Here is a 144,179-nt window from a genome sequence, read left to right as displayed (position 1 = left end):
AATTATTCACATAATGAAAACCTATACTTTGTCTTGGGCGAGTTTCCCATTCAAATGCATGTAACAGTGAGAAACACACTGTCTTGGCGAAAGAAAGCATTTTTGTACAACTTCATATAAATCGCTGTAACTTTTGATAGAAGACTCAGACAAACATGTTTATGGCTTTATCTTATATAACTCAATATCCCCGTGCTGGGCAAACAGGTTTTGCAGCCGTTTGAGCTAAGATTTTAAAATTATTCACATAATGAAAACCTATACTTTGTTTCAGGCAAGTTTCCCATTCAAATGCATGTAACAGTGAGAAACGCATCGTCTTGGCGAAGGAAAGCATTTTTGTACAACTTCATATAAATCGCTGTAACTTTTGATAGAAGACTCAGAAACACATGTTTATGGCTTTATCTTATAGAACTCAATATCCCGTGCTGGGCAAACAGGTTTTGCAGCCGTTTGAGCTAAGATTTTAAAATTATTCACATAATGAAAACCTATACTTTGTTTCAGGCGAGTTTCCCAATCAAATGCATGTAACAGTGAGAAACGCATTGTCTTGGCGAAATAAAGCGCTTTTGAACAACTTCATATAAATCGCTGTAACTTTTGATAGAAGACTCAGACAAACATGTTTATGGCTTTATCTTATAGAACTCAATATCCCCGTGCTGGGCAAACAGGTTTTGCAGCCGTTTGAGCTAAGATTTTAAAATTATTCACATAATGAAAACCTATACTTTGTTTCAGGCGAGTTTCCCATTCAAATGCATGTAACAGTGAGAAACGCATTGTCTTGGCGAAATAAAGCGTTTTCGTACAACTTCATATAAATCGCTGTAACTTTTGATAGAAGACTCAGAAACACATGTTTATGGCTTTATCTTATAGAACTCAATATCCCCGTGCTGGGCAAACAGGTTTTGCAGCCGTTTGAGCTAAGATTTTAAAATTATTCACATAATGAAAACCTATACTTTGTTTCAGGCGAGTTTCCCATTCAAATGCATGTAACAGTGAGAATAGCATTGTCTTGGCGAAATAAAGCGCTTTTGAACAACTTCATATAAATCGCTGTAACTTTTGATAGAAGACTCAGAAACACATGTTTATGGCTTTATCTTATAGAACTCAATATCCCCGTGCTGGGCAAACAGGTTTTGCAGCCGTTTGAGCTAAGATTTTAAAATTATTCACATAATGAAAACCTATACTTTGTTTCAGGCGAGTTTCCCATTCAAATGCATGTAACAGTGAGAAACGCATTGTCTTGGCGAAATAAAGCGTTTTCGTACAACTTCATATAAATCGCTGTAACTTTTGATAGAAGACTCAGAAACACATGTTTATGGCTTTATCTTATAGAACTCAATATCCCCGTGCTGGGCAAACAGGTTTTGCAGCCGTTTGAGCTAAGATTTTAAAATTATTCACATAATGAAAACCTATACTTTGTTTCAGGCGAGTTTCCCATTCAAATGCATGTAACAGTGAGAATAGCATTGTCTTGGCGAAATAAAGCGCTTTTGAACAACTTCATATAAATCGCTGTAACTTTTGATAGAAGACTCAGAAACACATGTTTATGGCTTTATCTTATAGAACTCAATATCCCCGTGCTGGGCAAACAGGTTTTGCAGCCGTTTGAGCTAAGATTTTAAAATTATTCACATAATGAAAACCTATACTTTGTCTCGGGCGAGTTTCCCATTCAAATGCATGTAACAGTGAGAAACGCATTGTCTTGGCGAAATAAAGCGCTTTTGAACAACTTCATATAAATCGCTGTAACTTTTGATAGAAGACTCAGAAACACATGTTTATGGCTTTATCTTATAGAACTCAATATCCCCGTGCTGGGCAAACAGGTTTTGCAGCCGTTTGAGCTAAGATTTTAAAATTATTCACATAATGAAAACCTATACTTTGTTTCAGGCGAGTTTCCCATTCAAATGCATGTAACAGTGAGAAACGCATTGTCTTGGCGAAATAAAGCGTTTTCGTACAACTTCATATAAATCGCTGTAACTTTTGATAGAAGACTCAGAAACACATGTTTATGGCTTTATCTTATAGAACTCAATATCCCCGTGCTGGGCAAACAGGTTTTGCAGCCGTTTGAGCTAAGATTTTAAAATTATTCACATAATGAAAACCTATACTTTGTTTCAGGCGAGTTTCCCATTCAAATGCATGTAACAGTGAGAATAGCATTGTCTTGGCGAAATAAAGCGCTTTTGAACAACTTCATATAAATCGCTGTAACTTTTGATAGAAGACTCAGAAACACATGTTTATGGCTTTATCTTATAGAACTCAATATCCCCGTGCTGGGCAAACAGGTTTTGCAGCCGTTTGAGCTAAGATTTTAAAATTATTCACATAATGAAAACCTATACTTTGTCTCGGGCGAGTTTCCCATTCAAATGCATGTAACAGTGAGAAACGCATTGTCTTGGCGAAATAAAGCGCTTTTGAACAACTTCATATAAATCGCTGTAACTTTTGATAGAAGACTCAGAAACACATGTTTATGGCTTTATCTTATAGAACTCAATATCCCCGTGCTGGGCAAACAGGTTTTGCAGCCGTTTGAGCTAAGATTTTAAAATTATTCACATAATGAAAACCTATACTTTGTCTCGGGCGAGTTTCCCATTCAAATGCATGTAACAGTGAGAAACGCATTGTCTTGGCGAAATAAAGCGCTTTTGAACAACTTCATATAAATCGCTGTAACTTTTGATAGAAGACTCAGAAACACATGTTTATGGCTTTATCTTATAGAACTCAATATCCCCGTGCTGGGCAAACAGGTTTTGCAGCCGTTTGAGCTAAGATTTTAAAATTATTCACATAATGAAAACCTATACTTTGTCTCAGGCGAGTTTCCCATTCAAATGCATGTAACAGTGAGAAACACTGTCTTGGCGAAAGAAAGCATTTTTGTACAACTTCATATAAATCGCTGTAACTTTTGATAGAAGACTCAGACAAACATGTTTATGGCTTTATCTTATAGAACTCAATATCCCCGTGCTGGGCAAACAGGTTTTGCAGCCGTTTGAGCTAAGATTTTAAAATTATTCACATAATGAAAACCTATACTTTGTCTTGGGCGAGTTTCCCATTCAAATGCATGTAACAGTGAGAAACACACTGTCTTGGCGAAAGAAAGCATTTTTGTACAACTTCATATAAATCGCTGTAACTTTTGATAGAAGACTCAGACAAACATGTTTATGGCTTTATCTTATAGAACTCAATATCCCCGTGCTGGGCAAACAGGTTTTGCAGCCGTTTGAGCTAAGATTTTAAAATTATTCACATAATGAAAACCTATACTTTGTGTCGGGAGAGAACTCCATTCAAATGCACGTAATAGCGAGAAACGCACTAACGTAGTGAAATAAAGCTATTTTCATGGTCTTCATAAAGACAGCTGTAACTTTTGATAGAAGATTCAGATATACGTATTCGTGGCTTTATCTTATAGAATTCAATATTCCCGTGCTGGGAAATCAGGTTTTGCAGCTGTGTGAGCTAAGATGTTAAAGTTATTCACATATTGAATACCTATACTTTGTTTTAGGCGAGTTCCCCATTCAAATGCATGTAATCGTCAGAAACGCACTGTCTTGGCGAAATAAAGCGTTTTTGTCAACTTCATGAAGACAGCTGTATTTTTTGATAGAAGGCTCAGACACACATATTTATGGCTTTATCTTATACAATTCAATATCCCCGGTCTGGGCAAACAGGTTTTGCAGCTGTTTGAGCTAAGATTTTCAAGTTATTCACATAATGAAAACCTATACTTTGTGACGGGCGAGAACTCCATTCAAATGCATGTAATAGCGAGAAACGCACTAACGTGGTGAAATAAAGCGTTTTTCATGGTCTTCATAAAGACAGCTGTAACTTTTGATAGAAGACTCAGAAATACACATTTATGGCTTTATCTTGTAGACTTCAATATCCCCGTGCTGGGCAAACAGGTTTTGCAGCTTTTTGAGCTAAGATTTTCATGTTATTCACATAATGAATACCTATACTTTGTTTTGGGCGAAACAGTACAGGGAGTGCAGAATTATTAGGCAAGTTGCATTTTTGAGGAATAATTTTATTATTGAACAATAACCATGTTATCAATGAACCCAAAAAACTTATTAATATCAAAGCTGAATGTTTGTGGAAGTAGTTTTTAGTTTGTTTTTAGTTTTAGCTATTTTTCGGGGATATCTGTGTGTGCAGGTGACTATTACTGTGCATAATTATTAGGCAACTTAACAAAAAACAAATATATACCCATTTCAATTATTTATTTTTAACAGTGAAACCAATATAACATCTCCACATTCACAAATATACATTTCTGACATTCAAAAACAAAACAAAAACAAATCAGCGACCAATATAGCCACCTTTCTTTGCAAGGACACTCAAAAGCCTGCCATCCATGGATTCTGTCAGTGTTTTGATCTGTTCACCATCAACATTGCATGCAGCAGCAACCACAGCCTCCCAGACACTGTTCAGAGAGGTGTACTGTTTTCCCTCCTTGTAAATCTCACATTTGATGATGGACAACAGGTTCTCAATGGGGTTCAGATCAGGTGAGCAAGGTGACCATGTCATTAGTTTTTCTTCTTTTGTACCCTTTCTTGCCAGCCACGCTGTGGAGTACTTGGAAGCGTGTGATGGAGCATTGTCCTGCATGAAAATCATGTTTTTCTTGAAGGATGCAGACTTCTTCCTGTACCACTGCTTGAAGAAGGGGTCTTCCAGAAACTGGCAGTAGGACTGGGAGTTGAGCTTGACTCCATCCTCAACCCGAAAAGGCTCCACAAGCTCATCGTTGATGATACCAGCCCAAACCAGTACTCCACCTCCACCTTGCTGGCGTCTGAGTCGGACTGGAGCTCTCTGCCCATTACCAATCCAGCCACGGGCCCATCCATCTGGCCCATTTCATCAGTCCATAAAATCTTAGAAAAATCAGTCTTGAGATGTTTCTTGGCCCAGTCTTGACGTTTCGGCTTGTGTGTCTTGTTCAGTGGAGGTCGTCTTTCAGCCTTTCTTACCTTGGCCATGTCTCTGAGTATTGCACACCTTGTGCTTTTGGGCACTCCAGTGATGTTGCAGCTCTGAAATATGGCCAAACTGTTGGCAAGTGGCATCTTGGCAGCTGCACGCTTGACTTTTCTCAGTTCATGGGCAGTTATTTTGCGCCTTGGTTTTTCCACACGCTTCTTGCGACCCTGTTAAATACTTTGAATGAAATGCAAAGCAACACAAGCCCTGGTGAAATGTGGATGGTATCAACGAGTAGCACAGGCTCTGGTGTAATGTGGATGGCCTAATCCAGCACCACATGCCCTGGTGTGGTGATGATGGCCTCACAGGAAGAACTGGCCCTTCTGTGTTGTTGATGTCATCAGCCAGCAACACAAGCCCTGGTGAAATGTGGATGGTTTCGGACAGCACCAAAGGGCCTGGTGAAATGTGGATGGTATTGGCCAGCACCAAAGGCCCTGGTGTAATGTGGATGGCCTCAGCCAAAAGTACAGGCCCTGGTGTGGTGAAGATGGCCTCACAGGAAGCACTGTCCCTGATGTAAAGTGTATGGCCTCAGCCAACAAAAGTTGCCCTGGTGAAATGTGGATGGTATTGGCCAGAACAACAGGCTATGTTGTGATGTGAATGTCCTCAGCCAGTAGCACAGGCCCTTGTGTACTGTGGATCGCATCAGCCAGCAACACAAGCCCTGGTGAAATGTGGATGACCTCAGCCAACAACACTGGCCCTGGTGAAATGTGGATGGCCTCATCCAGCAACACCACAGGCCCTGGTCAAATGTGGTTTTTTCGGCCAGCAACACAGGCCTTTGGGTAATTTGGATGGCTAGCAGCACAGGCCCTGGTCTGGTGAAGATGGCCTCAAAGGAATCACTGGCCCTGGTGTATTTTCGATGTCATCAGCAAGCAGCACAGACCCTGGTCTAGTGAAGATGGCCTCACAGAAATCACTGGCCCTGGTGTATTGTGGATGGCATCAGCCATCAACACAAGCCCTGGTGAAATGTGGATGGTATTGGCCAGCACCACAGGCCCTGGTGTAATGTGAATGTCCTCAGCCAGAAGCACAGGCCCTTGTGTATTGTGGATCGCATCAGCCAGCAACACACGCCCTGGTGAAATGTGGTTGGTATCAACGAGTAGCAGAGGCCCTGGTGTAATGTGAATGGCATCATCCAGCACCACAGGCCCTGGTGAAATGTGGATGGTATCAACGAGTAGCACTGGCCCTGGTGTATTTTCGATGGCATCAGCAAGCAGCACAGACCCTGGTCTAGTGAAGATGGCCTCACAGAAATCACTGGCCCTGGTGTATTGTGGATGGCATCAGCCATCAACACAGGCCCTCGTGAAATATAGGTGGACTCAGCCAGTAGCACAGGCCCTTGAGTATTGTGAATGGCATCAGCCAGCAACACAGGCCCTTGGGTAATGTTGAAGGCTAGCAGCAGACGCCCTTGTGTACTGTGGATGGCATCAGCCAGCACCACAGGCCCTGGTGTGGTGATGATGGCCTCACAGGAAGCACTGTCCCTGGTATAATTTGGATGGCCTCATCCAACAACACTGGCCCTGGTGAAATGCGGATGGTATTGGCCAGCACCACAGGCCTTGGTGTAATGTGAATGTCCTCAGCCAACACCATTGGCCCTGGTGCAATGTGGATGGTATTGGCAAGCACCACAGGCCCTGGTGTGATGTGAATGTCCTCAGCCACGACCACAGGCCCTGATGAAATGTAGTTGGCCTCAGCCATGACCACAGGCCCTGGTGAAATGTAAATGTCCTCAGCCAGTAGCACAGGCCCTGTTGTAATGTGGATGGCCTCATCTAACAACTCTGTCGCTGGTGAAATATGGATGGTATTGGTCAGCACCACACACCCTGGTGAAATGTGGATTATATTGGCCAGCACCACAGGCCCAGGTGTAATGTGGATGGCCTCATCCAACAGTACAGGCCCTGGTGTGGTGAAGATGGCCTCACAGGAAGCACAGGCCATGGTGTAATGTGGATGGCCTCAGACAGCAGCCAGGCCCTGGTGAAATGTGGATGGCCTCATCTACCAACACTGGCCCAGTAGAAATGTGGATGGTAATGGCCAGCACCCCAGACCTTGGTGTAATGTGGATGGCCATAGCAAACACCACTGGCCCTGGTGAAATGTGGATGACACCGGCAAGGACCAATGGCCCTCATGTAATGTGGATGGCTTCAGCCAACAGCACAGTCCCTGGTGTGGTGAAGATGGCCTCAAATGAAGCACTGTCCCTGGTGTAATGTGGATGGCCTCAGCAAACAACACTGGCACTGGTGAAATGTAGATGACCTCAGACAGCAGCGCAGGCCCTGCTGTCGTGAAGTTGGCCTCAGAGGGAGCACTAGCCCTGGTGCAATGTGGATGGTCTAAGCCAGCAATACAGGCCCTGGTGTGGTGACGATAGCCTCACAGGGAGCACATGCCGTGGTATAATGTGGATGGCCTCAGCCAGTAGCACAGGTCCTGTTGTAATGTGGATGGCCTCATCTACCAACACTGGCCTAGGTGAAATGTGGATGGTAATGGCCAGAACCACAGACCTTGGTGTAATGTGGATGGCCTTAGCCAACACCACTGGCCCTGGTGAAATGTGGATGACATCGGCAAGGACCAATGGCTCTGATGTAATGTGGATGGTTTCAGCCAACAGAACAGTCCCTGTTGTGGTGAAGATGGCCTCACAGGAAGCACTGTCCCTGGTGTAATGTGGATGGCCTCATCTACCAACGCTGGACCTGGTGAAATGTCGGTGGTATTGGCCAGAACCACAGGCCCTGGTGTAATGTAGATGGCATCAGCAGGTAGCACAGGCCCAACGACTGGACCTCTGTGGTATTGTGAATGGCATCAGCCAGCAACACCACTGGCCCTTGTCAAATGTGGATCGTTTCGGCCAGCAACACAGGCCCTGCTGTAATGTGAATGGCCTCATCCAACAACACTGGCCCTGGTGAAATGTGGATGGCATTGGCCAGCACCACAGGCCCTGGTGTAATGTGGATGGCATCAACGAGTAACACAGGTCCTGGTGTAATGTGGTCAGCCTCACTCAGCACCCCACGCCCTGGTGTGGTGATGATGGCCTCAGCCAAAAGCACTGTCCCTGGTGCTATGTGTATGGCCTCAGCCAACAACAGTGGCCCTGGTGAAATATGGATCGTATTGGTCAGCACCACACACCCTGGTTTAATGTGAATGGCCTTAGCCAGTAGCACAGGCCGTTGTGAATTGTGGATCACATCAGCCAGCAACGCAGGCCCTGGTGTGGTGAAGATGGCCTCACAGGGAGCATTGGCCCTGGTGCAATGTGTATGGCCTCTGCCAGCAACACAGACAGTGGTGTGGTGAAGATGGCCTCATAGGGAGCACTGGCCCTGGTGTAATGTGGATGGCATCAGCCAGTAGCACAGGCCTTTGTATATTGTGGATGGGATCAGCCACCAACACAGGCCCTGGTGAAATGTAGATGGCCTCAGCCATGACCACAGGCCCTGGTGAACTGTAAATGTCCTCAGCCAGTATCACAGGCCCTGTTGTAATGTGGATGGCCTGATCTAACAAAACTGTCCCTGGTGAAATATGGATGGTATTGGACAGCACCACACACACTGATGTAATGTGAATGGCCATAACCAACACCACTTGATCTGGTGAAATGTGCATGAAATGGTTCAGCACCACAGCCCCAGGTGAAATGTGAATGTCCTCAACCAACACCACTGGCCCTGGTGTAATGTGAATGGCATCAGCCAAAAGCACAGGCCCCTGTAAAATGTGGATGGTATCAGCCAGCAGCACAGGCCCTGGTGAAATGTGGATGGTATCAACGAGTAGCACAGGCCCTGGTATAATGTGGATGGCCTCATTCAGCAACACCACAGGCCCTGGTGAAATGTGGTTGTTTTCGGCCAGCAACACAGGCCTTTGGGTAATTTGGATGGCTAGCAGCACAGGCCCTGGTCTGGTGAAGATGGCCTCACAGGAATCACTGGCCCTGGTGTATTTTCGATGTCATCAGCAAGCAGCACAGACCCTGGTCTAGTGAAGATGGCCTCACAGAAATCACTGGCCCTGGTGTATTGTGGATGGCATCAGCCAATAACACAGGCCCTCGTGAAATATAGGTGGCCTCAGCCAGCAACACAGTTCCTGGTCTAATGTTAATTTCCTCAGCCAACACCATTGGCCCTGGTGTAATGTGGATGGTATTGGCCAGCACCACAGGCCCTGGTGTGGTGATGATGGCCTCATCCAGCACCACACGCCCTGGTGTGGTGATGATGGCCTCACAGGAAGCACTGGTAGTGGTGTAATGTGGATGGCATCAGCCAGTATCACAGGCCCCTGTGTTTTGTGGATGTCATCAGGCAGAAACACAAGCCCTGGTGAAAAGTGGATGATTTCGGACAACACCACAAGCCCGGGTGTAATGTGGATGGCCTGTGCCAGTAACACAGGCAGTGGTGTGGTGAAGATGGCCTCACAGGAAGCACTGTCCCTGGTGTAATGTGTATGGCCTCAGCCAACAACAGTGGCCCTGGTGAAATGTGCATGATATTGGTCAGCACCACAGGCCCTGGTGTAATGTGTATGGCCTCATCCAAAAGCACACTCCCTGGTGTGGTGAAGATGGCCTCTGTCATGAGGCTGAACTGAGGGTGACACTGGAGACTGAACTGAGGGTGACTCTGGAGACTGAGCTGACAGTGATACTGGTGACTCTGTTGACTGAACTGACAGTGACACTGGTGACTCTGGAGACTGAGCTGAGAGTGGCTGCGGGGTAGCTAACCAAGCTGAGAGTGGCTGCGGGGCGGCTAACCGAGCTGAAAGTGGCTGCGGGGCGGCTAACCGAGCTGAGGGAGGCTGCGGGGCGGCTAACCGAGCTAACCGAGCTGAGGGAGGCTGCGGGGCAGGTGACACTGGGAGCTGAGCTACTGGAGACACAGGTGACACTGGTGTACTGGGGTGAAGGCAGCGAGGATGCAGTTTCTCTCTTAAGGGAGGATCGAATGATTTAGTGATAAATCTTGATGGGAAAGGATGCTGATGCTGAGAATACCAGGCAGCGAGGGCTTCCAGGAGGGTAGCTGACCCTTCCTTGCCTGGACCGCCCATGCCAAACAGTTCGAAGCAAATCCTGGCCCTCAGAGCTGTTATTAGTTGTTTTAATCTTTTAATGTAAAAAAAAACAGCTGTGCAGAGGGTGGAAGACAAAAAGTTGTCAAAAAAGACCACCTGAATGAGTCTCTTGGGGGTGTCCTCAGCGTGGATTACGCCCCGGCAGTAATTCTACAACTGCGCGAGATACTGAGACTGAGTCCGCAGGATCCATTTGATGGTTGCGTCGTTCTGTCATGGTTGGCTGTGTGGCAGGCGGGCAAGCAGGAGTGGTGGATCCAAAATGCAGGACTCAGACACAGAAGTTCAACTTAAAGCGCAGCTTTATTGCTGGAAACCCTCTTACTAACTAAAGGCATCAAAAGACAAACAAAAACGCTGGTGGACTAAAACACTGAAGCAGAAAACACTGAACTGGAAACAAAACACTGGCAACACGGAGGCAAAACACACAGCTTGTTGAGGGTACGACGCAACACTGACTCAGAGAAACACAGGGTCTAAATACACTGGGAAGTAACGAGGAGAATGAGACACAGAAGGAGAGCACAGCTGGGGGAAATTAGAACTGACGAGACAAGCAAAGCAGGACACATTCACATAAGTCACGGACCTTCAAAGTAAAACAGGAAGGATCACACAGAGATGCGAACTTGACACCGTGGAGACAGCAACTAAGAAACATAGAGACATAAACCATAAGGCAGAGGACTCTAAGAACCGATAGACACGGAGGGGAACTCAAACATGCAGACACAGACTTACAGAACAGAGGGGACACAGAGAAACGAGAAGGGCAAAGGATCGAAACTAGAAATCATAGAATAACTCACACCAAGTACAATAATACAAAAATCACAAAGAACTAAAATGCTGGGTTAGGAGACCCAGGACCCTGACAGTACCCTCCCCCCAAGGGCTGGCTCCCGACAGCCCAACACAAGAAAACGAAAAAAAAAAAAAACCCGAAAACCGCCCAAAACAGAAAACCACCCGACCAGGGCGGGCAGCGGGGGTCCAGGAAGGAGGGCACGAAACAAAAACACCGAAGCACAAGAAAGCCCCAAAACAAAACACGCGTCCAAAAAGAACAGTTCAGGGGGCCGGCCAGGGGGCCGACAGCACAGGAGTCCAAACAGGGCCAGGGGGCCGACAGCACAGGAGTCCAAACAGTTCAGGGGGCCGACACAGTTCGGGAGGCCGGCCGTGCGGAAGGCAACGGCGGCCACTCAGGCGACGAGGGTCCAGGGGCCGGCCGTGCGGACGGCAACGGCGGCCACTCAGGCGACGAGGGTCCAGGGGCCGGCCGTGCGGACGGCAATGGTGGCCACTCAGGCGAAGGCGGTCCGGGGGCCGCCCACGACGGCAATGGTGCCCAGCCAGTGGCCTAGCCAGCGGTCTAGAAAACGGCCGTTTAGCTCCAGACCGAAATGAGGCCGGGCCAGGCGAGGCTGAAGGCACGGAGGCTGGGCCAGGCGAGGATGATGATGAAGCTGCAGCAGGCGAGGATGATGAGGAAGCTGCTGCTGGCGGCTGGACGGGCTCCTCGGGCCCCCCAGCTGACGAGGCAGGAAGCTGGACGGGCTCCTCGGGCCCCCCAGCGGAGACAGGAGACAAAGGCCGGAGCGGTCCCTCGGACCCTCCAGCGGAAACAGGAAACGAAGGCCGGAGCGGTCCCTCGGACCCTCCAGCGGAGACAGGAGACGAAGGCCGGAGCGGTCCCTCAGACCCTCCAGCGGAAACAGGAGACGAAGGCCGGAGCGGTCCCTCAGACCCTCCAGCGGAAACAGGAAACGAAGGCCGGAGCGGTCCCTCAGACCCTCCAGCGGAAACAGGAAACGAAGGCCGGAGCGGTCCCTCGGGTGGCTGCTTAAACTCCAGGGGTCCAGAATCAGCTGAGGACTGGGACCTAGCCTCTGGGAAAGCCTTGGAGCGGCAAACTGTGCCAAAGGCAGCTGAACTACGAAAAGCACCTTGAGGTAAAATTATACTTTCTCCCTGCATGGAGCGAGTGTGTGAGACCACTATTACTGGAGCCAGAGCTACGGGTAGCGGGGGCACTGGAGCTACTGGGGCCTGCGCTACGGGCGGCACTGGAGCTACTGGGGCCTGCACTACGGGCGGCACTGGAGCTACTGGGGGCATGCGCTACGGGCGGCACTGGAGCTATGGGGGCATGCGCTACGGGCGGCACTGGAGGCTCTGGAAACTGAACTGAAAGGGACACGGGTGACACTGGAGACTGAACTGAGGGTGACTCTGGAGACTGAACTGAGGGTGACTCTGGAGACTGAACTGAGGGTGACTCTGGAGACTGAACTGACAGTGACACTGGTGACTCTGGAGACTGAGCTGAGAGTGGCTGCGGGGTAGCTAACCGAGCTGAGAGTGGCTGCGGGGTAGCTAACCGAGCTGAGAGTGGCTGCGGGGTAGCTAACCGAGCTGAGAGTGGCTGCGGGGTAGCTAACCGAGCTGAGAGTGGCTGCGGGGTAGCTAACCGAGCTGAGAGTGGCTGCGGGGTAGCTAACCGAGCTGAGAGTGGCTGCGGGGTAGCTAACCGAGCTGAGAGTGGCTGCGGGGTAGCTAACCGAGCTGAGAGTGGCTGCGGGGTAGCTAACCGAGCTGAGAGTGGCTGCGGGGTAGCTAACCGAGCTGAGAGTGGCTGCGGGGTAGCTAACCGAGCTGAGAGTGGCTGCGGGGTAGCTAACCGAGCTGAGAGTGGCAGCTAACCGAGCTGAGAGTGGCAGCTAACCGAGCTGAGAGTGGCAGCTAACCGAGCTGAGAGTGGCTGCGGGGCGGCTAACCGAGCTGAGAGTGGCTGCGGGGCGGCTAACCGAGCTGAGAGTGGCTGCGGGGCAGGTGACACTGGGAGCTGAGCTACTGGAGACACAGGTGACACTGGTGTACTGGGGTGAAGGCAGCGAGGATGCAGTTTCTCTCTTAAGGGAGGATCGAATGATTTAGTGATAAATCTTGATGGGAAAGGATGCTGATGCTGAGAATACCAGGCAGCGAGGGCTTCCAGGAGGGTAGCTGACCCTTCCTTGCCTGGACCACCCATGCCAAACAGTTCGAAGCAAATCCTGGCCCTCAGAGCTGTTATTAGTTGTTTTAATCTTTTAATGTCCAAAAAACCAGCTGTGCAGAGGGTGGAAGACAAAAAGTTGTCGAAAAAGACCACCTGAATGAGTCTCTTGGGGGTGTCCTCAGCGTGGATTACGCCCCGGCAGTAATTCCACAACTGCGCGAGATACTGAGACTGTGAGTCCGCAGGATCCATTTGATGGTTGCATCGTTCTGTCATGGTTGGCTGTGTGGCAGGAGTGGTGGATCCAAAATGCAGGACTCAGACACAGAAGTTCAACTTAAAGCGCAGCTTTATTGCTGGAAACCCTCTTACTAACTAAAGGCATCAAAAGACAAAGAAAAACGCTGGTGGACTAAAACACTGAAGCAGAAACCACTGAACTGGAAACAAAACACTGAACTGGAACTGGAAACAAAACACTGGCAACACGGAGGCAAAACACACAGCCTGTTGAGGGTACGACGCAACACTGACTCAGAGAAACACAGGGTCTAAATACACTGGGAAGTAATGAGGAGAATGAGACACAGAAGGAGAGCACAGCTGGGGGAAATTAGAACTGACGAGACAAGCAAAGCAGGACACATTCACATAAGTCACGGACCTTCAAAGTAAAACAGGAAGGATCACACAGAGACGCAAACTTGACACCGTGGAGACAGCAACTAAGAAACAGAGACATAAACCATAAGGCAGAGGACTCTAAGAACCGATAGACACGGAGGGGAACTCAAACATGCAGACATAGACTTACAGAACAGAGGGGACACAGAGAAACGAGAAGGGCAAGGGATCGAAACTAGAAACTATAGAATAACTCACACCAAGTACAATAATACAAAAATCACAAAGAACTAAAATGCTGGGTCAGGAGACCCAGGACCCTGACAGCCTCACAGGAAGCACTGTCCCTGGTGTAATGTGTATGGCCTTGTGATGTAGCATAACTTAAGCAGCAAGGAAGGTGTCATGGTTCTGGGTCGTGTGACCCAGTGTGTTATGTTTAGCCTATTTTGATGTTTATGGTTTGTTTAGGTTCTCTAAGGTAGCCCAGCCATTTGTATATATTACCCTTGCATTAAGTCTCCCTTGCCCTTCGTGTGTTTATGTCTGTGTGTCTTGTACTGTCAAGTTCATGCTGTCAGTTATGTCATCTCCCCTGTACTAAGTTTCCCTGGGTCATGAATCCTGTCTGCGTGGTTATGTTTAGTTCTTGTCATGTCTAATTTCCATGTTTCCTGTTTTACTTTGTAAGTCTGTATTCATTGTCAGTGTATTCAGTTGCACCCTCCTGTCCTGTCGTTAGGTTCATGTGTGTCAGCTGTGATCCCATGTGTGGCCACTTCCCCTGATCATCCCTCATGTGTATTTAGTCTCTGTGTTTCATGTAGTCTGCGTCGCGTCGTCTGTGTTATCTCCCCTACCCCTTGTCATAGTTTCCCAGCCTTAACTAGTCCTAGTTTGTACTTTGTTTAGCCATAGTTTTCCCAGTCTATGTTCAGGTTTTCCCTCAGTTGCTTTGCTGCCTTGTTCCTTAAGTTTTCGGCCCTAAATAAAGGCTCGCCTTCTGTTAAGTCCGGTTTTGTGTCCTCACCTCTGTTTGCTAGTGATGGGACGTTCTGTATCGAGGCGTGTGTCGAGTAATGGAGGGGGCGTTTCCGCGAAGCGCGTATCGAGGCTTGCTTCATTTATGGGAGGAGCTGAAAATGATGACGTCCGAAGCCTCGCTGCCCGGCTGTACCACGTGACTGGTTCATGAAGTGGTTCGAACTTTGCCGCGAGATATGACAGCGATATAAACCCCTCAGACTTCATTCAAAAATGTGGGTGTTTGATGGAGAGTTGCGGTTAGTGAGAGTTTGGAGACCGTATGGAGGTTTATGAGAGTGAGGAAAGTCAGGAGAGAATGGAGCCAGCTAAGAAGAGGAGGATGTCCTCCCCTGTGTGGGAACATTTTGATCTTATTCCTCCCAACAAGGTATGTAAATTTCTACAGAAGATGTATTTTCGTGATACTGATGGTGCAATACAATTTATGTTGAGCTGTCTTGACTTTTGTACAAGGTGAAGTGTTTGCTATGTGCCAGGGAGCTGGGATATAACAGCAACACCTCATCCATGCTTAGGCACTACAGAGCTTTGCATGAGAATAAGGGGGACACCGATCGTGGAGCAAGACCAGGTGAGCCATCAAATGCAATGATAATATAGCATGCAGTAATGTTACTAAATGATATAACAATATTATACAACTGTTATAAGTTACGTGTGTGATATTTATATTTGTGCTTTATCTTTGTCTTTCCTCAGGAGAACAATCTCAAATAGATGAAGACCTGGTCAGCATGGTGATTGAGGACTCCCAGCCATTTAGCATTGTGGAGGACAAAGGATTCAAAAGATTTGTTAAATCATTAAATCCTAGCTATGTTCTCCCCACTAAAAAGGTCATAAAAGCAGTGAAAATTTAGTTTTTACAGAATAAAATGTGAACAGGCAGGACTGAGGCTCAAAGCCTCAGTGTGTAGCTGTCCATACCTCAACGTTACAAAAGCACAACCACTGTCCACACCCCAACCACACCTCACCTCACAGTAAATGATCATTTCCATTTCAAGCATTTCCAAATAATCATTTCCCATACTGCCACTATAAATATACACAGTATACTGCCATCACTACAATATACATGTTTTACACACTCCTTTTGTTGACATTTACAGGCTGTGTGCAAAATGCCACACTCTTCAAATTCATGCCAGCTATTATTTTTACGTCCAGTAGGTGTCCTGCTAGAGCAAATGAAGCTTCATGAAGCTTCGCGTTGGGGTGAACCAATTGGATGAAAAGCTTCAGTGCTTCATCTGCCCATCACTACTGTTTGCTCTTGGGTCCTCCACTCACTCCACACGGTCTGCCACGGCGGTCCGTGACAGAAGGTGATAAGTAAATAGCATTAGCAGACAATTGAAGTTCTTTTTAAGCATACTTTATTGCTAGCATCTCCCTTTTACCATAAAACAATCAATCAGGCATGCAAAAATCCCACTGGCTTTATACAAGACTTTGCCCACACCTGACCTCGTTAGTCCCTACCATTGAACAAAATAGGTCAAACCAAATAATACAATTCTAAACAAAGAACAGGAATAAAGTCATGCATGAAACTGACAAACTCATTTACTCAACTAAATAGTTTGTAAAGTAAAACACTGCATACAATATAACTCAAAAGGCTACTTTAAAGAAAACAAACAATACTATACAAAATGAAAAACCCTCCATTTGGTTACACCCGGTGATCCAATCATTGACCTCATGACCCTATATAAACAGGAAGTAGTGGGCGGCCCGTCCCATACACCTGTCTCACATATAGGACCTGCAAGCACAACATGGACACCATGGTAAGTATAACCAAAGCAACATAAAGAAACATAATTTACTAGACATGTGCCTGTAAACAGAAGAGAATTCAGATGATCTGATGGTTAGTAGTGTTTGCTTTAAAACACATGCATGGATGTAAAGAATGTAACTACTGCTACCACAAACAAAACCCGGGATATTGTGTGTTAAGAGAAGTTACACCAGCAATGTCTAAATTAAAGCATTATGGCTGACTGTAAAATAACAGAACACAGAATAACAATATACGCAAGTGACAAATGGCAAATGAATTCTGTCCTAGCCACTTTGTCACATTCTCTCTCCCCCCCCCCTTAAGTCCGTTACTCTTCATAGGAACGGGAAAGAAAGTCTGCCACAACATTCTTTTTCCCTGCTCTATACAGAATCTTAAAACAATATGGCTGCAGTGAAAGATACCACCTCGTGATTCTTGCGTTGGTGTCTCTCATTCTGCTCATCCACTGTAAAGCTCGATGATCAGTTTCAAGCACAAATTCACCTCCCAGTAGATAGTATCTCAGAGTGTCCAAAGCCCATTTTATTGCCAAAGCTTCTTTTTCAATTGTGGAATACTTCATTTCTCTGGGGAAGAGCTTACGGCACAGGTCTTTGGTCCTCTCCATCACCTTGCAGCAACACAGCTCCCAGCCCAACTCCTGAAGCATCAGTCTGTACAATAAACAGGCACGTAAAGTCTGGACACTGCAACACAGGCTCATTACACAAACAGTTTTTCAAATCCATGAATGCAGCCTCACACTCTGGAGTCCATTTAATTTTGTTGGGGCATGATTTACGAGTTAAATCACTAAGAATAGCTGATCTGGTAGAGAAATTAGGGATGAAACAACGATACCAGCCAGCTAAACCCAGGAAGGATCTCAACTTTTTCTTTGTAGTTGGACAAGAGGCAAGGTTCTCGACCTTACTCACCTGAGGGCGGATGACCCCACCCCCAATGACGTAACCCAGGTACTCCACCTCGGTCTGTGCAATGTGGCACTTCCCAGGGTTGATGACTAGTCCAGCTGTTCTGATGCGTTGCAGGACATCAGCCAGATGTTTCACATGGTCCTCCCATGTCTCGCTGAACACCACAATGTCGTCAATATACGCTGCTGCATAGCCATCAGCTCCTTTCAGAACCAAGTCCACCAGCCTCTGGAACGTGGCTGGAGCTCCATGTAGTCCGAAAGGCATAGTTCTGAAACGATAAAGTCCGCTGGGAACCCTGAATGTAGTTAAATCCCTTGAGGACTCTGTTAGGGGGACTTGCCAATAACCTTTACAAAGGTCGAGTGTTGTGAGGTACTTGGCATTACCCAAGCGCTCAATCAATTCATCCACTCTTGGCATAGGATATGCATCAAAAACAGAGACAGCATTAAGTTTTGAGAAGTCAACACAAAATCTCTGTCTTGCATCATTTTTCTTGGGGACGAGTACCACAGGGCTACACCACTCACCTCTAGATGGCTCTATAATCCCTGTTGCAAGCATTTCTTCCACCTCCTGTTTCAATGCTGGCATTAGCTTTGCTGGAACTCTGGGGGTGGTATCCCTGATGGGTGGTTGATTCGAACAACGCAGGTGTATGTCATGCTGAATAAGATGGGTGTAGCCTGGCTTTGTGCTGAAAAGCTCCTGTGGCATTATGGCCGCGAGCTCCTCCTGCTGTTCTGGTGATAGATGGCTCAAATCCGGAAATAGCTTTTCTTCAGTACTGGTGGGAAAGAATTGCTCTTGAGGCTCTTCTTCCTGCAGTACAACACGAGCTCACAACTGAAGTGATTGCTCTGGCTTCTCAATCCACTCCCTCAACATGTTGACATGAAACACCTGTTGCTTTTTCCGACGATTCGGCATGTTGAGCTCATAAGTGACAGGACCTGCTTTCCTGTTTATCACAAATGGCCCCTAAGAGACTGCTTTCAGTGGTTGGCAAAAGGAGCAACACTTTTTGTCCTTCTTTAAAGGTCCTCCTGCGAGCTGTCTTAGCATAGTTCTGTTTTTGACGTCGCTGGGCACTTACTAGGTGACAATGAGCCAGTTCCTGAAACTGTTCAAGCTTGTCCCTCATTTTCAACACATAAGAGAGGGAAGAGCACTGTTTTTCAGGGCTAGCTTCCTCCCAAGCTTCCCGAAGTACATCCAGTGGACCTCTGACATTATGGCCGTACAAGAGCTGAAACGGAGAAAATCCAGTTGATGCTTGTGGTACCTCTCTATAGGCGAAAAGCAAAAATGGAAGCCATTGGTCCCAGTCTTTTCCCGATTCTCTTACGAACCTCCTCAGCATTGATTTCAGGGTTTTATTAAACCTCTCAACAAGTCCATCAGTTTGTGGATGATAAGGGCTCGTTTTGATTCCTGTAATTCCCAGAAGTTTGTAGACTTCTTTCAACAGGTTGGAAGTGAAGTTTGAGCCTTGGTCTGTCAAGATTTCTTTGGGAATACCCACCCTTGAAAACATCTGTATCAGACAATTAGCTATTTGGCGGGCTTTGACCCTTCTCAATGGAAAAGCTTCAGGATACCTTGTTCCATGGTCACAAATCACTAGAATGTACCTATGCCCTGAACCAGTGGGCCCATTGGACCATTGTCCAATGGGCCGACAATATCCATGGCAACACGAGAAAAGGGGACGTCTATTACAGGCATAGGAATGAGTGGGGCTCTGTCTCCTTTCCTACTTGGGGCTGTCAACTGACACTGTGGACATGATTTGCAAAACTGGGCAGTGTCTGAAAATTGCTGTGGCCAAAAAAAACGAGTTACCATTCTGGAAAAGGTTTTAAGATGTCCTAAGTGGCCTGCCCAAGGAACTGAATGAGCCAACTGCAAGACTACAGGCCTTAAACTTTTGGGAACAACCAACTGGTCACCAACTTTGCTACGACGATATAGTCGTTCATTCTTAACAATGAATACTTCCCGTACTCTTTCTGTAATCTGTGCTGATTCTTGGGTGCTCTAAGCGAACAGGGGTGCTAAAGAGGGGTCCTCCCTTTGGAGTTGGACAATATTGCTCGGGACAACCAGGAGCTCATCGATCTCTGGTTCAGGAAGTGACTCAGCAATTTCTGTCCCCCTCACTTTTTCCTGTCTTCTCTGCATTTTACTTTTCTTTATATGCGGCCTACTTGGTCTGTCAATATCTGGAATTTCACTGTCTGCATAGGGCAACTCACTCAAACCTGGCTCTGACTGAGAAGCTTTATTACCAGACCTAGTGACTACTAGCAGACCTTCACATGCAACATGCAGATTCTTCTCTTCTCTGTCCTTCTCTGTCTTTGCTAATAACTCCCCAAGAATTGGCATGTCCCGGCCCAACACAATCTGGTAGGGAGGTTTATCCATTACTCCAACTGTAAGTACGTACTCCTTTTCATTAACTTGCAGGCAAACATTGGCAATAGGATAATCAACATTATCACCTTGAACACACCAGACTTTAACTTTACCACAAAATGTGGTGTCGCTAGGGAGGCAATCTTGCCTGACAAGTGTGCGGCTACTGCCTGAATCCAAGAGGGCAACACACGGTTTTCCCTCAATGAAAACACAGATGGTGTGCTCCTGATCACTGGAGGGTACTAGAGACTCTGTTTCTTCCTCTAGCAAGTCAAAACACTGTGGTGAAAGACACATGTAAGTCTTACTGACTTGCTGACCTGGGCAATCTGCCTTAAAGTGACCTGCTTGACCACAGGCATGACACACCAACGGGCCTCTCTGCTTTACTTCTCTAGCGCGGCTACTGCTAGTGATTGGGGAACTTTGTTTAGGGCTTTTAGCTTTTTACCCATTCCCACCCCCTGACCTACCCACAAAAACATTGGCTGAACTGGGTTTTCCTACCATGTACCCTTTTTGTGGGCGTCGGGCTGCAAGAAAAGCCTCTGCCATCTCTGCAGCTTCTTTTGAAGTGGTGGGGTTGCGCTCTTTCACCCAGGTCCTCAGCTCTGGGTTAAGAACTCTGAGAAACTGTTCCATCACTATGACATCTCCTATTTGGTCCTTTGTCTTCTCCTTTGGAAGCATCCACTTTTCATATAGGTCTTTAAGGCGGGTTCGCAGCTCTTTGGGTGTCTGATCGTCCTTCACCATCATGTTGTGGAATCCGGTTCGGTAAGTCTCAGCACTTATTTCAAATTTTTCAAGAACGGCGGTTTTTACCTTATCAGTGTCCATAGCAACATATGCCGCACGTGCTTTACCACTAAGAAGTGGAGCCAGATGCAGTGCCCATTCTTCTTGTGGCCACTGACATCCTGTTGCAATCCTCTCAAAAGTGGTTAAATAATGTTCAATATCTTCATCCTCACCATAGGGCTGCATCTTCGGGCCTTTCCAACCGCTTACTCTGTCCAGATTGGATGAATGTGGTGCTGTGGAAGATTCAGGGGGGTTTCCTCGCTGTTGAACAAGTTGCTGCACCTTTTGCCGCACTGAAGAACTCAGAGGCACTCCGGAATCAGCTACTGCACCTTCCCACAGCATCTGATGCTCCCGGCGCTCCGACTGGACCTCCTGCTGCAGTTGGCTGAACTGGTGTTGCATTCTATGCCACCATTCATCCTGGCGTTGTCTGTCCTGCTCCCATTTTGCCTCACGGTCAGCATGCTGTTGCATCAGGCCTTTTAATAAAGTTGAGAGCTCTGAGAGACTTTGTGCTTCCGTGCTGTGCTCACCCGTAGCTTCTGGCAGGTTGCCATCATCTTGGGCCTCCTCTGGGGGAAAATCTGTTGGCCCTTGAGGTTTCCTTGACTTGGCTGATTTCTGCATTGCTATAACCTATTGGCCTGGAGCCACTGCTGCCACCATTTGTGATGTAGCATAGCTTAAGCAGCAAGGAAGGTGATAAATAAATAGCATTAGCAGACAATTGAAGTTCTTTTTAAGCATACTTTATTGCTAGCATCTCCCTTTTACCATAGAACAATCAATCAGGCATGCAAAAATCCCACTGGCTTTATACAAGACTTTGCCCACACCTGACCTCGTTAGTCACTACCATTGAACAAAATAGGTCAAACCAAATAATACAATTCTAAACAAAGAACAGGAATAAAGTCATGCATGAAACTGACAAACTCATTTACTCAACTAAATAGTTTGTAAAGTAAAACACTGCATACAATATAACTCAAAAGGCTACTTTAAAGAAAACAAACAATACTATACAAAATGAAAAACCCTCCATTTGGTTACACCCGGTGATCCAATCATTGACCTCATGACCCTATATAAACAGGAAGTAGTGGGCGGCCCTTCTCATACACCTGTCTCACATATAGGACCTGCAAGCACAACATCGACACCATGGTAAGTATAACCAAAGCAACATAAAGAAACATAATTTACTAGACATGTGCCTGTAAACAGAAGAGAATTCAGATGATCTGATGGTTAGTAGTAGTGATGGCCAAATGAAGCTTTCCGAAGCACTGAAGCTTGTATTGAAAAACGGTTCATTACTCGAAGCTTTTCAACACAGTCCTCTCCGGTGACATCTGGTGGCGAAAATTTTAAAGAGCAGCTTGAATCTGCAGAATAAAACAGACTGCTCAATTATCACTGCTCACTCAAGAGTGGAGTTCTCTCTGATATTGGGCCACCGTTCCGTTGCTTTGAACATGTAATTGGTTTTGTTTTCTCGATTGGGGGGCTGAAAAAAAATGTAATGCGTATTTGCGTAATACATTTTGATCAATAAACTTTCCCTATTTAAACATGCACTATGGTGTGGCCTTTCTTTGCTCATAAGTCCTTGATGTTGGTAAATACAATAAGTGAGCAATATATATAATATACATATGAGACTGAACAGCACATTATGGAGTATGCCCCTGCTGTGAAGTCCTGCCTCCATCTACTTGTCATTTAATCACTGGACAGCTGGACAGGTTCATACAAAATATTAGATTAGACCAATTGTCCTATACATATTTTTGACCTAGGGGTGGGATTGATTGTGAACTGGAAAGGGAAAATGCTTAGGGGGCTGAGTACGGCTGCATCGTCACTGATTTGTAGAATCATTTTGATTCGATACAGGATCCGGTTCAATTTGATTGGAATCTGGAAAGTTTTGCCTCAGTCAGAAATATTACAATTCTGGTCATTTATCAGTATATATCCATAATTTCGTATCTATTAAAAGAAAGCTGACACATGTGAGACTTAATTAGAGATGTAAACAGAGAGTTATGAAACCTGCAGCTGCAGAAGCCAGCGAAGAAAAAAGAGGCAAACACAGCGCGGACCCGACGACACACCAAAATCTGATTCTGACGCGTTGGGTCCGCGCTCTGTGTTCACGTTTGTATGCAGAATCCGTAAACCTGCTCCCAGTTACTGTTTTAGCTGCATGGTGTTTGACGACATGTTGTGAGGTTTAACCTGAGATGCTGGCGTTTCAGGCATAATAACGTTAATTTACAAATCGACACAGGATTGTAATGAATCAATATCACTTTATTCAATTTAGCATGGATTGGAATCAGAAAGGCAATAATCAAAACCCACCCCTAATCAAGAACTTGCTAAGTAAAAACATGATCTATGTCAGGTAGCCCTTTTGTTATTTACATTTAAAAAGAGGATTAGTGTTACTGTGCGCTGGCTGAATCTGTTTCTTTTCTTAGAAATAGTTTCTCCTGCCCTGGAGAAAATCCACTTGCATGGAACAGAAGAGGCTGTGGAGTGCAGGAACTACACTGTAAGTTGGTAGATATGCAGGTATTCCTGGGTCCTGCAGACTATCACCTAAAAACAATAAACAAAATGATTTTCTAAACTGTGTAGCAATGTAATGTACGTATAGTGTCAAATACATTTTTGTAGTCTTCATTAGCTTTAATTCACATGGAAGTGTTCCTAAAGTCATATGCTGTAATGATATTTACATTATGAAAACATGATTTTGGACATTTCAAGTTTTTCACTTCGGCAGATAAAATGAATTGAGCAAAATCAACTCAAAATATTCCCACACGCCAGAACGTCCTCTCTTCCTCGCTGGCTCCATATCTGTCAGTGGAATGATCACCTCTTCGCTATCTGTCACCATCAACACACTCCACGAATCCCGAGGATGATTCACTTCCTTATATCCGTTTGAATCAGGTACCGAAGCAGTTACGTGCGTAATGAAGCTTCGGACGTCACTGGTCACGTGACTTTTGCCAAACGAAGCAAGCCTCGACACAGTGCTTCTGAACCAGTGTGTTGTTTTTTTCGACACGCTTCGGAGTGTCAGCTTCAAGCAGGCCATCACTAGTTAGTAGTGTTTGCTTTAAAACACATGCATGGATGTAAAGAATGTAACTACTGTTAACACAAACAAAACCCGGGATATTGTGTGTTAAGAGAAGTTACACCAGCAATGTCTAAATTAAAGCATTATGGCTGACTGTAAAATAACAGAACACAGAATAACAATATACGCAAGTGACAAATGGCAAATGAATTCTGTCCTAGCCACTTTGTCACAGGCCTCAGCTAAAAACAGTGGCCCTGGTGAAATGTGGATGTTATTGGCCAGCACCACAGGCCCTGGTGTGGTGATGATGGAATCACAGGAAGCACTGTCCCTGGTGTAATGTGGGTGGCCCCAGCCAACAACACTGGCCCTGGTGAAATGTGGATGGTATTGGTCAGCACCACACACCCTGGTGTAATGTGAATGTCCTGAGCCAACACCACTGGCCCTGGTGAATTGTGCATGATATTGGTCAGCACCACAGGCCCAGGTGTATTGTGGATGGCATCAGCAAGTAGCACAGGCCCTGGTGTGGTGATGATGGCCGCACAAGAAGAACTGTCCCTGGTGTAATGTGGATGTCCTCATCCAACAGTACAGGCCCTGGTGTGGTGAAGATGGCCTCACAGGAAGCACTGTGCCTGGTGTAAAGTGTATGGCCTCAGCCAACAACAGTGGCCCTGGTGAAATGTGGATGGTATTGGCCAGCACCACAGGCCCTGGTGTGGTGATGAATGAATCAAAGGAAGCACTGGCAGTGGTGTAATGTGGATGGCCTCAGCCAACAACACTGGGCCTGGTGAAATGTGGATGGTATTGGCCAGCACCACAGGCCCTGGTGTAATGTGGATGGCCTCATCCAGCACCACAGGCCCCTATGTTTTGTGGATGTCATCAGGCAGAAACACAAGCCCTGGTGAAATGTGGATGGTTTCGGACAACACCACAGGCCCGCGTGTAATGTGGATGGCCCCTGACAGTAACACAGGCAGTGGTGTGGTGAAGATGGCCTCACAGGAAGCACTGTCCCTGGTGTAATGTGGATGGTAGAAGCCAACAACAGTGGCCCTGGTGAAATATGGATGGTATTGGTCAGCACCACACACCCTGGTGTAATGTGGATGGCATCAACGAGCAACAGAGGCCCTGGTCGGGTGAAGATGGCATCACAGGAAACACTGTCCGTGGTGTAATATGGATGGTAGAAGCCAACAACAGTTGCCCTGGTGAAATGTGGATGGTATTGGCCAGCACCAAAGGCCCTGGTGTAATGTGGATGGCCTCAGCCAACAGTATAGGCCCTGGTGTGGTGAATATGGCCTCACAGGGAGCACTGTCCCTGGTGCAATGTGGATGGCGTCTGCCAGCAACACAGGCAGTGGTGTGGTGAAGATGGCTTCACAGGGAGCACTGGCCCTGGTGTAATGTGGATGGCATCAGCCAGTAGCACAGGCCTTTGTATGTTGTGGATGGGATCAGCCACCAACACAGGCCCTGGTGAAATGTAAATGTCCTCAGCCAGTAGCACAGGCCCTTTTGTAATGTGGATGGCCTCATCTAACAACACTGTCCCTGGTGAAATATGGATGGTATTGGACAGCACCACACACCCTGGTGTAATGGCCATAGCCAACACTACTTGATCTGGTGAAATGTGCATGAAATGGTTCAGCACCACAGGCCCAGGTGTAATGTGAATGGCATTAGCCAAAAGCACAGGCCCTGGTAAAATGTGGATGACCTCAGCCAACAACACTGGCCCTGGTGAAATGTGGATCGCATCATCCAGTAACACAAACCCTGGTGAAATGTGGTTGTTTTCGGCCAACAACACAGGCCCTTGGGTAATTTGGATGGCTAGCAGCACAGACCCTGGACTGGTGAAGATGGCCTCACAGGAATCACTGGCCCTGGTGTATTTTCGATGGCATCAGCAAGCAGCACAGACCCTGGTCTAGTGAAGATGGCCTCACAGAAATCACTGGCCCTGGTGAAATGTGGATGGTATTAGCCAGCACAACAGGCCCTGGTGCAATTTGAATGTCCTCAGCCAACACCACTGGCCCTGGTGTATTGTGGATGGCATCAGTCGTCAACACAGGCCCTCGTGAAATATAGGTGGCCTCAGCCAGCAGCACAGGCCCTACTGCAATGTGAATGGCCTCAGCCAGCAACACAGTCCCTGGTGTAATGTTAATGTCCTCATCCAACCCCATGGCCCCGGTGCAATGTGGATGGCCTCAGCCAGCAGCACAGGACCTGGTGTTATGTGGATGGCATAATCTAACAACACTGGCCCTTGTGAAATATGGATGGTATGGTAAGCACCACACACCCTGGTGTAATGTGGATGGCCTTAGCTTACACCACTGGCCCTGGTGTAATGTGCATGATATCGGCCAGCATCACAGGCCCTAATGTGGATGGCATCAACGAGCATCAAAGGCCCTGGTGGGGTAAAGATGGCCTCACAGGAAGCACAGGCCCTGGTGTAATGTGGATGGTAGAAGCCGGCGTCACAGTCTCTGGTGTAATGTTGATGGCCTAAGCCAACAACAGTGGCCCTGGTGAAATGTGGATGGTGTTGGCCAGCACCAGAGGCCCTGGTGTAATTTGAATGGCTTAGGCCACCAGCACAGGCCCTCGTGTGGTGAAGATGGCCTCACAGGAAGCACTGTCCCTGGTGTAATGTGGATGGCCTCAGCAAACAACACTGGCCTTGGTAAAATGTCGATGGTATTTCCCAGCACCACAGGCCCTGCTGTAATGTAGATGGCATCAGCCAGTAGAACAGGCCCTTGAGTATTGTGAATGGCATCAGCCAGCAACACAGGCCCTTGGGTAATATGGAAGGCTAGCAGCACAGGCCCTTGTGTAATGTGGATGGTATTGGCTAGCACCACAGGCCCTGGTGTAATGTGAATGTCCTCAGCCATGACCACAGGCCCTGATGAAATGTAGTTGGCCTCAGCCATGACCAAAGGCCCTAGTGAAATGTAAATGTCCTCAGCCAGTAGCACAGGCCCTGTTGTAATGTGGATGGCTTCATCTAACAACTCTGTCGCTGGTGAAATATGGATGGGATTTGTCAGCACCACACACCCTGGTGAAATGTGCATGATATCGGTCAGCACCACAGGCCCAGGTGTACCTTTCACCAGAGCGCATGTTGCCGGCTGAGGCCATCTACATTTCACCAGGGCCTGGCTGCTGTCTGAGGCCATTCACATTACACCAAGGCCTGTGCTTCCTGTGAGGCCATCTTCACCACACCAGGGCCTGTACTGTTGGATGAGGCCATCCACATTACACCAGGTACAGTTCTTCCTGTGTGGCAATCATCACCAAACCAGGGCCTGTTGTGCTGGATGAGGCCATCCACATTTCACCAGGGATTGTGTTGCTGGCTGATGCGTTCCACAAAACACAAGGGCCTTTACTACTGGCTGAGGATATTCACATTACACCAGGGCCTGTGGTGCTGGCCAATATAATCCACGTTTCACCAGGGCCACTGTTTTTGGCAAAGGCCATACACAGTGCTTCCTGTGAGGCCATCTTCACCACACCAGGGCCTCTGCTGCTCGTTGATGCCATCCAGATTACACCTGGGCCTGTGGTGCTGACCGATATCATGCACATTTCACCAGGGTGTGTGGTGCTGACGAATCCTATCCATATTTCACCAGCGACAGAGTTGTTAGATGAGGCCATCCACATTACAACAGGGCCTGTGCTACTGGCTGAGGACATTTACATTTCACCAGGGCCTGTGGTCATGGCTGAGGCCAACTACATTTCATCAGGGCCTGTGGTCATGGCTGAGGACATTCACATTACACCAGGGCCTTTGGTGCCGGCTGATACCACCGACATTTCACCAGGGCCAGTGTTGTTTGCTGAGGCCATCCACATTACACCAGGGACAGTGCTTCCTGTGAGGCCATCTTCACCACACCAGGGACTGTGCTGTTGGCTGAAACCATCCACATTACATCAGGGCCATTGGTCCTTGCCGATGTCATCCACATTTCACCAGGGCCAGTGGTGTTGGCTAAGGCCATCCACATTACACCAAGGTCTGTGGTGCTGGCCATTACCATCCACATTTCACCTGGGCCAGTGTTGGTAGATGAGGCCATCCACATTACAACAGGGCCTGTGCTACTGGCTGAGGCCATCCACATTATACCACGGCATGTGCTCCTTGTGAGGCTATCGTCAACACACCAGGGCCTGTATTGCTGGCTTAGGCCATCCACATTGCACCAGGGCTAGTGCTCCCTCTGAGGCCAACTTCACGAAAGCAGGGCCTGCACTACTGTATGAGGTAATCTACATTTTCACCAGAGCCTGTGTTGCTGGCTGATGTGATCCACATTGGAAGGGAGACTCGGCTTCGCACCTTTCATTCACCCGTAGCTAGCCAGGCCCCTGTAATTGGTGCAGCCGAAGATAGCGTAGGCCCCGCTAGCTGTTCCCCGGCAGACCCCAAGCAGCTGGGGAAAGAGGGCGGCTGGGTGACGGTGAGGAGGAAGCATAGTCCTAAACAGAAGCCCCAGGTACACCACCAACCTGTTCATGTGTCTAACTGTTTTTCCCCACTCGGCGACACGCCCGCCGGGGGTCAAACTCTGGTAATTGGTGATTCTGTTCTCAGACATGTGAAGCTAGAGACACCGGCAACCATAGTCAATTGTCTTCCAGGGGCCAGAGCAGGCGACATTGAAGGAAATGCAAAACTGCTGGCTAAGGATAAACGTAAATTCAGTAAAATCATAATTCACGTCGGCAGTAATGACACCCGGTTACGCCAATCGGAGGTCACTAAAAGCAATATTGAATCGGTGTGCAACTTTGCCAAAACAATGTCAGATTCTGTAGTTTTCTCTGGTCCCCTCCCCAATCAGACCAGGAGTGACATGTTTAGCCGCATGTTCTCCTTAAATTGCTGGCTGTCTGAGTGGTGTCCCAGAAACGATGTGGAATTCATAGATAATTGGCAAACCTTCTGGAGGAAACCTGATCTTGTTAGGAGAGACGGCATCCATCCCACTTTGGATGGAGCAGCTCTCATTTCTAGAAATATGGACAAATTTATTAAACCCCCCCCCAAAATATGACTATCCAGAGTTGGGACCAGGAAGCAGAGTTGCAGTCTTACACGCATCTCTGCAGCTTCTCTCCTCCTGCTTATTTGAAGAGTTTCAGTCAGGTTTCAGAGCTCATCACAGCACAGAAACAGCTTTAGTGAAGGTTACAAATGATCTTCTTATGGCCTCTGACAGTGGACTTATCTCTGTGCTTGTCCTGCTAGACCTTAGTGCAGCATTCGATACTGTCGACCATAATATCCTATTAGAGCGATTAGAACATGCTGTAGGTATTACAGGTACTGCACTGCAGTGGTTTGTATCATATCTATCTAATAGACTCCGATTTGTACATGTAAATGGAGAGTCCTCTTCACACACTGAGGTTAATTATGGAGTTCCACAGGTTCAGTGCTAGGACCAATTCTGTTTACATTATACATGCATCCCCTAGGCAGCATCATTAAAAGACATAGCATACAATTTCACTGCCATGCAGATGACACCCAGCTCTATCTGTCCATGAAGCCAGATAACACACACCAATTAGTTAAACTGCAGGAATGTCTTAAAGACATAAAGACCTGGATGGCCGCTAACTTTCTGCTTCTTAATTCAGATAAAACTGAGGTTATTGTATTCGGCCCTGAAAAGCCTAGAAATATGGTATCTAACCAGATTCTTACTCTGGATGGCATTACCTTGGCCTCCAGTAACGCTGTGAGGAACCTTGGAGTAATTTTTGACCAGGATATGTCCTTCAACGCACGTATTAAACAAATATGTAAGACTGCGTTCTTCCATTTGCGCAACATCTCTAAAGTTAGAAAGATCCTGTCTCAGAGTGACGCTGAAAAACTAGTTCATGCTTTTATTACTTCCAGGCTGGACTACTGCAATTCATTATTATCAGGATGTCCAAAAAACTCTCTGAAAAGCCTTCAGCTAATCCAAAATGCTGCAGCAAGAGTACTGACAGGGACTAGAAAGAGAGAGCATATTTCTCCTGTTTTGGCTTCCCTTCAAACCCAGAATTGAATTCAAAATCCTGCTCCTCACATACAAGGTCTTGAATAATCAGGCCCCATCTTATCTTAATGACCTTGTAGTACCATATCACCCCATTAGAGCACTTAAGGCACTGATCCTGAATCCTCCCGTAGTTATGCTGCGATAGACGTAGGCTGCCGGGGATTCCCATGATGCATTGAGTTTTTCCTTTCCAGTCACCTTTCTCACTCACTATGTATTAATACAGCGGTCCCCAACCCCCGGGCCTCGGTACCGGTCCGTGAGTCGTTTGGTACCGGGCCACGAGAGTTGAGAGTTGAGGCTCAGGTGTGAAATGTATGGTTTTCAGGATTTTTATCGTTTTTTTTAGCGTTATTTTGTTATCGTTTTTTTCGTTAACTCTGTTTTCCTGGGTCTTTTCACGTGTGTTATGAATAAATCTTCCTTTTTACGGTACCGGTACTAGGCCGGTCCGTAAAAATATTGTCGGGCATGAACCGGTCCGTGGTGCTTAGGGACCGCTGTGTTAATAGACCTCTCTGCATTGAATCATATCTGTTATTAACCTCTGGCTCTCTTCCACAGCATGTCTTTTATCCTGTCTTCCTTCTCTCACCCCAACCGGTCGCAGCAAATGGCCCCGCCCCTCCCTGAGCCTGATTCTGCTGAAGGTTTCTTCCTGTTAAAAGGGAGTTTTTCCTTCCCACTGTCACCAAAGTGCTTGCTCATAGGGGGTCATATGATTGTTGGGTTTTTCTCTGTATCTATGAAGCCCCTTGAGGCGACTTTTGTTGTGATTTGGCGCTATATAAATAAAATTGAATTGAATTGAATTACGGACTAAACCTGGGACATTTGTGGCCCCAGTGCATGTGCCCTATCTGCCTTGTTGGTGTCCTTGATTTTTAAAAGTAAAATGTCTTATTATGCTATAAATAAAGCCAGAGAGTGAAATCTGTGCTGATCCTAATACAAATACCTGAAGACAAAGTGCCTTGGTTGTTTTCGATTGTTCTTTTCATCAGACATAATAACTACTCAGATCTCCTGGACTTCTTTCTTTCTTTCTTTCTTTCTTTTCATTCCTGAAGACATGCACATCTTCAGGAACAAAGCTACAACCCAGATGACATTGTCAAAAGTGTCTTTAACTGAGCTTTGAGAAAAGGTGGACTGCTGAATGAAAGTAAGATTTGCATTTGGTTTGGAAATCAAACTCCTCGACCAATACTTAATATTCCTTTTCCATATTTTCTAACACACACACACACACACCAACAGATATTGTGTATATATAAATGGTGAATGCTCATATCGAACATGGGCCAAGTTTCAAATAATGAGGTCAGTATATGTACAAGTAATCCCTGCTCCAAGCACAGAAGTACCACCCACCTGCTATTCAAAACTTCTGAGGAGCAGCCAATAAGACAAAGGTTGGCTCAAAGAGAGGACAGCTAAACTGGCATATTTCAAATGGAAGATAAATTGAAGGACTGCACCAAGACTCAGTATAGGATAAATAAGCATATTTTCAGCAATGGTTCACACAAATTTGCTGTAGTGCACAAATTAAAGTATGGAGCTGGAAATAAACATAATTAGCTCTCTTTAAGGGACTAAAACATCTCTAGATTGTATTTTGAATAGATCATGAGTGGTCCATTTTTTTTGTCATTTGCTATAATAAAATCCCCCTCATAATGTAGTGAAGAGTTGCCAAGGCCATCTATCTGCAGCCGTGGTTTTTAAGATATGGTACTTTTTAAAATACACACAGTGGGACACTGCCATAGACTGGTGACCTGTACAGGGTGTACCTTGCTCAGTCTGTGACAGCTGCTCCAGCCCTTCATGACCCTGAATCAGATACACCATTAAAAAGGAGGTGGATGGATTGACAGGGGATCAGAGGTATGGTGGACTGTAACTAAATAATTAAATAGAAAAAAATTAACTGTAAAAATAAATCTGTTAGGGTGCCTGGGTTCGTTGACCCAAAATTTTGAGTTTTACATTATTATTGAACTTTGATTTTGCCATTATTTATCATTTCTAGTCTTTTGGTTTCTTAGAGTTCTGTCTTCTGGTTTCTGTCTCTGTGTTACATAGTTGTTCTGTCTCCCCCTGTCTGCTGTATCCCCTCGTCAAGTCCGCGTTGTCTGTGTTATGTTTCCTGTTTTACTTTGAAAGTCCATGTCTCATGTTAATGTATCTGGATTTGCTTCCCTTGTCTCGCTACCCTTATTTGTCCCAGCTGTGTTTCTCTGTTGTCTCCCATTCCCTGATGGCTCTCTCTGGGTATGTAAGCCCTGAGTTTTCTTTGGTCTTTGTTGCGATCTCCCTCATCCTATGCTGTGTGTTCTGTTTGGCTGCCTGTGTAAGTTTCTTTTGGTATTCTTGCTTTTGTTATATTTGTGTTTAGCGTTAAAGCTGTTTTGAGTTTACACTTTTACCTCCAAGTGTCTGCACATTGGGTCCACAGTTCCTGCCTGCACACAGCACATGACAAAATCATTGTGTAAAAACAAAACAAAATGCTGTCTTCTTTATTGACCATTTACCGTCAAACACATTTCAACTATAAGCTTCAATCAGTGCAAACCAAAGCCACATCCCCAGATATAGAACCATGGGAGGTTTAAACACTAATTAGTGTGAATGCTTGAAAAGTTAAATCAGAAGAGCAGGCTGTCTTTACACTGTCACCACGTCCATATAATAAACTCCACAGGCATGAAAAATGAGAATTCAGTAGACATGACATATGTGAGTGAAGTTGGGCCCCCCACCTTCTTCAAATCCAACAAAAGTGGTATCAAACGTTTGTGCTACGTTTGTGCTGCAAAAATTGTCGTTTGTGCTGCTATCATTTTAAAGATATTAATCAAAATTTCTAGAGGTCATCAGAGGTCAACCAGCCCCCCCACATTAATTAAATCAAACAAAATGGGTGTCAATCAACTGTGCTACGTTTGTGCTGGTTTGTGCGGCTTCTGTTTTAAAGATATTAATGAAAATGTAAAGGTCAACCAGCCCCCCCCCCCCCCCCCCCAACACACACACACACACACACACATTAATGGAATCGAACAAAATTGATGTCAAACATTTGTGCTACGTTTGTGCTGGTTTGTTCTGCAAAAATTGTCGTTTGTGCTGCTATCATTTTAAAGATATTCAAGAAAATTTGTAGAGGTCATCAGAGGTCAACCAGCCCCCCCACATTAATGGAATCAAACAAAACTGGTGTCAATCAACTGTGCTACGTTTGTGCTGCAAAAATTTACGTTTGTGCCGCTATCATTTTAAAGAAATCCATACAAATTTCTAGAGGTCATCAGAGGTCAACCAGCCCCCCCACATTAATGGAATCAAACAAAACTGGTGTCAATCAACTGTGCTACGTTTGTGCTGCCTCTGTTTTAAAGATATTAATGAAAATGTAAAGGTCAAAAGGTCAACCAGCCCCCCCACATTAATGGAATGAAACAAAACTGGTGTCAATCAACTGTGCTACGTTTGTGCTGGTTTGTGCTGCCTCTGTTTTAAAGATATTAATGAAAATGTAAAGGTCAAAAGGTCAACCAGCCCCCCCACATTAATGGAATCGAACAAAATTGATGTCAAACATTTGTGCTACGTTTGTGCTGCAAAAATTTACGTTTGTGCCGCTATCATTTTAAAGATATTCAAGAAAATTTGTAGAGGTCATCAGAGGTCAACCAGCCCCCCCCCACATTAATGGAATCAAACAAAACTGGTGTCAATCAACTGTGCTGTGTTTGTGCTGGTTTGTGCTGCTAAAATTGTCGTTTGTGCTGCCTCTGTTTTAAAGATATTAATGAAAATGCAAACGTCAAAAGGTCAACCAGCCCCCCCACATCACCCAAATCAAACAAAAGTTGATGTCACAGGTTTGTGCTGCAAAAAATTTTGTTTGTGGTGCTATTATTTTAAAGATATTAATAAAATTCCATCCATCCATCCATTTGCTTATCCTTTTAAGGGTCGCAGGGGGTGCTGGAATCTATCCCAGCTGTCATAGGGCAAGAGGCAGGGTACATCCTGGACAGGTTGCCAGTCTGTCACAGGGCCAACACACAGGGACAGACAACCATTCGCACTCACATTCACACCTATGGGCAATTCGGATTAACCAATTAACCTATCACCAGAAGCTGCATGTCTTTGGAGAGAGCCCGGAGAGAACCCACGCAAACATGGCGAGAGAACCTGCAAACTCCACACAGAAAGACCCTGGCGTGATGGTGGAATTGAACTCAGGACCTTCTTGCTGTGCGGCAACAGTGCTAACCACCGTGCTGCCGTAATAATAACATTAAATAACATTTATGAAGAAATTAAAAGGGGCATGCCAGTAGGTGCGTATCAGTTTATAATTGGATAAGGTGTTTTGAGCCATTAAGCATGTGAGTGAAGTTGGCCCCCCCACCTTCTTCAAATCCAACAAAAGTGGTATCAAACGTTTGTGCTGGTTTGTGCTGCTAAAATTGTCGTTTGTGCCGCTTTCATTTTAAAGATATTAATGAAAATGTAAAGGTCAAAAGGTCAACCAGCCCCCCCACATTAATGGAATGGAACAAAATTGATGTCAAATGTTTGTGCTGGTTTGTGCTGCAAAAATTTACGTTTGTGCTGCTATCATTTTAAAGATATTCAAGAAAATTTGTAGAGGTCATCAGAGGTCAACCAGCCCCCCCACATTAATGGAATCAAACAAAACTGGTGTCAATCAACTGTGCTACGTTTGTGCTGCAAAAATTTACGTTTGTGCTGCTATCATTTTAAAGAAATCCATACAAATTTCTAGAGGTCATCAGAGGTCAACCAGCCCCCCCACATTAATGGAATCAAACAAAACTGGTGTCAATCAACTGTGCTACGTTTGTGCTGGTTTGTGCTGCCTCTGTTTTAAAGATATTAATGAAAATGTAAAGGTCAAAAGGTCAACCAGGCCCCCCACATTAATGGAATCAAACAAAACTGGTGTCAATCAACTGTGCTACGTTTGTGCTGGTTTGTGCTGCCTCTGTTTTAAAGATATTAATGAAAATGTAAAGGTCAAAAGGTCAACCAGTCCCCCCACATTAATGGGACCGAACAAAATTGATGTCAAACGTTTGTGCTGGTTTGTGCTGCTAAAATTGTCGTTTGTGCCGCTTTCATTTTAAAGATATTAATGAAAATGTAAAGGTCAAAAGGTCAACCAGCCCCCCCACATTAATGGAATGGAACAAAATTGATGTCAAATGTTTGTGCTGGTTTGTGCTGCAAAAATTTACGTTTGTGCTGCTATCATTTTAAAGATATTCAAGAAAATTTGTAGAGGTCATCAGAGGTCAACCAGCCCCCCCACATTAATGGGATCGAACAAAATTGATGTCAAACGTTTGTGCTGGTTTGTGCTGCTAAAATTGTCGTTTGTGCTGCCTCTGTTTTAAAGATATTAATGAAAATGTAAAGGTCAACCAGCCCCCCCACATTAATGGAATGAAACAAAACTGGTGTCAATCAACTGTGCTACGTTTGTGCTGGTTTGTGCTGCCTCTGTTTTAAAGATATTAATGAAAATGTAAAGGTCAAAAGGTCAACCAGCCCCCCCACATTAATGGAATCGAACAAAATTGATGTCAAACATTTGTGCTACGTTTGTGCTGCAAAAATTTACGTTTGTGCCGCTATCATTTTAAAGATATTCAAGAAAATTTGTAGAGGTCATCAGAGGTCAACCAGCCCCCCCCCCACATTAATGGAATGAAACAAAACTGGTGTCAATCAACTGTGCTACGTTTGTGCTGGTATGTGCTGCAAAAATTGTCGTTTGTGCTGCATCTGTTTTAAAGATATTAATGAAAATGTAAAGGTCAAAAGGTCAACCAGCCCCCCCACAGTAATGGAATTGAATAAAAGCCTTCAGTTTTCAGGCCCCTCTTCTGTGGAACCAGCTTCCAGTTTGGATTCAGGAGACGGACACTATCTCTACTTTCAAGATTAGGCTTAAAACTTTCCTTTTTGCTAAAGCATATAGTTAGGGCTGGACCAGGTGACCCTGAATCCTCCCTTAGTTATGCTGCAATAGACGTAGGCTGCCGGGGGATTCCCATGATGCATTGAGTTTTTCCTTTCCAGTCTCCTTTCTCACTCACTATGTGTTAACAGACCTCTCTGCATTGAATTATATCTGTTATTAACCTCTGTCTCTCTTCCACAGCATGTCTTTTATCCTGTCTTCCTTCTCTCACCCCAACCGGTCGCAGCAGATGGCCGCCCCTCCCTGAGCCTGGTTCTGCCGGAGGTTTCTTCCTGTTAAAAGGGAGTTTTTCCTTCCCACTGTCGCCAAAGTGCTTGCTCATAGGGGGTCATATGATTGTTGGGTTTTTCTCTGTATCTATGAAGCGCCTTGAGGCGACTTATGTTGTGATTTGGCGCTATATAAATAAAATTGAATTGAATTGAATGTTTCATTAGAGTGGGTGTGGCACACTTAATCAAAATGATTTGCCAGTGGGACTGTTTGAGAAAAAAAGCCTCATCGGGTGAGGGATTTCTACGTGCGATCAACTTGTCAACTTGTCAAGTCCCAATCCTTGGAAGAAGCAAAGGTCCTAATACGCAGCATTGCTATTGTGGCATTAAGTGAGACAGAAGGCTGTGACAGTTTTGGAAACCCCATTATGTCAGAAGTGTCCAAATCAAATCTGAAAAGAAAAATTGCAGATGAGACTGTCTGTTTCTGATGACAAGGAAGAAGAAGACATTAGATTGGATCCATGCACAGAAATAAACACCGACTTAAGGCAGTGGGTGGCAGATATTTGTGAGAGGAGCAGGTGCCATGCTGAAGATCATGGTGATCGAGACAATATGCACTATCTACCTGAGCTCGTCCCACACCTAATTAGATTGGGAGGATACCTACCACTCTGGACTGGAGAAATGGTTCCCCTATTTCAGAGCGAAAAACTCACTGCAACTTCAGCTAATGTTGAAGCAGAGTTCAAGAACATTAAACATGGTCTGTTCAAGCATGAAAATCTCCCTATAAGGATAGATAAATTCATTGCACGTCATCTTGGTTTTATTGAAGGGAACATGCGGCTCTGTTCTGCAAAACAAATACGAAAAGAAGCAGAGGTTGCCAGACAGGATGGTACAGTGAAGCGTCAGTATCCACACAAAGCCTTTGTGGAGCAGGAAGTGGATGATAACCCCTCTCAGGAGCCCAAAATTGACACAGACATAGACATAGAGGAAGGGCACGAAGTACTGCAGTGCGTTTCACGTTGATATCAGGCGCCTCCTAAAAAGGGAAAAGAAAAGTTCATTTAACGCAAAGTTTTCAGGTGTCATTCTTTGGGGAGAATACATGTTTATGAAACTGCATGACATCAGACTCTACCAAATTTTGGAGACTTTTCTTTTAAGATACAACCTTTCTGTCTCTTGTGACAGAGAGTCTGTTTCTTAATCATTTGACAAAAACCCTACACAGTATTTTAAAATAGTGTTCTCCAGATCAGAGCTGTAATCTATATAGAACATGGGGTTCAAAGCAAGGAAAAATTGTGTGTTTATCAGTGAAACCTTTAATTTGTGTTAATTTTATCATTATCAATATATGAAATCTTCACCTTAAGGGACTTAATGAATGGTTTCTTCTAAAAATTAGGAATGATTGAGTCATTTCACATCATATGAAAATATTAATTTTTAATACAAATTTGGCCCTACAAAAATGGAAACTCAGTAACAAAGATAATGGAGATTCTCTAAACACGAGCGAATATCACAGTAAAATTGTTGATTGTGATTTACACATTGGATGTATCCTCAATGATTTGGTACAATTATACAACATTTTATAAGAACTGAACAACTGATGAAACTAATTATAGGCCAATCTCCAACCTTCCTTTCATATCAAAAATCCTTGAAAGAGTAGTTGTCAAACAGCTAACAGATCATCTGCAGAGGAATGGTTTATTTGAAGAGTTTCAGTCAGGTTTCAGAGCTCATCACAGCACAGAAACAGCTTTAGTGAAGGTTACAAATGATCTTCTTATGGCCACTGACAGTGGACTCATCTCTGTGCTTGTCCTGCTAGACCTTAGTGCAGCATTCGATACTGGGTGGCTGTAGCTCAGGTGGCAGAGCAGGTCAGTCACTAATCAGAAGGTCGGTGGTTCGATCCCAGGCTGCCTCCTGGCTGCATGCCAAATATCCTTGGGCAAGATACTAACCCCATGTTTGCCTACTGGTGGTGGTCAGAGGGCCCGGTGGCGCCAGTGTCCGGCAGCCTCGCCTCTGTCAGTGCGCCCCAGGGCAGCTGTGGCTACAATGTAGCTTGCCATTGCCAGTGTGTGAATGTGTGTGTGAATGGGTGAATGACTGAATGTAGTGTAAAGTGCTTTGGGGTCCTTAGGGACTAGTAAAGCGCTATACAAATGCAGGCCATTTTACCATTTAATATCCTATTAGAGCGATTAGAACATGCTGTAGGTATTACAGGTACTGCACTGCAGTGGTTTGTATCATATCTATCTAATAGACTCCAGTTTGTTCATGTAAATGGAGAGTCCTCTTCACACACTGAGATTAATTATGGAGTTCCACAGGGTTCAGTGCTGGGACCAATTCTGTTTACATTATACATGCTTCCCTTAGGCAGCATCATTAGAAGACATAGCATACATTTTCACTGCTATGCAGATGACACCCAGCTCTATCTGTCCATGAAGCCAGATAACACACACCAATTACTTAAACTGCAGGAATGTCTTAAAGACATAAAGACCTGGATGGCCGCTAACTTTCTGCTTCTTAATTCAGATAAAACTGAGGTTATTGTACTCGGCCCTGAAAAGCTTAGAAATATGGTATCTAACCAGATTCTTACTCTGGATGGCATTACCTTGGCCTCCAGTAACGCTGTGAGGAACCTTGGAGTAATTTTTGACCAGGATATCTCCTTCAACGCACGTATTAAACAAATATGTAAGACTGCGTTCTTCCATTTGCGCAACATCTCTAAAATTAGAAATATCCTGTCTCAGAGTGACGCTGAAAAACTAGTTCACGCATTTATTACTTCCAGGCTGGACTACTGTAATTCATTATTATCAGGATGTCCAAAAAACTCACTGAAAAGCCTTCAACTAATCCAAAATGCTGCAGCAAGAGTACTGACAGGGACTAGAAAGAGAGAGCATATTTCTCCTGTTTTGGCTTCCCTTCATTGGCTTCCTGTTAAATCCAGAATTGAATTCAAAATCCTGCTCCTCACATACAAGGTCTTAAATAATCAGGCCCCATCTTATCTTAATGACCTTGTAGTACCATATCACCCCATTAGAGCACTTCGCTCTCGCTCTGCAGGCCTACTTGTTGTTCCTAGAGTATTTAAAAGTAGAATGGGAGGGAGAGCCTTCAGTTTTCAGGCCCCTCTTCTGTGGAACCAGCTTCCAGTTTGGATTCAGGAGACAGACACTATCTCTACTTTCAAGATTAGGCTTAAAACTTTCCTTTTTGCTAAAGCATATAGTTAGGGCTGGACCAGGTGACCCTGAATCCTCCCTTAGTTATGCTGCAATAGACATAGGCTGCCGGAGGATTCCCATGATGCATTGAGTTTTTCCTTTCCAGTCACCTTTCTCACTCACTATGTGTTAACAGACCTCTCTGCATTGAATTATATCTGTTATTAACCTCTGTCTCTCTTCCACAGCATGTCTTTTATCCTGTCTTCCTTCTCTCACCCCAACCGGTCGCAGCAGATGGCCGCCCCTCCCTGAGCCTGGTTCTGCCGGAGGTTTCTTCCTGTTAAAAAGGAGTTTTTCCTTCCCACTGTCGCCAAAGTGCTTGCTCATAGGGGGTCATATGATTGTTGGGTTTTTCTCTGTATCTATGAAGCGCCTTGAGGCGACTTATGTTGTGATTTGGCGCTATATAAATAAAATTGAATTGAATTGGGTCCAACTCCTGCCTGCCGCACAGCGATTCATTCTTTTAACCTAAAAATGTTTTAATGGCCATGAAGAAAGGACTCTTCAATAGATCTTTCAACTCACCTGTGTTTACTGTCTCCACCTGAAATTAATTTCAGTCTGAAGTTTTTTCTTTCTTCTGTCCTTTTGTCTTCAGTCTTCAGCCTTGGAAGGAAAAAATAAAAATATTGAAAACCTTATTAGCACACTAAATATACAAAACCTTGCTATATTTCAATTGTTTTAGATCGAAGTTGCCACTGCTAGCTAAGTCAGTTTTGAATCATGCTAATGAGAAGAAGAAAAAAAAACCTGCCGAACAATGAGGCTGCTGTTGTAAAAACGCCAACTTTCTTGCGTTGGCAAGTGGTCGTTAAAATATCATTAAGACCCTGTCTTTTTATGTAATTCTTAGTAAAACTGTTTTAATCGGTTAAAACTGACGACATAATCTATGTTTGAAAAAGAGCGCGAACAACAGCGAACCACTATTCACCACCTGGGTCTGTGCTTTTCAACACAACAGCGCATTCGAAATAGAAGTTCTTGCCTGCAACATATACTTGCTTTTTTACGGAAAAAATAAACATAACGAAGGTTTACTTACAAGTTTCTCCAAATGTGCTCTCCAGTCGCTCGAGAAGGGCAGCCATATTGAACAGAATTTTCTGTCAACGTCGTTCAGGTTAGAGAGAAAACGTCATGACGTAGTTGACATACACATGCGGAGCTCGGAAAAAAACCATAATTAAATCATAATTAAGAAAGCAGTATTTACTCTTAACTTCTAAGCCATGTACAATTATAACTGTTTGAATCGTTAACAGAACAAAAGTTTTAAGTTGTTTCAACTTTGAGGAATTTCAATTGTTATATCCACAAACTTTATAAGTCAGGTAGACTGTTGGGGTTTACAGTGCAGTAAAACTTGGCAAAGGACAATACTGTGTCATGAACACCTGTGCCTTTGATGCCTTCTGTCAAAGTCTGTGCTGCGCTTACTGTGACAGTCGTACTGCTCAAAACATGTTGAATAGTTCAGAGGAGAACAAAGTATTCCAGCTTGTGAAATCCCTTGCTTCAAAGGGTGTCACTGAACATGCCTATTCATTGAGGGCAGAGGTGCTGAGCTCAATATTCTGCCCTGTTCAGTTGAAGACTGGTGTTCATCGTGTTGATGCACAGTGCCATGTGTCCACAGTAATTCAAAAAACAATGACTGAAAATCCAAGTGTTCACTTCACAAGAAAGTGTTCCTCCCAGTACTGCAAACTTTACACACCAAACACAAGGCAAATACCTTTTGTTTCCATTGATCTGTCAGTCCTCTCAGCTTCTGGCATAGCTCACCTTCAGTCTGCTGTTGAACAAGGGCTCAACCTTCCAGCATCGCCACGCCTAAGACCAATCGAAAGTCCTGATGCATCTCCAACAGCATTTAAAACAGTGCAAGAATTATGCTTCTATCCCACCTAGTTTTTGAGTTACACGACGTTTTGTAACTCCAAAAAACGGCGTTTTTCACCGCTCACCGCGATCAAATTCTGACTGCTGATCACCCTGATTTTTAAGGCGCCCCGCCCCCTTTTCAGGTGGCGCGATTGATGGCTCTTCAGACCAAAGGTCCTGGGTTCGATTCCACCTTGGTCAACATGTTTTTTTTAACTACAAATTTATACACTATCACAGACCGGTAATTCGTATTGATAATTTATTACAATTCTGAAAAGTTTTATGATTTTACCAGCTTTTCTAATATGGACCTCAGATTCTCTGTGGCAGAAATACATACAAGTACACAGCCTGATGAAGCAGACAGAAGCAGTACCTCTGATTGGTTCAGCATTTTCACCTCTTATCAGCACAAATCTCAGCCTCTTCTGCTGTTTTCATTAGAATTTTAAGCTTTTCCACCTTTTTTCAGTTACGTGAGAACCAGTTTGGCTCAATGAGTAGCTGAAAAATATCCGCCTCTTCTGCTGTTTTAGCAGGATTTCAGAGTTCAGCTTTTTCACTTGTTTTAAGCACAAATTTCAGTTTCTTTACCTCATTTCACAACAAAGTTCTTCCTCTTCACCTCTTTTCTGCTAATTTGAGCTTCTGCTCCACAGTGCACATTTTCCCTCTCATCATATCTTTGCTTGTGACCAGAACTCATTTGGCTCAGAGGGTAGGGCAGCTGCCGTGAGACCCGGTGGCAGAGGCTCGAATCCTGTGAGAGTTGCTACACATGTTCCCTGCTTGCATGCGCTCTGCTTTCTTGACACTCTCCAGTGTGTCATTACACATACAGCCATCTTCAGCAAGCACTTCTGCTTCTACACCTCTTTTCAGCTCATCTTTTTGCTTCTTTACCTCTTTTCAGCAGATATTCTTCTGATTCACCTCTTTTCTGAAATATTTTCAGCCTTTTCACCTCTTATCAGCACAATTCTCAGCCTCTTCTGCTCATTTCAGCACAATTGTCAGTCTCTCCACCTCTTCTTTGTGAGAAAGAGTTTGGCGCAGTGAGATGAGAACCTACCTTGAGTATCAGAAGTGCCAGGTTCGAATCCTGCTCAGGGCAACATTTTTTTGTTTGTTTTTTCAACTTTTTCAGCTTTTTTCAGCAGACATCTTCAGCGTTAAGGCATCCACACAGCATTTTCGCAGGAAATGCAAATTTTTCTAGTTTCATGATGAGACTGCCAAAATGCCAGGACAAAAGAGCCAGGACTGCCAAAATGAAATAAATAAATATATCATTAAATAATTAATTAAATGTGTCAATAATTAATTAAAATGTGAAATACATAAATAATTAATTAAATGTGTCAATAATTAATTAATTACATGTGTCATAACTATTTATTTAAGTAATTAATTAATTCAATTTTTAATTAATTATCGACACATTTAATTAATTATTTAATGGTGTATTTAATTAATTCATTATGGCAGTCCTGGCGTTCCATACCAAAGCGCTCACGGGCAGAGGATAGTCCACCCCCAGCTGCTATCAGGGCAGGAGATGTTCCCACCTATGCGTCCAAACTGCAAATGAATCACGTATGAGTGAAGCCTCTGCTCCCGCACTGACAGTAACGCAATCAGTTCAGTTCTTCTTTTACTGTTATGTTGTTTTGTGGATCACAAGGTTTAAAACTACTTAAACACACACACACACACACACACACACACACACACACACACACACAAAGTAACTCCACCAGAGTGCCTATTTCGAGTCACTTTTGCAGGTCCAAGCGCAGATAAAGGAGTAAGGTTGGAATTGTGGCATTAAAAAAAACAATAATCGCTAAAAGAAATTTAATATGAAGTTCTAAATAAATTCTAAATGCATTTAGGACGTTTTTTTACTCACTTTGTTTCTTCTTTTTTTCTCTCCTACAACATGGGTTACAATGTTGTAGGATTTGTAGGATTGCAAATTCATGCAAATTAGGCGATGACGTCGTTTAGCGACTTCTAGAGACTTTTAGAATAGCCAAAAGTGATTTTTCTTGCTGAGGAGTTGGCAACACTGGCCAGGGGCTGCGACACATTTATACAGCCGTATTTCGCATATGACTATGAAAGGCGTAAGAGGAAGTAGTTTCTTCCAATTTAGACGATCCAAATGATATAGTTTCTTTCCATTGTGTTCCTGTTAATGAAAAACTACAAATTTACTCCAAAATACTAAAATATCGATATTTTAATATGAGAATCGATTCTAGAACATAAATTACTGGGATCGGAAGAATCGATATTTCAATATCGATCCACACACCAATTATCGCATGCACTCGCGCGACCAGCACTCCTGCTTAAACGCACACAGTCACGGTGACACGTTTCTATCTCGGACCCTACGATCATTCGCACAGTTATAGAGGCGCTCTGTTTACTTACTGTTGTGCTGCTTCTCGTTCACGGGGAGGGTCTCAGGATCCCGTCAATCACCATCCAACCAAGGGGAGTTCAGACGCTATCTCACCGGCCTGGCCACAAATTCACATTCCAGGGCTTTCTTCGGGCATCCTAGTGTCCTGGCTGTCCACAGACTTCGGTATGTCCTACCCCCTCCTCAATGAAAGGCCATTTGTTGGAGTCCGGCTCCAAAGGACCAAATAAATGTTAGGTCTGTGCTTGCAGGCCTCGCTGACTCAGAGACTTAGTCCCGTGAACAAAGCCAGACGAACAGAGATCAATTGGTTTTAAGTTGCGCAAGGGGAGCCCAGTCAGAATCTCAGAGCTGTGAGCTCTGCACCCAAACCTCAGACGACTCCAACTCTGGCCCCCTCTTGCAGTTCTTTTATTAACTCAGTGTTTACACAAACATCTCATTAATCATGCGATAGATAAAATACATATAAACATGTGTCGTGTGTGTCTGCAACAGTGAACATGTGATGTGTGTGTGTGTGTGAATGTGTCTGTGAGCATGTGATGTGATCAGTGAAACGTGAGTGTGCGTCTGTGTAGAAAACAGAGGTGAACATTCATGCTAAAGATCTAATCATCTTGCACAATGACAACCATAATGATCCACAATTCTCTAACAGAACTGTTACCTGCAACTGCAACCACCTGACCTCATTCTCCATCCTCATGTCACCAAACATTCCAAAGAAACTCTGTTTAGACATTATAACCTACATTGGAGTTGGCCTGTCCATGATTTCCTTGGTCATATGTCTCATCATTGAAGGACTCATATGGAGAAAAATAACGACTGAAACCTCTTACGTGCGTCATGTTGCCATAGTCAACATTACTGTCCCTCCTGATTGCAAACATTTGGTTTATAATTGGAGCGGCCATTTCAGATGCAAAAGTTCAAAAAAAAAAAAAAAAAAAACCAGCGTGCACTGCAGCTACCTTTTTTTTAATCCATTTTTCTACCTAGCTCTGTTTTTCTGGATGTTTGCCTCAGCTTTGTTGCTGCTCTACCGTACAACTAATGTCTTTGGGGGGTTGTCTAAAGCATCTATGCTGGCCATTGGATTCTCTCTAGGCTACGGAGCTCCTCTCATCATAGCAACAGTAACTGTAGCTGCAACTGCACCTGACAACAAATATATCAGAGAAAATGTAATCTGTTGGCTCAAATGGGATGTGTCCAAAGCTCTACTGGTGTGTGATTCTTACACTGTTAATAGTGCTGATAAACCCAATTATCCTGCATGTGGTTTTCAGTTAGAGATATTTGTAATGAAAACCATTTTCACTAGCAGTCAAAAACTAATGTGTACCCTTATGGCAGCATTTTTGTTAAATATGAACAGAATGATAGAAGAAGTGCTGCCACATGCCTGGCCAGAGAGTACCAATTTGTTTAATTAGTAGTTCAATGAAAGGCTTCAGTTAAGTAAGAGTGAGGGAAAAAAATTGTGCTTACTTTCACAGTTTTGTCTTTTTAAAATAAAGAAAAACACTACATTTTTCAAAATATTTGTGGATGTTTAAGTGGCCATCCAATGAGATGACAGCGCCAGCTGCGTTAGCCTCATCTTAGATAACATCAATCAGATCATTAAAATAAACTAAGTTTTAAAAATAACATCTGAATATTATTGATCGCTTAAAAACCCACCTGAATAGTTTTGTTATTGATTTGGCCTCTGTAGTTTGGTTTTTCATATTTTCTGGTTCTTTACTCTTTCACATTCACACATTTAGCTTTTTTTTCTTTAACTGAAACTTTGTTTCTTAAGTATTTATTGTCTCTGAGCTGTTTTTCAGTTTTCAATCATTCTATCAGCTGATTCATAAGAGGATTAGTTGGCAGAATTGATTGACTAATCAGTTGACTGATCATGAAGTAACTCCAAATGTTGCCATGTTCAGATTGTTTTATTAGATTGTTTAAAAAGGAAACAATACTGAGAAACAAAGAGGTTGTTCAACATGTCAGACAGATTTTATAGAAAAGTTAAAACAGGAAACACACAACAGGTTCCATTTAATCAGGGATGAAAGATCAGCAGATGGAGGCGAGGTCAGGGGGGATCAGGTGCAGTAGAACTCTCCGGCATCAACTCTGCGTCTTTTACGACTCTGCTGCTCGAAGAACTGACGAATGTCATCAGATGTCACAACCTATCATAGAATAGTTAAATTATATCAGTTAACCTATCAGAACAGTCACAAGACACTTGACCTATCAGGTGGAAGACTCACTTTTCCTTCAGCTGCAAATCTCTGCAGGAAGTCCTTCAGCTCAGTTTTCATGTCATTGTATCCTGCAAGAAAAATAATCAGGACTATTTAATCTGTTCATAGACTTTCTGCAGGTTCAAACATTCTTCTTACAGAGTCCACTTACAGAATTGTTAAGTTAGTGTGAGCACCTGCATAAAAGCAAAGATTTCACGTGTGCGTTAAAAGAGTACTGAGGGGGGAAAAAACTGCGATGCGCGATACCACCACTGTTGAACAGGTGATGGAGAAACAGGTTTACCTTTTAGGTGACATGAATGAGTTGAACGGAAGTTATGAATGGTAGCTGACAGCTGGTAAGTGTGCAGGGGTAGGGCATTAACAGGGAAAGGGGGGCACAAAGAAATACGTTTCTTTCTTATTCTCATTTAACCCATTAAGACCTACCATAGTATGGAGCGCCAGGACTGCCATAATGAATTAATTAAATACACCATTAAATAATTAATTAAATGTGTCAATAATTAATTAAAATTGGAATTAATTAAATAGTTATGACACATGTAATTAATTAATTATTGACACATGTAATTAATTAATTATGTATTTCACATTTTAATTAATTATTGACACATTTAATTAATTATTGACACATTTAATTAATTATTTAATGATATATTTATTTATTTCATTTTGGCAGTCCTGGCGCCTGGCTCTCATCATGAAATAATTTTATCTGTCAGCCTCACCCATCAAACTCAGGGGGCGGGGTTAATGCTGATCGAGTCAAAACCATTGCTTTGGCCTGGGCCCTGTTTCAGGAAGCCGGTTTGGAAAACTCAGAGTGAAAAACGACACTCACGGTTGAGTAACCCCGAACTGTCCAACTCGGAATATTCGGTTTCAGAAAGGCTGATAACAATTAGTTCAGTCAACGCGGAGTTGCTTTAACCCCAAGTGAAGCGCGCGGACGAGGATACATAAAGCCCTGATAAGCGGAGCACAGATTAAGCGAGTCACCATGGAGACGGAGGGAAAGAAGGCGCGGTCAATGTATTTCACAGCGCTTGAGGCCGAAATTCTGATGGCAGCATATGCCGATAACATGCAAATTCCGCGGAAAAAAGTAACACAGCCTCAGCTGCAAAAGAAAGTGAGCATGCATGGCAAAACATAGCCGACAGAGTCAATGCGTGAGTGTTAATTTAAACATTGATCTAGGGATTTCCACCCATTTAACACGTTATTTTATCATATGTTATTTTATTTGTTATTTTATACATTTTATTTTGTGATGTGATGTGAGCGCAGGTGCAACCCAACAGGCCCCAAACGTGCCTGGCAGCAAGTAAAAATGAAATATAAAAATATAGTCCAAACAGGTAAGGTGTAATTGTATTATGAGCCGTAGTGCTTGGTCTGTTTGTCCGATGTAAATCAATTGCAGTTAGAGGCTACATTAATTTCCTTTCTGTGAGCACTTATTGAAATTATCTGAGCACATTACAAGTACATATTTGCTTACTCTGTATGCTCAAATGTGGCCCGTTATAGCCAACAGAAAAAAAGCGGAGGCCCGAAAAACAGGTGGGGGTCCTCCACCACCACCACTCACAGAGGCTGAGCAGTTGGCCCTCAGCCAAAACAGTGGGCGCCCTGTGGCCGAAGGCATCTCTGCGGGGACATCCTCTGAGGCAATAACCCCGCAAGACACAAGTGCCTACATAAGGGGTAAATTCAAAATAATACATGATGTGCATACATCCTTTCTTCACAGTCACCTTTGCAGTGCGACACATTCATTTGATAAACTCTTTACCATAATGGATTATTTTGTAGTGAAGTTATTTTCCTACTGATTTTGCCTTCCCTCAGTCTTGGTTGTCTTTGAGAGCATAATGACAATGAAGTGTAAGGTGATTGGTATGTTTGTTAATTGCCATTTGGTCCCTTGTAAGTTATAAGTGACCTGTATAAACCTCATATTCTATCAGTTGATGGTGGTGGTGTACTGCATCTGGTGCAGCCTCCTGTTGAGCCAGACCAACATGCAGTTGTGAGTAATACTCCACAGATTATATGAGTTTACAGTAGAACAGCAATGTTGTCTATTTCTTTACTACAGGAAAATAATGAAGAAACATTGACAGCTGTTACAGAGGAGGAAGCAACAGAGACACTTTATGAGGTTTACATCTTTTAATACTTTGTGTACAGGAAATACAGGCGACCAATAAAGCCAGTTGAACAAAAAATCTGTTTATTCTTCTTTCAACATGTTGAGGTGATGGGTCAAAAGAAATGATTGTGACATATGGTGTCTCTGACTGCGCTTCCATCTTGTATGTCCGTGGGAGGGTCAGGATGTTCATGGTTTGGATCACTGCTGTTTGGTTCAGAAGGACAGTGTTCTCCTCTAATTGTGGCAATGTTGTGAAGAATCACACATGCCACAATAATGTCACATGCCCTTTCTGGGGTGACCCTGAGTCTTTGCAGGCACTGGAACCGGGCCTTAAGCATTCCGATAGTCATTTCAATTCTGGCTCTTGTCCTGCAATTAGCCAGATTATATCGCTGCTGTGGGCCCGGTTCAGGGTCAGGGTAAGGGGTAAGCAAATAGGGTAAACATGGATACCCCCTATCACCAAGCAAGTAGCCAGTGAACTCTCCTAAGACAGAAGGATACACTTCAGTTCAAATGTCCCTGAAGCAATTGGTCTTTATATATTTTAAAGTATTCTCAACTCACCATGTCCAAATTTTGTGCTCAGTGTACATTCACGGAATATTTGTGAGTCATGGACAGAGCCTGGCTGCTTGGCTTCCACATTTGTGATAATGTTGGCAGCATCACATATGATCTTCACAGTGCAGAGAACACAAATTAGCATCCATTACTATAATGAAATAATTTGTTAGTTTGAAATGCTACAGGGAACTATGTACCTGTACATTAATGCTGTGGAAAGACTTCCTGTTCACATAGTCTCCTTCATTTACTGAAGGAGCAATGATTGGAATGTGAGTACCATCTGTACAGCCAATCACGCCTGGGAACCCTGAAAATAAATGTAAAATTTAAGTAGTAGTTCAAGTATCACCACATCATACATTAAGTTTTGGTCATCCTGATACCTGCAATTTTGTGGCATCCCTCTTTGATAAATCTTGTGGGTCTGTGACCGGGGAACACCACAGACGAGTACAGGAGACGTTTCAGTGCAACTGTAACATTCCTGACTGCCCGACAGACGGTAGCCTTGGAAACGTGCTCAGCGTCACCAATATTATACAGAAAGCTCCCGTTTGCAAAAAACCAAAGTGCAATACAAATAATATGCAATGAACTGAGAGCATGTCCGCGATGTGTCACATGCGTAATATATGGCCTGAGGATGTTATTCAAATAACTTATAGATTGTGCTGAGAAACGGTAACGTTCGCACAGAAAATCATCAGGAAATGATAAAATGTCCAAACGCGCTCTGATCACTCTCTCCCGGCGGAGAGCTCTGCGGAGAATTTGGGCTTCACGATCTACTGGCTCTTCAAGGAAGTGGCACACCATGTCCGACACTTCCTACTGTCAGGTTTCCGACAAAGGGGCGGAGACAGTCAGGGTTAGTTGTAGTAAACCTGCTAGGGGGCAGGTTAGCTTCACGGAGTGTGTCGTCATAGTGACTCACTCAGGCTGCAGCTGAACTCGCTTTGTGAAACCGAAAACCCAGAGTTTTCGTTAACTCAGGGTATACTTACTCAGTTTTTCCACTAAACCGGCTTCCTGAAACAGGGCCCTGGTGGCCATTGTTTCTAGCACACAACAACCGGCATGTGGAAGCTAACAGAACTGAACTTTGAAAAACCCTGTTTGTGTGTCACCAAATACCGTTTTAATATTTTTTTTTAGCCGAGAATGTAGTGGTTTAATCTTCATGTGTCTGGTCGGTTTGTCAAGATACAGCCTCTTTGCAAAAGTGCTTCGATGATTTCGGAGATGTCTGCCCAGTCTCATGGCAAAGCGTGGGATAGACCCGCTCGCCTCGCAAGCAATCCCACCGACAAAGCGCAGGCCCCGGTACACAGCTGTAGTAACCCCCGCTGACTTCTTTTACTGAGGTTATATTTATCGGTGTTTTATTTCCTGATGTTCTTATGTGTCCTATGTGTTTCAGTCGCCAATTCTGAATTATAACTAACATTAAAAACAGGAGGAGAGAGAGCAAATAAATCTGTTTAACATCTGATCTTTGGGTTTTTGTTCAGTAATCAGCGTGACCTGTGTATAAACGCATAAAAGAGATAGCGTTGGTGATTCTGTCATGTAGTAACTGCTGGCTTTAACTGTACAAAGGTTGTTCGACACTATGAAACACATACAGACTTCATGATGTTCGGCTAATATTTTTATTGTGAATATTAATCATGCTGACCTCGCTCTGTACACCACGCAGCGAGGTCAGCATATCCACAGCTCCATGAGTTAACACAAAGTTTCCCAGCTGACTATCTAACTTCCAACTATTCCAGAGACGTGAAAATATACAGCATAAAGAAAAGTGTAAGAGACTCAGCAGCAGATTAGAATAACAGTTATACATTTAATAAATCACCAAATGAATCCAAGAAAGGAGCAAACCTGTTCCGATAATTTGAGTTATGTTAAGTTTGTATTCCCTCAGCTGCAGACTCGCTGCTGTTTAAATGTTTGAAAAGGAAGATTAGATATAAACAAACGTCAAACATAGATTTAGTCTGCCTTCACATTTTATATGAGGCCAGCACGTATAGTGGCTGTGTCCTGTTTTAAGATCATACATGTAAAATTGTTGTCTGACCTCCGTCGATCCAGCCGCTCAGAGTCCGTGGTTACCATGGTTACTGCATAAGCAGCTATAATGTTAACAGCTGGCACTGAGGAAACCTACCGGCAGCATGGGTGTTTATGTTTTTCATTGCAAAAGAACTGTCTGAATGGTTAACTGAAGTTAACTTGGATAAATTATAGTTAAGGAGAATCACAGATAACGCCTACGTGAGCTGTGCGACTGTTCACCACTACACTGAAATCAGCAGGCTATTACTGAAATACACGTGCTATATCATAGACTATGATATAAATAGGGAGGTCCTATTAACATGTTTAGTTTTAAAGGACACCTTCCTGCCTTTAGTCTCCTTCATGAGCAGTATTAGTTTTCTTCTAACATCCAGAAGTCTGCACGATGTGTTTCATAGTTTGTAACAAGCCTTTGACAGGTAAACATAACATGACCGAAAAAGCAAAAAAAAAAAAAAAAAAAAAAAAGAGAGAGAGTGTTGACATAAGATTTTCCTGCACATTTTTATACCTCTGCCAACAGAGAGAGAAAAAAAAATCACATTCTAACAGACAGCTGGTGCTTAGAATACAGTTGAATAACTATTAAAAAACAGATGATATTTAGATGATAGTTCAGTCTAACACATGTGCCAGTGAACCATTAAACGTCTGTGAAACTATGCAGTTATGAAACGTAACTTTAACCTCAGCCAAACCGATTTGCTCAGTTGTAAATAAAACAGCGCTCGGGGAAAACACTATATTTACTCATCTTGTGCAGAAAAATGCGCTGACATTGCTTTATATCGAGCACCGGCTGCCCAGTTAAACTGTGACTATCACAGTTTAACTGGGCTATCACCAGGTAACTATCACGCCTACGTTACCTGACTATCACCAGGTAACGTAGGCGTGTTTCTTGAATTAGCAGCAGGTGTTAAACAGCTGACAGATGAGGAGGAGGATGCATGCAGGTAAACTGAGGGTCTGTTGAGCTGATCGCTGGTTTCGTGAGAAAAATGTCAGCTCGTTCTTTATGTTACAGAAGCACAGAGACACAAGACCAGGCGGAAAGAGACGATCGTTCGGTGAAAATGAGAATCTGCGAATGCAACATGTGGAACACGGAGAGTGGAATATGTAAACAAACCAGTTAACGTAACCCCCTGGATGCACTCTGAATGCTAATTGTTAGCAGAGCTAGTGAAATCTCTGAAAACATCTGAGCACTTTTGCAAACATGTTCTATGTTGACAACCTGACCAGACATACGTCGCGACATTCGTGGCTAAAACACTGTTAAAAGTGTAGCTGGTGACAGAAAAACGGGGTATTTTAAAACTACACCACCACCATTGCTGCCTGTGATTTGATCTGCATTCTGCGATACCTGGCTGCCCCAAGTCTACACAAGCAATCGATTATCTAGGATCGACCTGTTTTGACTTACTTTGCACGGCAACCAATCAAATGTTAGAGAAGCTGCATGGGCAGCGTTAACCCCGCCCCCTGAGTTTGATGGGTGAGGCTGACAGATAAAATTATTTCATGATGAGAGCCAGGCGCCAGGACTGCCAAAATGAAATAAATAAATATATCATTAAATAATTAGTTAAATGTGTCAATAATTAATTAAATGTGTCAATAATTAATTAAAAAGTGAAATACATAAATAATTAATTGTGTCAATAATTAATTAATTAAATGTGTCAATAATTAATTAAAATGTGTCAATAATTAATTAAAATGTGAAATACATAAATAATTAATTAAATGTGTCAATAATTAATTAATTACATGTGTCAACTATTTATTTAATTAATTAATTCCAATTTTAATTAATTATTGACACATTTAATTAATTATTTAATGGTGTATTTAATTAATTCATTATGGCAGTCCTGGCGCTCCATACCATAGAACCAAGTCCGCCAGAGCTTATATTATATTTTTACATGCTGTAGTGCCATTTTTGGGAGCATTTCAAGTTGCTATACATCAATACAACCATTATAGCTCACAGTTCATTTGTTTCACTAGTTTTTTCACATCGGCTGTGAGATGGGCACGCATAGAGTCACAGATTAAGAGCGATGGTGATGCGTGGAAAAAAACCACCTGGTCTCCTTACATACACCTCCCTCAGCCAGTCTTTCATCATTTCCTCATCCATCCAGCCCTTTTCATTTGCCTTAATGATGATTCCTGCTGGAAACTTCTCTTTAGGCAAAGTCTTTCGCTTAAAAATCACCATAGGCGGCAGTTTCTGTCCATTAGCATGGCAGCCAAGCACAACAGTAAAAGACGACTTTTCATACCCCGTTGTGCGTATCGCTACCGTGCTGGTCCCCTTCTTCTCCACAGTGTGACTCACCGGGATGTCAAAAGTGAGCGGGACCTCGTCCATGTTAGTGATGTGGCTGGGCTGGATGTTTTTGTCGCCGATGTGTTTGCTGTAGTAGGAGCGGAAGATGGCCAGCTTTTCATTATAATCCGCTGGAAGTTGCTCCGCTACCGTAGTCCCGGTCATGATGGAAAAATGGCACTGTTTCATAAAAAGTGAAAGTGAAACTGCTTTTAGCCAAATGGTGACCGTCGAAACGCTTCTCCCGCTCGTTCTTTGCTCGATGATCCACCGCTCGAGTCTTTCCTCCAACTCGGCCACACTTCACCCTTTAGCGTTCTCATGGTGTTCTCTACTACGTCCTCATTACAACACACAGGGCGCACTGCGCTATAGGGCGCGCCGTACTTTTTGAAGAAAATCTAAGACTTTTAAGTGCGCCTTATGGTCGTGAAAATACGGTACTAGTTATTACAAACACAATCAAGTGTGGTACAATGTCTTAATCTTAAACCCAAATTACTGTCTAAAATACACAAAATATATCTGTGAAGGTTCTAAGTAATCCAAAAGTTGACACTTTTCTTTCCAAGCTCCTTAGAATACACAACATAGATCAATCAACATCCCTTCTGCAAAGTGGAAAGCAGATTTATCAGTCGGCTTAGACCAAAACTTCTGCTCTCAGGTATGCTTAAAAACCTTTCAAGTGATTAGAAATCCCAGTCATGGTTTTGTCCCGCCTTTGCAATTGTGGTTGATGTAGGAGTAGGTGCGTGCTTGGGGCATCTGGGGACTCCCTAGGGACATTTTTCCTGGAGGGCTCAACCCAGGGGCTGTGGTCATGACCTTGTTGGGGCTCTGGTGGCTCTTGGGTAGTGTTTTCCTGGTGGCTACGTGCAGCAGAGCTGGGGGAGGGTCTGTGCTGGCAGAAGAGGGTTACTGGCCTGGTAGCTTGGCTGCCGCGGTGTGATTCCGGGGCAGGCTTAGGGTTCTGGGGTGCTCCGCTTCCGGGCTAGGCCTCGGGGGCTTGGGTTCTGGTTGGTGTCGCTGGGGTTGTGGGTGGGTACGTGCCAGCCCTGGTACATTGACGGAACTGGGGGCCACTTCAGCTGGCGGGGAGGTTGTTACATCCTTGCACGAGGTCTCTGCTCTCCAGCAGTTCCCTCTGAAGATGGAGGGAGAGCTCTAGCAGAGGTGCAGAATGAACTCAATCTGGGTGTCTATTTTCTTATGTAGTCTGGAAGATGATTATATGATGGGGTGGGTGTAGTTTCCTGCGTTGGGGTCAGGTGGGCCGCCATGGGCTCTGTGGCGGTTGATGGTGCTACTACAGTGGGGGGCCCCGGTCTGGATGGGCCCAGGCACCCTGGCCTTAATTGGTTTCCAAGAAACGGTGGTGGCTGAACTGAGTTAGGCACCCCCGTTCCCTGGACGTACTACGTCCAGTCTCAAATACCACTTGCTAGCCAAGCACACAGCTAACGCAGAGAGCCCTCCTCCCTCTCACCAAAGGCAGACCACGCTGGATACCTTTCAAAGGAGACGTCTGGACAATTCTACAACCAACAAACTTTCAACAGCCATAGCAAAATGGGTGGCTACAGCTTGCAGGTCGATTAACATTGTGGAGGATGAGCATCCTCCACATAGCATAGCATCCAACAACTGCACGTATGAATTCCCTTTGAGAGCCACCACTGTAAGATGGACAAAGATTCTCATCTTCATACAAGTTGTGTAAGCCAAAGTCGTGGAGGCTTTGGGGCTGACCAACACGGTTGCACTCACCAGAGACTATTGGACTTCTCTAAGTAAACATAGGGGTAACAGCGCATTATTTTTCACCAGAGTGGGAACTTCAGTTGAATGCTGTGACTGTTATGAAGACGGAGGAGAGGCACTTTGCTGACACGTGCGCTAAGCACTTTATGCCGGTGGCTAGACAGTGGGGAACAACAGCAAATTGCAAATTTTCATAAGAAAGAGTCACTTACACAGGACGTATCAACAAGACGGAACAGAACCTTGGAAATGATCAAGTGTGTTCTAAGAGATCGAGAACCACTGAAGAAATGCACTGGCACTACATGCAACCAATGTCACAATGCCATCAACAACAACTGAAGAAGCTGGAGACTGCTGGAACACTGCAGGTAATTTATTAATATTTCCTCTTACCACTTTTGACATAGGAATGTTTGTGTGTGTGTGTGTGTGTGTGTGTGTGTGTGTGTGTGTGTGTGTGTAAAATATTTTAACCTTATGTGAGTGAATGTAACAAATTCTTAATGAAGTGTATTTCTCTATGGAGGGAGGGGAGAAGTTTGTTTCCTGCTCAGTGGTGTTGCCAGCTTTGTGTCACCAGTTGCGAGTGATGGAGGTCTCTGAGGACGATCCAGCTTACATGGTTAAGTTCAAGGGTGACCTTCAAAACAGAAATGGAGAAGCGCAAGGAAAAAGCTAACATCATGTGGATCCTAGGTTTAAGGATCTTAAGTGTCTGAGCAGACCTGACAGGGCTGAGGTGTGGCGCTTGATCAGTGCATTGCTGAGGGAGAGGCAGAGGCCTGCGCAGCTTGAACAACCAGTAACATTTGAGCCATCTAAGAAAAGATCAGCTCTCGTGCTTGCTTCAGTCTTCATCTGATGAAGAAGAGGATTGCATTGAGAAATGTGTGGAGTGATACTGGGCAGAGCCAACTGTTGACATAGAGGACTGTCCCCAGAAATGGTGGGCCAAGCATGAAGGGGCACACAGTGAGATGGCATACCTTGCATGCAAGTACTTGGCAATACCTGCCACATCCATACCATGTGAGGGGTTATGGGTGGGTGTAGTTTCCTGCGTTGGGGTCAGGTGGGTCACACTTTCTGGGCATGTCATCTGAAAATGTCAAAATGCTTGTCTGTTTGAGCAACTGGTTCAGTGCAAAGAAACAAAAGTAATAGGGACAACCCATGCACTGTATTTTTTTAGTTCTTTCTTCCCTTTCTCCTTTGTGGTGTTTCCATGTTCATGTTTTGTTAGGAAAACTGAAAAAGGAAGAAGCTTGCATTGTTCAGCTTCTGCTAAATGCAACTGGAGAGCAACAAGTACAGCCAAACTGTTTTAGTCAAAGACACTGTAAGTATTAAGTATTATTACATATGCATTTTATTTATTGTATTTTTAATGTGTACTGTGTCTCCCACACTTAGATGGAAATATGTTTTGTGAGCCTTAACTGTCTAATGGTAAATTAAACAGTTATATTGTGTGGGAGTGTATGCTTAAGTTTCCTTTCAGCATATTTTTGAGCATTCAGTACCTTTGAGGTTTTTCTAAAGAATATTTTGGACTTTTGATTGTTTTGAATTGTTGCAATAAAAATAAACATATTTGCATAAAGCAAGTATATTTGTTCACTCCCATACTGTTAAGGGTATTAGAAGCATGAAAAGCATCTAAGTATTCTAAGTTCCTTTAGAACAAATTTTTTAAAAGTCCGTGATTAATTTGGGATGAATCTTGAGTTAACCATTGATAAGTACGCGATTAATCGCGACTAAATATTTTCATCGACTGACAGCCCTAATATATACACTTTAAGCAGTCTGTTTGCCTCCTTCCCAGGGCAAAGGGCAACATCTCCTGGGTCTAGGGATAGATTGCCCCTCTGGGTGTGATGGCACCTGGAACTGAGGGTATAGAGTATGTTTGGGGAGTGTGTGTACAAAGTTAATTTCTGTTTGTCTCAATGGTGGGCGAGTGTTGAGTATTGGTATATGTGTGCATGAGGGCAGGAATGCATGTTTGTGTCTGTGTGTGCCTGTTTGTCTATGTCTTAGACTTCACCTCTCGGTGAAGGTCGGGTCTTACGGTGTGTTCACACCGAACGCGATAGATGCGAACAGAGCGTCAAGTTTACATGTAAAGTCAATGGAAAAGCGCGATGACACGCGATTGTAGGTCCCGTGAAAATTCAGAAGCAGATTTGCGCCGCCAAAACGCGTGAAACGCGCGTCAGTGTAGCGCGTCTGGCGCGTTTGACTCGCGAAAAAAACCAAGCGCATGAGTTTTTGTGTTGCATTTTGTGCATACGCGCGTTTCGTGTCTACCGCTCGAGTTGGAAAAATCTGAACTCCAGCGTCAAATCGCGCCACGACAACCAATCAGGAGCCTGGTGACGTGGCTGTGACCTAGGTCAAAGGGGCAGATCCAGTCAGAGCCCTTCATTCTTCAATGGAGGGAAGGCTAATCAACGCCGTAGCAAACAACCCGGAGCTGTACGACACCAGCTGCTTTCTGTACCGAGACAGGAATAAAAAGGACCGAGCTTGGAGGAAGATATGTGAAGAGATCGGGCAACCTGGTAAGTTCATTCATTTCTCTTTTGAAAGTTTTCACTGACCTGGGGAAGCCGCACAAAAGCTAGCAAGCCACCGCTATTTTCCCACTGACGTACAAATACCGTTCTGCTTTTATGCATCTTGTCATATAGGAATATATTTTATTGTTTATTAATAAACAGCACACAGTGGTCCCGCTGTTCATCCGTCACTGCTTTGCTTTTTTGCTGATTTTTTTTTATTGGAGTGCAGCATTGCATTATGTAGCCTGATTGACAAATCTCTTCTGTGCTGTGTCTCCTGCGCTTGCCAAATTTATCACGTTTGGTTTTGATAACCATCACGTTCAATAGAAAAAACAGCACAAAAACACCCATAACTATGACCCTCATTCAGAAATAGACACCTGCACCGCGAGGGAAAAAGGCGCACGAAAGTGGCGGGCAGATGAAGACAAAACACGGCATAATAATACTTTTACGTTTTGCAATCTACAAAGGTTTGCACTTTGAGAATCAACTTGTGAGAACTGTGACTAATGTTCATGTGTGTGGGGAAAACAGTGTATAAAGTGGAGGAAGATATGTGAAGAGATCGGGCAACCTGGTAAGTTCATTCATTTCTCTTTTGAAAGTTTTCACTGACCTGGGGAAGCCGCTTTTGTGCGGCTTCCCCAGGTCAGTGGGGAAGCCGCTGACCTGGGGGGGGCTAGTTATTCTGAGAACCCCTGCTGCAATAAATGAGGGACCACTATATATACTTTCTCTGACAATATGACTATTGTTTTCAACCTGTTAACATTTAATACCGTCTTGATAGAACCAACTGATTCTGCAGCAGAGCATCCCCTGTTGCTTCTCCGGGCTCCCAGTCCCTGAGCTCCTGCTGCTGCACCCACAGGTATGTAATTGTAGCATCAGATGTACAGGAAGCACTGATGAACCCAGGTACGGCGAGGACGTCCTTAACGCCGCTGCTCTGCTCTCCACAGTAAATAGAGAAGGGAGACTCTCTCTTCAAACACTAGCTCGACAGCTGCCATCTAGCAAAGATACCGGTCTGGCACAACTTCTTCCCACATTCCTCCTACATTTCCGGTTCACGCACGTCAAAATATGCATTTCTGAGGCGCGATGGAGTTTTCTTGGACACGCGAATGTGCACGCGTCAAATTAGGGGCGTTTGGGGCGTTTTCGCTCGCGTCTATCGTGTTCGGTGTGAACACACCATTAGACTTCACCTCTCTGGGAACATCTCAGATACCCTCAACCATCGGTGCATTGGTGTTTCTCGATGTTCGGGGCTGGGCACTCAGGTATGCACTGACTCACTTCTGGTGGTTGCTTGGCAGAGGCCTGGCACCCATTGATCGGTCGGGCCCCTTCCGGAAATTTGGGTGCCCTCGGGCCTCGGGCCTCTGGGTCCGGGGCTCAGACTGCTCTGGCGCCCGGATCTCCTCCGTGCTTGCTTCATCAGATAGTTACATGGGGAAACCTTTTGAATACAAGCATGCTCGTGCTCACAGGCGTGCACAGATACACACTATATCTTCCTTGGCTGCTGTCTCAAAGCATACCGTGCGTTGTCAGGCTTGTGTCCTGCTCAAGAACATTCAATATTTATTATTTACTTTTACTTATCTAGGTTGTTGCTGTAGTCTCCCTACTGTGTTGTTCTCCTTCTGCTTGTTTTTTTTTTCTTCCAGTAGGTGATTCAGTGGACTTTTTAATATCTTTTCTCACTCCCTCTTTCCCTCTGTTTTTCATTAACTTCTCTGGTCTACGTCTTTCCCTTTCCTATCCTCCAGTCAAGTCTGTTCCATTTGTAATAACTATTAGAGTGAATTGTTAAATGTTGTCATTTCTATGCTTGCCAACTCTGATGAAAAGGATTCCACTGTCCTTCCCCCCAGATTCTCAAGGTTCTGGGTGGGGGGCTGTAATGTTTTATTGCAGATACATCCTATCTGGAAGATCTGCTTCTTTTTGATGTAAGCTTTCTGCGTTTATGACCCTTTGGTCAGCAGGAGGTCTCACACACACACACACACACACACACACACACACACACACACACACACACACACACACACACACACACACACACACACACACACTTACCTAGATACAGAAGTTCACACATATACAAACAATGCCTTGTCTTAGAACCAAGTGGGCGTTGCTTTCCTATGACGTGTTTTGTGTGAACTGTCTCTCAATAAAAAGGCAGCAGGAGGAGGTCAGAGTCGGGGTCATTCTCGTGGTGGACACAAACGAGGCCTCCCTTGCGCAAATAATCGAACAACAAGACTGTCTTGTTTTCTTCATGATGAATAAGTCTCTAGAATTAGCGGGGCTTGTGGAAACACAGACCCAACAATGACTTAAAAGTTAAACAGAAAATAAATAAATAAAAAACAATAACAAAGATGAATAAAGTGGACCAATAATGATCTACTTGGAAAAAATACAGTATATCCATTGGGCATTTTTCTTGGCCTTCAGGCATTAATTGCGATTGCTACAGTGCCGAACAGGACAGGCAAAAAAAAAAAAAAAAAAAGAAGAAGAAGAAGAAAGAAAAGAAAACCCACAAGTAGAGCTGACAGGGGCAGATGGCGAGCCACAGACACCGGCACATTTGTCCCGCCAAGCACAGCAGCAAAGCTCAAACAGAACGACCGAAAAAGAAATGTATCAAGGTGCTGCCTGACTGAGACTGTGGTGGGACATTTAGAGAGCTGTGCATAAATGAATGCTGCAAAACTAAATGAACTGAAGTAATACTGTAAACAAGTGTGGACCAAACTTTCTCCTCAGTGATGTGAGAGAATAAGAAAGTCACACAGCAAATCATCACTCAAACTTATTGGTCCTGAATGACTGGACTCAGTTTCTCACACTTCTTTTTTTTTACCAAATTATTACAACTTCGCGTGTGTAATATTACAATCATAAGTAGTAGTAGTAGTAGTATCAGTACCATGGATGATCTCGAGCTGCTGCACGTGGTTCAGGTTGTCGAGCGCTGACATCAGAGGGTCGTCTTCCTGTCGTCTCTGCTCACTGTTCTTTCCTTTGTTTTCGTAGGCGAGGACTGTGTCTGACTCGTCCAACAGGAAGGACAGACCAGCTTCAAGCAGGCGCAGCTAAGCACACAGGTCGGTCCGCCAGGCGAGTAAAAAAAAAATAAAATAAAATAAATAAATAATCAGAATCAGAATACTTTATTGATCCCTGGGGGAAATTAATAAATAAATCTCTTCAGTAAAATCTCATTATATATCAATCAGAGCATGCTCAGACACACTAAACACAGACACAGTACCTGGCAAATTCTGCAGGAGCAGAGTTTGGAACGCCACGGTGAAGGCCAGAACACAGCTCCTGATTGGACTCTTTTCTGACCAATTACCTGCAGCTCCTTCAGTCTGCACCTCGGCTCAACTTCCTCATGGCTCCGCTTGCAGCTAGGCTCAATGGCATCATCAACCTGCCAGATTTTGGATTATTGATTAATCAACCCTGATCAGTGAGTGTGATGCAAACTGCTGTGACCCCCTCACCTCTTCTTCTTTGATGGGAATGGTGGGCTCTTTTGCCGTTTCCTCCTTCACCTCCGCTGCTCCACCCGGTACTAAAACAGGAAGTGCATCACACACACAAACATAGACACACAGGAAGTGCACAACATGTGTATGACAGTATGTTTGTGCCAGGTTAGTACTGTAAGATAACAGGACGCTTTACCTGCTAGGTGCGAAGCGTAGGTCCAGAGAAACGAGTGTGTTTTCATACAGGACTCGCAGATCATCTCCTGAAGCTCCACGCAGTCTGGAACCACACAGCCCAGGTGCTGCAACAATATACAGGTACAAGAGTCAGGAGATCTTGATGCATTCTCAATCATCCAGGAAAGTAAATCTCCAAAAGTAAATTCTGTTCATCTGGACGTAGCGTTTTGTGGGAGAAACGTTTTGTCACTCATCCAAGTGACTTCTTCAGTCTCAGTTGACTGCAGTTTTCCCCAATCTTATAAACAATATGTAACCCAGTTCCTAAAATCATCTCAAACAAAAAGAGAAGAAAAATTAAAACATTTAATGTTCATTGTTCTGTTCTTACTGTCCCTGTTAATGAAAGTGAAATGAGATCAAAATATTTATTTAAACGTAGAAGGGACGCAGATTATATATGATATGCTCTGGTCAAACAAGGGTTAAGTTTTTTCAGAGGATTGATGAGCTCTGATGAGAGCCTATTGTTTTACTCCACTCCTCGCATGTCACCCAATCGGTGAAGCTCTAGGCAGCTCTTATCCCTCCTTAGTACCAGCTCCCAAGTTTTCAGTCTCTTGCTTCTACAGCCGAACAGAGCAGACGGACTAAAACTTTTGTTATCGGTAAGCTGGAGAAATTAACCTCTAACGAGTTAAAAAAAAATACCATCTAAACTGATATTTTTCACAAATTATGTATTTGCACTTGTTGTCGTCAAGGGCAGAGCGAAACCGGAAGGTTTACTGAGCTGTGGCTTCACATAAACGCTGAGCATCCACTCGACGGCGGTAAGCTAAATGTGGCTAATCAGACACGTGATGTGCGGAGTGTGGGTACAGTTGTTGCATGTCTCTGAAACGCACTGTTGTTATGCTAGTTAGATCATTAACTAAGTCATTAACATGTGAAAAGCTGTAAATGGTTAAAGCAGCTAAAAATAACTTTATGAGAGATAATTGTAAGCAGACTTTATCCTACTTCCTGTTTAAATTTTGATGTCAATCGGTTGTTTTACAATACTCAGTATTGAACACTTGGAGGTAATTTTTAGTGTATTTCCACCTGTACTAGTAGGCCTATGGTACAAGCGGGATTAAGCACGTCTATTTTAGTACTCCTATTTGTGGACTGAGCCCTTGTGTTTACGTGTTATTGAAAGTGATTATTTGCACTTTGTTCAATTTCTGATAAGCATTTGCATATTATTCCATTTCTTAAAAGGGGTAATATACTTATTTATTTGTGATTGGATATATATGTACAGTGAGTTTTTTTGATGGATGTAATTAATGTTTACAATGAAAGTGAATTATATGGTGACTATAATTCCTGAATGTTTAAAACCTTGTAGATAATCTTTAATGTTACTGCAGGTTACAAATAATTGAACCTTGATACTGTGAAATTTTGGATATTGATACTTTGAACTTTGAAATTTGATATTTTAATGTTGTACAACGTGACTGAACTGATGATGATTGAATTGATGATAGCTGATCTGAATAGTTGTTACTGCACTGTGACACTACTTTAGTTTAATTTGTGAAAGTTATCCTTAAAGGGCACGTGACATATATTTGGCCATTGTTTATAGGTCAGGTTTTTATATGGGACGAATCCAAAGACCAGGTCAGCGATTCCAGAACCCAGAGTGTTCCAGTGTTCACTGGATGGCGAGCCAACCCAAGATCCTAGGAGACGATATACATATACACGCACACTCATTTTCACATTGATGGACTACAATCCTCTACTGTAACAAGTAGAGGATTGTAGATTGTAGGATTGTAGGATTGTAGATTTTTGCTACTTCGGGGAAAAATTTTTATACTTGACATTCTGTTAAAACCTGTTGTGATACTGTGTTGTTTACAAATTTATTTTACAAGGCTTAACATCACTAAAGTATTTTTAAAAGCCACACAACTGTGTTTGTCTGGTTTCTCTGTCATTCGTGTACCAGAGCTCTAAGAGTCGTTCTCAGTCTTCTGACACTAGCCCAAATTACTCATTACTTTGGTAATTATCCATTGGTACTTTATGTAACTCCACGTAAGTGCTACAAATACATTTGCATAATGACTGAAACCAGATGAACAGAATCAACTTTTGGAGAAGAGTCAGGAGAGGCACACCAGACAAGTGCAGGAACAGGTAAACTGATGACTCACCCGGCCGTGCAGCCAGTCCTCACACACCACACACTGAATCATCTCATCCTCCACCTGCAGACACAAACAGCTTAAGTAAAGCGAAACCAGCACAGGAGGAGGAGCTAAAACCATCAGGTGAGACATTAACAGGAGTAGTTTAGTTGTTTACAAGAATACCTGCCAGCGCAGGGAACTATTCCGAGAAGCAGGTTTAGCTAACATATCTGAGTTTGTTAATCCCAAGATAAGAGAAACTCTGATTTTTTTGTTCCAGACAAAGCATCGACGTTAACTCTGAGTCAGTTACCGTGATAACAGTGAACTAAACCCACTCGCTAGCAGGTTTTCTTCAACAAACTCTGAGTTCCAACTCCTCCCTTCTTGCTGCACCTAAACCAGCTGACTGACACTGAGTCATTTCCTTACAGATAGTAAAAGCTGTCAAAGTGCAAAAAGAAATTAACTTACGTTAACTTCACGTTTTTCGTTCATGTTCTTGCAAAATCTGTAACCACATTTGTGTACTAAAGATGAACATTAACAGATTTATTATCAGCTCAGAATAAAATCTATAGCAGCGGTCCCCAACCCCCGGGCCTCGGACCGGTACCGGTCCGTGAGTCGTTTGGTACCGGGCCGCGAGAGTTGAGGCCCAGGTGTGAAATGTATAGTTTTCAGGGTTTTTAATCGGTTTTCAGCGTTATTTTGTTATCGTTTTTATCATTTACTCGGTTTTCCTGGGTCTTTTCACGTGTGTTATGAATAAACCTCCTTTTTTTCAGTACCGGTACTAGTTTTATTTTGTTGTATTTATCCGCGACACCTTAAAGGCCGGTCCATGAAAACATTGTCGGGAATAAACCGGTCCGTGGCAGCACAAAAAAGGTTGGGGACTGCTGATCTATAGCCTCCAACTTGACTTTGTGGATAGTGATGCTGTCAGAATCCCAGTTCCTTTGCTATGTAAATATTTATGGTATGTTATAGGGGTGGGTTTTTATTAAAATCGATTCTGGCTTGGATAACGTAAAATTGATTCATTAAAATCCTGAATCGATTTTTTTAATATTAATTTATTTTGCCCGAAATGCCAGAATCCCAGGTGAAAGATCACAAAATTTCAACAACCACCAAACAGCTAAGACAGTAAAATGAGAGCAGGTACACGGCTTCTGCACAAAGACGTAAACACACAGCGTGGACCCGCGGATCAGAATCAGTGAGATGTCGCCTTTCTCACCTGATGGTCGGGGCTGAAAGCCGACAGCTCGCTGATTCTGATCCGCGGGTCCGCGCTGTGTGTTTATGCCCTTTTTGCGCTGATCATATGGCTCTTAGTTTTATCTCTCTCCAAACAATATTGACCGAACCAGCAGCAAAAGAAGATCCAAACTACGCTTCACATAAACATCGTCATGAATTCCCTCTGACTTCTGCTGACTTTTCAGGATAAAAATCACACTTCATGCACAGCTCTCTCTCTCTCTCTCTCTTCTGCATTATTCGCTTGCTTGTTACGCACAAGTCTACCGTTGTTTACAGCGCTGTCGGCAGACGTTTTTTTTCCCCCTTTTACTTACTTCCGAAAAGTAAACCTAATTTCTGCCGTTCAATATTGAACAAATTTAAACTTTTTAAAATTAAGCAAAATGCAAAACGCTTAGCCGTGTCTCTAATAAAACCGCTGTAACTTCAGAGGTAATGTTCATGTGTTGATTAATGGTTTTCTTTCGTTTGTGATGTACTGCAGATTATTTTTATAAAATCCCAGGCCAGGAAAATCACCTTCATGTTTTTCTGTGTTTTATCTTCAGCTACTTTGACACAAAGGCCTCTGCTGTGATGCTCACACCTTTGATAAAGTCTTGCGTGTGTCAGCTTCCTTTTAATAGATACAAAAATATGTAAATGTACTGATCTGAATTATAATATTTCTGACTGTCAAAATTTCCCAGATTCGAATCGAATTAAATCGAATCGTGGACCGAATCGATTCGGGACCTTGTGAATCGGAATTGAATCGATTCTAGAAATCAGTGACGATACCCAGCCCTAGTATGTTACACACTGATCAATGACCAATTGTTTGTCTTATTATAATCAATCATACTGATGGAAAAAATGTGTCACATTTGGATCTTGCAGATAACTTCACTCAAATATTCATGTTGAGGCTGAAATGATTTTAAGACTGAAACTGAACCAAATGTGTTTTAAGTAACATTTAAAATGTAGACTGCAGAGAGTCTGATTGTAATCTGATTACGCTTTACGTTGAAATGTGTTCACTGATTGTGGTTCAGTCATTTAATATCAGACAGCATTAGTGAGGATGTGTTGTCTTTTAAATCAGGCTGAGCGGGTCAACCCAGGCACACATCAACCGGATCACATTTTAGATTCAGTCCCAGACTGGCTCCGGTCATTTCCCAGCTCATCCCACCTGGATTCATCCTATTTTGCATTTATGAGCCATATTCATCATCATCATCATCATTTATTTATTTATATAGCACTTTAAAAACACACCTGGTAGACCAAAGTGCTGTACAATACTAATATGCACATAGTAATAAAATCAGACATAGCAATAAAGTTTAAAAAAACAATTAAAAAATAAATAAATAAATAAAAAATAAAAAAAATAAAAAATAAAAATAAAATAAAAATGTCAGTTACCCACAGAGTTAAAAGCCAGGGAATAAAAATAGGTTGCTGAAAACTACCCTGAAATATCCAAAATACGTAAAAGTTAAAAGATTTCTAATATGTTTGCCTTTAAGATGAAAATGTGTCATCTATCAGTAAAGACTGATATGAGATCAATGTTCGGCTTTAATGTTCCACAAAAAAAAAAAAAACTCTTCAAATTACAATTGCTTACACAGCAATTGTAATTTGAAGAGGTTTTTTTTTTGTTTTTTTTTAAGTATGTTTATTGAGATTTTTTGATATAAGAGGGGAAAAAAAGACACAAAAGACACACACACAAAAAAACAAAAACAAAAAAACCCAACAACAAACAGCACAACAGCAAGGGCAAAAAACACACAAATAAGGCAAAAGATTATGCTGCAACGACAAAAACTGCCTGTCAATATATACGTCTTTGAGAGTAACAATAGCTTTCTGTGTCCAGACCTCAAAAGAGGCATCTAAACATGAGGGTGGAAATATATACAATATATTGGAGTATGGGTCGAAGTGTCTGGTAGAGCACAACCTTTTTTGATCCGACTAAAGATTTTAACGCAGTTCGAAACTATAAAATTATTGACCTTGGTTCACGGATTAGAGGACGAAAAAAGAAGTGCAGGGAGGAAACCATTCTCAACCCCACCACTCTCTATGACCACCCAGGGGGGGTATCGGCAGACATGACCTTTTTGTACCCTTCCTGTCTAGCAAGAGTTCTAGCATTTGCAGCCCAATAATAAAACTGAAACAGTGGCAGACCAAATCCACCCTTAAGTTTAGACTTACATAGATAAACTTTTGATATCCTGTCAGTTTTAAAGCTCCAAACAAATGGTAATACTACTGAGTCGATCACTTTAAAAAATTGCTTATTCAAAAAAACAGGTAAGTTTAAAAATAAATATAGAAATTTAAGAAGGGAAACCATTTTGATTACATTAATGGAGGAAGAGCCCTCCATTTCTCAATGTCCCGTTTCAATTTTTCAACTTGTTCAAGATAATTCAACTTAAAGATCAATTTAGGATCCTTAGGCAAAATAACACCCAAGTATTTCAATCTGTCTGTAATTTTAAAAGGCAAAATTTAAAAAAAAAAAAAAAATCAACATCCAAGTTTGCAGTTAAGGCCACAAACTCACTCTTCTGCCAATTAATTGTATAACCCAGACCTTCCCAAAGTGTGGGGCCCGCCCCCACTGTTTTAGCTGTTTGGTGGTTGTCGAAATTTTGTGAGGTTTCACCTGAGATTCTGGCATTTCGGGCAAAATAAATTTATATTTAAAAATCGATTCAGGATTTTAATGAATCGATATCACGTTATCCAAGCCAGAATCGATTTTAATCGATTACCAAAACCCGACTCCCATGCGAGTCGGACGCACCTGAGCAGCACCCGCAATCACGCCTCGCCGCCTTAAAGTCTGTGCTCTCTTTGCTGTTGTGTTGTCGGGCTGTGAGCTGAAAAGCTACAGCCGGCTGTATGTGTACAGCAACCGTGTGTGAAAAGTGGTCAATAAAGAGATGCTGAAAAGCATGTTCATGGAAACATCGTCGGGTCTGCCGTGATATGTTTACAATGGAACTTCTGCTCCTGAACCTCTGCGCACAGTGAAGTCACTTTCAGCTTTACGCAGGACTGTAAGCCGTCATCTGTGAGGCGTGAGCGGTGTTTGCTTTTAACATGGTTCGTGGTGGAGCTGCTGACATAATGTGGATCCAAAAATCCATAATTGGCCTATCTGGGGCTGAAAGTCTCAGTAAATGCACGGCGTTTCGGCGGGTACACCAGCTTCCGCGAGTGTGACGCTTATTTTGAGTGACGAAATTTTAGTGAAAATTTTCATATCCAAATTCAACAAAGCAATAGGTCAATAAGAGGAACATTCTGTTTCATCCTTTCCTTCTTTCAATAACAACGAAATATTAGCTTTATATAGCGTACGGGGAAATGCTTGAGTATGGAAAGAATGCTTAAACATTCTCAATAAAAGCGGGGCCACCTTTTCAGAGTATTTCTTATACAATTCAATGCCAAACCTATCTGGGCCTGGGGACTTTCCATGGGGGAATGACTTAATAGCTTTCGAAACTTCTTCAATAGTAATATCTGGGTTTAAAGCCTCTCGAGCAGCGTCATTCATTTTCGGGAGATCCAGCTTCCCTAACCAATCAGAAATATTGCCCCAAGATTTCGACATAATCTTCATAATATTCTCTATATTGCTCATTAATAGCTTTAGGGCTGATTAAAATTTCGCCTGATCTTGACTTAATTTTGTGTATAGCCCTACTGGCCTGTAGGCCTCTCAGCTGCCGAGAAAGAAGCTTATGGGGCTTATCTCCAAACTCTAAATGCTTCTGTCTGATCCTAAATAGCTGATCTGTTACTTGACTAGATAAAATTGTGTTATACTCAAACTTCCTTTTAATGATGTCTTGAAACAAAGAGGGACAAGAGGAGGCCTTGTGGTCCTGTTCTAACTGTGTTAATTCAGTTTCTATTTCTAACAGGCATTTCCGGCGTTCTTTTTTTAATGAAGATTCAAAAGAAATAATTTCTCCTCGCATTACCATTTTAAAGGATTCCCATAAAATCGAATCAGAAACGTCTTGTTTATCATTAGTTTCCAAGAATTCTGATATTTTAGTTGTCATAAATTGGCAAAAGGATGTCTCAGACAGGACTGACGGGTAAAAACGCCAGTTACCCTGTTGTTTCGTACCACAGAAGTCCAGGACTAAAGAGGTTGGAGATCAAGATGTTGTGATAAGTTGAGCATACAACGTTAGACATCAATTTAGAATCAAGCAAAAAAAAAAAAAATCTATTCTGGAGTACGATTTGTGCACTTGTGAAAAATAAGAGTAATCTCTACCAGTAGGATTACACAGTCTCCAAACATCAACTAGGTTAGTAGAACTCAACATATTATTCAGAACAGTCGAAGCGTTAAACAACTGGGAGGTTTGAGTAGATCTATCCAAGTGTTTATCAAGTACACAATTAAAATTGCCTCCTAAAATTACATGAGTATCAGCGAGACTAGGTAATAAATAAAATATTTGTTGAAAGAAAGCTGGGCTATCAAAATTAGGACCATATAAATTCAATAAAGTAACATGGGTTGCATGAATATGGCCCATCACCAGAACAAATCGACCATTCTGATCACTAACCGTGGACTCATGTCTAAATGGGACTGTTCTTCGGATCAATATAGCCACTTGGGCTAATCAGATTTTTCAGTTGACATTCTCCAGAATGCCGACTGAAAAATCTGATTAGCCCAGGAGCACCTGAACCTCTCTTTAGTCAGTTTCATTTGCGTTTGAAGAATTTTTAAAGCATTTTTATCTAATAATGGCAGAAATAATGTAACTCTTTATTAGCATTACTATTATTGTTGGAATTACTGAAATAATGAAATGGGCATAAACAGACTTGAGGGCAGATCCACTCTGTAGTCTATTGTCATGGGTAACTAATCTCACAGGTACATCAGTGATCTGTCACATTACAGTTTAATTATTTGATTTAAAACCAGATGTAAAGTTAGGATTCACGCTCATCTAATAAAACCTCAAGTTGTTAAGGTCAAATTAATGAACAAGAACATTATAATAAAATTATATATTTTATAACCAACTTTGTTCCACTGATATGATGAGAGTTGCCCAAACTGATTAAAATGACCCTTTTTTCCCCATCCCGTTTTTATAAATAAATATGAGTCAGCACTGACACATGTTCAAATTCCTTTGTCTGCTGGACTGAAATAGCAGCTCTGCTCTCTATTTATCCTTTACCATAGTGAATCATTTGAGGGATTCATTGATGATGGCTGTTTCTACTCACACACATGCGTAACTCAAGAGTCGGCATAGCCAGTTGTTAATGGACTCTGATCAAGTTCTGAAAATGAAACTCAGAATGTATTTTTAAACTCAGAGTTTGCCGAACCTGCTTCCTGGAACAGGCCCAGATCAGTAAAGTACTGATTTGTTTTACTGTCTGAGGATGGGTTAAGGTTTTGTGAAGGACATCATCAGGGTGAAGTTTATCACCAGACATTATTCTCTCATTCTCCACCGAGGCACTTCCTTCTTCTTTATGTCATTAACCGTCTTTATTTCTAAATTTCTAAAGGCCTTTAAAACCGACTGCGCTGAGAAAAAAAAAAATGACAAAAATAATTTTTTGGATTTGAATTTCTCATGTGACACATGTACACACTTAAGGTGTTGCGTTTTTTGGAAAAGTTTTCCCTTTAAAAGAATGGACTATGAAAGAAATGAAGTGGACATGAAGCATGGTTTATCTGAATTTCAGGAGCAGACAGCAACACTTCTAGTTTGATCCAGCTATAATAGCAGTGGTTTCCAAATAGTCTGATTGGTCAGAACCATTTATTTACATTAAAAAAAGAGGGTAAAAAAAAAAAAGTACGAGTCCAAACAATATTTTCAACAAGCAAAATATTCACATGGATTTGCGTTTGGTGTGCAAAAGCCTTAGGTCACTGAAACGTGCTCATACTGGGTTATAGATCTGTGTATAAGGGTCAGTAGTGGTCTGATTTCTCAGGTGAGAGAGGTTACCTGATCCTCTGGGTCCGGGTACGGTCGGCCGCAGGTGCAGTAAACTCCAAAGAAATTCTGACTGTATTTATTCAGACTGTTTACCTCATCTTTGTCCTGGAACACACACACACACACACAGAATCAGACACGCTCCCAACCAAGTGATCAGCATCAGTTATCATGGTGATCTGTCAGGTAAACACAAATGTCTGTGCTCTGAGGTACCTCCTGCTAGTGACTCAGGTCAACGAGGACTCACCGGATGGAGTTTACACTGCAGCTCCGAGAACTTCCCGTTTCCACAGTCACAGCGGAAGTTCCTGCACCAGAATAAGAGACAGTTGTATTGACCACCTCACCGTGTGAACTGATAACTGCAGAAACTGACCAGTAGTTTCTGGTCAGTCACTAACTTATCAATAAAAGCATTGATCACCTCTTAGTGTACAGTTCAAAGAGGTCATGACCTTCGTGACATTTGTAGGAGCACGCCAAACAGATGCCGGCCGCCTCGCTGCCCTTTGGCGTGCAGGTGTTACAGGCATACAGAGCCTGCCGCTTCACATAGCCCTGAGAGAGAGAGAGATGTCTGGTCACATGGTCACCTGAGGTCTGCACTACAAGGAAGGATTTATTCCAGTCCAGGTAACTTCAGAGATAACCCTGAATCTTCTGTACTATAAAGATGGTTCACTTATTCTTAAGTTGAACCAACTTTTACTTTTTTCTTTTTTTTTAAATTTACGTATTTACAGATGCTAATTTACAGATTAGAGATTAACAGCTATGACATCACCACTTACTGACCGATTGGATCTCTGGAAAATAGCATCACTATTGCTAGAAGATTCCTAAGCTTTTTATATATTATGTAACGTCCATCCATCCATCTTCATCCGCTTTGTCCGGGGCCGGGTCGCGGGGGCAGCAGCCTAAGCAAAGAGGCCCAGACCTCCCTCTCCCCAGCCACCTCCTCCAGCTTATCCGGGGGAATACCAAGGCGTTCCCAGGCCAGCCGAGAGATATAATCTCTCCAGCGTGTCCTGGGTCTGCCCCGGGGCCTCCTCCCGGTGGGACATGCCTGGAACACCTCACCCAGGAGGCGCCCAGGGGGCATCCTTGTCAGATGCCCGAACCACCTCAGCTGGCTCCTTTCGATGTGGAGCAGCAGCTGCTCTACTCTGAGCCCCTCCCGGATGGCCGAACTTCTCACCCTATCTCTAACGGTGTGTTCACACCGAACGCGATGGACGCGAATAGAGCGTCAGGTTTACATGTAAAGTCAATGGAAAGGTGCGATGACGCGCGATTGCGGGTCCCGCGAAAATTCGGAAGCAGATTTGCGTCGCGAAAACGCCAAAACGCGTGAAACGCGCGTCAGTGTAGCGCGTCTGGCGCGTTTGACTCGCGAATAAAACCACGCGCGTGAGTTTTTGTGTTGCATTTTGTGCATACGCGCGTTTCGCGTCTACCGCTCGAGTTGGAAAAATCTGAACTCCAGCGTCAAATCGCGCCGCGACAACCAATCAGGAGCCTGGTGACGTGGCTGTTACCTAGGTCAAAGGGGCAGATCCAGCCAAAGCCTTTCATACTTCAATGGAGGGGAAGGCTAATCAATGCGGTAGCAAACAACTCGGAGCTGTACAACACCAGCTGCTTTCTGTACCGAGACAGGAATAAAAAGGACCGAGCTTGGAGGAAGATATGTGAAGAGATCGGGCAACCTGGTAAGTTCATTCATTTCTCTTTTGAAAGTTTTCACTGACCCGGGGAAGCCGCACAAAAGCTAGCAAGCCACCGCTATTTTCCCACTGACGTACAAATACCGTTCTGCTTTTATGCATGTTGTCATTTAGGAATATATTTTATTGTTTATTAATAAACAGCACACAGTGGTCCCGCTGTTCATCCGTCACTGCTTTGCTTTTTCGCTGATTTTTTATTGCACAGTACAGCATTGCATTCTGCAGCCTGATTGACAAATCTGCTCCGTGTCGTGTCTCCTGCGCTTGCCAAATTTATCACGTTTGGTTTTGATAACCATCGCGTCCTAATAGAAAAAACAGCACAAAAACACCCATAACTATGAGCCTCATTCGGAAATAGACACCTGCACCGTGAGGGAAAAAGGCGCACGAAAGTGGCGGGCAGATGAAGACAAACCGCGGCATAATAATACTTTTACGTTTTGCAATCTACAAAGGTTTGCACTTTGAGAATCAATTGTGAGAACTGTGACCAGGGGCTAGTTATTCTGAGAACCCCTGCAATAAATGAGGGACCACTGTCTACTCTACGATTATTATATCGAACCTGTTAACATTTAATACTGTATTGATAGAACCAACTGATTCTGCAGCAGAGCATCCCCAGTCCCTGAGCTCCTGCTGCTGCACCCACAGATATGTACAGCAAGCACTGATACCTTTTTAGTCGGTGGGATTCCCTTGTGATCACCTTTACTAAATATCTACAACCAATCTGATTATATCCTGTTATTGTTTTTTTGTTTTTTTTCAATGTTGAAATTAAAATCTAGTAGCAGCCTTCTCATTTCTTTGTGTTTTGTGCTGTTTTACAGGCCCACAGAGGAGGACGGCTCCGAGGCAGATGAGGGACGGGTCCCAGGACGGTCCATCGGCGGTGGAGCTGGCCATCCTGGAGTCCCTGAAGAGTCCACACCAGTCTCCAATGGAGCATTTCCTCCTCAGCCTTGTTCCTGCTCTGGAGAGCAGCTGGTCCTTTTTATTCCTGTCTCTCTGTAAATTCTTATATTTTATATATTTATGTTTAATGTTTTTCTGTTTGAGACTTTTAATATTATTTCAAATAAATGTTTATAATGACTAATGTCTCAGTTCTACTACACAGCAAATGTTGGCACACGACTTGACACATGTAGAATTTATTTCATATTATACTAATGACAAAATATACTGATACAGTGGGATGCAGAAGTTTGGGCAACCTTGTTAATAGACATTATTTTCCTGTATAAATCGTTGGTTGTTACAATAAAAAATGTCAGTTAAATATCATACAGGAGACACACACAGTGATATTTGAGAAGTGAAAAGAAGTTTACTGGATTTACAGAAAGTGTGCAATAATTGTTTAAACAAAATCAAGCAGGTGCATAAATTTGGGCACCACAAAAAAGAAATGAAATAAATATTTAGTGTATATCAATGTGTGTGTCTCCTATATGATATATGGGGTGCCTTTGTCTGGATGTGCTTCCCATCCAGAGCTGCACAGCACAGAGGAAAGTTCCAGCGCTCCTGGAATCCCTCTGTGATGGACCGCCAGTCTCCAGGTGAAGGCACAGCCATGAAGTCGTCCACTAGACAGTCCCAGATGGACGTCGCTGCCTGGGGGGTGATCTGGCTCACCGTGGACACACCGACTCTGAAACTGAACGCGATGGTCCTGAAGGAGTCCCCGGTGACAAGGAACCTGGACAAAATTGTTCAAAATCAGTATTATGTGTACTGCAGTTACAAAATACATTATTCAAATTCCAAAATACTTTTGTGATGTCAGATTTAAATCACAAAACATGAATCTTACATAAAACCTTTTGTAATTATAAGGATAATTACAAAATGTATATTAGATAATATCTAAAACAGTTGTGTTTTGTTTTAACTTTAACATATCATAATTTGATTGGTAGCAACTTTTGCCACTACAGTGAGCCAATCACTCATAATTCCTAAACATGTCAATCAGGTAGGAATTAAGTAAGACATTAATAGAAATAAAGAGTTGTGTGTTGACATTTAGCCCTTTCCTTGCTTAAATCATTAATATTTTTGAAAAATTAATCTGTGATAAGACAGCTTATCAAGATAGAACCACGTAACTAGAGATGAACCAAACTGTTCACAGTTTTATCTAACTCTGTTTTAATAAAGGCTGTGACCCCTGCTATAGAGTCTGACAGCTGCAGGGATTATATACAAATATTCAACTATCCCAGAATTAAACCAGGTCTAAATAAAAAGGAGTGAGTATCACTACAAAGGTTAACTCAGTGGTCCTAATGCTACAGTTTGATATCAGCAAACACCGAGCGCATACATTGATGTGACACCACAGCCATGCTATCATGCAAACACTGATAACAGCATAAATCGAATTAAATCGGGACTTGATGAGACCTTCTGAGTATCACTAGAAATATTATAAAGAGTCGTCTCTGTACCACAGTTTGCTTTCAGTAAACACCGACAGCATTCACTGTTAGCATAGCACATCCATGTTAGCAGTGTATAACTGGATGGATTAGCATATTAGCACAGATATCAATAAAGGACTACCGTATTAAATAGTTTTACTAACCTCAGGCAGACGGACAGGCGCTCTGCAGGTGGGATTGAGCGCCTGTAGTTGGTGTCTAGGCGGGCGATGCTGGGACCGACGAGGGAAAGCAGGTCCTCAAACTGGCCGAGTGAATGACGGTGATAGCGCTGGAATCGGCCGTCATCCAGGCGCAGCTCCTGGAGCAAGTGGTGAAACTCACCAAACTGCTCATGCCTCTGGAGGACCTGATGGACCCAGGTACGGCGAGGATGTCCTTTACGCCGCTACTCTGCTCTCCACAGTACATAGAGAAGGGAGACTCTCTCTTCAAGCGCTAGCTCGATAGCTGCCATCTTGCAAAAATACCGGTCTGGCACAACTCCCTCCCACATTCCTCCCACATTTCCGGTTCACGCGCGTCAAAATATGATATTTTGACGCGCGATGGATTTTTCTTGGACACGCGTTGAGACGCGAATGTACACGCGTCAAATTAGGGGCGTTTGGGGCGTTTTATTCGCGTCCATCGCGTTCGGTGTGAACACACCGTAAGGGAGAGGCCAGCCACCCTTCGGAGGAAGCTCATTTCTGCCGCTTGTATCCGCGATCTCGTTCTTTCGGTCACTACCCACAGCTCGTGGCCATAGATCTGGGTAGGGACGTAGACCGACCGGTAAATTGAGAGCTTCGCTTTTACACTCAGCTCCCTCTTCACCACGACGGACCGGTGCAGCGTCCGCATTACTGCAGCTGCAGCCCCAATCCGTCTGTCGATCTCCGGCTCCCTTCTCCCATCACTCGCGAACAAGACCCCGAGATACTTGAACTCCTCCACTTGTGGCAGGAACTCATCCCCGACCCAGAGTGGGCACTCCACCCTTTTCCGGCTGAGAACCATGGCCTCAGATTTGGAGGTGCTGATCCTCATTCCCGCTGCTTCACACTCGGCTGCGAACCATTCCAGTGCGAGCTGGAGGCCTTCACCCGATGAGGCCAACAGAACCACATCATCTGCAAAAATCAGAGATGAGATTCTGAGGCCACCAAAGCGAAAGCCCTCCGCCACTTGGCTGCGCCTAGAAATCCTGTCCATAAAAATTATGAACAGAACCGGAGACAAAGGGCAGCCCTGGCGAAGCCCATCACCCACCGGGAACGAGTCCGACTTATTGCCGGCAATGCGAACCAAGCTCTTGCAACGGTTGTATAGGGATCGAATGGCCCGTAGCAATGGGCCAGACACCCCATATTCCCGCAACACCTCCCACAGGACACCCCGAGGGACACGGTTGAATGCCTTCTCCAAGTCCACAAAACACATGTAGACTGGTTGGGCAAACTCCCATGCACCCTCAAGTATCCTGGAGAGGATAAAGAGCTGGTCCAGTGTTCCGCGACCAGGACGAAAACCGCATTGTTCCTCCTGTATCCGAGGTTCGACTAACGGACGAACTCTCCTTTCCAGCACCCTGGCATAGACTTTCCCAGGGAGGCTGAGGAGTATGATCCCCCTGTAGTTGGAACACACCCGCCGGTCCCCTTTCTTAAAGATGGGGACCACCACCCCGGTCTGCCAGTCCACAGGTACTGCCCCTGATCTCCACGCAACATTGCAGAGGCGTGTCAACCAGGACAGCCCTACAACATCCAGAGCCTTCAGGAACTCGGGGCGGACCTCATCAACACCAGGGGCTCTGCCACCAAGGAGTTGTTTAACTGCCTCAGTGACCTCGCCCCCGGAAATTGGCGGGTCATTCCCCTCATCCCCAGACTCTGCTTCCTCCTCGGAAGACGTGTCAGTGGGATTAAGGAGGTCCTCGAAGTATTCCTTCCACCGCCTGACAATTTTCTCAGTCGACGTCAGCAGCGCTCCGCCAGCACTATACACAGTGCAGGTAGAGCAACGCTTTCCCCTCCTGAGACGTCTGACGGTTTGCCAGAATCTCTTCGAGGCAGTCCGAAAGTCTTTTTCCATGGCCTCTCCGAACTCCTCCCACACCCGAGTTTTTGCTTCAGCCACTGCCCGAGCCGCATTCCGCTTGGCCTGTTGATACCTGTCGGCTGCCTCCGGACGTATTATGTAACGTCTTTGTGTTTTTCTAATGAGCATCAGTAAATAGATAATAAATAATAGATGGAACTCTATTTTTTATTTTAATTTTCTCTGTTAGCAGCAAACAATTTTCGAACAGTTTCATTGTTCATTAATTAATTTATATCTGATCCTAAAACAGAACACCTACACTGTACCTGCTGACTTCAAATCAGATCTGTACACAGGCTATGTTTGAATTCTATTTAACCTTTACCCTCTTCAAAAGTTGATTCTGTTCATCTGGACGCTACGTCCAGATGAACAGAATCAACTTTTGGAGATTTACTTACCTGGATGATTGAGAATGCATCAAACCTTTACCCTCAAACCCATAATCAGCAGTAGATGATAGACTGACCCTATCATCGATCATTTTTACAAGAGAGATTTATTTATTTATTTGCCCAAGAGTAAGTGTGACAAAGTGGGTGAGAAGACCATTTGTCTATATTCTTAGTCAACATTATTGTTTTGATTTAACCATATTTCATATATAGTCTGCAATAGGCAAACATCTACTATCCCGGGTTTGTTTATGTTTTGCACTTTTACAGATTATATAATATAACATCTTGGTTTAAATCAATTCCTACAAGTTTGTTAAGTTAACATGTTCTTTATTTCAACTGTTAATTTGTATTGTTTAGAACTTACCTTACCTACCTGTCTTCCAGAAACAAAAGGAGGAAATGTAGTTTTAATTCCTCCTTTATACCTTCTGGGTTCATCTGAGGTCACAGGAAGAGACCAAGTGCAGACGGGGAAGAACTCTTATAATTTAATAAAGTTGATTTTAGAGGGTTTATGAAGAAATAGATTTATTGTTGTAATATGTATTGATTACACCACTGAGTTCATGTTGCCAGTAAAGAGGAGTAGTAGAGGTTTGAATATAATCATGTTGATCTTATCTACCTACTGAATGGAATAGTCCAGAGGACAAATTGTTTGGTTATGTGGAGTATTTAAGCAGAAGAACTCAGGTGTTTCAAAAGAAAGGTTCAGGTCAGTGTAGCTGTATGCAGTTTGACCTTAATTTCCATTGATTTAAGTTCAGTTATGTTTATTTGAACTGAGTTAATTATAGAGTTGAGTTTCTTATTTGTTTCTTTGTAAATATTGTTTGGGTCACAAAATGGTGAATAAATCACTTGCTACACTGGACAGCATCATCTCCTGCACTTCTTTGACCGCTTAAGTCGAGTCCTCCCACAGTAAGTTTGCTAATAATATTGGTTGAAGCTAAGAGAAGCAGTTAACTGAAAAATAATAGCTGTTTTTAACAGCACCCTCTTCCAGCTGCGCCAAAATGCAACAATTCATTTACTGAAACTCATAACAGAAAGAAAGAAAGGCAAGTAGCCTATGTTCAGAAAAAAGCCCCAAACACTTTATTTACATAAAAAAACAAACAAACAAAAAAAAAAAAACAGTGATGGGGAGGGAAACAAGGAGAAACTATAACCATGTTTACAGGTTATTTAATAGTCGAGGCGTCGTTTGAAGCTTGGCAATATCCTGAAAGACGCAGGAATAAGTAGTAGGATTTAAGAGTGTAATAACGGACAGAAGATGGCAGCAGTCCATCTACAAGGATGCCAGCTGCCATTAAACGCCAAAGAAGAAGAAGAAGCAGCAGTCTTCGGTATCGTATGTCCAAATTCCGGTATTTGTGTCCAAATTCAGGGGCCACATCCTTCGGAGGTAGCACTTATAGAGGCTGACAGACCACGTGACTTTCGCGCATTGCATGCCGGGAACTCGTGGCAAAACAATCCAAGTACCGCATCAAATGCAAGCATTTGCAGCACCGCGAAACGTTCATTCTCCGGTTCCAATACATTCTTGCTTTTTCTTTGGCCCCCAAAAAGGTATGTACAAAACGAAGGAGAACAATGCCGGTCCGTACAAAGACAGACTTGATGAAAAGTCAAAAAAAGATACGAGGAAAAAAATCAAAGGAGTGAAAGGGTTAGACCCTTATGAGCACACAGAGTGGACAAAAGACGTTAGCGTGCTGCCCAACTTTCACCATGCTCAGATTTATAATTATACAGTTCTTGGAGTGAGTGCATACACTCATGAAGTTTTTAGTAACTTCAGGTCACTGCAACAAGCCCAGGTACAGTTTACCGAAGGATGGGTACAGGACCTTGAAATGCACCGTGTAGAACGAAAGACCATCGTACATATCATAAGTTTACCAGTCTCACAAATCGTCTTCATAAATACACATTTGTTAACAGTTTATTAATAGGACCTTTGAGCCCAACGGTAATTAATTAGTAGTGGAAATAATTTCTGGTATACGTTACGGAAATGTAGCAGTGACAATAATATTGTATACTGTAATGCAGTGACTAGTTGATTATCAAAATAATCATTTGTGGCAGCCCTACTGTGAATGATTATATTGCACCACCCAGCAAAAAGTCTCCGCAAATATATCACCTATTGGACTGAAGATTGTCGGCTGGAAAATTTTTACATATGCCCAACCTTAGTGGAGATAGGTTTATCAGTCTGTGGGGATGTTTTGCCAGACGTTTTACTCACCTGAGGATAGGAGCAGTGGTCAGAGTCACTTCCTGCCAGCACAGCTGAAGCTTCTTCCTCTAGCTCCTCATCTTCCTCCAGAACATCAACCAGAGACACCGTCTGTTCCTCACACATCCTCCTCTGCTCAGGTACACAAATAGGTCACCATGGTGAGGGGCAGAGCAGTAAGAATTACTGGCTAGACACAGATCAATATACAGTCAGTAATATATCCACAAACACAACTAGCTGAAAGTCAGTGAATGCTGCTTGGTTTGCAGTCCTGAATGTCACGGCACAAACAGGATTCACTGCACTGTTAATGTTAGCTATGTTATATTGCTGCCTCTGTACGTAGTCAGCGAAGTGCGCGTACTACGAAGCGTACGGTGTTCCAGATCTACTGGCGTTTAGATCAACTGGCGTTGGTCGAACAGATGTGTGGCAGTCTTGCGTTTCAGGAGCTGCTACCGACAAACCAGCAAAAAAAACGCCAAATGTGTCACCTGTGACACTTGTGAGGTTATCTCAAACACACTCCGTCAGTCTTGATGCTGTTGAACAACAAAATGTTTAAAAATGTGGCGAGTTTACCTGGTGATATCCTCACGCGCGGCGCGACGCGATCGCGAAAACAGCAAACAAGTAACACCACGCCGATGTTGTTCACAGGACAGCAAGAGTAAACGATCGGGAGACTCTTGTCGTCATTATCGTTCTCCTGGCACGGTTTATTTCTCCGAATTCAGCGTTTTTGCTTCATAACTACAGCGTGCAGTTTACTTTGTGCACTAACATGGAGTCGAGTCAACCAGCGCCACCTCTGGCCAAGTGCCACAGCCTACAGCCAGATCAACTGGTGACACACATCTGCAGCACGTTTGAATTCGTGTCATGCACATTTGTACCTTTCAATTGTGTCTGTTTGTGCGTCATGCAAATAAACCTTTGAAATTAATGAAATGATATCATGTATTTATTATCAGCCTACATTTGTACAAAATGCCAAATGACATACACATAGTCATAAGAATCACCATCCTGATATCAATACTTTGGCCCATAAGAAAAATGTGGTGAACAAATATATGACACACTAACATTTCACCAGTGTTGTAACATCACATGTCGTTAGCATAGTCTGCCTGTGTCTTCCCTCTGCAAACGAACATGTAAGAGTTGGTTGTGATATACAGTCTGCATAAGTGTGGTCAATCTAATAAACATTTGTAAGGAGATGGCAGTTACTGTGAATGTACAGCAGGTGATTAGTAATAAACAGTCAGACAATGACTCTGACAATCTCATTCAGTCTTGCAGAATGAATGCACCTTCTGTGGAAAGTGGTACCACACAGTGTGTGTGGACTTCCCCTGTGCAGAAGGCGACTACAAATGTTGTGGGTGCTAAATAAACAGAAAAAAATGATCCCTGTTGTCTTTGCTTACTGATTGTTTTCAGTGTTGACAATCCACATTGCTGGCATTGCATCTTTCAACATGTTTGTTGGTAGATTTGGATGTACCAGGGGTTAGTGCAGCCACTCAGCCTCTACTCAATGTGATCATAGCAGCAGGTGCAGATGTGTCACAAGTTAATCTAGTAGTAGGCTATGGCAGTAGTGGACTGAGCTCCATTTGAAACTGCTCCAGCTGCTGCGTGATAGTGGATCTGCTACAAATTGAAGATCATAAGCAAGTTTTGGAAATTAACCCTTGTATTATGTTGAAGAACAAACAATTGACATTGATTTTATTGCGGGTCATTTAGATCCGTACTGTGTAAATCCACTCAGAATTATCCAAAAACTGCAATAAAACAATAGCAACTTTATTTCCCATCAGATAAACATGTAGAACACAGACATACAACATAACTATTTTAGGAACAATTTGGTTTTTCGTTCTTACAAACACGTATTTTGAACTTGCCCAACGTTCTCAGTTTTTCAATGCTCAACATTTTCGATTTTGTCCACATGATGGACAGAATGTAACTGTGTGCTTTCTGCAGATGTACTTCTTGCATTTCTCACAAAAAGTGCTTGTTTTAAAACAGGAATCTTCCCAACTAAGATTTAAAACAAAAGATTTCTACGTCTCCTCCAGTCTCACAAACAGATGACAAACCAAGCGACACACCTGAGTCACTGACTTTATATATAACTACCAACTCTCCAGCCATGTTGATGAATTGCGTATATTGGCTGGAAATATTAATTTCCAGGGAAAGGACACAGGCAGACGATGCTTACATGATGTGATGTGACAACACTAATGAAATATTGATGTGTCATATTTGTCCAAGGTGTATTTCATTGTTATGGGAAAAGAGAATATCAAAATCATGATGCCCAATTGGAGTGGTGATTTCTATGACTTTGTGTATATAATTTGGAATTTTGTACAAATGTAGGCCAATAAGGAATATATGATATCATTTCATTCATTTCAAAGGTTTATTTGCATGACGCACAAACAGACACAATTGAAAGGTACAAATGTGTTGTGCAAGAAACGAAATCAAACGTGGTGCAGATGTGTGTCACAGGTTGATCTGGCTGTAGGCTGTGGCACTTGGCCAGAGGTGGCGCTGGTTGACTCGACTCCATGTTAGTGCACAAAGTAAACTGCTCGCTTTAGTTGTGAAGCAAAAACGCTGAAACCGGAGAAATAAAACGTGCGAGGGGAACGATAACGACGACAAGAGTCTCCCGATCGTTTACTCTTGCTGTCCTGTGAACAACATCGGCGTGGTATTAATTGTTTGCTGTTTTCGCGATCGTGTCGCGAATGAGGATATCACCAGATAAACTCGCCACATTTTTAAACATTTTGTTGTTCAACAGCATCAAGACTGACGGAGTGTGTTTGAGATAACCTCACAAGTGTCACAGGTGACACATTTGGCGTTTTTTTGCTGGTTTGTCGGTAGCAGCTCCTGAAACGCAAGACTGCCACACATCTGTTCGACCAACGCCAGTTGATCTAAACGCCAGTAGATCTGGAACACCGGCGACAATCAATAAGCATGTTAACGGTTAGCGCCAGTTAGCACCAGCCCGCATCCTCGGTAAATACGAACGGGCAGCGTGCTTAATGCTAAGGCTGCTCGCTCTGAGAACAAAAACACTCACCGATCTAGGGTCAGATTGCTCCGCTTGACTGTGAACTAGTCGATGAAGCACCAAGAATAAATAATCAAGTCCGATGTTCTGATGTGTGTCATCGAGCTGCTAGCTACCATTAACCAATGACAACTTCCGGTTCACTTCTTCAGATCGTATTTGGCGGGACGGTGAGGCGAGACGTCACCGGAACAAAAACACAAATAAAATTCGTAAACAGGTCAAGCTCCACTGTACGGAAGCGTATGCTGCCACCCAGGCAAAAGAAAAATACAAGTGTATCACGTTATAACGTGAAAGGTTTATTGTTCTAACAAGATACTTTTCCTGTTTGTACAATATACTATCATGTTTGTACAATATACTTTTCACGTTTGAACAACATAATATCACGTTATTACAATATACATAATTATCACGTTCGTAAAATATAGGATCACGTTCGTACAATATAAATATTATATACTGAGTCTGAATATTAATAACGTTTATAATAATTACCTGATAAATAAAATAAAAAATAAGCTAAGCGCTGTGTCGCGTTCACGTGTTTAACGAATGTCCTCCTACAACTGATTAAAGCGCAGCTTTCATTCCAAACATGACTCATCAGCAAAGTTTGACCCCTGAAACTTTAAAGCCCGTTATTGTAAACTATTACTCAGTTCCACATGACGAGGATTTTTTGATAAATAAATCATAAAGCGAACCTGAAAGTAGTAGATGTCCGCGATGACGTCATCGAGGAAGATGGCGTCGCTGCGGACAGAGCTGAGACTCAGAGATGGGCAGAGGCAGACGGTCAGCGTGCAGGTAGAAACAGACCTTAGCTCTTTGATACGCGGAATCTCCGAGCTGAACCAGAACGTGTCGCAGCTGCTCAGCGAGCTTGTTGAGCGTGAAAAAGTATGCGCACAAGGTGAGCTACAAAAAACTACCTGTGAACAGGCGTAACAGAAAGATAGCTAGATGTGCTGAACGAGCTTCTAGGCCTCTGTTTTATTACCTGCTAAACAAATCTAGCAGAGGGTATCAAAGGCACTGAGCCTGACTCGGAGTGATGCCGTGAGTACTTAGAGCAGGGGTGGGGAACTCCAGGCTTCAATTCCCCGTGAAGCGGGAGTAATGAAATACATGTACCGGGGTTACATATTTAACATACAAAATATGAGTAACTGTATTCCGTTGCAGTTTAAATAGGTGGTAATCAGAATACAGTTGCTTTGTTGGAATAAATGGAATACACGGCGGTCATTTCCTGTTTCATATGTTAGGCTATCCCCTCTCCTTCCCCAATTTTGGTGATTAATGTGGTCGGGCGTAAGTTTAGCTTAGTTGGGTGAGCATGTAGTAGTGGTGGGTAGAACTTTGTGCCACCAGAAACTGAATTTGAATAAGTTAAATTCGAATTTGAATTGCTCAGATTGAATCTGAATTGTAACTTGAATAAATGCTTTTTAAAACTAAATTTGAATTAGCCTAATTTGAAATTTAATATATTGGTTTGAAAATGATTGTCACTAAATTGAAATTGAATTTTATATTTAGAAAATGAATTCATTTGCTTTGAAACTGTATTTTATCCTTTAAAAATGTAGCTTTCAAATAATTTCAGTTTCACTTCTCACCATTCAGTTTCATTTCTAAAATTCAATTTCAGTTCCAAAATTCAGTTTTTTTGGGACTTACATCTGGTTCCGGTGTTGTGCCAAAAACTGATTGCTCGTATTTAAACTGCTAAAGCTGCAATCAGTTTTTGGCAGTGACTTTTGTATATATTTTATTTATGCAGTTAAAAGAATGTCTCGTTGACATTAAAAATGTCTTTTGTGAGAGTAAACTGGCCAAGAAGAAAGCAGAAATTGCAACAAATATTACAATCATTCTGTAAATATATTTTAAGTGGACAAAAAGGACCGGATTGGTTATAATGTAAGTACAATAACAGAGTTATAAAGATAGTTGAAAAACAGGTCATTTTTAAATTTTATATATAACCCCTTTGTAAACCATGTTCACCGAAGTCATCTTTACGTATGTTGGTAAATAATTAAAAAGACATAAAAACACATGGAAACATTAGAAATCAGTTTTTGGCAGGCGATCACTTTTTGACACAACACCTGTTCCAGAGCAATCGAGCACAGGTTAATAGAACTACGTTTTACCAGTGGACCGAACGTGTTACTGTCAGGAATCTATAGCATCTTGAGCTGGAGCTGGATTAAGACTTCAGAATTCATTTGTCTTTTTTTTCTTCTTTTTTCCTTTCCTTGATGATCCAGGTGTCTTGAACCTTTTCCAGAAAGCATCCAGACATGAATCGACTTGTCAGGGCAAAAAGATTCAACTGTTTCCCCATTAATGGAGACTTGCATGCAGTCATTCAGTGTTTCAGGGTGTAGAGATGTGTTTTCTTCACTCGGTTCATGCAAGAAAGTCCTCTCTCACAGATGGCTGTTGATGGACTAAGTGTCAGCATTAATTTCAACAGCAACAAGATATGAGAGAGGTGTTCTGGATTCTCAGAAAGGAGATCTCTGTACAAGCAATATACTTTGCTACCCCGGTGTTCTGCAAGCCACATTTTTAGATCCATCTGCTCTTGTGGAATTTTCTCTTTCTATTCTGCATCTAGCAAACAGGCAAAATGTGTGACAAGATAATCCACCTCTTCATCCCCATAATTCGCCAACTCTTTTCTAGGGTAGGGAAGAGTGGGAGGGTCAAAAACCTTGAAACTAGAGAGAGGTTTTTCCACGCAGATTTTTAAATCTGTTGTCCATGTACTTGACTGTGTTGTCAATAATCTTCTGAATCTCTGCACCAAAGGTGTCTCTGTCTGTGCCCTCACCTCTTCTAGTAGGTCGCTGACTTTTTGTTAGCTGAGTTCCACAGTAGCAAATGCTACCATCCTGGTTCGCTGTGAACTTTGTGTCCAAGGGTTTCTGATATTCTCCTGGTTTTGTTTTCAGGCTGAGTAAGCGTGATGTGGTGCTCTCAACTAACTGATTTGTTTAGGTGTAATGTTTAGGTTTTTGTTTTTTTTGTTTTGGGGGGGGGGGGGGGTGTTAGGTTTTCATGCTGAAAATCAGTACAGCACTTGGATAAGATGGTACTGTAGTCCAACATGAAATGCAGGAATGCAGAATGCAGAAACAAATTTCTCAGTCTTCATTTTCTGCACCACCCCCTTAGCCTTGGCTGCATCCTCGGCTTTGACATCACTTCCTTCTGCCATGTTCTCCATATGAACAACAGTGGGAGTGTAATTTTTTTTCCACAGCCTTCAGGCATCTCAGCCAGCTTGGAACCCACTGTGTGCTCTTCAGGCCATTGAAATGTGGCAGCTTCTCATTTAGCAGTTCACTTATTTCTGTCAGCTCTCTTCGCTTCTTTGGGGAATAGTAGTACACCTTTAAGATGGTTTTCAGTGTAACTTCAAATTTTACCAGACAGTCACAGCTTTTCACGCTACCCAGCACAGCTAGCTCTAGTTTGTGTGCCACACAGTGGATTGTTATGATGTGGGGTATCCTCTGTTTCAGTCTCCCAGCTACTCCTGTTTTCTCACCCATCATCACTGCAGCACCATCAACATTTGCACACACTACTTTCTTTTTCCACGTGTCTTCTGTGATACCCATGGTGTTCACTGCTTCTCAATAGCCTCTAAAATACCTGCAGCATTTGTACTCTTGACTGGCTGAAATTTGATCATGTATGTAGCTATGTCACTATTATCTCTCACATACCTGACATGAACCAACTCCTGTTCTATTATACCAGTGTCTGTACTGCCATCTGCAAGAATGGATAAGAACCTGCTTTCTTGAATTTCCTTTTTATTCTAGTCTCTTGAAGTTTGTGCTACTGCTCCAATAAACTCTCTGCAAGCATGGTCATTGTGGAACCAAGATCTAGGCCATTTGCTATTTGAAGTTTGCAAAGACTGCTAAATTTTGCCAATGGTAGTTCACTCTTTACCACATAGTACGCAGTTCTAAACAGCTTTTTCAGGACTTCTTGTTGTGCTTGGTTTATTTTTAGCATGTTTTTTGCAATGGGTGTTTGTTCTGGGAAAGATGCTGCAGACTGAGCACCAATGCATTTCTTGTGATGCAGAAATTTCTCATGGGTTCTGATGGGGTCTTTCCTAAAATTACTGGTCCCAACACACCCGGCAGAACATCATGTTATTCACCTTGTCATATTCCAGCCACAGAAATTCTTTTGTCCATGAAACCAAAAAACTGCGCTTTCTTTTTGCCTCGTAGTCTGATTTGTCGTAACTTTTCCGCTTTGTGGTAGGCCTTTCTTTGCCTGTCCCTTCTTCATCCTGACCTGTCTTTTTTGGCTCAGCAGAACTAAAATACCTGCGTAAATCCATTTGTTTTTACACATTGTCAAGAAATATACTCTAAAACACTTCTTCAGTAAAGACTCAGAGAAGAGAAACACACAGAACTTCTTGCTAGCAAGGGCAGCCTCCAGAACTGAGACTCGCGCTGAGAAACTGCCCCGGTCTTTATTTATACTTCAGTAAGCATTTGTTCCTTACATTGGAATGTGGAGGTGTACGTGTGTGTGTGTGTGTGGGGGGGGGGGGGTCAGAGTGTGGCCCCATAAACGACTTCCCTTAACCTGCTGGTCTGGAAAATCCAACAGTTCATCCATATGTAAAGAAGGCACTTAAACTAAAACTGACATAGCTACGTTAATCCTACCGTAAAACAATAAGACAAGCTACGACCTCTCTCATGCTCCTATATGTGGGGGTGAACACCCTAGAATGTTACAGACCTCCTAGGATGAGACATTCTTTCAATATGCACAAAGTTCTACCCATAATGTAGTCATATATTGCTTGGCTGAGAGCGGGCCACGTTCGAGTACTGTTTTTGTTTTTTTTTAATTTTTTTTTTACTCAATTTCTATCTGGGATTAATGCAGTTTCTCTGATTCTAATTGCTGGAAACCCAAACAAAACACGTAATTAGAGTCTGTAATGTAAGGGTCCTGTTAATGCTGGTGGCGTCATTTACATAATGGACCCAGAGCCAGCAGTCCACAGGCAGGAATGCATTTCCGACACCACTTCATAAGAAGAATGTAATGTGCGAAACTTCAGTATGTACTATTGCTGTGTGATTTTTATTACTATTAATGAAGGATACTCTCCACCGAGCTAACATTGTTAGCTGGTGTTAGGTGTGGTTAGTTCACTGCAGACTGTTAGGCCGTTTCTCGATACAGTGGTCCCTCGTATTTCGCGAAAGTTACATTCTAAAAATAACCTGAGACAGGTGAAATCCGTGAAGTAGCCAACTTCATTTTTTACAATTATTATAGATGTCTTAAGGCAGGGGTGTCAAACTCAAATACACAGTGGGCCAAAATTCAAAACTGGAACAAAGTCGTGGGCTAACATTAATATTTATTGAAAAAAAATCTTCCTCCAGATATAAGAATGAATCTTTTCTTATGGACTCAAACAAGTTTTGCTGAAAACTCAATGTAGAACAAGTAAAGCTTAATACTAAACTATATATAACTTATATAAACATATATATAACTTAATATTGCACACATGTAAAACCGAAATTCCACTTAAATTTCTCCCGTACCCTGCCCACCAGTCCACTCCTTTGACTCCACATCAGTGGAATTCATTTCTTAAATAAAAATTGTATTTGCAGCCTTCTGAATTAAATTTTAACAGTAAACTTTTTCCACAGGCTAATAGTAAATATAAAAAAAAAATTTTTAAAAAGCAATTAAATAATAAAAGTATCATTGAACGTGAAACCATTCAAGCCCATGTCTGGGAGTAGTAAGAAAATGTGCACAAAACATGTTAATTATAGCTGGGTTTGCTGCACACTGATCTACTCTGATGTGTCTAAGCCAGGTATCTGGCTTAGACACATCCTCAATTTCTGGGCTCAGGCTCTGAGCTGAGGAAATCATCAGGATCGAGTGAAGGTGTTCATCGGTCAGACACTGTGTCAGGGATCATACTTTGACTTCAGCGTGTGAAGTTCAATCAGCTCCATTTGGAAGTTTGTTGGTGCGTTTGCAACCATCTTGATGCATGCAAAAGGATTACTGAGCAGTTCAAATTGACATTTCTGGGCATCAGAGTCGGCAAATCGCTGGGTAAACTCAGCACTGAGTACACAGAGTTTTTCAGCAAACTGTGCACATGGGAGCACAGCAGATCTGCATGTTCATCGTGTGGCAGCAGGGAAAATGGTCCAGGTTTCCTTGTAGCATCGGATTCTGCCACAGGCACAATTTAGTTTTAAAAGCCCTCACTGCAGTGTACACGTGATGATACGCCCCCGTCCCTGAAGCTGTAGGTTCAGCGCATCGAGATGGTTTGTGATGTCACACATAAAGGCCAGCTCACACAGAAACTCTTGCTTCCTGAGCTCAGCGGTGTCTTGCCCTTTGCTTTCCAGAAACTGAAATATTTCCTCACGTAGCTCGAAATACCTGTTCAGTACTTTTCCTCGACTTAACCATCTCACCTCTGTGTGATACGGCACATCTGCGTATTCCAAACCACACTCCTCAAAAAAAGATTTGAACTGGTGCTGATTCAGACCTTTGGCTCTCATAAAGTTAACTACTCGTGTTACTGGGGTCATAACATAATCCATCTTTAGGGCTGTGCCACAATGCGATTCTTGATGTTTGATGCAGTTAGTGCTGGGTGATATGGAAAAAATATTTATCACGATATGAATTATTTTATATCACGATAACGATATATATAACGATATACCACCTGACCTGTGGTCATCTGGAAAGTACGCTGTCTGTGAACAGCAAGCGCAGCGGGTGGAGTCTTTGTTAATGAAATGGATGGTTACACTCATGTAGGGCTGCGTATCTCCGCTCGTCCATAGGTCAGTCGTCAAGGCATAGTGCACAACACTGCAAACATCCTTCTCTACTTTGGTCTGGCATGCGTCATATAAGCGAGGCAACTCAACTTTCCTGAAGTGCTTACGATTGGGCATAACGTACCTCGGATCAAGGACTTTGACGAGGTCACGAAAGCTGTCCTTCTCAACTACATAAACAGGGGCCATGCCTTTACAAATGTAACGCGAGATGGCTCGCTGTGGTTTGTTTATGGCGCTGGGACGTTTTCTCATAAGAGCCTTGTATGAAAGACTGCTGTATCTTCGGCTGGCTATAGTTTTTCTTTTCCCAACTTGCTGCAAAGAAACAGCATGTGCATCAAAATAAACTATTTCCAACAGTGTAATTTGAGTTCTAAGCATCCCAGAAATGATACAGAAAAGCATAAAGTCAAACATAACTTTTAAAAACACCAGCATAGGCTTATAAGGCCCTGAAGGTAAAAAACGAAATTTTCTGCAAAAATGACGTCACTTCTGGTTTCGGGCAGGTAATGGCGGACAAGGAATAGTTCACGCTGACCAACAACAACACTTCCAACATAGGAAGTGTTATGAATAGCTGATCGGATCGGCAAAGCGTGATTCTGGAATATTATGTTTTTGTTGCTGCAAGTGCTTTTTATGCAATTTTTGCAAAGCTATATGTGGAAAGAAACCGTGACCTAGGACAAGCTGATGGCATGAGATGTAAGTACAACTCCTCCAGTTTCCTATGCAAAAAATAATAATTATTGCGCTAGCTTACATGGTTCCAGTTCTACAGGGATTTAAAAATAATTAGGCAAAACGGAGCATGCCCGCTCCGACCGGTTTTAAAGGGTTAATGATATATTTTATGTCATAATTTATAAAATTAGGTTAGAAACGATAGAAGACAAATGGCACGATAGACACTTTTCTATCGTCCAAACGATATATATCGTCATATCGCCCAGCACTAGATGCAGTGATAAACATTTAGCTCACCTGCACAGTTCTCCGCTCGCATCTTCTCCCGTACCCTGCCCACCAGTCCACTCCGTTGACTCCACATCGCTGGTGCACCATCTGTCATTAGCCCCACAAGGTTTTCCCATGGCAACTTAATTTCAGTTACACATTTGGAAACCTCTTCAAATATTTCCTTCCCTGTGGTTGTGCAATGCATTGATTTTAATCCTAGAAGTTCCTCCATAACACAGAGATTTGAGTCCACCCCACGGATGAAGACTGAAAGCTGGGCAGTATCAGAGGCGTCACTGCTCTCATCCACAGCGAGAGAGAATGCAACGAAATGGTTTCCCTTCTCCATCAGCTGGTTATATAGATTGGTGGCAAGTTCACGTGTGCAATCAGCTACTATGTTTTTGCTCAGGCTCACATTTGAAAATGTTTGCTTTTTTCTCTGGGCACACAAGGTCACAAACTTTGATCATTCGCCTTTTCACAAACTCTCCCTCATTGAAGGGCCGGGCTGATTTTGCGATCTCTGCTACCACAATAAAACTAGCCTTTACAGCAGCCTCACTTTGTGATATGGCTTTTTTGAACATAGTCTGTTTTCAAACAAAACTTCTTTTCATCTCTTCTGTTTTCCGACGCCTTTGAATCATGTCCAGGTTCAAGAACCTGGACATTGTCCAGGTTCTTGTCTTGGTGTGTCGTTTCATAGTGTCGTCTAATGTACTCCTTGGTTATAGCCACATTAGCTCCACATACAAGACAAATAGGTCAGTCTTTCACATAGGTAAACAGTAGGGGTGCAACGATACACAAAATTCACGGTTCGGTTCGATACTTTGGTGTCACGGTTCGATATTTTTTCGATACAAAAATTTTTTTCATGCCTTTTTAATTTGTCATTTATTAAAATTATAAATATATATTTTAACTCAAAAGTACAGTTTTTAAATTTAACCCTAACCCTTTTTGCGTGTTTTTTATTTTGACAGCGAATGCGCACCTGCAGACCACTTATGTGCAGCCCTGGTTATTTAGCTCGTCATATTGCAGCCACAGAAATTCTTTTATCCATGAAACCATAAAGCTGCACTTTCTTTTTGCCTTATAGTCTGATTTGTCATAACTTCTCCGTTTTGTGGTAAGCTTTTCTGACCTGTCTTATTTGGCTCAGCAGAACTAAAATATATATCCTGCTGCTTTTACACACGCACTCACATAAGCTCAGAGATTCTCTGCGCGATCAACCTCTCACATGTTTAAGCTTGCTGCGGGAGATTTCACTTGTCATGTTTGCATAGTAAGCTAACGATTAATAAGACGATGTCAGAGGAATTGGTGCACAAATGATCATCACTCACAGATCAGTGCTGTCGCTCTCTATACACAGTTCGCACGATTGCAAAGTGAAAGCAAAAAAACAAGCGCAAATTCAAACGCGATTTCAATGTCACATATTGACAGTGGCTCACCGATGCAAATGACATAATTACCCAGCTACATTTCTGAAAGAATGCAAAAGCATTGACATATATTTTTCCTTCCTACAATAGGCCGACGGGCAGGGCAGAGATAGATTTTGGTAGCCCGACTGAAAAAAATCTCTAGCACCGGGACGTCGGGCTAGAGATATTGTGAGCCCTGTATCTGATTGAGGAATCACTCATCTTTGGAAAAGAGAGTTTATTACAGAGAAATGTCTCTTTCCAAAATAAAAGCTATACTATCCGCTTCTTCTGGGCTATATTCTCAGCAGCATAAGGAGAATCATGTGCTAAATGACTCGGCTAAAGTTAGTAGCATGCTTGCTGTTTTTGTCTTTGCACTAGGATGTAAATGTGCAGTCATATTCGTTGTGTTCCCACTAGTGCTTTCAGGTTAATCTCGTTGAAATGACCTTAACGCCACAACACGGCAAATCTCCGTTAACGAGCTACCGCCGATCGCCCCGTGCATGGGGCTAGACAGCCAACACATTAACGAGCTAACTGCGCTAACACACTAGTTCCCACCCATGTAATTGAGCATTGCATGGCACATCCAACATACTGTTTTACTTTAGTCCATGACTCGCTTACCTTCAGGGTCATACGTCACATGAAAACCAAAATAATTCCAAACGCCAGATCTGAATGAGGGTGGGGGAGGTCCATGTTGCAAGGAGAGCTTAACTTCTGTCTCGCTAGCTTGCCCTGCGCTCTTCCTTCTGACTATGCTGTCTGTGTTGAGCGCTCAGTGGATCTGCGCTCGACAGTGCAGCCTAGGCGGAGTAGTCGAACGCAGATTCACTGAGCGCTCAACACAGACAGCATTGTCAGAAGGAAAGTTGATAAAATAAATTACAAATGTTGTATTGTTCGATACATATGCGTACCGAACCGAAAGCACTGTATCGAACGGTTCAATATCGATACGAATATCGTTGCACCCCTACGGGGCGATCGTGGCTCAAGAGTTGGGAGGTCGCCTTGTAATCGGAAGGTTGCCGGTTCGAGCCCCGGCTTGGACAGTCTCGGTCGTTGTGTCCTTGGGCAAGACACTTCACCCGTTGCCTACTGGTGGTGGTCAGAGGGCCCAGTGGCGCCAGTGTCAGGCAGCCTCGCCTCTGTCAGTGCGCCCCAGGGTGGCTGTGGCTACAATGTAGCTTGCCATCACCAGTGTGTGAATGTGTGTGTGAATGGGTGGATGACTGGATATGTAAAGCGCTTTGGGGTCCTTAGGGACTAGTAAAGCGCTATATAAATACAGGCCATTTACCATTTATTTTACCCTAGTAAACAGATATTCTGTCTCCCACCTGTTCAGAAAGCTCCTGTTTTCTGCCTTTCTTTTTGCCATTTTGGGAGAGGTAGCACGGAAGTATTTGCACAGTTGCTATGGCTACAGTCAACATGTCTCAAGGCTTTTAAACCCCTCACTACACACTTTGTGAACATTTTCACACTTTTCTCTCTTGTTTAAACACTCTCAAAGTTCAAAGCTTCGTAGAAAAATAAGTCCAGTATTACAGAATGAAACCAAAGACCAAGCCCTGTTTTCAGGTCCAGAACATGGGAATAGAACACCTGCGAGAGAATTCACCATTAATGAATCAATGTATGGAAGTGGAGGCAGTGGAAGCAAGAAGAATGAGTTGAGTAAAGTACTTATCTGACGTCTACCTGGATGATTGAGCATGCATCAAGATACTTATCTGACGGTTTTGTTTCGCTTAATAAGCCTTATAATTCAGTGGAGAGGGTGCGCCTCATGGTCCAAAAAATACGGCAACTTCTACCTTCCTTTAGAAGTCCAACTTTTTGTGCAGTGGTTTCTTCCCCTGCCTTTTGGGTGCTACGCAGGTGACTTTGCAAAATGTTTCCTCGACAAACACAATGCGCTGTTAAACCCCCCCCCCCCCCCCCAAAAAAAAAAACATGCAAAATTGCATACAAAAAAAAGCCTCAAAACAGCGAGGCTGCGAAAAGTGAACAGAGTTATAGCAAGGGACCACTGTACTGAGGTACGCGAGTCCGGACTCACAAGGAAGCCCAAACTTCCCAAGAACACAGCGTGATTGTTCTATGGCATTGTATGGCAATGTACATGATGGCATCACTGCTCTGGAGTTTTTACTGCCATTCCCTCTTAATTTAAGTTTGAGTAATATTTGCAATGGAAATTACACATGACATAAAAAAAAATTGCACACAATGTAGTAGATTTCTTTAAGAATTTTTTTTTTTTAAATTATCTTAAGCACTTTGCAAAATTTGCTTTTAAATATCATCTGTTTCACAATGTCTAATAAGCTTCATACAGTTAACCACACTACATGACTAAAACACAAGCTTAATCTCCCTGAATAAACATAGTACACATGTATGCCTGAATAAAAACAAACAAGTGAGATGTTAGAACGCTTTTATTTTTATTTTAGTAAATATTCAAACTTAAAATAAACAGCTGGAGTTTGGAAGAGACTTGAATAAATATTTAAAATATAATCTGATCATTTTTGGAGCAGCCTTCAGGATCTCCACATATTAACATGCTTTTTTTAGACTTGATGGATAGCTTTAACAACCTGCTAGCTACAAATATTCATTTGCAATTCCACATGATTATTAACAGACAAAAAGAAAACATATTAATGATACAGAAATAGTTTTCTATACAAGATCACTGCAAAAAAGTGCAGCCTTACCTGATGTCCACCATACTGTTACTCATTTTATATTAAGATTTAAAAATCTAGTTGGTATTGCTATAGCAAGTAGCCTTCAGTAATAGTAATGTAACACAGCAATACTACATTCATGTAGCTGTAAAACCCATGACAATATATTAAGTATTCCAAAGTATTCAGAATACATTACTGTCATTGAGTAATTTAACAGATTATGTTACAAAATACATTTTGGGTAGGGGTGGGTTTTGATCATTGCTTTCTCGATTAAAATCGATTGTAGCTTGGATAACGTGATATCGATTCATTAAAATCCTGAATCGATTTTTAAATATACATTAATTTTGCCTGAAACGCCAGAATCTCAGTTTAAACCTCACAAAATTTCAACAACCACCAAACAGCTAAAACAGTAAATGAGGGCAGGTAAACAGATTCTGCACAAAGATGTAAACATGCACTGTCGGCTGCTGTTTTCTTTCCTTTTACATACTTCCGACAAGAAATACCAATTTCTGTGTTCAATAGGCTACTGAACTTTGTAAAAATTATGCAAAATTGCAATACGCTTAGCTGTGTCTCTAATAAAACCTCTGTAACTTTGCTCTGCTTCACTTCAGCAGTATCAGGTAATGTTCATAGGTTAATTAATGGTATTCTTTCATTTTTGATCTACTGCAGAATAGTTAAGGTCATCTGCTATAAAATCCCAGGCAAGGAAAATCACCTTCATGTTTTTCTGTGTTTTATCCTCAGTTACTTTGACACAAAGGCATCTGCTGTGATGCTTACACCTTTGATAAAGTCTCACAAGTGTCAGCTTTCTTTTTATAGATATAAAAATATGGAAATGTACTGATACGTGATAAGAATTATAATATTTCTGATTGTCTGATGCAAAATTTCCCCAATTCAAATCAAATCGTGGATCGATTCAATTCAAGACCTTGTGAATCGGAATCGAATCAATTCTAGAAATCTGTGACGATACCCAGCCCTAATTTTCGGCCATGTATTCTGTAATGTGTAGTGGAATACATTTTAAAAATAACCTTCCTAACACTCCCTGCAGGTTTTCGACATCACCCTGGGTTAACACACCTGAATCACATGATTATTTCATTACCAGCCCTCTGGAGAACTTCAAGAGATTTTGAGTACCTCATACCTCCTATTCCAAATCTCTTTGCCTACCAATATAAAGGGAAGGTTAAATAGGAGAATTGCTAAGGACTTAAGATAAGAAAAGAGAAGAGAGACCCCTGAGAATTGGTAACTTCATACAATTGGAATGGCTTTACACTCATCTCTCATTAACGATATGACGTAAGATGTTTGCCATGTTGAAACTACAATGTGCTGGAGAAGGACTACAAAACACATCTTAGTTCATAACGTGTTCTAACCCTGTTGTTGAACAGACTGTTAAAATATCCTTCATTACAGAGGCTGGAGTTTTAAAGGAGGAGGAACATTTAGGGTCAGATTTACTGATGTCTGCGGAGCGCAAAGTCTTCTTTCTGTTAAAAATCTGCTGTATGTATTAAAGATGCTCATAGTCAGATTGTGATTGAAAGTTGTGAACAGTAGGATCTTTGGACTTGTGCATATGTATTTGTAAGCCTTTCACTTTCAACAGAAGAGTATTTAAACAATTCTGAGCACATTGTTTACTGCAAATTGCACAACCTTAACACGGAAAAAATTGCCCTGCGAGACACTTCCAAAAATTGAAGCATCTCGCCATTTTCAGAGACAAACATTGAACCTGAGCTCACACTGGCTTATTTTGGTTAGCACTACAAAGGAGAGCCAACACTTCAGACAGTGGTGCTTAGACAACAACCTCATCCTGAACATCCACAATCTGATCCGGAGTTTGTGCTGATGATTAATGACACAAACACGGTTCTACGTACAGCTGGTTTGTTTTATTCTCAGAAGAAAAAAAAATACAAAAAAACAATGTTTAAAACATAATCGTACCAGTGCACACCTGAGCACTGACCTCTGCCTGTGTCCTTTTGTCAATGTTTGTTTTCACTTCATAAAGGTTTCATTTAAAATAAATAAATAAATATGAGCACTGATGAATGTCAGTGCTAAACACCTGTAGCACCTGTCTCACCTGATCAAACAATCAGAATCACTAACTGTGATATTGTCACTGAAGACCTATTGTTGGTGGATTGAGCGCTTTGATTGGTGAATTGGCAGGATGCTGGTTACTGCAGGTGTCTGATGCTCCAGGTTCAATGTAGAATCATCACCTGTCTGTTTCACCTGTCACAGATGAGGACGAAGAAGACAGCAGTGAAGAGGACGAGAAAGCTGAGGAAGAAGAGAACTGTGAAGTGCATCCTCCCTCAAAAAGATCACGAACCTGAAACACCTGAGAACACTTTCACATTGATTTTTCTTTTTTTAAATTGACGACACAATAAAGATGTCAAGGTAAACAGTGTTTCATGTGACTCATTAAATAGAGAAAAGTACCACATTTCGGAGGAATCCTGCTCACCGATTGGCTGTGAGGTTTTCAGTTAACCTTAACCTAAATAATGTATCAGGTAACCATGGCAACATCACTGCATTGTCAGTAAACAAATAACTAATGCAAATAAAGTGACTCACAGCCAAGCAACAAATCACAACACATTACTGATGTCACAACAGAAAAAAAAAAAAAAAAAAAAAACAGAGGGGAAAAAGACTGGTTGCCACTGGTGGGAGGGGCTTTTTTCACAGGGTGCTGTGAGTCTGTACTGAGAGCGGCAGAACTTCCTGTCAGGCCGCAATCAGGGCAAAACTTGTAGGAGTGTTTAAAAGGCACACAGGAAATGACATCACAAACTAGTCCTGCTGTCATCCCACCCCTCATCACGTGGGAGGCTCTCTGATTGGTCGTCCCCTACGTGTCAATGAGCGATCCTGCTGCCCTGTGATTGGCCAATTTGGCGGCATGGCGGCGGCTGTACAGAAGGGCGATACAGACAGGAAGCACACAGTATCCAACAGCGCGGGGGTCCGCCCTTGTGCACGAGAACAAGAAGAGAAAGAGCTGCAAGTATGGCAGCAGGAAGATCAATGCCCACATCCACACAGGAAGTAGTGATCCATGGACAGTGATAGCAGGAGGTGGAGCCGATGGGCTGGTACCTGCTCTCTGCACACGTTCCAAACTAAAGCTGTGGACCTCAAAGATGTAGTACGCCGCCATGACGCTGAGCAGCAAGTAGAAAGCCACACCCACCCATCCCATCCTCTGACGGAAGTTCATCATCCTCCATACTGCGGAAGAAACAGATTAAAAATCAAAACAAGATCAACATTCATCAGTGCTCTTATATCCAGTAACAGGTCAGAGGTCATTACATCATCCAAAAGAGCAAATCAACAATCAATGTTAGGATCAATGAAATAACTACTCCATCAGTGCTGAGATAAACAATCTCTGCCCCTGTCAATTTCAATTCCATCTGATTTAAATCTAAGAAACAGTTTGTCACTGGAGACTGCAGGTTTTAATGTTCAGTTAATAATAATAATAATAATAATAATAATAATGGATTGGATTTATATAGCGCTTTTCAAGGCACCCAAAGGCACACAATGCCACTATTCATTCACTCTCGCATTCACACACTGGTGGAGGCAAGCTACGGTTGTAGCCACAGCTGCCCTGGGGCAGACTGACAGAAGCCAGGCTGCCATATCGCGCCATCGGCCCCTCTGGCCAACACCAGTAGGCGGTAGGGTAAAGTGTCTTGCCCAAGGACACAACGACCAGGACAGAGAGCCCGGGAATCGAACCGGCAACCTTCCGGTTACAGATATGCTTCCCAACCCCCTGAGCCACGGTTCCCACCTTAGTCAATTCACTTTTCATCTAATCCAGGTGTGGAGAACTCCAGCCTCAAGAGCCCTCGAGGACTGGAGTTCCCCCACCCCCGATCCAATTCAAAGTATGCCAACATGTAGCTCCGTGCACTAATTTACTTTAACAGAGAGCTGTGGTTTCTGCACCAGACTATTCATTTTTCTCTAATCCAAACTGTGCTAGCATGTAGCTCTGCGTCTTTGTTCTGATTTATTTCAACTTAGCGCTGTGAGCTTTGTACCAGACTCCATTCATTTTTTATCTGATTTAACGCCTGCTAATAGCTGTGTGTCTTTGGCCCTCTTTCCTGCTGCCATAGATGCTCGCACGGCTTCCCTGTAGATGACACACTGAGCTGCTTCCTGCCGGCCTCCATCTTCCTCTCTGCCTGTTAGCTCATGTTTTCTTACCTTCCTTCGCGCTGATATTTCAAATTAAAATCCAGCTGCAGGATCGTGTTTTGAACGCTGTTGTTCCCGTGAAGTCTCGTCTCTCTCTTCCGGGTAAGTCACCTGATGCCAAAGGATTACGTCATGTGTTACACAGTGCCGCCTGCTGTTTAAACAGCGTCATTACACATCAGCGCGTTAATACTACAAGTCAGTATGAAATCAAATATAACTGCATACAAACTGATTTTAATCATTTTCATGTTCGTTTGTCTTTGTTCACTTTTACTTGTTTCTGTGGCAGTTTGGATCCTTCATTGAATAATCTTATAGTTGAGAGTCTCAGATGATAAAATTCAGCTGATAATTTAATGAAATTTCATTAATTTAATGAAATCATCAAATATAAGCCATCAAGTTCTTCAGTGTCCTAATCATAAAGCTGTGATATTGATCAGTCTGTTCTCTCACACAGTTGGATTTTAAGACAGTTTTTCTTTGCCTTCAAACAGCCTAAACTTTATTAATATAGCAGCTCATTTCCAGTCTGACAGACCCAAACATTTAAAACACAAACACTTTCATATAGGGTGTTTCCTCTCACACTGATTTACCTATAGCAGCCATTACTTTCATTATGTGTGTAACCTCTTCCATCACCAGGCAGTGAAAATTGGCTGGTAATGGAAGAGTTGACTTTGAGGTGAAGCAGCATCTGATGAGGAGCTGGGACCGGGTTAGGACTGCTTCAATGTGGACCTTAAAGTTGCTCACCTGGAGTGGGACTGAAGTCGATTCAGGATGATGCTGGTTGTTTTCCTGGTAAAGTAATATTTTGTTTCTTCCAGGCTAGATTTAAGGCCCTTTCACAATAAAACAGAATCGATTTACATCAAAACATCAGTAAACAGTCAAATCAATTAACTAATCAACAGTCTTTGTTAGTGAGGTACAGAGACTTAAACACAGAGATGAGAGGTTGCTGTGCTGTCAGCTCAGTAACAATTTATCAAAAACAGCTGACAAAACATCTGTTCACCATCACCACTGCTTCTCAGACTAACAGCAAATCTTTGTAACAGTTCACAAATCTGTCTAGTAACAGACTGAAAATGCTCTCACTGTACACTAATGATGCAATTCTGTTCATCTGAACATTACACTAGAGCACTGCTAAATTATGAGCTTATCAAGATATTTCAGAATATTCACTCAAACAAGGTGAAAATGAATGAAGAAACCAGATTCCAGTTTAACGTGGAATAATTTAAATATTCAGGGACAAAAGTATGATTAAGAACCTACAACTCAATAATGGATGGATGTATCTTCCTTTTAAAATGCTTGGTGAAGTCAGATTTGTTTTATCAATTTATGAACAATTAATGATAAAAAAAACAGTTACTTTGGGAAAAAAAGCTTCTAGAATCATTTAAAGAAAATTAAACAAATAATTTCAAACCTTGCAAAAAGCAGTTTAGATAAAGTGAAGTCAGGAAAGCTTTGGACATCTTGTCTGCTTCTTCGGGATATTAACCCTGAGCAAATCAGAATATGTTTGTTTTTGTATTTTTTTTTAATCATTTCCCCGTCAAGTTGATTTTTTTTTTGTCCTTCCACAATGTCATGAGTTGAAAATGAGGATCACAGTCTTTCTCCTTGTTTCTTTTGTCATTAAAAAAATAATTATTTCTATTCTTTCAGATTATTCAGAACAAGAAACCTTCAGATCCTCAAATGATTCCTGGGTAAATATGCAGGCCTTGCATTGCTTGATCAGAAAGACCCTCTCAGTCTCCATTTAGGTGGGAGTCATTAGTGAAGACCTTCAGGAGTCTCCCCAGATGATCAGTCTCAGTGCTCAGTGGTAACTTTATTGTCCCCAATGGGAAATTGATTTGCAGTATGTCAACACATCAAACAACACAAACACACACACACACACACACACACACACACACACACACACACACACACACACAACCCCCCCCCCCCCCCCCCCCCCCCAAAAAAAAACAAAAACCTTTGAGTCTGGACTTTGAATCACTCAAAATCGGTCAGAGACAGTTCAGAGTCATCTTGGCTGTTTAGGCCAAGTCTTTGTGCCCCCTGGGGTTTGACTTGTGGCATTTATTTATTCAAAATCCAAACTAAAAAAAAAAAAAGGTTCGTGCAGCATTAAGAGTGGATTACCACTGCTGTCTCCAGCACCATCAGGGTACCAACTTAAAAAAAATAAAAATAAAAATCAGAGCTAATCAATAACTCTCAGTCAAACCATCCAGATTATAAACATCAGTCAATCTACATCAACTCCTGATGCTGCAGGAAACGGATCAGACCCCCAGGGAGTGGCAACTTCTTCAACCAACGGCGACCAACCAGGTGAAGAATCTGCAGCCTGCAGAGCTGCAGCAGTGGGCGCGGTGGAGCTGAAACAAACAGACTGGTTAGCCTGGAAACACACTAGAATAACTATTAACACTGAAATCAGTAAAATTGCAGAAGAATCAATTATCACTTTTTGATTTACCCGCTTTCTCCTTTATGCAGGTCCATTCAGAGTAACTGTCCAGGTGTTCCATCAGTCTGGAGCAAAGAGTCACATGGCCGACGTAATCCAACAAGACATCAATAATTGGCCCCGCCCATCGACAGATACTGGGGACGGATATCATCTCACAGAACTGTCAGTCCGTGAGTGTATCAAACAATTAGTTACACCTTAACTTTATCGTGAGGTCACCTGAAGGCCGTACTGTGATTAGGCAGTAAGGTTTTGCCAGGTACTTTCAGGTATTACCCAAGCATACAGCCCAACTGCATGCACTCAGAGCTAGATTCAGATAACCTGGCTTATGTACAATGTTAATGATCACTGTTAGATAATAAAAAGTTATCCTGGATATGTCTTTAAATGTCCCCTTTTCACACACATTAACAAAGTTTTTAAATACCCCGTTTCAAACAAGGCCACCTGAGTAGCTATGGTAATGGTTTTGTTGTTTTGATTTTTACCTGGATTTGTTTCATTTTACCAGATAAACATAAAATTAAAAGGAAAAATAGAGGTCACCTGAATGGCTCTTCTTGGGACAGCTTGGTCGATATCATGGAGTTCATCCCTCTCTGTTCGACTGGTTTTGATTGGTGGGTGAGGACGACTGCCATACACACAATTGAAGCAGGAAAGGGCATTGCCTCCATGGTCTAGCAGGTACTTGAACATAGGCAGGTACTTCATTGAGAACATGTACACGGCAGGGAAAGTAGTGGGGTGGGTGGGGATGGTAGCATTGATCTCAGCGCCGTGTTCTACAAGCAGTGTGATGGTCTGGATGCAGCCCTGCCTTGCTGCTACCATCACAGGCTTGAACACATCCAAGTTTGGGTTAGCGCCAGCAGTCAGGAGCATTTGCACAGCATCGATGTTGTCGTTGATAACAGCAAAGTAGAGTGCCGTACTACGGCGGTCCTCGTACAACCTAGACCACTCCTCTGATAGTTGGGTGTTGACATCGAACCCTGCCCCGATTAGAGTCTCCAGGACATCATCACGGTTACGCTCTGCTGCCATGTGCAGAGGGCTAATGCCAGTCCGCCGGACTCTGGCCTTACTGGTGGCTGGGATCAACATGGAGACTATGCTGGGAACAGGAAACACCTAGCAATTAGCCTAAACTGATACACCTTAGTCACGCTTACGGACAGAAACACTTGGTCACTTACGATCAGAAACAGCTGGGGCATTTACAGTCAGAACAACAATGGCAACTCACAGCCAGAAACATTTTATCCACTTACAACCGGAAACACCTCGGCCCTGTACAAGCAGTAAAACCTAGTGCCCTTACAATCAGAAACACTTCGCCACTTATGGCCAGAAACATTTTGGCTACTTAGCACCAGAAAAACCTGGGTCACCTATGACCAGAAACACCATGGCCAGAAAGAATGCCACTTGTGCCCAGGAACATCTGGGCCACTTGTGGCCGAAACCCCATCGCTACTTTGGTCTAGAAACACTGGGAACACTTAAAGTTAATGCTGTTGCTCCCTAAAATTGCTCCAGATACCTAATACCTGGATGAGTCAAGGTAGCCACACTTAACACAATGCCACTATTAAATACCAAATTAACTCCAGTGAGTCTGCACAACTCGGTAAACATTTCATAGTGTACCTACGTGTCACTTCCTCTCTGGGCGGCAACATGAAGAGGTAGCAGTCCCCTCTTTCCTGGTTTGTTGGCATCAGCATTCTGGGAAATGAGAAGCTCAACGACTTGTTCATGTCCATTTTTAGTGGCTTCATACAGAGCTGTCGCGCCATCAGCTGCCTGGCTGTTGATGTCAGCACCTGCAAAATGGGAGATGGGGTGGGGTCAAAGGTGGAGTTAATTCAGTGGCAACAGAGGTGTTCAGTGTGCAACAAGTTCATTAACCACGTTATTTACCATGTTTGAGCAGAAAACGCAGCGTGGCGAGCTGCCCACTCTGAGCAGCGGTGAAGAGTGGTGTGATGCCATACATGTTGCTGATGCTGTGTTTGGCACCGGCCTTCAGGAGCATCTCACAGATGTCCAGGTTGTTTCGGCTAACAGCTTCCTGTAGTGCTGTCCACCCTTGAATGCAGCGAGTGTTCACCACTACTCCGTGGTTCAGCAACACTGCCACAATTGCTGGGTTGCTCCTCTCACAGGCTACAGATTGGAAAACACATAAAAGGGACATCTTGATACATTCTCAATTATCCAGGTAAGTAAATCTCCAAAAGTAAATCTCCAAAAGTTGATTCTGTTGATCTGAACATAGTGTTTTCGGTCTTCCACTGAAAACGCTACGTCCAGATGAACAGAATCAACTTTTGGAGACATAAAAGGGACATTTCACCCAAACAAGAATCAGATGCAGTTGATTCAAGCTGGGACTCATGCTGGTATGACTGCTCGGTCTATGTTTATAAATTGGCAATCTCCAAAATATAGTCCACGTAGATTAAAATTTCATGCAGAGCTGGTCAAATTGGTTGTTTTTAGTGGCTTGGTGAAGCTGTTCCTACTGGATGTCAAAGAGAGTCTAATCTCCTAATTAAAACTTATGAAGATGGGATAAAAATCCTACATTTAAAAAAGGTTAGGACCCTTTCATCCATTTGCATCATCATTTCTGTTTTTCTTTGGGGGGGTTTCTCTTCTCCATGTGTGTCCTGTCTCTTTTACCTTTGTACAGTGGTGTCTCTTTGTCATAGTTTGGGATGTCAGGATCAGCTCCTCTTCCCAGGAGCACCTCAACGCATCCCAGATGCTCTCTACTGACGGCAACCAGCAGTGCTGTCTCGCCATGTTCTGTCCTCTTGTTGATCATCCCAGGCTGAGCTGCTCAAACCAAAGACGGTATTGCAGGTGTGCTCAGTTGTTCTCTGTAATTTTGAATAGGTGAACCTACCTGACAGCAGCATGCGCAGAGAGGTTTCCTTGCCGAACCACGCTGCCTGGTGAACTGCCAGCCAGCCCGGTTTACTCGGCAACATCAAGTTTGTTCCTGGGCACATTGCAAGTGCTTTCACTCTGCTTGCATCACCTTCACGGATTGCTTTGAACAAAGGTTCCTCCTCCCTGCAGTGACAAGACCAATCAGCCAACTGGAACACCTTGTTCAGAGGTGAGTCAAATGGATGTACATGTTAGGAGCAGAACTAAACTCACTCTTCAGGTTCGGGACAGATGTGGACCAGACTGCCATCATGTCTGCGATATGCCACCATCCTCTTCCCAGAACCCGTGACAAACAGACTGATTGTCCCATCAAATGTCTTCCTGACGAGACAGCAGCCAATTAGGACACAGTTCCAAAAAGAGAAAGCAATCAGAGCACAGTCACAAAGACAACAGCCAATCAAACTACAGACAAGGAAACTACAGTCAATGAGAACACGAAGACAGGATTTGCAGCCAATCAGGACACAGACACAGAACCTGCAGCTAATGAGAACAAGGACACAGGGTCTGCATCCAATCAGAACACATTCAATAACAATCAATCAATCACTCTACATGCAAACTCATCAATGATCCGAAGCTCTAAATATATTCAACTATCCACATACTTGGTCAGAAGAGACTAAGAATAAAAATGGAGGCTACTCACGGATCAGGAGGCTTTTGAGGTGGTGGGTTTGGTGAGCTGTAGTGTGCTGTGGTCTGTGCTTGAAATGAATTTTGAGCTCTGTAGCTGGGCTGGTTTGTGTTTATGGCTGGGTTCAGTTTGTCAGGACAATGAGAAGGCTGGACACAGCTGGGGGTACTGGCACTGATGGTGTTGTTGGCACTGATGGTGTTGGATTCGGTGGTGTTGCCATGTGTGTCAGTTAGGCTGCGCTCAATTGCAAGCTGCAGCAGCTCTTCTTCACTCAGATTACTATAGAGAGAATAATCGTCAGAAGTCAGACTGGAAGCAGATGATGTGGAGCGAGAGATCCTGGGTCCTGCCATGATGTCACTGTAACAAATGGGAAGTGACACCAATCAGATATTTATTGTTTCTAACTTAATCATTTTATCACGAAAAGAAGCTGCAAAGTCTTTCTGAACATACTTTGTACAAACTCAGTGTTTGATGATTTAAAAAAAAATAAAAATAACTACAACAAGGTTTACCTGCAAGCTTAAAAGCATGGAAACTCAAGCGCCCCCATGTTCACTACCAACAAATACTGGACAAACAGCTGCTAAAGACATGCTGGTAACACTTGGAGGCAGAAAGTGTAATATAGTTCAAAGTTCAAGTTCACCAGTTTAACCAGTTTGTGAAGCATTAATCTCTCAGATTATTTTACTGTTAAAGTTTTGTGTTTTTTACAGATCTTATCATCATCTGAGAACAGCTCTGATTGAAGTTGGTGGCACACTCACAGCGATCATTTTCATCAGGAGAAGAGTGGAATTACCCACAAAAAGCACCTTTTAATGTGTGCACTCAGAGCCTAAAGCAGACAGCCCAGCTTAATGGACAAAATTAATAACAACCATCTTGATGGCCAGATAAACAAAAAGAAGGAAACTGAGATAAACAATGAGCCAGAAAAACTGAATGTCAGATTTCAGTCTAACAGCTTCAGTCACTGAAGTTGTTTACCACTGTCAGAAATCCAGTGTTTCCCTTGAGTTTCAGCTTCGTCCTTTCCTCCGTCTGTTCTCCAGCTGTCTGTCTGTAATCTAGTCTGACCCCAGCGTGGGGGTGGGGGTGTTACTTAAGTTTTATTTTAGGAAGCTGCTATCAGAGCTTGTTGACCGGTCCACCTCTTCACTGCTCTAATGTTGCAGGTGGAGTCACATGAAGCTGTATCACACAAACAAATGCTGAAGAGCTGTTTCACAAACTGGATCACCCCCAAAATAATCCCAGACCTGCTCAGAGCTACAGATTAACTTCAGTTTTAACTCTTTTTTTTTTTTTCAGGATTTTGAAGTTGCTTCATTTACTAAGGTACATCACAATGTAGCAGACCTAACTTGCTCCAGGGCATCTTATTTTCCTAATTAGAGACTCAATGGCAGGAAAATTCCACTTACTGACCAATCAGACCTCAGGAAAAAAAAATCACTATTCCTAGATGATCCCTTAGAGTGCAGATTGCAGCAGGGACTAGAGGTTTTTAGGAGCGTCTAAAGATTCTTAGTGAAACTTTATTTCTGTTTTTTTCCTAATGGCCAAAAATGTCATTTAAAAAAAGATTTAATAACTCTATAAGCCTGACCCAAAAAGAACTAAGTATAAATCTCCACCAGGACTGCAAGTGAAAGAATAAAAACTGTTAGAAACCAATCAGAAACATTACTTACAAGAACAAACAGCTGCCATTATCCTCACGATGGAGTGTCATAGTAATAGGTCTGCACAAGGCAAGAAAAACATAACCTTCACCTGTCAAGGATTGTTAAAGAATAATTCTCTATATGCAAGTGTATATTTAACACAAGTATGTACGTTTTTCTGTGCCTCAGTGCTTTCTATGTAATATTTATGCTCTGTTGAACACATCAGATTGCAACCTCTGGGGTTAGTATCATGTCCATACTCTGACCTGCAGACTGGAGCAGCCAGGGATCAAGCCACCAACCCTCTAATTAATACATGGCCTTTTCTATCTCTTGTGCTACAGCCACTACTAGACCATATTTAATGCAAATGTTTACGTTTTAAAAAAATTTGTGTTTATATCAGTGAAATTTTAGAGCTGCCATGACTGAAATCCAAAAACTTTCCAGAATGAATCCCAGATCTGTCTCAAGTTACACCAGAGTTTTAACTTCAGCTCAGTCATAACTTTGTTTATTCAAAAGTCTCCACACAAATCCATGGATTGTTATCACGGCACGCATGTGCGATTGTGTTATTTTTAGACTGAGCTACTGAGAGTAGTAATACGATGGCACCTGTCCAAGATGGCGGCCAACCAAACCGGTTTGACAACCGGTTTGACGGGTTTCGTGCGTGTGCGCATGCGCGTTCAGTAATACGATGGCACCTGTCCAATATGGCGGCCAACCAAACCGGTTTGACAACCGGTTTGACCGGTTTCGTGCGTGTGCGCATGCGCGTTCAGTAATACGATGGCACCTGTCCAAGATGGCGGCCAACCAAACCGGTTTTACAACCGGTTTGACCGGTTTCGTGCGTGTGCGTGTGCGCATGCGCGTTCAGTAATACGATGGCACCTGTCCAATATGGCGGCCAACCAAACCGGTTTGACAACCGGTTTTACCGGTTTCGTGCGTGTGCGCATGCGCGTTCAGTAATACGATGGCACTAGTCCAAGATGGCGGCCAACCAAACCGATTTGACCAGTTTCGTGTGTGTGTGTGCGCATGCGTGTTCAGGTGTGGAAATACCACAGGGGATCAGAGGGGTTATATGAGTTTGTGTTTTTAACGGGGTTTTAATTTAATCAAACCATAGGGTTTTTAATTAAACTATTTTTATCACTTAGGTGTATCGCAACATTCAGTTATGCATGTGTTCTTAAAAGCAATTCTTTGTTTCTTGTTTCATTCTTGGCGGAGTGGAAGCTGTTTTGGTTCACAGTGCGCCTTAACAAAGAGGGTGTGCTCTAGTCAAAAGTGTTGGTAATAGTGTTTTAATCACACTAATTTTCTAAATCTGACAATGTCTCAGCTTGCAGTGAGGCATGCATTTTATTTTATAAATGGCGCAAATGGGAATTTCTTCTGAATGGGTGATGTCAGCATGTTCACAAGCGTTTCATTTAATCAAACCCCTAGTTTTAATTTAACTAGTTTTTACACATCTACTGGGGTTTCTTTCCAGGGTTGATGCGATCATTTTATTTAAAAGTCGGGATTTCGGAATGTTGAACTAAGAGTGAGACAAAGCCAGCTAGTTTTTTAACACAGTAAATGTCACAAATAGCATTCAGTCCTTTAGAAAATAAATGCTATAAGCAGCCAGTATCGCTCTTTTCAAACTAATCGTCTTTTAAATACACTCATTTTGTGATTCCGGTGTCAACACCTTGCACCGATGCAAGCATTTTATTTATTTAAAAACGGATCAAACGGGCCATTTCTTCTGTAAGGGGTTTCATGGTTTCAGAGTAGTTTTTAACACAACAGATAGTCGCAAATAACATTCAGCAAACGCTACAGTGATACTTCTAAAACGCTGCACACAATGTCGTCTTTTCCCCCAAAGCAACCAGTATCGCTCTTTTCAAACTAATCGTCTTTTAAATACACTCATTTTGTGATTCTGGTGTCAACACCTTGCACCGATGCAAGCATTTTATTTATTTAAAAACGGATCAAACGGGCCATTTCTTCTGTAAGGGGTTTCATGGTTTCAGAGTAGTTTTTAACACAACAGATAGTCACAAATAACATTCAGCCCTTTAGAAAATAAACGCTACAGTGATACTTCTAAAACCAGTCGCCCAGACCCGCTCCAACTTTTCAACAGCTGGCTAATTGTTTGAATTTGTTCAGGATTGTAAAAGCCCACCGCGGGTATCACTAGTTGAGAGTACCATGCGAACAAGGGCCCAGCCTATTGTTTAAAGTTGCCGGTATTGGCTCTTTTTGTAATTCCTCGACAAGGTAAATGGGGCAGGTGTACCAGTCGGGTGGCGACCCCGCCTATTGTCTGAAGTATCGGCTCCTTTGTAATTCCTTGAGAAGACAAAAGCCCTGAAGGGTCTCATTTAAATTGATTGGCGACATACCTTTTCTTTTTGGAAACACCCACCCTATATAAAAAAAACACGCTCAGAGCCCGAAACCCTGAGCCATTTACGCCTCAAGATTCGCTGCAGAGCACACCATTTTCTTTGCGATCATCAACACTAACATCGTTCTTTATAACATGGCCATCGTAAACGGTAAGTAAAACAAAACCTATTATTGGATTTTTAAAAAGTGTTATGTTAACATATTATAGGATATTCAAACTATTTTTTTTCCCTAAAACAAAAGCTTAATTTTTAGGAGTTCGGGAGAACGGCCCAGGGCCCTTTTCTTTAGAAACGGGCGCTTTTACAGCTGGAACTAGTCCTCTAACAGGCACAAGGTGTGTACAGCATTACTGGATTTTAAAACGTATGTATGTTTTAAACTAGCGATTGTTTTAAATTATGTAATAACGTTTTTGTTTGTTCCAGGGTTAACAAACTGAGCAGGAAAACATTCAGACACCGCGACCACAGAGCCCAACCTTACATCAGGTGTGTATACAACGGGATGTATAGTTGTGTATTATTTTTTCAAAAGAAAAAAAAATTTAAAAGAGGTTTAAACAATTACAAATGTTCTAAACTGACCGTTTTACACCTACAGAGCCACGCCAGAGAACCGGGTGTGTGGAGAAGCAGGACCATCCCGAATAACGCACACTACAAGGTAAGCATAGGCATATATAAATTAGATAAAAAGAGATAGAGAGGGAGACACGCTTATTCAGTTTGAAATGGGTACATGTATAAAATGTTTTAACACATGTCTATCTATCTTCACAGACTGCAGAACAGCACCCCTCCTCATAATGATCAGGACACCGTACGATTCCAGACGTTTTTGGAATGTTTAAGCAGTATCGACCTCCCAGAACAACAAAAACCTGGAGCTTTGTGCAACAGTGGAGAGTCAGAACAGATCTTCATCAGCGAACCTGCAACACCCCCGAGTGAGTGGCTACCTCGCGATTTCTCTGATGTTTTTGAGTACAGTATATCAGATTTTGATCTAGTTCATATACCCACCACCCCAGAATGTGACAGAAATAGCATTGATTCACGCATAGATTTCGAAGAAGGCGGCATAACAGACTCTCAAATATCACCGGCGTATGATGCTTACATGAAGCTTCCAGACGCTCAGCCTGCTGAACAGAGTCATATAGCTTCAATAGCTGATAAATTATGTTTGATTGAAGCTAGACTCAATCAATACCACCAAGAAGCACAGGTACAAAGGCAACAGTTTACCAAATTCATAAACAAAGTGTGTAGTACATTAGACAACATCTGCTATGTTCTATTTAAACCCAGATTCCTTTTATAGTTTGCAGTGAAATTTCTTAAACCATTGTTTAATGGGACAGAAGTACAAGTCACTCTTTACTAACACACTGTAGATAAGTTTATTGCTGAACGACACAGCTAGCAGTCCCACACACTCTTTAGATTTTTGAAGTTTTGTGTGTGATGGTTTTGCCTCTCACACCTTACCCCTTTCTCCCAGTATCACAACAGTATGACTCCCAAAGTACGACAAACAAGGACTCTAAACTCAGAACAGAAAGATACAGTTGAAAGATTAGTGATATCTTTTATGATGCGTAATAAACTACACCCTCTTCTTCTCTGTATTTATGTTGTTTGTGTGCGTGCGTGCGTGCGTGTGTGTGTGTGTGAATGCCTTAGAAGTCAAAGTATACATTAGCCATACTTACAAAAACATTTTTAATTTCATTTAGAACTGAGATTCTAAGTTGTAAGCAGAAATCGTATGCTCAACCAGGAGTATGTTTCCCCACTTTCACAATGCTGAGGCATCAAATCCATGATCCAACAGATGGTTTGTCACACGTGGGCGAGAAGGGCAAGCCAACCCTTACTTACACAACCTCACACACTATAGATTTTTAAAGCTCTTGTGTACAACGGTTTAGCTAAAGATATAACTTCTACTTTTGATAAAGATCACTCCCTCTGCATATTTCTTAAGAAATGAAGTGTCTTTACTGGGATATTTATTGTCAAACTATGCGATTTTCCAAATGTGTGTGGAGTAAAATGTTGTGACCAAGAATCATTCAGGATTAACAACACAAACTGTTTTGATAACAGAAACAGTCTGTCTTATAGTTCCCATACTTTACCACTAGTTTTACAAACACATTCTTCTTCATATCGGTTTAATTGGTTTTTTATGAAACTGATTTTTAATAGTACAACCAAGGTCTAACTTTTCCTAGCTCCCCAGTATAAATGCAAGAATTTTGCAGACTTTATTGAAACTGTCACAATTTAACACTCAATGCCATAAACAGAGTTGATCCATGTTTCTATGGACAGTGTTTCATACATCAACAGCTCTGAAAATCACTTTTAAAGTAATGTAGAACATGATCTCTCTCACTCTCAGCGTCTCTAAAAAACCCAGCAAACTGACAATCACCTCTAAACAAGGGGTCAGTTTATAGGCTTTTTGTTTGTTTGTTTGTTTTGTTTTTTATCAGCCGCAACACCATGTAATGCATGGATGTTAGACTCTTTCACCAGACCATGTTGCTAGCCCAACCACCAGGCTCAGGGTCTCTGAACTCTAACCCTGGCTCTGGCTGCCAAATGTGCCTCTGACCCTCTTGTGCCTGTTCACCACCAGACTAAGTTTGTACTCTCACCTACTAATATTATTTTATTACAGGGCAATATTCAGCTAGGTTACTACTTTGACTTTCTTACTTTGAGCACATTTCCGAGCCCATACATTATCAAACTTTTACTTGAGTATTTCTGACACCAGCTATACTTTTACTTAAGTAAAAAAAAAAATGCCTGCACTATCGGTGTAAAGCTGTCTTTAATTCTTTAACAGTTCATGCAACAATTATAAATTAAACCTGCACCACAGCTAACTCTTTTTAATAACCAATAACAGGTGTATTTCTTAGATCTACAGAAACAGCCAAAACACTCTGCTTGTATAATGCCATATTCTCTCCCAGCGTACCCTTGTCTCACAACAGGGTGATTCCCAAAGTACGACTCAATAAACAGAGACTCTAAAACCAGAACAGAAAGATAAAATTGGAGGATCAAAGATTAAGGTTTGTGTTTTTATAGCACAAAGTAAACTGTCCCCTTGTCTTCTAGGCCTTTGCGTGCGTACCTTAGAAGTCAGATTATACGTTAGTCATACTTCCAAAAACATTTTGAATTCCATTTATAACTGAGATGTCAAGCTGATATCAGACATCTTGTGCTCACCAGGAGCATGTATCCCCAACTTCAAAACCTTAAGGTGTCAAATTCACAAACCCAACATGGGCTCATTCAACACAGGGGCCAGAAGTGCATGTCACCCTTTACTGACAAACTGTAAATAAGTTCAATACAGGGCAACGCGGCTAACAGCCTTGGAAACGCTTTACATGAAATAAAACTTTTTAGAAAACCCTTTACAAGAATAAATGTGATGATCTGTTTTACCTGAATCAAATGTATTAGTTTGTTTACTTGAAATAAAATTTATTTTGGAAACCCTGTACATGAAGTAAAAAGTATCATGTTGCAAGTTCTGGCTTTAATATTTCCAGCTGATAAGGAGACGTTTTGCATTTCAAACGCTACATATCCTACCCGCCCTTTAAGATCATCCCACTTCAGGATCACGCCCCACCTTCTGTTATTTTAAAACAAGACCGCCGTCTCATTCCTCCAAAAACCTTTTTTTTTTTAATCTCAAAACAGCGAGAAGGATGGACTCTGCACCCCTGCGTCACACTGAGGAGGAGGACAGTTCCTCGGACGAGGGCTCATTAGTACCTGACACGCCCGGTTACTATAGCCCCTTGGAGAAGCAGCAGCAGCAAGCCGTCGAGCTTGACGGTCGGGCATCTTCTTTATTTATCGATACCGTGAAAACAGCTGTGTATCACCTAGTCAACCTAGTAATCAACAAGTACCTCACTGACAAATGCAACGGCTGCAAGTTTGATCACCCCAGCCAGAGACAGCATGAGTGTCTGCAAGTGTTGGTGGATGACTTTTACGCTGAAAATTATTACAGCATCAGAAAAAGACTCCTCACCCCTCGCTTCATTCCTTCCATTCAACATCTGCTGATTGCCCGCAACATCAAAATGGACGACGTCAAAGTCCGCATGGTGGCGGAAACTCTCTTGCACGAACTGAAATCGGTAAGGAAAGTCTTTGACGCCATCGCCGAGGCATACCACAATCTGGTGGGGTTGGACGTGGTGAAAATCGGGCAGCTACGGTTGGTCACAGAGTGTTACAAAGGAGGCTGCTAATGTTTTCTCTGAAAGACTGATTCTTTCCAAAAAAACAAAAAACGTATTGTACCGTATCTTTCAAACAGCTACCCTGCTTATTTTTTCAAACATGCATCCAGATTTTTTCTTTCTTAAAACATGTAACCTGCATTTACCACATTTTTAAAAGCATGTATAATTTTTCAAACATGTATCCTACATTTAGCGCATTTTTAAAACATGTATCCTGATATGGCCACCCTTCCAAGGCCCTGACAAATTACCCGAATCACTATGGGATAAGGATGGCAGCCACTATATGACCAGCTTCTTAAGATAAGAAACATAAACTTTGTTAACGGTATACCCGAATCTCTTGCTGATGACACCCTTCTGCCTACAGAAAAGAACAATTTGTTAATTATAGACGATGTAATGAACGACGCAGCTAACAATTTAGAAGTACAAAATGTGTTTACAAAGTATGTGCATCATAGGAATTTGAGTTGTATATATCTAGTTCAGAATTTGTTTATTCAAGGAAAATCCAGTAGAACCATTTCCTTGAACACTAATTACCTAATATTGTTTAAAAATCCGAGAGATAAATATCAGGTTATGCTTTTAGGTAGGCAAATGTTTCCGGGTAATACTAAATATTTTATAGAAGCGTTTAATGATGCCACATCCACAACATACGGGTATCTTTTAATAGTCTATAAAGCTAAGACCCCGGACTATTTAAGACTCAGAACAAATTTACTATCAGACCGTCTGGTTGTTTACATTCCAAAACAAAAATCAGCAAAGAGGTGAAAGGATGTCATCACGCATGCGGAGGAATCTGTCTCTGTTGGAGATGATATACAGGGCTCCTCCTACTCTACGCAGAGTTATTATTAGTAATTCAAATTTAGATTTTATCAATGCATTGTGTGAGATAGCCTTTAATGTATTGCATGGTAACATTCCACTGACCAATCAGCAGTACAAACAGCTAAAAAAGAAAAAAACAATAATCAGACTGATTGCAGACAAAAAAATAAAAACTTTGAAAAAGAGAAAGACAATCAACCAATCTGGAGGGTTTTTACTGCCGTTATTAGGGGCTGCAATCCCTTTCATAACCAGTCTGATAGCAAACAGGTGAAAATGGAACATGTGCAAAAGATGTTTTTGGTACCCCAACATCAGTTGGACTTAATAAAGCAACAGCAGCAGCAGCAGCAGCAAACAGGCAGCATCAGACAACAGTCTCAGCACGAGTTGGATAAGGAGATGTTACAAGTGTTACAAGATTCTGACATAGATGCGTATGAGAAGGCTAAAAAATACAGCGATATTCTCCAAAGATACCTTACCCTTGTGAGACAAGGTGCCCGTGAAAAGAATGTACTGTCTTTATCATTACCTGAACAATTTAACAGGGATGTGCAACCCCAGTCACTGGACACATCGCCTGTTCATGGTGATGCCGGGGTGAGGGATCTTGTTGCGGAGAATGTTTTAACACACATACCTAAAAGGAGTAGGAGGAATGCAGAACTTATTCTATCAGCGGTGAACCGTTCGCCACACTTGATCTCTTACAATGACAAAGGCGAAATTGTTGTTGATAAACACACCATCCCTGGTTCACACATTTATGATCTAATTAAAGCCGTCACAACCACACACACACCTTCTGAGGGTTTGAGACCTATCGGCTGGACAGAGTTTTTAAAAGCTTTCTCAGATTTAAACATACCGTTATCAGCCATATCTAACACAGGCATACGTAAGACCGTCGCCTTGTATAAAACCGATCACACACTGTCTGAAGACCGTGGTTTTTTAAAACACACACCAAAAAAGAACACCCCCGGTGGACCGCTGCGACATAGTACACTAAAAAAAATAAAGAATAAAAAAAACAAATTAAAGGGGGGTCCTGTAGAGTGGTTGGATTTTTGAATTCAGGTTTTTTTTTCTTATTGCAGAAATTGTTTTTCTGCTAAAAATATTTGCTGTTTGGTGTTTTTCTACTGTTATGTTTTTTTTTTTTTCACTTATTGCTGCTAAATTGTTTTGTTTTATTTTCTTTTATTACTGTTAAATATTTTATGTCTTTTATTACTGGTTAATGTTTGATTTCTTTTATGTTTAAACAAAGTATGTTATGAATCTATATATCTATATATACGAGATTTGATAATAAATACCATTGACTCGATTAAATCATGCTCTCATGTTGTTTTTATTATTATTCTCATTAGTACATATCAGTATCCATATTGCACACACACATAATCACTGCATACAGCAACAGGTTGTATGTTGTTGACAAATCGACACACCATAGCATCATTACAAATTAAATCAGACCCATACATGTTAAGCAGGCGGGCATAAGATACACCATTTTGCATATGATATAAAAAAAACACACAATGTTGACCACATGTGATGGAGAAGTCGTTCTGCACTTGTTTTCCTGAACATAAAACAGTGGAACAGTTTTTTAGAAGAAACATCTTTATTGCTGGGGGAAAACTGTCTAACGAGTGTCCAAAACTATCAAAAAAATAACCGCGTCTGTCTCTCGAAATATAAACAGCAAGCCAATGTTCCCCTGGCATCGTAGAAGGGTGGGTGTTTACAATACCCATAGCGGGGAGTCTTTGAAGCCGTTCTGTGGTTAGCTGATCATAGGCTAACACGCCTAGGAAATGTGTGTTTTTATTGATAATGCCGCCGACCACGGCTGATAGTTCTATAGTGTTCATGACCGTTTTTGTCTCAATAGTGGTCCAAGAGCACCTGTCTCATGTTAGATATTTCAATGACTGAATCAAATACAGAATAACACAAGAGGTTCACTGTACGGGGTAGTGGATTTCTGAAACGGGTTTCCAATCTCACGTTCCCAGTTTTAATTAACGACACATTCCCTGAATGTCCTTCGTCAGCTTCCAGATTGAAACAGAATAAAGTGTAGCCGTTACCAAAGTCGTCACGTGTTATGGCCAAGGATCTGTCCTTTAAATGTCTTCCTGTGGTTTGTATCAGCTGGTAAAATTCTCTGATATAGTGTTTTCTCTGGAAATTTGGTTGGAATGGTTTAGCAGGATAAGCCTGACAATGCCATGGTGCAATGCCTTGCTGTGTGCAAGTCTGACGCTTGGTGATACACTAACTTTCTTGACAAAGAGACTGGCTGAGACAATTTTAACTCTGTATGCATTGGCATCCGCTGTCATGAGAGCAAATTCGTCTTTAGAGCGCACAAATTTCAGCGACAGGTCGATTCCATTAAGTAACAGTTTTTCTTGAAAAAACAGGTCTGCATGTACTGGTGCAATCAATTCAACAATACTGCTATTTGCTGTGTAGCCACCTCTGGTCACCAGACCCTGGTTCTCTCCTTCTATAGATGTGTCATTCATGTGTGATGATGTATCCTTACAGAATAACCCGGTGCTGAACTGTGTGTCTAAAGTGTCCTTATTATAATTGATAAGACATTCTATCACACCTCTGTATGGATATGTATTGGATGATTGACTAATGAGCCGGTCTCCCAAATTAATATCGACTTGACTAAATATGCTGCATCCAGGATAATTAATAAATCCTACATTAGCATCCCTAGCCAGGTTTGAGCCATCAGCGTTTGTGATTCTCACCCGTGTGTAGATATATGAGTCATTTAGATCCAGGTAATCTTCACCCGACGATGAGATGTAAAACTCGATCGGCCCTCCATCAGTGATTGCAGATACAGGTGGGATTTCAATAAATGTACTTTTCTCAATGCTAGTCTGTGTGTATGGGACAGTAAAAAGATCGAGCTCTGTTTTTACACATTCTCCCGAATGACTGTGTAACAGTGCCATTTAGAATATGTCAAACGCTGCAGTTTTTGAACGACTGGTTCTGGGTCTTTTCACTCTGCGTGACGGTGTCCGTTTGGTGGCTCTCCTGCTAGGTTTTGTGGTTTTACGCTTTTTAGACAACGGCTGCCCTGGGGGTGGGGTCTTAGATGGTTTGGGCGTATACACATACAAGCCGTTACCGTCCTGCTTAGTGGTTGAGGGTCTGGTTATGTTGGTTATGACATCAGACACTATGCCCGATGCGGCTGTTTTTAGGTGTGGTTTGACTATGCTGACTCCTTTTTTAAACAGCGGTACTGCAAATCTAAACAAGCTACGGAACAACCCACCCAGACCTGTCCCATATTGTGTACTGGTCCCAACATACCCTCCGAGCTCTCCACCAGCCTGTGATAAGTAGTATTTTACATATTTTGAGTCATCAGTGTTGTAGACGGCCATCCTTTTTTTTTTTTTTCAAAAATGCTGGGTTATCGGTCGGAAGTGTAACTTGACAAACACTTTGCCATATAAAAAGGGTATGTGTTGATTTCGATCGTCTTTCAAATCAATTTCTATGTCGTCGATTAATGTCTTTGACACAGGTGTGTAGTGTGGGCTGTCAAATTGTAGAATAGGCAAGCGGCGGTCATCGTCTGTAATATTTATAGCTCTTAATAACCTCGCGTGGGCGTCACCCACAAGCTGGTAATCAACGATATCTGCATAAATAAAGATGTTATATTTTCCCCCGTATATGTCTGCGGGGTGTGGGGCATATGTGTTTTTATAATGAAGTACAAACGGGTCTCCTGTTTTGAATCCTAGGATTTCCGCCAGTCTCCCTTTAAATGTGAGAATAGTCCCCCTAGGCCCCATAACACAGGCATGGTTACTAACTGCGTTGTACTGCATTTTAATGTCTCCAGTGGCTTGGTGCTGCTGACATTTAAAATTAAATTCTTTTATTATCTGTTCCACAGATGCATAATGGCCCACAGACAGTTCGATCGTGGTTACGGCTAAGGTTCCATCTTTGACTGGGTCCTGAATTTCCACTTCCGAATCTGATTGTGGAAAAGTCCGCCATATGCGTGGGTACTGTATCTCTATAACAGCGACCTCATACGGCTGATCCAAAACAATAGGTTTTGCTAGCTTTGTTCTAAAATTAGATATCTTATTACCCGGGTAAACATGTGCTGAAGCATTCGAGAAGAGGCTTACATAGAAGCCTGCATTGTTGTTCTTTTTATTCATGCTTTCTCAGTCTATGCTCAGTGTTGAATGAATGTATGTAGAGCTGCGTCATCTGAGTTAATTACGCCTCAACGATGTCTTTTTCTGGAATCCACGAATTAAAGCTGTTGGGCCATCCTAGCCATTTCACTAGCACCTGCTTTTTCCGACCCACTTTTTTTCTAGCCAATATGTTTTCAATTTTAAATGTTTTGTTTTCATCAACAACCACACGTTGTATCTCAGGCTCATAAAATGACCCTTTCAATACCTCTCCTGCTAGATCCACTAGTCTGTACACTGGGGGCTGTCTCCCTATACGTTCCTTGACTGTGAAAATCTCATCGGTGTAGGTCTGCTCGTATCCTTTTCGAAACTTTCCTCTCAGTTTTGATATTCGTACAGTGTCACCGATATTAAATTTAAAGCGCAGTTCCCTCTGAGGTCTCGTTTTGTACAGCGCGTTAAAGACCGACTTCTCATTATGCTTATTCACCTCTGCCGGAGCCATTTGGATAGATCTGTGATAAGCATTGTTATATGCTTGTGTGAGATCTGGTATGACATCTACATATCTCCGGGAGTTGGCTGATGTTAAGTACTTCCACATTCTACCCTTGAAGCTACGATTGAATCTCTCGACAATACTGCATTTAACCTCGCTAGCTGTTGAGAAATGCTTGATATTATATCGCTTCATTAGCTGTTTAAAGGTTGCATTATAAAACTCTTTGCCTTCATCTATTTGTAGTTTCACAGGGATCCTACCCTCACTAAGTATATCCTCAAAAGCAGCTGATACAACAGTCCCTGTGTCATGGTCCCTGTGCCTCCCCGGCCAGCCCAGTGTGGCCACAAGTGTTTGTTGTTTTTCTCTCACTCTGTCTCTCCTACCTGTCTGCCTGGGCGGAGCTCTGATTGGGCTCCTGCCCTTGGCCCACGCACCTGCAGCTGATCTCGAGCGGATTGCAGTTCTCTGGCTCTTAAGGCTGGGGCTCTGAGCTGTTCGTCGCTGGAATATTGAGTAACTCTCGTTAGTATTGCCTGGCTTCCTTGCGATTCTACTGTTCCCGTGTTTGCCTTCGACTTACCCTCGTCTGTGTAAACAGGTTTACCTGGATCAGCCCTTTTGTGACCCCTGGACCCCGTGAGTAGGAGAGTGAGCTGAGCTGCTTGTGTGGAGACTGTTTGGACGAGGAGCAGAGCGAGTGCGAAGAAGTGTGTCTCCCCAGCCAAGTGATCCCCGGGACCCTGGTGTTCCCCCCCCCTTCACGTGTATATAGTGCACCAGTGTGATTAATAAAGTGTTGTTGAACTGTGCTACCTCAGTCTGCGCCTGAGTCCGTTCCACTCCCGTGACACCCTGTCTTGTTTGTTAGACATCTAACCCATGCGTATTTTGAGAATACATCTATACATGTTAGCAGATATCTCACATTATCATTATCTGCCACATATTCACACATGTCAACCAGATCGGCTTGAAACTGTTTGTCGACCCCTGTCACCAATACTCTATTTCTGGGGAAATGGATCCTCGCAGGTTTGTGGAGTGTGTAAGTGTCGTCTTGTTCTAAATAATGTTTGACCTGAGATAGTGGAGGTGTTACATCTGATGCCTCCCCTGCTGCTATACGTAGCTTATTTAAACTGGCCAACCGCGCAGGATGGGCTGGATCATGATATATTTTATGCAATGTGCTTTCCATGATTTACAAACTACAAATGACTAAGATGTTGATGTTAACAAGTCTTTTTATTTAATTTTCACAAAGACACAATCACAGACAATGGATACTTGAACAGCACACAATAATAGGTTTTGTTTTACTTACCGTTTACGATGGCCATGTTATAAAGAACGATGTTAGTGTTGATGATCGCAAAGAAAATGGTGTACTCTGCAGCGACTCTTGAGGCGTAAATGGCTCAGGGTTTCGGGCTCTGAACGTGTTTTTTATATAGGGTGAGTGTTTCCAAAAAGAAAAGGTATGTCTCCAATCAATTTAAATGAGACCCTACAGGGCTTTTGTCTTCTCAAGGAATTACAAAGGAGCCGATACTTTAAACAATAGGCGGGGCCCTTGTTCGCATGGTACTCTCAACTAGTGATACCCGCGGTGGGCTTTTACAATCCTGAACAAATTCAAACAATTAGCCAGCTGTTGAAAAGTTGGAGCGGGTCTGGGCGACTGGTTTTAGAAGTATCACTGTAGCGTTTATTTTCTAAAGGGCTGAATGTTATTTGCGACTATCTGTTGTGTTAAAAACTACTCTGAAACCATGAAACCCCTTACAGAAGAAATGGCCCGTTTGATCCATTTTTAAACAAATAAAATGCTTGCATCGGTGCAAGGTGTTGACACCGGAATCACAAAATGAGTGTATTTAAAAGACGATTAGTTTGAAAAGAGCGATACTGGCTGCTTATAGCATTTATTTTCTAAAGGACTGAATGCTATTTGTAACATTTACTGTGTTAAAAACTAGCTGGCTGGCTTTGTCAACAAAATGAGTGTATTTAAAAGACGATTAGTTTGAAAAGAGCGATACTGGCTGCTTATAGCATTTATTTTCTAAAGGACTGAATGCTATTTGTGACATTTACTGTGTTAAAAAACTAGCTGGCTTTGTCTCACTCTTAGTTCAACATTCCGAAATCCCGACTTTTAAATAAAATGATCGCATCAACCCTGGAAAGAAACCAAAACAGCTTCCACTCCGCCAAGAATGAAACAAGAAACAAAGAATTGCTTTTAAGAACACATGCATAACTGAATGTTGCGATACACCTAAGTGATAAAAATAGTTTAATTAAAAACCCTATGGTTTGATTAAATTAAAACCCCGTTAAAAACACAAACTCATATAACCCCTCTGATCCCCTGTGGTATTTCCACACCTGAACATGCATGCGCACACACACACGAAACTGGTCAAACCGGTTGTCAAACCGGTTTGGTTGGCCGCCATATTGGACAGGTGCCATCGTATTACTACTACTGAGGAAAGTAAGATCAGGCCAAAGACAACATGTAAGCGTTCAGACATTAACAGCGCGAATGTCGGCCTGGGGCTCGGTCACTCAGGCGCAGCTGGCTGCCGGCGGAGCTCACGGGCGCGTCACTGCAACTCCCCCTGGCTTCTGCTCCGCGGCTGCTGAGTGAGCCCTCATCTGGGACTCTCCTCAGCTCTTTCCGGGACAGTGGCGCAGCTGCCCCTCTGTTGGTCTTCCTTGGTCTCTTGTGTTCTGGGGGCCTCTGGATGTCTGGAGTTTTGATCTCCTCCACACCTGCTTCACGCCCTGGAGGACGGGGCTGTGGCCCCCCCACACCCTCTAGCAGATTATTACATGAAGGAACCTTTTAAAAAAACAAAAAACAAGCGCGTCCATGCTCACAGGTGTACACACGGGTGATCACACCCACAAACTACACCCTTTTTGGCTCCTACCTCAAAGCACACTGTGTTCTGTTGATCTTATGTGCTGCACAATAATGTTTAACATTTAGTATTTACTGTCATATTCCCATATATCATTGTGATGTTGTTTATTCTATTACTTTTGTTCTCTTCTGCTTGCTTTCTTTTTTCTTTCTCAGCAGGTGATCCAGGTGATTGATATATGCATTTTTTTTTCTCTGCCCGTTCTGTTGGTTTTTGTCTTTTGCCCTTCTCCCCCGTCCCTCTTCTCAGCTGTTTCTCTTTCCCTCTTTCTTTCTCCCCTTCTTTCCCCCAGTCAAGTCTGTCCCGTATTCAGTAAGTGAAAATAAAATAAACAATAAAAGGTGAATCAAATGGACCATTACGGCAAGGCTGGGATGGTCAGTTTGGTAAAGTAAATCCGTTGGGCATCTTTCTTTGCCTTTAGACAACAATTCTGATGGCAAAAGAGCCAAACGGGACAGGCCCCAAAAAAAAAACAAAAAAAAAACAGCGCGAATGCTGTTTACCAATCCTGGCTCAGTCTGACCTCTGCTGTCCTCTGATGTCCTTCCATGACCCTTTCTCTTCTCTTCACCTCCAACCAGTTTGAGGCAGTCTGAGGTTTTTTATGTTAAAAGGGAGTTTTTCCTTTCCACTGTCACCAAGTACTGTTTATAGCATATCATCAGATAGTTGGGGGTTTCCCTCTAATAGAAACCATTCTGTGACAACTGTTGAAAAAGAAAAGTTTATTTGAACTCTTTCTGATTTCAAACTTTGAATATGGTCAAAGGTGAATATCTTCCAGAGCAGCACACAGTAAACTCAACACACTAAGAGTCAGCACATACAGAGGAGCTTAACAAAGGATGCTTGTGTCTTTAAAAAATAGAAAGTGTCACATTTCTGTGTCCTAAACAGTCTCAGATGTACCAGGTGACTTTAGATGGGTATGACTAGCAGTAAAGTTCAACATATCCAGGCTGTGTTAGCTGTTTCAATCAAACTTAAAACCCCAGTCAGAGGTTCTCAACACATTCACATTACAAGGGACATTTTGCAGGTCATTTGACTCTTCTCCTGCACAAAACGACCATTTGAATTCCAACTTCTCCCAACAGAGATGTTATCAGATAATAATGACGATAAAATCCATAATGAGCATAAAGATCTAAAAAATAAATAAATAAATCAGAAACTGGTTAAGCTCTTATTTGTGGCATAGAGCTGTAAAATAAAGATTTGAACTGCAGTTAATGATTTTCTGTCTGAGTGTGATCATTACTGCTATTTATTTCTAAGCTGATGGCTGCACATTAGAGCTTTGAGACTTTAATCTGGATCCATGGAAAAATGTCCTGCCCGGCAGGAGATCAGAGTAAATGAATGTGATTGGTTGAACACCTATTCTTGCTGTGCGTTCTGTGTTTCCAGCAGTGCGAAAGAGACTCAGGAGCAGATTCAAATTAGGTTGAAGAACATTTATATATTTTCTGCATTACCACATGAACTCAAACTCTGAACGTAACCTGCTCCAAACCAGATGATCTGTTAAGTACCAGTTACCATGATGATTTAGTGAGGCAAAAAGCAACATCTTCATGACACTAATACATTAATTTCACACTCCTAGGGTGAGTGAACACTTGACGTCGTATTGCAGGAAGCGAATAAGTCTGACAGGAAGTGGCAGAGTGTGAAGCAGTTTGAGTCGTTGGACTCCAACCAAGCATCGGATCTTCAGTCTGCAAAGCTGCATCAGAGGATGAGGAGGTACTGAAGCCAGAACACAGAAAGAAGGATGGTATCAAGATTTCAACCAAACTGAGGATTAACAAGGATTAACAAACTTTGCACTGAGAGTGCAGAGGGATGTTTTAAATGAACTCTGGAAACTGTTCTTTATTTTCTAAATACTTAGGAAATTAAATATAAATTTTATTTGACTTTCAGAACACTCAAAGACACTGTACACAGCAGAAAAATAGAAAACAAGCATAAAAACAGGCAATTTACAGAATCATAAAACAGAAAAGAGATTAAAGTAGCAGAATAGAAAAGATTATGTGGGATAAGCTATTTTGAATTTTGAGTTCATTTTGAGTTTTGAGAATTTTGAGTTTTGAGTGTAGAATTCCAAAGTCAAGGAGCAGAGAAGTTGAAAGCCCTGCTCCCCATGGTGGCAAGATGGGGGAAGGGGACAGAGAGAGAAATGGAAGAAGAGGATCTAAGACACCCTGATGAACCAAATCAGAGCGATATGGAGGGGAGAGATGATGACTAGCCTTAAATGTATACAAAAGTATTTTAAAATTGCTGCGATATTTGACTGGAAGCCAATGAAGCTGCTACAGGACAGGGGTGATGTGGTGAATAGAAGGGGTCCTGGTGATAATACGGGCAGCAGAGTTCTGGACACGTTGAAGCTTATGGATGGATTTTTGATTAAGACCAAAAAGAAGTGAATTGCAGTAGTCAATCCGAGAAGTAACAAGGCTATGAACAAGAATGGCAGTGTCCAAATTAGAAACTCCTTTAGTAACCAAGGAGCCATAACCATTAAGGAAAATAAAGATAAAGGAGGGTGCAGAAAGCTTATTATTCAACCAAAAGACTCGTACACCCTAACAATAAAACACAAAAGCTTAGTTTGTATTTGTCTATCATCCTCCTGACCCTTACTCTGATTTCTCAGACTTTTTGTCTGACTTAGTGCTCAGTTCAGATAGAATAATTACCTGAATTTAGCATCTACATGATAATGTAGATTATCATGTAGATAATCTACATTATTATCTAGCAACTTTAAACTCAAAAGGCATCTCCTAAATGGAAGTGACCACGCTCACCTTTTTAATAGCTCTTTGCTAGCTAAACGTCCCTTCTTATTTTAACAGTGCAGAAGACCATATTATAATATGCATTTGGGGACTTCAGATACTCAAGTAAGGGTTTCCATTCCATATGTCTTCAAATTCTGCTATTTTCCTTTGACTATAGTAAGTCAGTTTCTCCATTGTAATATCAGTGGCCATTTATTTCATTCATACATGAACTGAAGGCACCTGCATTTTTCTCCATGATAAGACTATCATCCCCCTGGCCTACAGGAATCCACAGTCAATTAGAGTTTACTCGAGTTGTATTGTATTGGTATATACAAGAGCACACATTTTTGCTTCACAGGATAGCTACATACCAACAATATCAGATATAGTCTAACAACAGTCTTCCAGCATTTCTTCAGTTTTGAGGAGGCCAATAGACAACAAAACGGAGTGCCTATTTCTTCTAAACATTTCCAGTATGTCAATGAAAGGAGAAAGATTTTGGAGTCACTCTGTTAATTAGAATGATCAAAATCTTTGATAAAAAAAATATTGTAAATTATGAAATTGTTGGAGTAATACAACAAGCAAAAATTACATACACGTATCAACTAAAAAGTCTTCATCAGGGATGAGAGATGTGTCTGGGATATCAGGAGACCAACTAGTCAGGGGTGACATAAGTTCACATTAACTACTTGTGTTGTAATAGCGTCATTCTCATATTCACTGACTGTGTTTGAAACTTTAAACAAACCATATTCCATTCAGCTTCTTGTAAGTTTTTTTAAATGACCAATCTCCATGCCTCCAACCATGGCAGACCTTTATCATAAGACATCAAAGTTGTAAAGAACATGGAACTATGACCTTTCTTGTTTAGATGTTCAAGTGTGAGACTCTGAAGTTGAATAAATGAAGTTTCTTAATTATGGCTATTTATAATTATAGATATTAAGGAATGTCTTAAAGACAGAAAGATCTGGATGGCCTCTAATTTTCTGCTTCTAAATTCAAATAAAACTGAGGGTATTGCACCCAGCCCTAAAAATCTTAGAAATATGGCATCTAACCAGATTCTTACTCTGGATGGCATTACCTTGGCCTCCAGTAACACTGTGAGGAACCTTGGAGCCATTTTTGACCAGGATGTGTCCTTCAATACACGCATTAAACAAATATGTAGGACTGCTTTATCTCTAAAATTAGTATTATCCTGTCTCAGAGAGACGCTGAAAAACTAGTTCATGCATTTATTACTTCCAGGCTGGACTGTAATTCATTATTATCAGGATGTCCTAAAAACTCGCTGAAAAGCCTTCAGTTAATCCAAAATGCCGGAGCAAGAGTACTGACAGGGACTGGTGAGAGAGAGAGCAGATTTCTCCTATATTGGCTTCTCTTCATTGGCTCCCTGTTAAATCCAGAATCCTGCCCTCACATTCAAGGTCTTGAATAATCAGGCCCCATCTTATCTTATAGTACCATATCACCCCATTAGAGCACTTCACTCTCGCACTGCAGGCTTGTTCCTAGAGTATTTAAAAGCAGAATAGGAGGCAGAGCCTTCATTTTTCAGGCCCCTCTTCTGTGGAACCAGCTTCCAGTTTGGATTAAGGAGACAGATACTATCTCTACGTTTAAGATTAGGCTTCAAATTTTCCTTTTTCCAAAAGCATATAGTTGCTGGATCAGATGACCCTGAATCCTCCCTTAGTTATGATGCAATGGGTGTAGGCTGCTGGGGGATTCCCATGATGCACTGGGTGTTTCTTCTTCACTCACTTTGTGTCAATAGACCTCGCTGCACTGAATCATACTTGTTATTAATCTCTGGCTCTCTTCCACAGCATGTCTTTTTCTTTGTCTCTCTTGTCTCACCCCAATCAGTCGTGGCAGATGGCCGCTCCTCCCTGGACAGGGTTCTCCTGTTAAAAGGAAGTTTTTCCTCTCCAAGTGCTTGATCATAGGGGGTCATATGATTGTTGGGTTTTTCTCTTTATGTATTATTGTAGGGTCTACCTTTAAATATAAAGCACATAGAGTTGGCCTTTGTTGCAATTTAGCACTGTATAAATAAAACTGAATTGAATTGAACTGAAGTGAATTGAAGTGAATTGAATTGAATTGAAGTTAACTATAAGAAATGCAAAAAGGTGTGATAGTCAAGTCAAGTTTATTTATAGAGCACATTTAAAAACAACCAAGGCTGACCAAAGTGCTGTACAGTAAATACAGATAAAAATACAATAGAACACAATTTCGTAATAACACCTCGCTGATAAAAATAAAATAAAAATATATAAAACAAATAAATTAAACCTTTCTAAAAGCCAATGAAAAGAGGTGAGTTTTAAGAGCGGTTTTAAAAGTTTCTAGGCTTTTGGAGAGTCTGACGTGAGGAGGTAAACTGTTCCACAGTCTGGGTGCAGCCACAGCAAACGCCCTCTCTCCCTTTGTCTTTAATTTATACCTGGGAACATCTAAAAGCATCAGGTCGGCTGACCTCAAAGATCTCCTGGGGCGATAAGTTCTAAGGAGTTCTGACAGGTAAGAAGGTAAGAAGGTGCAGTGCCATTTAAAACCTTAAAAGCCAGCAATAAGATTTTAAAATCAATCCTAAAGGCAACTGGGAGCCAGTGGAGAGAGCAGAGAACCGGAGTGATGTGGTCTCTTTTTTTTGAACCGGTCAACAGGCGAGCGGCAGCGTTCTGCACCAGTTGAAGGCGATGTAGACAGGAACGATCTAGGCCAGCATAGAGGGAATTGCAGTAGTCTAGCCGTGAAGTAATAAAAGCATGGACCACTCTTTCTAGATCGTTCCTGCAAAGGTAAGACTTGACTTTGGCTAAAATCCGCAAATGATAAAAAGATCCCTTAACTACAGAGCTGATTTGTTTATCAAGTTTAAAAGCATTGTCAAAAATAACACCAAGACTCTTAATGGAAGAAGTGCAATCGGAGGTTAGGGGTCCCAAAAAGTCAAGAGAGAAGTTGGGATCTTTAGGAAGCCCAAACACAATGACTTCAGTTTTGCTTTCATTAAGGTGTAAGAAGTTAAGAGTCATCCAAGTCTTAATGTCAGACAAGCAGGAGAGTAGCGGCTGCAAAGAAACATTGCAGTTCAACCTCAGAGGGAGGTAGATCTGAATATCATCGGCAAAGATGTGGAAGGACACATTATGTTTACGGAGCACATCGCCCAGAGGGAGCAAGTACAGAATAAACAACAGGGGGCCTAGTATGGACCCCTGAGGTACGCCACAGGTTAAAGGAGCTCTGGGAGATGACAGTTCACCAAGGTGAACAGAAAAACTCCTATTATTCAAATAGGACTGGAAAAACTTTAAGACAGTGCCCTTTAAACCGACACAATGTTGAAGGCGGGATAGCAGTATGTTGTGATCAACAGTGTCGAAGGCTGCTGTCAGGTCCAGGGTTACTAAGACAGCAGCACAACCAGAGTCAACAGTTAAAAGCAAATCATTAAAAACTCTCAGAAGGGCGGTTTCTGTGCTATGCCGAGCTCTAAAACCAGACTGGAACTGATAAAGAAATGGATGCCGAAGAAATACAGCAAACCATAACAACAATGCTCAGTGGGTAGTGGATCTAAGAGCAGACCACAGCAGCTTCCCTTAACAGGATCCAGTAACCATTATAGTGGCAGACTAAGAAAGAAAGGATATCAAACATGAAGAGGAGGACATCACCAGGCCCTGAAATGGTTCAGAGCTACTGAAGAGACCAGTACCATGCAACCGCTAGACAATAACCTGCCTCAGTACCATAGGGAAGCTCCTGGCAGGCATCATAGTGGCCAGAATGAACAGGCGCAAGGCTCAATACATGTCCAGGGCACAGAAAAGAATTGCCAGGAACACTAGAGGGGCAAAACACCAGCTACTGGTAGATAGTGCAGTCACCCAAGACTGTAAGATCAGACTGACCAACCTGTGCACTGCCTGGATTGAGTACTGTACAAGAAAAGCCTCGTTTGGAGAGGCCATGGAAAAAGAATTTTGGACTGCCTCGAAGAGATTCTGGCAAACCGTCAGGCGTCTCAGGAGGGGAAAGCGGTGCTCTACCTGCACTGTGTATAGTGCTAGCGGAGCGCTGCTGACGTCGACTGAGAAAATTGTCAGGCGGTGGAAGGAATACTTTGAGGACCTCCTTAATCCCACTGACACGTCTTCCGAGGAGGAAGCAGAGTCTGGGGATGAGGGGAATGACCCACCAATTTCCGGGGGCGAGGTCACTGAGGCAGTTAAACAACTCCTTGGTGGCAGAGCCCCTGGTGTTGATGAGGTCCGCCCCGAGTTCCTGAAGGCTCTGGACGTTGTAGGGCTGTCCTGGTTGACACGCCTCTGCAATGTTGCGTGGAGATCAGGGGCAGTACCCCTGGACTGGCAGACCGGGGTGGTGGTCCCCATCTTTAAGAAAGGGGACCGGAGGGTGTGTTCCAACTACAGGGGGATCATACTCCTCAGCCTCCCTGGGAAAGTCTATGCCAGGGTGCTGGAAAGGAGCGTTTGTCCGCTAGTCGAACCTCGAATCTAGTTTAGTTTCAGTCATAATTTGGGAACCTAAATTCTTTTAGTTTTAGTAAACTAAATACCCTAAGATTATCGTAGATTAAATCTAAAGTTGTTTCAGTTAACTAAAATATATATAAGGTTTAGAGATCATTTTTGATTGGATCACTTCCACTATAAAGAAAGCAGTGAAATGCTTCCATAACACAGATGTAGACTAGTTGGGCAAACACCCATGTATCCTAAAATATTCTTCAGAGAATAGACCTGGTCCAGCGTTCCATGACCAGGACAAAAACTGCATTGCTTTTCCTGTATCTGGGTTCAACTAACAGACCAAGTCTCTATTACAGCACCCTGCCATATATTTTCCGAGGGAGGCTGAGGAGCGTGATTGCCCTATAGTTGGATCATACACTTTGGTCCCCCTTCTTAAAGTTGGGAACTACCGGTAATAACGGTATATGGTATTAACCAATTTATGTGTGTTATCTGGCTTCATGGATAGATAAAGTTGGGTGTCATCTACAGTACATAGCAATGAATGTATATGGGTTTAGGGTATATGTTGTAATAATATATAATGTTGGATTGGACCTAGCACAGAACCTTGTAGAACTCCATTATTAACCTTCTTGTGTGAAGAGGCAGACCGTTCTCATTCCCGATGCATAACATACCCATGATTTGTCACGTCCCGAGGTGTCCCATAGGAAAGCAAAAGGTACCCTTGCATGTACCTATGATATGCGCCGGATTGTGGATGGAATCGGGCTAATTTAGTGACTTCAGGGAATAGAATGATGCTCCCGGTGGTAATACACATTCCAGCCGTGTATTCCAGCCCCAACCGTAAATCTTATTCCTTACCATAGCCTTATCTCTAACCTTAAACTGTCATGGTCCTGGGCCGTGTTGGCCCAGTATTCTTAGTTCTCTTGTATTTTTGTATTCAGTTCCCTGTTTAGACAGCTATCCTACACCAGACTCACCCACACACTGCTACCAGCATTGTAGCCCCACAGAACTGTTTTAACCAGCCTGTACACTCTGGGGTTTTCCAGTCTGAACTCAGCCACACACCACCACCATCATCAGCCAAACCATCTGAGACTGAGTGTTCTGTAACTGATGCTCCTTCTAGTAACTGTTTCATGTGCCAACCCGTTCTGTCTTTTGACATGTCCAGTGGTGCCCAGTCAGGTCCACAACCAGTGTTTAATCATTCAGTTTCTCGAGTGAGCGGTAACAAGATGGTCGCTTCCTTTGCTAAGCTAACTGAAAGACTAGGGTTAAGCGTTAAAGAGTTGCTTGATCAGGTCAAGTTTTGTGACCCACGGCAACGCATGCTTGATCCTGTTCGCTACTCCTCTGAACCTGTTGCTGTGAAAACTGTTGTGGGTGTTACTTCGTCCCTGGACTGTGTGGCTCCCCATCCAGTTCGATCTGAGTCAGCCTGCCGAGTTGGTTCACCTATGGACTATATGAAAATTGACTTTGTTTCTCAACCTGTGTTTGTCCTTCCAGCCTCGATTCTGAAAAGAACTGTCTCTGGCGTTCTTCCTTCTCTGACCTGTGTTAGACAGCACACCGTTCCTCAAGAGACAGTTGTTGATGTTGTCTGTTTTGAAACTGCTTCGGTGACTGTCCCTGAGCTAACCTCCTCCAGGACTGCTAGCGCTAACCTGGAGAGTGTTATAGCAGTGGATTTCCTAGGACCTGCTTGCTTTAAACCTAGATCTCCTAAAACTGAGTTTGGCGTCAATAACTTGGTTTTCCCAGTGTCTGTTGCTGCTCCTGAACTCTGCTCTCAAACTCCAGTTCCTGTAACCAGGGCAGCGCGGGCCCAGCTTTCCCTTGCTCCCATATCAGTTCCTCGGGAGAGGGTGGCTGAGGTCCAGCCGGTCCCTGCTTCTATCCCCAGCCTGGCAGAGGCTCCGTTCATCCCGGCACCCGTACCTGCTCCTCAGGTGGGGTTGATGGACACCCAGCCGTCGCCTGTGCCTGTTCCGGTTCCCCGGGTGAGGTCAGCCGTGACCCTGCCGACTACTGCACCCGTCTCAGTTACTCGGGTGGGAGCGACAGAGGTCCAGCTAGCTCCTGCACCTACACCGGCCCCCAGGGTAAAGGCAGCCAGAGCCCAGCTCGTCCCTGCACCCGTATCTGTTACTCGGGTGGGGATGACTAGTGTTCGGCCAGGCCTAGCACCTGTTCCTGTTCCCAGAAGGAGAGCAGCTAAGAGTCAGACACCTGCTCAACCACAAGCGCAACTACCACTACAACTGGCATTTCTGTCCATAACGCAGTCAGTAGCTCAGTTATTAGCACAGTTTCTTATTTTGTCACCAGTTCAGTCTCTAGCACAGTTATCAGCTCCATTATCAGCTCAGTCATTAACTCTGTTACTAGCTCAGTTAGTAGTTCAGCAACTCGTTCAGTCACCGCCATCCTCTGCTGGAGGCTCTTGTGAGCTCACTCAGCCAGTTGAGGACAGCGTCGTGCTAACAAAGCTTGGACGGACTGTTTGTCCTGCACAGCCCCAGCGGTTGCATCCCAAGCCGACTGCGTGCCCTGTGCAGCTACAGTTAGCGTCCCCTCAGGCAGAAATCTCTGCACCTGCTGGCTCTGCTTCTGTTCCCGCTGGGGGTTCAGGAGAACCTCTCCAGCACCTCGTCTCCGCTGGTGGTTCAGGAGGACCCCTCCAGCAGCTCCTCATCTCCGCTGGGGGTTCAAGGGAACCTCTCCAGCACCTCGTCTCCGCTGGCGGCTCTGCTCAGCCCGGCCAGCACCTCCTCATCTCCGCTGGGGGTTCAGGGGAACCTCTCCAGCCGCTCCTCGTCTCCGCTGGGGGTTCAGGGGAACCTCTCCGAGGGGCCCGTTCAGCCACCAGCTGCTCCCCCAGCAGCCTCGTCCTCGTTTGCAGTGGACGTGTCTTCATCCACGCTAGCTGCGGCCTCCGTGTCTCCGTCCACGTCGCCGTCTGGTCCAGCCTCCGCCTCTGCCACACCTGGTCCAGCTCCAGCCTGTGCTTCGCCTGGTCCGGCCTCAGTCTCAGCTCCTGCTTCACCGTCGCCTGGTCCAGCTTCGACTCCGGCTTCAGCCTCATCTTCGCCTGGCCCAGCCTCAGAGTCTTCGTCCTCGTCTGGCCCAGCCTCAGAGTCTTCGTCCTCGTCTGGCCCAGCTTCGACTTTGGCTTCTGCTCCTCCTGGTCCAGCTTCAGCTTGTGCCTCGTCTGGTCCTGCCTCGTCTGGTCCTGTGGCCACCGGGCCATGGCCAGCACGCCTAACACTGGAGAGCCGCCGCTGCCTTCCGCGCGGCCGGCCTCCTGAACTGCTCCGTCATCTCCTTCGCCGCCGCCGCTGCCTTCCGCGCGGCTGGCCTCCTGAACTGCTCAGTCCCCTTCGCCGCCGCCGCCGCTGCCTTCCGCGCGGCCGGCCTCCTGAACTGCTCCGTCGTCTCCTTCGTCGCCGCCGTTGCCTTGCGCACGGCCGGCCCCCTGGACTGTTTCCACGTCGTCGCCGTTGCCTTGCGCACGGCCGGCCCCCTGAACTGTTTCCACGTCGTCGCCGTTGCCTTGTGCACGGCCGGCCCCCTGAACTGAGCTGTGCTTTCCTTTTTGTTTTCTGTTCCGCGTCTGCGTCTCCCTCAGTTCTGTGTTGTAGTCTCCCTCTTAGCTGCGTGGATTTCCCTGTGTCTCTCTGCAAGTGTTAGTTATTGTTCCCGGTTTAGGTTTTGTATTTCTTGTGATCTGCCTTCCAGCATTAAAGCTGTGATTTTGAGTTTATCCCCTGAGTCCGTGAGTTTGCATTTTGGGTCCTCATCCTGCCTGCCACACAGCTATCATGACATAAACACAGTCTTAATCGTATTAGATAGTGTTTTCCAAAGTGATTAATGATGAGAAAGTAAAACGAAATGTACATGTGTAGATTAATTCCAAACGGTACTCGTGTTTCCTGACATTTCCGTACACATAACATAGAGACGTTTTGGGTAGCCAGAAGTGTAACATACCGACAATTTGTCACATGGCGTAATATGTTACACTTTGGGATGAGAACGTGTTGAAAGAGGACTCCCCATTTACATGAACAAACTGGAGTCACTTAGACATGATTTGTCTGTGTTGGTTCTAACCCTATTGAGGGACAACTCCCACAAGGGTTTAAATACCTGGGATTCTCCACCATTTGGTGTTAGAGCTGAAGAAGCTTCTAGGATGAGAGGTGAAATGTGTTAGATTTGTATTGTTGATTGTCATTTATGCTTAGAAATATTTACTTATATATGCTTAGAGTTTTGTGATTAGTTGTAGATTGGTAGAGGTTTTGATCCTTGATAGTCTGCAAACTTTGTGTGTATTAGACAGCACTTTGGGAGCATGAGAGGTCATACCCTGTCTTATTGTTTTATGGTAGGATTAACGTAGTTGCGTCTGTTCTAGTCTAAGTGCTCTTTGTTTAGATGAACTGCAGGACTTCCTCACCGTGTTATCTAGGATGAACCATCCAGGGTGAGGGGGAGGCTACCCTCTTCCTGACCAAGGATGTTTGACCCTTTGATCAGCAGTCCACACACACACACACACACACACACACACACACACACACACACACACACACAGGCAAGGTACTCTTTGTGTGTATGTAGACGTCATATGTTAATGAACTTATGCATATTCATGTAACCTCAATAAAAGAACAGTGGTACGGGAGAACGGACGAGAGCAACTGGGGTCAAGCGAAGGAACGGTGCCTGTCCGGTTCTCTCCCGTGCACGAGAAACATGAAGAAGCTTGCCTACTTGTGTCTTGCTTTGCAGTGTAATTATATTGCCTTCAACGTTCCAGCGGATGGGTTCAAGCTACAAACCTATCATAAATTGGTCCTTCGAGAGCCGGAGCCCTGGAATCGCATTCACCGAGGGGAGGAGGGACACGCTGAAAGACTGACGTCAGCCAGGAAGTTCCTGTGGATTCGCTGTCTGTCTTTTCTCCTCGATGAATGGCGATCGGCGGGATTCGATGCTGATATTACACGCTAAGCAACGCCAAGTAAGTTTAAGTCTTTGCCACTGTGTGCGGCAGAGCACGCGGTCACTGTGTGAGACTGCGTTGTTAGTCTTTGCCACTGTGTGCGGAGGAGCACGCGGTCACTGTGTGAGACTGCGTTGTAAGTCTTTGCCACTGTGTGCGGCAGAGCATGCGGTCACTGTGTGAGACTGCGTTGAGACAATAGGCCTAATTTTTGTTGGTTGTGAGTGAGGATATTTGTTGTTGTTGTTGTTGTGTGAGTGTGTACGGAGTAGAACACGTGGTCTGTGACACCGACTGCTGTTGTTATCATGGTTTCCTAAGCAGCCAGGAGTGTGTGGACAGGGCCAGCCCACATCAGTAGCACTTGAGATATGCTCTGGTGGATGGCTTTCCCCCCACCCCTTGCTGACACAAAATGTTAACTCTTTAGCTTGCCCTGATCGACAACAGCCTGTGTGCCAGACCATAGATTTAATTGAGGTGGATAGTTGTTAAAAGTAATCTACATTAAGCTTGTGGTTGCTCAAATTTTGTAAAATGACATATGAGGTGAAGTGATATAGATAAATATTTAAACTAATGAAGTGCATATAGGCACTTGACCTGTGTGAAAGACTTATTATGAGCCATTGTTGAGATATACAGCACACCTGTGAAGACAACTAATATGCTGAACCCTGTATGAAACATCTAATAGTACATGATGGAGAAGCTGTATTGAATATGAAAGTGTAAGACTTTGCCGCTGTGGGCAGAGCATGCAACTACTGTGTGATGTTGCGTTGCGTTTTTTTTTTTTTTCTTTTTCTTCTGAGCTGATGAGCAAGCTACACATTATCAGATCAAGAGCTGTCTGAGAACTACTCAAAGAGAGGGGAACAGAGCTCTGATAACTGTGATAACTGGAGTGTGCAGCGTTCCCGTGAGCAGTTTTCCTGCACCTTGACTCGTGTGTGTGTGTAGCATCAGCATCATGTTTTTGTTTATTTGCCTTTATTTGCCTTGTTTGTTTGCCTTTATGGTGCCTTCAACACCATTCTTCCCTCGGTTCTAAAGGACAAGCTGGTGAACTCTGGAGTGGACCATCACCTCACTACCTGGATCCTGGACTACCTCACCGACCGACCACAGTATGTGAGGACTCAGGGCTGTGTGTCGGACAGGGTCATCTGCAGTACGGGGGCCCCACAGGGAACGGTTCTGGCTCCGTTCCTCTTCACCATCTACACTGCAGACTTCTCCCACAATTCCACCCAGTGCTTCCTGCAGAAGTTCTCTGATGACTCTGCAATAGTCGGCCTCATCACTGATGGGGACGACAAGGAGTACAGAGGTCTGACCCAAGACTTTGTGGACTGGTGCCAGCTGAACTACCTCCAGATCAACGCCAGTAAAACCAAGGAACTGGTGGTAGACTTCCGCAGGCACAAGCATTCTCCACTGCAACCACTGAACATCCAAGGTATGGACATTGAGGCTGTGGACAGCTACAGGTACCTTGGTGTTCATCTGAACAATAGACTGGACTGGACTCATAACTCAGACGCCCTCTACAGGAAAGGGCAGAGCAGGCTGTACCTGCTGCGGAGACTCAGGTCGTTTGGAGTGGAGGGCCCACTCCTGAAGACCTTCTATGACTCTGTTGTGGCTTCTGCTGTCTTTTATGGTGTGGTCTGCTGGGGCGGCAGCATCTCTGCTGGGGACAGGAAGAGACTGAACAGGGTGATCCGAAGGGCCAGCTCTGTTCTAGGATGCCCTCTGGACCCAGTGGAGGTGGTGAGTGACAGGAGAACGGCGGCTAAGCTGTCATCCCTGTTGGACAACATCTCCCACCCCATGCAGCAGACTGTGACAGCACTGAGCAGCTCCTTCAGTGGGAGACTGCGGCACCCACGGTGTGGGACGGAGAGATTTCGCAGGTCTTTCCTCCCCACTGCTGTCAGACTCCATAATAAAGACTTTAACTGATCAAGCACACACATCCATACATATGCAATAATACTAAGTGCAATAATCCTTTCTGTCATCGTTGTATTTTTACTCAGTTGTATATAGTATTTGTATTTGTATTCTATTTTTATCTTATTGTATATTTATTTTATTGTATTCTACTGTATATAGTATTTTATTCTATTCTGTACAGTTGTGTACTGTATTTATTCTTATTGTATTCTAATTTTTGCCTCATAACTTTTGCACTGTCCACTTCCTGCTGTGACAAAACAAATTTCCCACGTGTGGGACTAATAAAGGTTATCTTATCTTATCTTATCTTATTTGTTTTGTTGGGTTAAAAATAATTGAATAAACTGGTGATTATATTTATGGATCACCATGGTATCATCAGCCATGTGATTTATTTATGCAGATGAAAAAGAGGAAGAATTTATATTGTAGATGAAAAATAAATCATAGGGAAAAGGTTTTGTGTTGATCAGCCAAAAACAACCACGATTTTATTTTTTGCTTTTAAGAAAGGATTGTTCACAAAAACAGAGAGAGAGATGTGTGTTGATTAAGCAGTGATGATAATAATGAACATGTCTTAGTTTGTCACTTTCAGGTGAAAAGCAGACCTGAATCAATTTTCCACATGCAGCAGTCGGAAGAAAGTTATACTTTAACATCATTGGAAACATGCAGGCCAAGTTTCTGGCTAACTTATTTACAGTGCCATGTGTTTCTCAACCTCACAAGCGAGCTCACTCCTCCCTGAAGATAAGGAATGCAGCTCCAAAGCAATAACATGATAAAGAGACAGCAGCAAGTCCTGAGCACAAAAAGTCCCAGCAAAGCAGCAGCAATGTGGATAAACAGCAGCAGCAGAAGAAAGCAAACCCATCTTCCTGTCTGATTGGATGAATTCCACGGAGGGGCGAGCAAGATGGCGGTGGCAGCATGTTGAAATGCTCAGAAAGGACTGAGTGACTCGGGCAAGCCACATGCGGCTAGCATGCTGGCTAGCGACATGAAAGAAATGGACCCTTCATGATGCGTTCAACGTGCCAGTGCTGTGGTGGGAAAGGCTCCATCATAAACACGCCCTGCGCCCTGTGCAGAGGTTCAGGCCAAGAAGAAGAAGACAATGACTTCCAAGCCCAAGAAGGTCGGCCTCAGCGTGGGCGAGCTGATTGTGAAAGCCGTGGCCGCTTCCAAGGAGCGCAACGGCCTGTCCATGGCCGCTCTCAAGAAGGCTCTGGCTGCCGGAGGCTACGATGTGGACAAGAACAAGGCCCGTGTCAAGACCGCCATCAAGAGCCTGGTGGCAAAGGGCACTCTGGTGCAGACCAAGGGCACCGGGGCCTCCGGATCCTTCAAGATGAACAAGGCTACTGAGAGCAAAGCCAAGAAGCCCGCCGCGGCCAAAGCCAAGAAACCGGCAGCAGCTGCTAAGAAGTCGCCCAAGAAGGCAGCGGCAGCACTTCAGCCACTAGCACAAAGTCAACCGCATCAGAGGAGGGACAGGACAAAGCTGAAGGAGAAACTGCCTGCTATTGGACTATTGAAGTGGCAGAGGACAATAGTGAGAGTGGTGAGAACACAAATTTTGTTATTAAATGTGGGAAATCAAAATTTGGGTTAGCAAACCTGGGGAAAACAAAACTGACTGCTTAAGTTGGAAAATTGTGAAGGAGTCTGAAACACTGCGAAAATAGAAATATATACAGAATCACAACACACAAGCAGAACATGCATTAACCCTACTAACACAAACACAAGAGAGCTTATGAAGATTAGACAACATCTTAAGCGTGAGTCTGTTTATCATCTTGTCCAAGTCACCCCATGTGATGCAAAGACCAGTGGACTCACAGCACATTAGTTAAGAAATGATTAAATAATAGCAGAGAAGTGTGTAGGAAAGGCAGCTGTAAGAACATGCTCTGCTGGATATGCAGCTCCACAGACATGCATTAGACCTGCCTAATAACACAAACACCCATGCAATGAAAATTAGCTTGTTATCTTTCATCAGTGTTAAAATAGTGTCAATTTAGCAGACACTTGTTATCAAATGCTGAATTTATCCAATGCAAAAAATTGACTCTCTAGGTTGCAGGACAACAGTTTAACTTTTGTGGGGAAAAAAGATCCTGGTTTGACCAACCAGAGATCAGACAATAAATTTATTTGTTGATATAGTAAATTGGGAGAAGCTTCCTGCTTGATTGAGCAGCACAAGTAATTTACTGTATGAGGGAAATTGTCTTTTGTGATACTATTTTGAACATGCATTTCTGTTGTCCTGTCAACTTAGTGGGTTAATAGCCGATATGCAAATTATTTGATTGGTTTTTAGATTAATGAAAGGTGACTGAATTCTAGCACGAGTGAATGGGATGTGTTGGAGTTTGTTAGAGTGGAGACTCTAAAACACTGAGTTTCCTGTTTTGATGTGCGAGTGAATCCTGTATTTAGATACACAACTCTGAATACGTCAGAACAAACGTCTTTTGTGAAGTGCATGACAGCATGTCACATGTTTTATGATGAAGGGAAAAAGGAAAAATTGAATAAAATAGATCTGTGGCTTGAATGAGTGAAGAGCACAGACCTGGTGATTAAACTCATAGCTAATATGACATTAGGGTTATGTTGTGTGTTGTGCAGTTGATGGTTGGTTTGGAGTGAATCTAGCTGATAATTCTTCTCCTGTTGTGAAGTTGATGAGGAGTTTGTGTCATGACTTAACAAGGCCTTTTTATTTTGATACTTTCACAGTGCACTGAAAGTTTGGTTTGATAATCTCTGTTATTTTTTATTTTTCATTTTTGAACAAGCACTGATTTTTGCTTGTGAATTTCTTTTCTTTGAGCAGATCTGCAAGTCGGGAATTAAAAGCGTTACACGTCGTCAAGAAAATTGTTGCAAGTGAGTTTCTCCACATTTAAAATGGGCTCAGGAGAAAGCCACTTATTTGGGACAATTAGGAAATGAGAGTCCCCCCCAAAAAGGATTCAACGAGGAAATCCAGTCTAAATTATTTTTCTTTTTGAAATAACGTCGTTTTGCTGAGCATGGAAACGAATGCGATGATAATTTCCACAATTAGCAAAAGAAGGAACCACTGAGTGAATGAGTGAGAATTTTAAAATAACTGACTGACTGACTGAACATGATTGTGTGAAGTTAACCCCCACCTGACAAAGGTGCAGATGAACCCATGTGTTTCCTTTTACAGGAGCAGAAAGATGACAGCAACACTCAAGGTTGCATGATGATTTAACCTTTTAAATGCCATTTTCTGTGTCTGTGCATTTATCAGGTGTGTTATTCATAGGCTTGTGTTGCTCACAGAGATAACTGTGACAAAGTATGCATACGCCTGCGCAAGCGCTAATATTTGCATTTTCTTTTCTTACAGCATGCCAGTTCTTCATGTGGATTGATGATGCGATTTATACCAGGACAACTGGTTGATGTTTTTTCCTACTACAGGATTTCTGGGTTTATGTGTGAGGAAAACTGTGTTTACAGGTTATGAGTGGTGATGCTGTTGCATTGTGTTGATGGGAAAATGTGATGGCTACTTTGATAATGTGAATAACATGTGTGAAATTTCCTGTGTTGAGAACTGGTGTTACTTCTTTCCACAGCTATAGATGGCTAACTTTATGGTCTTTTTATGGCACCTCTGGAACCTGTCGACCTGCGTCTGACCACCAATGGTCACTGTGTTGCTAATGTTTGTTTTTCTATGACTGCGTGTAGAGGATTCGGCAGAAGCGGACAAGTGACATGAGAAAAACAAATAAGAGATACAGTGTTTCTGGGATAGTTTGATATGGGCTCATTAGCTGGCCACTTTTGAGCCCATAGTAATATATAAGTGGAGTGACTTTGCTTAAGAGCAGTCACCGATTACATTAATGTTGCCTGAGTACATGGGATGATCCATGTCTGAGGCGACTTATGAAAATAATTGTAGTTTACTGATTTGAGAAAACCTGCACATGACACTTGTCTTGCTGATGTTGAATGCTTCTTGTTCTTATGATACAATTGTTTACAGGTATGAAGTTTGATTTTACTTCCAGATTTTGCTTTCCAGGCCATGATGGTGTGTATGCAGGCTCCTGGGAGAACCAGGTGTTAAGCAAACTTAATATGCAAAACACACTAACATTTTTATTGCAGGATTATAGGTCCAGGGTGGTGCTGCTCCAGGGGAGGAGATGCCCTGATGTTGCCTGGGATATGATCTAGCTAATCTTTTTCTTTAAGACAGGAATCCAGGTTTGGTGAGTTGACGCATGGGTGTGTCCATGCGTCAAGAGGAGGGGTCCAAGGATTAACATTAAACAATGTTTTTTATTATTGTTGCAGTGATTTGTGTGATTAGCCGTTTTATTTACAAATATTAAACCTATGCAAGTGGTGTACCCATGAGCGTGGACAATTAAGGAGTCATATATCTATATATATATAGTCAAATATCCCCCTCACAGGACGAAGGCTTGAATGAGGTGATGGGGGTTGGTGGAGGCCATAAAACTAGAGTGCTGAGAGGTCTGCAGCTTGGAAATAGCTGAGACCCATGTTGACGAACAACAAAACCAACTGGTATGTTTGAATGTCTATTCTACATACATTTGGACTCTGGTCCTATGGACAGTGATGGAAACAACTGGAAGAGACATTCATGACGCTTTGCAGAGCTTAAACCACTCTGCAGAGAGACATGTGATGTGCACACCCGGAGGAAGCACCACCAAGCTGAGATGTTTTTGAAAATGTTATCTTCTTATTTTCACTATTAAATTAACAATTTCTTTGTTTGTTTGTGGGATGCAGTTTGCCATGAGATGAGATCAATGAGGAATGGGATAACTGCTAATACATTTGTTAAACTGTGTATCATTACAGTAATTTAGGGTGATTTGACATATGCTGAGTATAAAAATGTTTGCATTGAAACTGTCAGACATGAGGTATTCATACCTGGGAACTTTTCAAGCATAAAGGTCAAAAAGGGGGGAAATGTTAGATTTGTATTGTTGATTGTCATTTATGCTTAGAAATATTTACTTATATATGCTTAGAGTTTTGTGATTAGTTGTAGATTGGTAGAGGTTTTGATCCTTGATAGTCTGCAAACTTTGTGTGTATTAGACAGCACTTTGGGAGCATGAGAGGTCATACCGTGTCTTATTGTTTTATGGTAGGATTAACGTAGTTGCATCTGTTCTAGTCTAAGTGCTCTTTGTTTAGATGAACTGCAGGACTTCCTCACCGTGTTATCTAGGATGAACCATCCAGGGTGAGGGGGAGGCTACCCTCTTCCTGACCAAGGATGTTTGACCCTTTGATCAGCAGGCCACACACACACACACACACACACACACACACACACACACACACACACACACACACACACACACACAGACAAGGTACTCTTTGTGTGTATGTAGACGTCATATGTTAATGAACTTATGCATATTCATGTAACCTCAATAAAAGAACAGTGGTACGGGAGAACGGACGAGAGCAACTGGGGTCAAGCGAAGGAACGGTGCCTATCCGGTTCTCTCCCGTGCACGAGAAACATGAAGAAGCTTGCCTACTTGTGTCTTGCTTTGCAGTGTAATTATATTGCCTTCAACGTTCCAGCGGATGGGTTCAAGCTACAAACCTATCAAATGTCTTAAAGAAACATAAAGAAATCAAGTCGTTTTTCTTTCCAAGCTCCTTAAATATATATTATTCAAACCTCTGAAGGTAGTACTTATGACACCTTCACTAAAGCACTTTCTGTATTATGTCACTGTGATGTCACAATTCATCTGCAAACAGCGGTGTCTCCTGGGCCTTGTTGGTGATGTTTAGGTCAGCTCCATGCTTCAGAAGAAACTCGACACTGGAAACATTGCCTCGCTGACTGGCCAGCATCAGAGCGGTACCATGCTTTAAGGTACCCCTGTTCACTGAGTCAGGTGCAGCTTAGTGCAGAGAAAGGTAAAATGTCAGACTGTGCTTCATAGAACCCCTCTGCATTGTTTTTTTTTTTTTTTAAACCCTCCTTTGAGTAAACAAGCATACTGAGTGTGTTTGCTCATCCATCTGCTGAAGTCCCTTCTGACCTAAAGTCAGACATGTCCTATCATTCTAAACATGCAGAGAACATGCAGCAAACGCAAACGAAATCACATCACAGAAAGTGGAAACCATAAAAAATAAGATCCTATTCATTTGTACAGAGAGTCGTGTGCCTCATATTCAATTGAATTGAATTTTATTTATATTGAACTAAGTCACAACAGTCATCTAAGGCATTTCATATTGTAAGGTAAAGGCCCTACAATAATACATACAGAGAAAACCCCAACAATCAGAAGACCCCTGATGAGCAAGCACTTGGCAACAGTGGAAAGGAAAAAACTTCCTTTTAACAGGAAGAAGGTAGAACAAGGCTCAGGGGGGTGGAGCCATCTGCTGAATGACTGGGGTGAGGTGAGGAAGACAGAGTAGAATACATGCTGTGGAAAAGAGCAGGAGATTAATAATAATTCATGATTAAATACAGAGAGGTGTATAAACACAGTAAGGGGGGAAAAGGGTAAGTGAAGAAGAAAAACTCAATGCATCATGGGAAGCGTCCAGCAACCGATACCTATTGAAGAGTAACTAAGGGAGGATTTAGGGTCACCTGATCCAGCCCTAACTATATCATTGAGCAAAAAGGAAAGTTTGAAGCCTAATCTTAACAATAGAGATAGTGTCTGTCTTCTGAATCCAAACTGGAAGCTGGTTCCACTGAAGGGGGGCCTGAAAACTGAAGGCTCTGCCTCCCATTCTACTTTTAAATACTATAGGAAGAACAAGTAAGCCTGCAGTGCGAAAGTGAAGTGCTCTATTGGGGTGAAATGGTACTACAAGGTCGTTAAGATTAGATTGGGCATGATTATTCAAGACCTTGTGTGTGAGGAGGAGGATTTTAAATTCTGGATTTAACAGGGAGCTAATGAAGGGAAGCCAATATAGGAGAAATCTGCTCTCTCATCAATCCCTGACAGGATGTTGGATTAACTGAAGGCTTTTCAGGGAGTTTTTAAGACATCATGATAATAATGAATTGCAGTAGTCCAGCCTAGAAGTAATAAATGCATGAACTAGTTTTTCAGCGTTTCTCTGAGACAGGATATTTCCAATTTTAGAGATATTGCACATATCGAATAAAGCAGTCCTACATATTTGTTTAATATGTGCATTGAAGGACATATCCTGGTCATAAATGACTCCAAGGCTCCTCACAGTGTTACTGGAGGCCAAGATAATGCCATCCAGACTAAGACTTTGGTTAGATACCATATTTCTAAGATTTTTAGGACTGAGTGCAATAACCTCACTTTTATCTGAATTTAGAAACAGGACACCCTTATGAGAAAAAACATTGAGGGAATAGT

At 42.9% G+C, this 144,179-nt stretch overlaps 6 protein-coding genes, 2 long non-coding RNA genes and 1 pseudogene across 11 annotated transcripts; 5 read left to right on the top strand and 4 right to left on the bottom strand.

The window, feature by feature from the left end:
- The first annotated feature begins 14,986 nt into the window (after positions 1 to 14,986).
- On the top strand, positions 14,987 to 15,823 carry LOC146692667 (uncharacterized). The gene is made up of 3 exons (XM_085431155.1): positions 14,987 to 15,302; positions 15,389 to 15,506; positions 15,635 to 15,823. Exons 1-3 carry the CDS (start codon positions 15,195 to 15,197, stop codon positions 15,793 to 15,795), a joined length of 387 nt encoding a protein of 128 aa, XP_085287281.1. The 5' UTR covers positions 14,987 to 15,194; the 3' UTR covers positions 15,796 to 15,823.
- A 30,115-nt stretch (positions 15,824 to 45,938) lies between these two features.
- Positions 45,939 to 83,805, bottom strand: ubr7 (ubiquitin protein ligase E3 component n-recognin 7). Of its 3 annotated transcripts, none has more exons than XM_085432830.1 (13): positions 83,539 to 83,678; positions 83,047 to 83,183; positions 79,929 to 80,109; positions 71,409 to 71,542; positions 71,232 to 71,292; positions 70,991 to 71,086; positions 63,711 to 63,764; positions 61,511 to 61,616; positions 61,327 to 61,397; positions 61,089 to 61,253; positions 60,744 to 60,909; positions 46,285 to 46,346; positions 45,939 to 46,203 (listed from the first exon to the last, which is right to left on the bottom strand). In XM_085432830.1, the coding sequence occupies exons 3-13, from the start codon at positions 80,043 to 80,045 to the stop codon at positions 46,114 to 46,116; spliced, it is 1,122 nt and encodes a 373-aa protein (XP_085288956.1). In that variant the 5' UTR covers positions 80,046 to 80,109; positions 83,047 to 83,183; positions 83,539 to 83,678; the 3' UTR covers positions 45,939 to 46,113. The 3 variants fall into 3 exon arrangements, with proteins under 3 accessions (XP_085288956.1, XP_085288955.1, XP_085288957.1); XM_085432829.1 differs by having other exon boundaries at positions 79,929 to 80,051; positions 83,539 to 83,677; XM_085432831.1 differs by lacking the exons at positions 83,047 to 83,183; positions 83,539 to 83,678 and adding an exon at positions 83,748 to 83,805 and having other exon boundaries at positions 79,929 to 80,051.
- Positions 48,502 to 52,643, bottom strand: LOC146692666 (uncharacterized). Its single transcript, XR_014915256.1, has 2 exons — positions 49,016 to 52,643; positions 48,502 to 48,935 (listed from the first exon to the last, which is right to left on the bottom strand). It is a non-coding gene; the product is annotated as an uncharacterized LOC146692666 (long non-coding RNA).
- LOC146692664 (uncharacterized) lies at positions 83,761 to 97,538 on the top strand. The gene is made up of 2 exons (XM_085432835.1): positions 83,761 to 83,956; positions 97,372 to 97,538. The coding sequence occupies exons 1-2, from the start codon at positions 83,761 to 83,763 to the stop codon at positions 97,464 to 97,466; spliced, it is 291 nt and encodes a 96-aa protein (XP_085288961.1). The 3' UTR covers positions 97,467 to 97,538.
- lyset (lysosomal enzyme trafficking factor) lies at positions 94,798 to 99,689 on the bottom strand. The gene is made up of 2 exons (XM_085432834.1): positions 99,370 to 99,689; positions 94,798 to 98,370 (listed from the first exon to the last, which is right to left on the bottom strand). Exon 2 carries the CDS (start codon positions 98,360 to 98,362, stop codon positions 97,991 to 97,993), a length of 372 nt encoding a protein of 123 aa, XP_085288960.1. The 5' UTR covers positions 98,363 to 98,370; positions 99,370 to 99,689; the 3' UTR covers positions 94,798 to 97,990.
- Positions 99,690 to 101,652: 1,963 nt separating this feature from the next.
- asb2a.1 (ankyrin repeat and SOCS box containing 2a, tandem duplicate 1) lies at positions 101,653 to 106,571 on the bottom strand. 2 transcript variants are annotated; one of them, XM_085432827.1, is made up of 10 exons: positions 106,485 to 106,571; positions 105,498 to 105,848; positions 105,056 to 105,166; positions 104,796 to 104,965; positions 104,570 to 104,725; positions 103,805 to 104,050; positions 103,536 to 103,707; positions 102,425 to 102,995; positions 101,882 to 102,035; positions 101,653 to 101,780 (listed from the first exon to the last, which is right to left on the bottom strand). In XM_085432827.1, exons 2-10 carry the CDS (start codon positions 105,839 to 105,841, stop codon positions 101,653 to 101,655), a joined length of 2,052 nt encoding a protein of 683 aa, XP_085288953.1. In that variant the 5' UTR covers positions 105,842 to 105,848; positions 106,485 to 106,571. The 2 variants fall into 2 exon arrangements, with proteins under 2 accessions (XP_085288953.1, XP_085288954.1); XM_085432828.1 differs by lacking the exon at positions 106,485 to 106,571 and having other exon boundaries at positions 105,056 to 105,162; positions 105,498 to 105,558.
- Positions 101,735 to 102,455, top strand: LOC146692662 (uncharacterized). The gene is made up of 3 exons (XR_014915257.1): positions 101,735 to 101,797; positions 101,902 to 102,045; positions 102,390 to 102,455. It is a non-coding gene; the product is annotated as an uncharacterized LOC146692662 (long non-coding RNA).
- LOC146692660 (uncharacterized) lies at positions 106,557 to 119,722 on the top strand. Its single transcript, XM_085432833.1, has 5 exons — positions 106,557 to 109,931; positions 110,023 to 110,085; positions 110,198 to 110,260; positions 110,377 to 110,543; positions 113,335 to 119,722. The coding sequence occupies exon 5, from the start codon at positions 113,343 to 113,345 to the stop codon at positions 113,895 to 113,897; it is 555 nt and encodes a 184-aa protein (XP_085288959.1). The 5' UTR covers positions 106,557 to 109,931; positions 110,023 to 110,085; positions 110,198 to 110,260; positions 110,377 to 110,543; positions 113,335 to 113,342; the 3' UTR covers positions 113,898 to 119,722.
- An 18,041-nt stretch (positions 119,723 to 137,763) lies between these two features.
- LOC146692659 (histone H1 pseudogene) lies at positions 137,764 to 138,396 on the top strand (annotated as a pseudogene).
- Positions 138,397 to 144,179: the final 5,783 nt, after the last annotated feature.

The sequence above is a fragment of the Copadichromis virginalis genome, linkage group LG15 (genome assembly GCF_057382275.1).
Source record: "Copadichromis virginalis isolate Kocher_CV1m ecotype Utaka linkage group LG15, C_Virginalis_male_GT1.1, whole genome shotgun sequence".
Lineage (NCBI taxonomy): Eukaryota > Metazoa > Chordata > Actinopteri > Cichliformes > Cichlidae > Copadichromis > Copadichromis virginalis.
This window is presented reverse-complemented; position numbering and strand designations above follow the sequence as displayed.

Coding starts and splice junctions, on each gene's coding strand:
- LOC146692667 (XM_085431155.1), top strand. CDS start 15,195: ATGGAGGTTTATGAGAGTGAGGAAAGTCAGGAGAGAATGGAGCCAGCT. Junction 15,303..15,388: donor ATCTTATTCCTCCCAACAAG/GTATGTAAATTT, acceptor CTTTTGTACAAG/GTGAAGTGTTTGCTATGTGC. Junction 15,507..15,634: donor CGATCGTGGAGCAAGACCAG/GTGAGCCATCAA, acceptor GTCTTTCCTCAG/GAGAACAATCTCAAATAGAT.
- ubr7 (XM_085432831.1), bottom strand. CDS start 80,045: ATGTGTGAGGAACAGACGGTGTCTCTGGTTGATGTTCTGGAGGAAGAT. Junction 63,765..70,990: donor ACCCGGACCCAGAGGATCAG/GTAACCTCTCTC, acceptor TTGTGTCTGCAG/GTGGAGGATGAGATGATTCA. Junction 60,910..61,088: donor GCTCCTGCAGAATTTGCCAG/GTACTGTGTCTG, acceptor CTGTGTGCTTAG/CTGCGCCTGCTTGAAGCTGG.
- LOC146692664 (XM_085432835.1), top strand. CDS start 83,761: ATGTCCGCGATGACGTCATCGAGGAAGATGGCGTCGCTGCGGACAGAG. Junction 83,957..97,371: donor TGAAAAAGTATGCGCACAAG/GTGAGCTACAAA, acceptor CACCTGTCACAG/ATGAGGACGAAGAAGACAGC.
- lyset (XM_085432834.1), bottom strand. CDS start 98,362: ATGATGAACTTCCGTCAGAGGATGGGATGGGTGGGTGTGGCTTTCTAC.
- asb2a.1 (XM_085432827.1), bottom strand. CDS start 105,841: ATGGCAGGACCCAGGATCTCTCGCTCCACATCATCTGCTTCCAGTCTG. Junction 102,996..103,535: donor GCCCAGAGAGGAAGTGACAC/GTAGGTACACTA, acceptor TCCTGTTCCCAG/CATAGTCTCCATGTTGATCC. Junction 101,781..101,881: donor CTGCATAAAGGAGAAAGCGG/GTAAATCAAAAA, acceptor TGTTTGTTTCAG/CTCCACCGCGCCCACTGCTG.
- LOC146692660 (XM_085432833.1), top strand. CDS start 113,343: ATGGACTCTGCACCCCTGCGTCACACTGAGGAGGAGGACAGTTCCTCG.